Source organism: Colius striatus, chromosome 1, assembly GCF_028858725.1.
Source record: "Colius striatus isolate bColStr4 chromosome 1, bColStr4.1.hap1, whole genome shotgun sequence".
In the NCBI taxonomy this organism is placed as follows: Eukaryota; Metazoa; Chordata; class Aves; order Coliiformes; family Coliidae; genus Colius; species Colius striatus.
Genome location: NC_084759.1, coordinates 64693431 through 64804569, shown reverse-complemented (window position 1 = coordinate 64804569; position 111139 = coordinate 64693431). Strand labels below are relative to the sequence as shown.

Below are 111139 nucleotides of genomic sequence, written 5' to 3'. Positions count from 1 at the left end.
ACAGTTCTGCACCCAAAAATCAACAATTAAACCCTGCTTCGCCAAAAGAGAAAGTGCTCCATGTAGTTTTTAATCAAAAGCTTTGTGTCAGATCTCAATCTTATAGCAAGTTATATTGACATATCATTAATCTCAATGAAAACATTATCTTAAGAAAAAGAGCTCCCATACAAAAACAAGTCTTAAATTGCACTCAGAGCTACCAAGTGGCCACGTGAAATTTAACTGGGCGCAAAATCAACACCTGTGTGATGTGGTTCTTAAGGCTACAGAGCTGACATAGGTGCATGGAGTAGTGTGATGGAGGCTGTAAACTGCTGTTGCATCACAGAGTCAGAAGCGGGTAGGATCTCCAAAAATGGCTGGTTAGTGACATTAGCTGGAGACAATCCTTGGGGACAGTGACAAAGAGAATGTAGAAATCTGAGAGTGAGGGTGAAGAAAGGATAGTGTCTCATCTTCAAAGTGAGGCTCTGGAGAGAGATTAAACAGAGGAATTACTGAGAGCTGCAAATTCAGCATTTCCTCTTTAAGAAGATTGAATCAAGGGGTTGTGTGGGTGAACTGGACAGATATAAACTGGTGAGATGAGGAAAGTTAATGGGATGTCTGGAGTGACATGGAAAGGGTCTAGACATACATTATGAAAAAGAGGAGTGTGAAATTTGGTCAGGATATGTTTGGTAGGTATGCTTAAAACTGACTTGCAAATTCATTATTAAATATTGTAAACATCGTGGAGTATTTATATAACTACCCACTTTAAGTAGGGACCAAAACATTAAATTTGTAATGACTGTGTGCATTAGAACCAGAGAAAAAGAATAAAATAATTCTAAAATGCAAATAAAACTAGTGCATAGCTGGAGTAAAATCTCCCTCTTTTGCTTCATCTCTAATCTTTCCTCTGACAAATTCTGTGAGATGGGTCTTCAGATACTGTAAAGCTATAGAGCATCTAGAAGTTAGTGGAGCTCTCCCAGCTCTTGCAGTCTGGCCCCCAAAGTTGTAAAGTCTATTTTTAGTTTTCCTTCCTATCAATTAGAAAAAAAAAAAAAGACTGAAAGAATATTTCCTTCTGCACCACTAGTTGCTACTGTTAATGGTTTTGCTGGCCATCAGCCAAGAAGTAATGCTGCCGACACCTGTATAAAACATATTCTAATATATAAAGTTGCACTGTTTATTTGTTTTCATGGGTATCCCATACTTGTAGACAAATGAGCTCTTTAAAAGCATTGGTTATATCTTAAATAGTACTAACTGCAGTAATGTTTCACCACAAGTATCTTTGTGTCTATATGCTCTCAGGCCTCATCCATAAAGACAACCAAAGTGGTGTAGGGCATGAATTTAAATCTAATGCTGGCCAATTTAAGTCCTCATCTATGTGAAACTCCTTAACTTGACACATGAAGGAAATTTGTGCTGATATTTTGCAAAGGTCAGTTAATTCAAGATCCCCTTTTATAGATATATATATTTTTTAGACTGGTACAGTGCTATTTACTGGGGAATTTAAATTGTACTTTGATTTAAGGTGAACTAGAACAGGGTACTCATGCCCAGAAGGTGAAGAATTATTATTCAAAATATAGAGAGGAAATAGGAACTCAAGGAATTAAGACTATTTCCTTGGGGCAGGAGAATAGTGCAGGACAGATGAGTACTGGGAAGGAATAAAATGAATAGTCTGTAACTTTGACAGCAGAGAAAACAGCAGACACACTTCAACAGAACTTGCTAAGCAATTCAAAAAATAAGACAATAATAATAACAGTCATAAGGAGAAAATTAATAACAAAAGCAACAATGATCAAACAGAATACTGCACAGAAAGGTCAACATCAAGGTTAATAGTACATTGTGAGCAAGCAGCAATACTTTCATATTTATTGCATCGTGCAATTAGCTGTTAGATCGGATTCTCACTGCAGCTGTTACCTTTCAACTAATACCTCAGGAAAGTAGGAAACTACAGTAAAAGAAGAGTCTTTTCCTCAGAGAGCTTAGCAGCAAAGATGTGGCAGTGAGGGGTGCTCTGGCAATCAGGACACCATAGCAGCCAGCACAGGGAGTGCCCAAGCTGTGACCAGCAGCAATAATAGTCAATGCAATGCATTGAAAGAAGGCAGAGAGAATAAACTACAACAAATGGAGAAGAGCAAATGCCTTTTTGGGAGTTCCTAGATGGGCAGATTTACTGTTGTATGTGTGGGCTTAGAAAGTAGGCAAACTTAAAAGGCAAAAGTTAGGTACTTGGCACTGGTGACGCAGCACCTTGAATACTGCGTTCAGTTCTGGGCCTCTCAATACAGAAGGACATTGAGGTGCTGGAGCATGCCCAGAGATGGGGAATGAAGCTGGTGAAGGGTCTGGAGAACAGGTCTTACGAGAAGCAGCTGAGGGGAACTGGGGTTGTTTAGCCTGGAGAAAAGGAGGCTGGGAGGAGATGTGATCATTCTCTAAAACTGCCTGAAGGATTGACCTGTGGGGTCAATCTCTATTCTCTAGTAATGACTGATATGACACAAGGAAATGGGCTCAAGTTGTGCTGGGGAGGTTTAGATTAGACATTTGGAAGAACTTTTTCACCAAAAGGTTTATTAAGCGTTGGAATCGGCTGTCCAGGGAGGTGATGGAGTCACTGTCCCTAGAGATATTCAAAAGGCACATAGGCGAGGTACTGAGGGATGTGGTTTAGTTCAGTGATGGGCTTAACGGTGTGAGGTTAGTGGTTGGACTTGATGATCGTAAAGATTTTTTTCAACTGTAATGACTCTGTAATTCTGTGAGATTCAGAAAAGTAGGCAAGCGTTTAAGGCTGGAGAGACTGTTAGAGAAGTAACTGTGACCAGCTTCAGCCCAGGAAGGACAGCTTAATCCATTTTTTACAAGTGAGTTGGAGAAAGAGAGCCAGTGCAAGGGAAATCATCAAATTGCTATGGATGAAAAACTTGACTTTCATGTAACAAAAGATGAAAATAATTGTGAAATGATTAGTATTTTGTTTCTGGTATGTCAACTTTGGGAACTGCCCCTCTCAAGGTTTTTTTCTGCAGCCTTTAGACCCTGAAAACTCACTTTTTATTGTCTTGTATGAATGGAAACTACTATTTAAAAGTCTGTGGGAAACTCTGAAAAAAAAATAACAAACACTTCCTCTTTTCCTTTTTTTCATAGGTACTTTTTCTAATTTTTCATCTACATATATGGATAAACCACAAACATTAAAAGAGTAGAAAGGCAGATTACCTTATCTTTATATTTTGTTTGCTTTTTAGGTAGGACAATTACGTTTATTGTTTTGCCAAGCTCACTGTACTTAAGAACTTTAAAATTAGAGGTGTAAGGTAACATGAGTAATATTTGAAACAGTTAAGGGGACTGGAAATCTGTTGATCTAAGTTGCTTAATGTATTTCCTTTTGAGAATCTGTTTCAATGTTAATCATAAGTGAAACTTCTTTTTTCTTTCCTGCTTTGGCTTCACAGGTGAGAAATTTCAAAAGTCAATAATGTTTCTTTTTTAATTATTTCTAGTCCACACTTCTTGAAAAAAATCCAAGTTTATACTACTTTTCAATCATAAGAAATGAGACACAGACTGAAAAATATTATGTCAAGGTCTGATATTGAGTTCTCTTCCTTTGGTAAGGTATAGTGCAGCCACACCAATAGTGAACAACTGGGCAGGAGCAGACATCCAAGCTGAACATCATCCCTGACTTACTTTTTCCTGTTGTCCTTTTGGGAGCAAACTGGGAAAAAAATGAAGTCTGTCAAGAACAGTTAGAGTGAGATGGAGGTTGAGGTATTAGATTGCAACATCACTTTTACACATGAGAATGAAGGTTGGATCATTAAGGAAGCTGAATGCTTTCCCATCAGTAACTTATTCCACTAAATGCAAAATTATCATAAAAGAAGCTTGCAGTTAAATTGCTGTTTTCTTTTTTATTATTATTTCTGGTATGTAGGTCGTATATTAATTTAGACTCATTAGTTGGTACTGGACCTAATACCATTTGCTCCTTCCTCTGCTGTATTATCAGCAGAGATAAGGAGTGAAAATAGTGAGTTATGCACAAATAAAAAGGATCTTTTTTTTTTTTTTTTTAAAGGATATCTTGGAATAAAACCTATAGCCTACTAGCTAGCTTTGTTCATACTTTCATTTAAGGGTAAATTTCCTATCACAGAAGCTTGCACTGGGTGAGAAAACAATATGTAAATGAAAACCATCTGGCTAAATACATCCAGCTTCAGAATTACAGGACGATGAATACTGACAATACTTGCAGTACTGTAAATCTTTCAAGAGATACGTGAACACAAGACATACACAGTTCAGAGGAAGAGAATCCTGAGAATTATACCAGTGTTAAGATCCCAGTGAAAAGTGGAAAAACTTGCACAAAGCAAATGAGCTGTGTGTACACGTAACACAGGAACAGTGCCAGAAACCGAACATGAGATCCCAACCCCTTGACTCCAAGTCTACCTTTACTTCCCTTAGGCTTTCAGGTGACTGAAACCTACAGAAAGGAACAAAAGAACAGGCTGAAATGATTCATTCAAGTCTCAACACAAAAAGGAAAAATCCACACAGAAATTACATTGTTTGAGCACTGCTTCAAGCCAGGCATCAGGACCTGCTGTTTACAAACACTCGGTGTCTTAAAGGACAACATAAAAGATGCCATATTTAAAACAAATGTATAAAATACATGTAATGTAAGAAAGATGTAATTCTTCACTTTTTTTTCCCCCTAATACCTTCACCCCTGTTTCTTTAAAAAGACTACCTATGTTTCTCATGTTTTGCATAGTTACAAAAACTGGGTGAGACTGAAGGGGCTTGTAAGAAATGAACATACTATGGAAATTAATATTTTGGAGAGACTGAAGATGTTTAGCATAGATTTTACACCTAGGATAAATCTCTTAGAACTAAAGACACTCAGGGACGATTCATATGCAGGTACTTCAAGCTGTCTGAGTTGACAGATTTGACACAGGAGCTGCAGTAGCCACAAGAACGTTTTGCTGTCTGGATCATCAGCCAGAGGCCAGGGGGTCCCTTTGGGCCATCTTTACTGCAGCTCGACTGCAACCCTGGGACAAGAGTTGGTGTGGATTTGCAAAAAGCAGCCAATGGCACTTAAGACACAAATCAGCTGAACAAATGCAGAGATCTGGTGAACAGTTCAACCCATGCTGACTCCAGTGGTTGCTCAGACACCTACACCACAGGTAGACACCTTAATGGTGAACATCTGAATGCAGCTTAGTGAGTCTGAAGTGGAATTCCACTTGATTGTCTTGATCCTTCAAGTTCTTATGACACCTGTGAATGAAAAGCATCTCTCCAAAGCTAGGCATTGTCACTGCTTTAGTTTTGACATGAATCTTCCTTTCTTCTTCAATAAAATAAGCTATTTCTCCATGTATACATAAAGAGGTAATATATATATTTTAATAGTATCTCAACATGTACAACTCCTAAGTTCTGTTTATTTCTAAAGGACTCTGTCTGTAAGCATATTTGTCTCAATATGCTGTAATGAGTGTAGCAACCTAAAATTGCAAAAGTCATATTACTACTGTCTCAAATGGACCCTTATGGCTTGAATTCTATATCCCAAAGTATTTCCACATAATTTTCATAAATTTGCAAACATAGATTCAAATGAAAGTGACTACTGCTGACAAATTTGTTAATCAAGCCTTAGCAATTTGGAGCAGCTCTTTCAAGAGCATTTTTCCTTGCTGTTCCCTAATGTAAAAATGCCTAATATTGATTTACCAAGCTTTGCAGAGCAGATATAACAGCTGTGTCATGATCAGATTTACAGTCCTTGTTCCTAGGCAATGAAAAGAAAATTAGACATAGCAACAAAGCTCAAAATGTGGCTGTAAACAAGTTTGCATGAAATAGTTTAAATTACAAAGCTCCAAAAAGCTCTATTATTGTTGTTGCTGTTGTTGTGAGGGGTTGTGTGTGTGTGGGGGGGGTGTTTGTGTTTTTTTCTTTTTCCCAAACTCCCACTAGGAGTGGTATAACTTTTCCTGTACCAGTTTCTAATGGACAAACTAAAACTCTGCTAGATAAGAGCGTTAATTCTGCTTTATCTGTTGGAAAAGGCATACTTTTACCAAAGAGGAAAAGAGCTGCAGTGACCTCTGTTGATGGAATTAAGCAATGTATTTAAAGACGCAAAAAGGAAAGGTGATACATTCAAATTCTCTACTAGAATTAGATAGCACCAAAAGTAAGCTGTGCTAAGGCGTGGCTTTCAGGTTGCATATGAAAATGCACCATTTCCCAACATCTGCTAGAGTCAGAATCCTTATCAGGATAATTGCATTTTAAAAACTATTTTTAGACAAGTTGTTCCTTTTTTTAGTGTGGATTTAGTAACTATTGGCACGAAGACAGACAACATAACACACTGGGAGATATGTGGTTTTTTGAGGTGCTGTGCTACATTCCAGGAGTTTATATCATCAAAAGAAAACATTGTGCCTGTACGTATTTTGTGGTCTCTGAATTTAGTGACCGGTTCCCTGTACCAGCCTGACACACGGTATTCTTGAAGTTTTGAGGCAAAGAAGCTTTCCAGTTGGCAGGCTGCCTGTGGCAGAGAGAAGTATCTAGGAACTGTCATGCCTTTATGACCAAGAATTTGGAACATGTCTTTATGGTCTAGTTCTGATCCAGGAAAATAATTAAACATGTAAATACCCACAAGAATCTGGACCTTAATGCTTAACTTCAAGGTTGTGAGTAATTTCAGTATAGCTAAGCATTTAAGGATTGATCCTGTACAATTAAAGCTATTGAAATCAATAAGAAAACTTCTGTTAAGAGCTAAGTAACTTGTGGAAATGGAGGTATTGTGTCTTCATTTTTTTCATACTTATGCCTTTGCTAAATACTACTCACTGTTAAACAGAGGCATAAATGAGGGTCAGGGCTTCATGCTGTTATTTGATGTTTCTGAGCTGTTCAATAAACAACTGGTACACATAATGTTTGGCTTTTCCAGGAGCCACAGCAATACAGATTAGTATCTTTTTCCTTCCATGTTGGGTGTGAGTTTTCCCAGATAAGGTATTTTAATTTGCTGATGCATCCACCAGAGACAGAGAAGTTTCATTTTTAGTGTACCTTCCAGAGCCAATGCTGTCCTTCTAATCCTAAAATGTCTTTCTAAAAAGAAAAAAATAGATAATGGTGATGACATTTTGCCTGTATCAATTATGGTATCATTATTCAGGCTTTGTAGAGAACAATTTCTGCAAATGTAAGGAGGAAAAAAACCTCAGAAGTTAATTCTGTTTCTAATAGAAAGTATGAAAAGCTGTACAAAACCCGGTATCTTATTTTGATATATATAAAACCAGAAAATGAAACAACAGATCAGTGCACTGTGGCGTCACTCTATCATTAACTAGATATTAGCAGTATACTTGCTCTGCCAGTCTACGAACATTAAGATATACAAAATGTAAATTATTAAAATCAGTGCTAGTTTGTAGATATTCTAGATGCTGTAAATGTTACAGCATCTTATATAAACTTTACAATAAAGACAAATATTATAGCTACCTATTTGAGAACTTATGCTGTCAGTCATGAAAGAAGTATTGATATATCTTCCATATATAATTAATGATCCTGGCAAAGATCTTTGTGGCATTCTGGGAAATTGTCCATTTATTTTTTTACCATATGAGTCTGACAAAGTTTTGTGGGGAGTGGTCAGTATGAGAAGTATAGCTGGGTGGTAGGCTTAATCAAAGATTTCTTTGCCTGATGTCCAATGATTGGACAAGGGGCAACAGGTACAAGTTGGAACATAAGAGATTCAAAAGAAACACACAGAAGAATTTCTTCCCTTTGAGGGTGACAGAGCACTGGAACAGGCTGCACAGATGGGTTGTGGAGTCTCCTCCTCTGGGGATATTCAAAACCCACCTGAACGAGTTCCTCTGTGACTTACTCTAGATGGTCCTGCTCTGGTAATGGGGTTGGACTAGATGATCTTTCGAGGTCCTCCAACCCTTAAGATTCTGTGATTCTGTGATTCTAAAATGAACATTTGGAATACTGTATGTAGCTATCACTTTTGCACTGAAGACTGAAATCACCCATGCTCTGATATCTATGCCAAAACTGAACCCCAGTTCCTCATGCATTAACTTTGCAAACTCAGGTATGATGTAGGAAGCACATTGTTACTCAAAAGTTATGAAAATATCATATTGTCATTTTTCTACTGTGCGTTCTTATTACCCTGCATTCAGGCTTTATAATTCAGTTATTTTACAGTTTAATCTTAAAGACAATTTATGAACAAGCTCCTGAGTGGTTATTTATATACTAGCCTTCAGTGGTCAGTTTTTTTGGCTTATCTGGTAGAAGAGAAATTTTTACATCTGGGAAAGTATCTTTTTTCATGCAATTATAACTGCTTGTCAGGAATTTGCTCAAAGTTAAAGAATATATTTGGATGGAGATTAAAAATGGAAAATTACATCTTCAGAGATGTACTTTTCTTTAAATTACTAGTATGTGAAAACTGTTTTGGAACTTTAATTGCTGCTACAGACTTACTACAAAATAGACTTTCCAATAAACCCTGGCTGATCCTTATCTATAACCAAAAATCTCCACACTGGCAAGAGTATAATATAGGGTGAAATCATATTTGGATTTGGCTTCTTTTTTGCAGTTGAGTTCAACAAGGCAGGATTTTCTCTTTCAAACAGCCCCAAATTTCTCCTCCTCTGTGTATATGAAGATTATCTAGATCCTGCAGTAATTGCTGGTTGGGTCAATTGTTTGAGTTTTTACAGTGAGGAGGCTTACATACTTTCTGGTTTTGGCCTCACACAGAAGCATTCGGGCATGATTTCTCAGGGTAAACTGGACAGTCCAAACCTAGAGTTTGAGTGATCTCCTGAGACAGAAGCCAGCTTCTCTTCTTTGTGCCAGCTCTGAACCCTAACAATTATGCCTGTTTCCAAAAACTCCATCTGAACCTGCCATTCTTATAACCATTGTGATTTTGACAATTTGCATTGCTCCGCTTATCCTCTTTTAGTCTGCCATAGGTGGGACAAACCTAAAGCTCAATCCCAGGAGATAAGGCTTCATCAAAAGCTCCCAGAGAAGCAACAACTGCAAAGCTGGTAGGTGAAGTCCCTCCTCATCACATAACCACATAATGGTTGAGAAGGGACTTCTGGAGGTCATCTAGTCCAAGCCCTCATCCATGGCTCCTTTCCCTTCTTGTGAGTAGTCATTTGGAAAAGACCTGGACAATGCACACAGCTAGCAGTCTCTTAACAATAGCCAAAACTCACATTGCATCCAATGACTGTAAGAAAAATCAGAAAAAGAGGTACATGCAGTATACAATGAGGGAAGAGGCACATTGCTCAACTTGGCTCGTGACTTTAACAGAGCAGGAGGACAAATGAGGGGTTGGAATCCATCACCAATGGCTTCAGATGTGCGTGTCAGCCTAGGAACCCAAGACTCTTTTCATGCTCAGGTGTAAAATGCAGCATCTACAGACGGTGGTTGGTGGGCCTGTACTAGGGAATAACAATCAGGCCCTGTTGAAGTGTCTTCTGCTTTCTAGGAGCCCTAGATAGAGCCCAGAGTGAAAAGCTGGGGCATGGATGGCATTGTTAAAGGACAGAAGTGCCACTCTGAAGATAAAATTGTCACTATCTTTTACTGAGGAGTTTGAAGGGATTTTAATATGCTTTAGTCTTTCTATGACCAGCATCCATACACACTCTATATGATGCTAGGACTGTAATTGTGAGCAGTTGTTAGAAGTGTATTGATACTTTTTACTGTAGTTTTGTACCTGTATACTTACCTTTGCTATAAAAGAGCAATTTCCCAAACCAGAAAAGCTGTATCAACGTCTGTATCATGAGCCCTGTGCCCATGCTCATCTAAGAAGCTCAGCTATTTTGCCCTAAGAACGTATCTACCCATGTGTGCATTGTCCTAACCTAGTTTGAGAATCCTGCTGCCAGGGCTGAACTACATGTAGGATGAAAAAGTTGTTAGTCCTTCCCTGCTGGACTTCATGCAACTTCAAGTTTTAAGACATTTGATTTCTACAGCAGAAAACACAGGTCAGAGTTATTCCTCTTTCCTCTCTGAGGTTTCTTAGATAACTAGCTGCTCTAGTTTATTTCAAACACTGTGGGATGGTTTTTGCTGCCATTACAGGACTGGCACCAACATGCTGGTCTATCTGACAACCAAACTGCTTATGTGACAAACTTGCTTCACCACAAGACAAGCAGAGGTTGATTGCATAGGATGGATATGTAGCCTCTGATCCTCTCCTCAGAACTGACGTTATTATTTTCCTGGAATTTTCCCAAGTACCTGCAAATGGAAAATGGGGATTTATGTGCATCTGTGTATCAAGAGATGATAACACCTTTTCCCAACCTGTCAGAAATTTTGCTAATTCTTTGGGTTTTTGGCAGTGCATTCCTTCCTCGGGAGGTACAGATAGGGAGTCATGCAGGAGGAGTTAAAAAAAAATCCTATAGTTAATGACTATGAACATAATTAGTCCACCTTTTTTTTCCATGTTGTAATGTTCCAAGGAAGACTGTTGCAAAAGAAAGCAGAGAAAGGTTTAACTATAAGGGAACGATTATAACTTTCTCAATAAAGTAATGATATCCTGACATGGCTTCTATGAGATCTGTTTGTTGTAGGCACAGGGGAGCACTATATTGTTCCTCTGCACTTTTTCTGCTGTGTTTATTAAAATGATTTTCTTGAGGATTTTTTCTTTGTTTTTTTTTTTTTCCTCTGTGCAGCCTTTTTTGATTAAATTATATGCTCACATTTTGATCCTCATATGTAATTGCAGGATCAAATCCTATTGTTTTTGGGTTTTTTATTTGTTTGATTGGTTGTTTTTTTGATATAGCTTGGGATTAAGTTGTAAACTGTAACATTTAAGTATTGGTGCCTAACTGATGTGATTTAGAAATACCAGAGCAGATTTCAGTTGCAATACCTGCATTCATGAAGAAAGGGAGGAATAATTTAAAGTGTAGTATTGTTGATCACAGCTAATTACATGGAGGACATATAAAATATAAATAAAATTATACATACATATGTGTGTGTGTAAATGCCTATCTATAGATATTACTTATTTATAAAAGAAAAAAGTGGTTGGTCGTTACACCAGGCAGAAGCCATAAATTTCTTGTTCAGTGGGCTATCAATGTTCCAATAAAATCAAACCCAGCATATAGGTAGATACAGGGGGTATGGAAATCAAAGTGATATTGATGGTCACCAGAGGATTATGACCACTGAAAAGGTTCATCAGATCTTTTCAGTGGTTTAAGTTACATATGTCTTCAATTAAAAAGTTCATCAAATGTCATTAAAGATAACTGAAGTCATTTCACCTAGACAAAGAAATTTTGGAATCTTCCTCATCATGTCAATGTGTCCAGTTTGTTTCAACAGTAAACAACTGTTAGTTAGCAAAAGTTTCCACACATCTGGAAGGTTTCCAATGAAGTGTCCACATTTCCCATTCCTGAAAACTCCTATATCCATCTTCCCAACTTAAAATGTCATTAAAATTCTTTGAAAAGTTTGAAAATGTTAGTTATTTACCCCATTATTTTTAATTTTTAAAAAAGTTTGAAAATACTGTACATTTTTCTTTACACTCATTTGGAAGGTTAAATTACAGAATGGTAGGGGTTGGAAGGGACCTTTAGAGATCATCTAGTCCAATGAAGCATGGAACTGGACCATATTATCTCTGAGATCAAGAGAAAGGTCTTTCTATAAAACAAAGGCTTTTGATGCTTGGCTGCTGCTCCCTGTAACCACTGCATCATTGAATAATTTAGGTTAATGCTTTGTTAACCCCACCTACTGATGCTATTCCACTTAGGAAGTGCTAAAATCCAGTTTGCAGGTTAGGAAATGTTTTGTGTGCAGCTAAACCACACAGCCTTTATTTCTGGAGTGGAGAGATCCAAATCCTTTTGACTCTGTGCTTATGGTGCCTGCAAGGAATTTCAAACCAAAGGCTTTTTTTTGACTCCTACAACCTCACTAACTGTAGTCTCCCAAACACATTTTCTCTCTATGCAGCAATGGGGAGGATGGACTTTCCCATGATATTTCTTCTTGAATGAATGAATGATTTTCATTAATTTCTTACCTGATTGTTCTGAACTAATTTTCCAAGGACAGGATTATATGTAGAGGTGAGGAAGGTTTATTTTTACACATGACTTTGGAATAACAATGAATTGGACTATTGTTTTATTGAAAAAAAAAAGCCATATATAACAATATGTGTAAAATTTAAAACCAAACTTCCATCAAGTCAAGTGGAAAATCTGTGTTCACACCAGTTATCCACTGGTCACAAAGCCAAGCAGCTGAGAGCAACAGTTAAGGGTCTGCAAATGTTTATTAACCTTCTGCAGTAAAAATATGGTGACAGAAGAGATGCAAGATATGGCTAATTAATTTCAGTCAGTGGGCTGGATAAAGAGAAATGGGAAATAAGGAGAATTGTTGAGAGATAAGTAAAATATAAACTAAAGCCATTGAAAACAAGTGAGAGTTCTCCAACTCCTGAAAAGTACATCTCTGAACTCTAACAGGAAGTCATACATAGTGTACAGAAAATGTCACCTGCTCTAGGTTTCTTCTTTTTTTAGATAACATATGCTGAGTATTTCACCCCTGTGTACACAGTATTAGTATACAGCCAGTTAATTCTTTGGGTGACCACTGCAGCAATTCACAAACCAACTCTTAGTGCAACAAAAACTGCAAAATATCTTCTTTGTATTGGGGCTTCAGCTGTCAGGGAAACTTCCCTGACTGTGATGTATATAGCATCACCCAAGTCAGAGATTCAGCTCTGAGGATTGTGGAGGATCTAAGGTAGGATTTTTTATGGTAGTGCTAAAAGATGGTTTCTCTTGGCTCAACATTGGCCAGTGCTGGTTAGCTCTGATTGAGCAAGTACAGGATCTGTGTATTTGTATTTTGTAGGTGAGTTCTTGGTGTAAAGGAGACAAGAGGGAGTCAGAAACAAAGGGACTGACAGAGGGATCAGAAGTTGAACAGCTCCCTATACTGTCTGCATATGCATAGCAATTCCGACTTCTGGTCATTCGCTGACCCTCATCGCTGACTACAGGATGAGGATGGTCTGTATGACACCCCAACGGACATTTCTAGAGAACATTTGAGTCCTTTTAGAAAAGCTTTTATCGAGGGCCTAAATCTAGTCTGCTATGCCTGTACCAACCAGCCTGTGTGGGTGAAGGGCAAAGCAGACTTTAGGCTGTGCTTATGAGCTGAGAGCAAGCACAGAGAAGAAAGCTCCTGAGGAAATGGTCATGGTAGGAGGGTCTGAGAATAAGGTGCAGTTGATTTGATTCAAAACAGAGCACAGACTGGACATATTTTTTTTTTGTTTGCTTCAGAACTTCTTGAAAAACATTTTAACAGTTATTTTTAAACGCAAACAACCCTTCAGCATTTTTGAAAGCAACATTTGTTTAACATGCTTGGGCTATTAATCTGACAAAGAATGAGTAGGAAATATAGCTTAGCAGAAGCCCTCCCAGGGCTCTAGGACTCAGTCAGCCTTTACCTTGTCCTTTGCAAACAGAGGTTACTTGTCTATGCTTTAGAGGTCACCAAAATTGTAAATATAGGCCATGACACTAAAGGAATCACTTCAGTTACCAACTCCAACACTTGAACTGATGTCTAAGAATTAAAAAAGATGTTTATAAACCTACCCAATTCTGTTTCCAAAGGGAAATTCTCATTGTTGTTTATGATGACATGGTAAGGTTGAAACTGGAGGCATTCTTTTAGTCATTAACTTTTTTTTTTCCCCCAACAAAAAGTTAAACATTTAAATTAACATTTCTGTATTCATGGCAGACAGGTGCTAGGCTTGAGAACAGTGGCTACTTTTGACAGCCAATGTGAGGACAGGGCTTCAGAAATCATTCAACAGCTAGGTGTCCTGGTGCAGAATGAGCTAAAAAGGGAATTTACAGTTTAAACATTAAACATCTTGCTTAGCTATTAAACAATTAGATTGCTCTAATCCTTAAGAGATGGAAATCAGTCTGTCATCTTTGGTTCTGAGTTTACAGCAAATGTGCCCAATAATGTCATTTTCCAGTGATACCCAGACGACCTAGAGCATAAGTAAAGAAAGAAAAGAAATCGCTCTGGTTAGGTTTTCTTGATTTTGCCTGTCTTATTGAACAGAACAAGTGTACTTTATTTTCAAGTAATGCCAAAAATTAACTTCATGGGTTATTAGCCTTCCTGGGTTATAAGTGTCCTCCTGGGGCTAGAAACATCACTTAACCCTCCTGCAGTAGCTGATAGTGGGTATCTTTTGTTTTTGGGATGCTGCTTCTGCTGCCCTGCAGGACTGCAAAAGCCTCTCCATTATTTGGTAAGAGGTATAAAATGCTCTCTTAGAGCTTTCTGGCTGAACCTGCTACAGATGCTTACAGTGAGCAGAAGTGCCTATGTACACACCAGCCATGTGTGGGAAGGCCTTAGGTGAAGTCTTGGGGAAAGAGAGTGTTCACATGGGTGCAATTACTCTGATACTCAGAGCTCTGGCTCTGACTCTTGGGAGGTGGTTGCCCATAATCCACAAAAGCAGCAGCATGTTGCTCCCTCAGGGCTTCATGCTGGCATACCTGTGACAGCAGCTGCTGTGTGCAGCCTCAGCACACTGCAAAAAAACAGAGTTCATCACTCTGAATGTGGAGTTGGCCATCTCTGCTCTGTGTCACAAACTTTGCTGATGCTTTGTTCATGAGGCTGCATTTGAAGATTAAAAAAACAGCTATTCTCCTTCCTTCATGCTCCACATCTGTAGTCATGTAGCCTGCTGCTTCTGCCACTCCTCCAGTTATGGAAAATCAGGTGGCTGCTGGTACCCATGCCCTTTCTCAACCCTTTCCAGTTTGAAAACTTAGTTGTACAGACACAACAGGTAACACTGTAAGGGCCTTAAAGCTGTTTACCAAAGTTCAGAGCTGCACAACTAAATTGCTGCCATTAAAGTGCCCTCAGGAGGAAGGTATAATGCCTCTGGTGGACCTGGTTTATGGGGACGGTTGCTAAGCAGCCCTGGAAAAGGCTGTGGAAAAACACATCCTCAATGGACTATTGGTTTCATATAATAAATCATTTGATAGCCGAGATATTCTTTCACTAATTAATGGTTTTAGAGACAGAGTTACACAGTCAAGGCACTGATTATAGAACACTCATAAAAAGAGTCTAACCCCAAATGGAAGAGAGATTTTGAGAAATGGGGTTTTTTTTTAGGTAAGGTGAGTGACCAGCTCCCCTTCCAAAGAAAACAACTCTCAGACAAGGGTGTTTGTATTTTACAATCCTTAAATCTCCACTGAAGCTATTTCCAAATCAGTAAAAAAGATCTAGGTCACCTCTTTGATGTCTGTTCTCCCTTAACTCTTTGAATATCCTGGTTGTGTGTATCACAGGCACAGATTTTCCCTGCTTTACTATAATTCCCATGCAGTTGCAGATGTCGACAACTGCCTTTCTACCTGAGGTAACATGAAAACCTTCTTCTTTGATCTAATGGAAATACTAGAATTTTAAACAAATGAATTTTAGTAACACACTAGTGTATTTCAGCAAGATGTTCCAGATTTAAGTCTCCTGAACTATACTTTTGGGGAAAAATAGAGAAAATCTTTGCCAGTTTTAGAGGTGTCTAGGAAGAAGGCTGAAATTTATACTGTTCTTCCAAACCAGGAAAACAGATTTTGCAATATTGCTATTAGGACTGTGTCAGGGAAAATTTAAAAACTATGCAACCTAAAAGCTACTCTGAACAGAGTAAAATTCCATCAGAGTAAAATATCAACAGCAAAATATGCCATTATTAAAAATCTGCTGAACATGTCTGTCAAGCTAAAACAGTGATAAAAATTACAGACAAATATATATTAATATGATTTCCCCCCAATTATTTTGATTTTTTATCATATTTACTAGAGAACACCTGTAACGTTGCTCAGAGGTGATCCAGTTACTGAAACAGTTGCAGTAATATATTTCAAAGATGCTTCCTTGATGTTGAAGAGATCAGAAACTTAAGTATTAAGATCCAACCTCATAATTTAGGGAATCTCTAAAAATGGGGTACAATTTGTGATACAGTAAAAGTTCTCATTTGTTCAAATCAGCTTTTTTTTTTTCTTATTTCATTGTGAAAGCAGTTTTCATAATAGGAGTCAATCACAGAATTACAGGGTCTTAAGGGTTGGAAGGGATCTCGAAAGATCATCTAGTCCAACCTCCCTGCCAGAGCTCTTTTCCTACTATGCACATAAAGCTGTGTAACAGATGACGTACAACCTAGTAACTCAAAGCTATGCCTACAACAAAAAACTCCCAATGCCTACTATAGCAAAAGTAAAACTAAGCTGTCACAATATCCCTGTGAACCACCTGAACTACAAACCTGAGTGGTGTGTCTCTCACTGCCTCTTTCCCAAACAGCACACTGTGCATAGCCCAAGCAGTTCCTTGCTCTGGCAGCAATTTCCAGTAGTAATCTATAAATGGATTAAAAGGTAAACAAACTGAATTATGTGAGTTACCATCTTGATGTATAAAATAGCATGTACTTTGTCACGTGAAATGCTGTTAGCACTGTGTCTGGTAAACCAGACAATGCCTGTGAGTAGAATTACAGAGATGAAAGTGCACCCAGGTGCAGATGGCAGGGCAGAGCGCGGGCAGTGAGGCGGTGTTGGGGCCGCAGCGGGAAGGTCCTCTATGGATCAGTTGAAGTCAGACAAGTGCGGTGTACGTGCTTACTGTTTGTCCCATCATTGAAATGGTGCGGAGCGACCTGACAGAAAATTGTTCTGAAGTGGGAGCAGATGCATTGAGCTGTCAGGGGCAGAGCCATGACGAGACACCATGGCGCCGGGGACACACCTTCACCTCTCCTCTACTGCTCTCCCAAGCTGAAGGGACCACCTCCCCCACCCCCCCCTCCCCTTCCTGCACAGCTTTGAGACTAGGCAGTGCTTTTTCTTCATATGGTGATGTCCCTGGCCATGCCCTTCGGAGGAGCCACTTATTGTGCAGATACCAGCAGGGCTGGCACAATGTGAGGAGGTGGTAAAGGGTTCTGAAGCTGCTGTCTCATAATAGCTGGGATGAAGCAGAGATAATGGGAGTATCATACACTATGACACCCCATATAATACTCTGCTGTCTCGGGCAAATCTCTGCCTAGATTTAAAAACCTTCCACCAGTGGTGGAAACCTTCAGCATCTGAGGGATAAACTGCACAGGGCTGGTGACAATGAAAAGCAGCATGTACTGCAAATACTGAAAGATCCACAAGACCTTCAGCACCATATACTGTACTGAGCTTTACTGCATTTATTTCAACAAGCTCCAAAGTCAAATATGATCCACTTCTGTGTTACATCATCCCATCCTGTAAAGGCAATTTCTATCCAAATGTTGGATTTTCTCTTCTATACAATCCACCTACAAAATAGATTATTTTGCTGTAAGAATAGTATCAACTCTTAGTAATTAATCTCAACTCCAGTTTTCTTAACTCTACTACTTTTGGGCATTTGTGTCTATGTATTCATTCTCTTTCTATTACTGCCATTTAAGTCACCAGCCTCATATTAATGACATCTCTCCCTCATTTTTTTCCTTTCCTATTTACCAACTTCTAATTTTCATTTTGTTATTTAAAAAGAAGTTATTATGGTACGCAGACTCACAGCACTGTCAGAATCATAGAATCACAGAATGGTAGGGTTGGAAGGGACCTTTAGAGATCTAGCTCAATTCCCTTACAGAAGCAGGTTCACCTAGATCAGATTGCATAGGAACGTGTCCAGGTGGGTCTTGAAGACCTTGAAGGAGACTACACACCCTCCCTGGGCAGCCTGTGCCAGGGCTTCCTCACCCTCACAGTAAAATAGTTTTTTCTTATACTTAAATGAAACGTTTTGTGTTCCAGCTTCATTCCATTACCCCTTGTCCTACAATATAAAAAAGGGATGCCCCAACCTCCTGACACCCATCATTTAGGTATTTGTAAATATTAATAAGACTCCCCCCTCAGTCTCCTCTTTTCTAGACTAGTCAGAGCTAGAATTTCTGTTATATGTACCCTTTTACTTGTGGAGAGGAAGAAAGTAACAAGACAAATAATAGCAAATATGTGTTTGGTGCCCCGAGGAAGGGTCCATATTCTTCTCTCTGGGACAAACTTTGTGAGTGGGTGTCAAAGCATCGCCTTGTCTCTGCCAGTCTGAAGCAGTGGGGCTCCGTCATCCCTCACTGCTTGTAATGAAAAGGGCAACAGTTAAGAACATTTTCTATGAGAAGGAACCTTCCTCCACCTTCTCACGCCTCAGCACTTTCCCATCCAAAATCTCCCTTAGCCTCTTGTATCAAACTGAAAATCCTCTGTGAAGTTGTTCACAATCACAATTTCCTTATGCCTGCATGGCTACCATAGAGTGGTCTAGTTCCTTGCTCTACAGCCATTTCTGCTGTGATGACTGTATGGAGATATGAATCCCAGCACAGAAGGGGATTATGAGGTGATAACAGAGAAAAGGATCAATGAGACAGTGTATAAATAACCATATTTCCAATAGCCTTGACCAGCTTGTTCTCGTCAGTGCTTTGTCACTGACATTACTGAAGATAATTCTTAGTGCAGTGCAATATCCTGAAGTCACAGGTCAGATAAATAGAGAGAATCTTTAACACTGCTCTTAGGAGAGCAGGTATTGACACTTTCATAACCGTGTTTTTCAGAAAGGCTTTCTTTATCTGCAGGAAAGGATACAAAATGAGACATATCAGTACAAATACAGATATATGATTTTAGACTGAATGAAGTTTATGATTTACAGCCTGATTTGCATGTGAGAGATAATGTTATCTTCTTTGCTAGGCTTCTTTCTCTACTAATGGATAGTCTTTTGAAAGGGATCAGAACGTGCAGGAATGACAGTGCGTTTTCTTTTTGTAATATTTTTGTCCATATAAAGGAAATGTCCTCAGAATTGGCAATATTTATCTGTTTCTCTTATTTCAGAGAACCTAATATAACAAATAAAAGGACCTATGAAGATATCACATGCAATTAGAGGGTTAGATGATGTATATATTGGTTTGATACTCAAACGTGTTCTCCTGGCTGACTTGCAGAAAAAAATAAATATAACACATTTCTCTGTGTCATGTTTTGAAATTTGACATTAAAATCATAGGCTTAGTGCCCTGTTTCCAGGTTCTCGGGGTAAAAGGCAGCTATAGATATTCAGCTAAATGATTCCTAGTTTTAACTTTAACTCACTACAGAAAGAGAAGGCACTAGTTACCTTTTGTCATTTGGGAAAAAAGAAAAGAAAAAAGGAGAGCTTTTACTACCTGCTTTTGCTTGTATTTGAAGTCAAGAAAGAAATGCTTTGCTATAAAGGCATGCAGAAAGGTGTGCTATAAAGATTTTATGAGTTTGAGCTTTGGAATACTCCCTTACTCACAGTTGGTGAACTCATGAGCACATGGCAGCTGAGATTCCATTCTTTCAGAAATACAGAAAGCCAGTGCTCAGCAGTATCGGGTGGAACACCAACCCTGCTGAAATTCACAGCAACTTCCCAATGCCTTCAAGAGCAGGATTTTGCCATTCACATGTTCAGTATCATCAACACACACTCACACTGCAAAATATATTATTACTTGTATATTTGTATACACATATATGATATTCTATGTATGAAGGCTCATATACATTTATGTAGTGTGTTCTTTTAACTCTCTGAAGTAAATCTCGTAATGAAGAGGAAAAGGATTACGCCTTCTATCACATATTTGAGGGGAGCAACATATAATTTATTAATATACTAGATATTATTTTATAGATATAGAATATAGAATGTACTACATACTATATATCACATATCATGCAATAAATTTATAATAGCATGTATATACATATATAAAAGCTATATGCATACTTGTATACAGAGCATGTAACTCTAAAATAATTGAATTTAAATCTTAATTAGCAGGAAATGAGTGTTGTCTGTCATATAACTGTTAGTTATCTGGTAATGGCAACACATACATATATATGTCTACAGATAAATACACATATATATATACACATATGTCCATATATATACACAGATGTAAAAATTACTTTATTAGAAATATGTATATACACATCCATATATATACCATATACACACATTTGGACATATTTATGCACGTACATACCTACACAGCCTCTATATATGGAAGTATGTATACACATACATAATCTTTTTTAGATATATGTATATAGAGACTATACGTATTTATAGGTGTGTACCTATCCATACAGAATGTGTGAACTCTACATTATTTTGTGTAAGTGCATGTATGTGTACGTGTATTTACAAGGCTGTGTACAAATCTCTTTTAACTTGCAGCTGAAGGGATGCATTCGGCCATGCGACATCTCGGCAAACCCATTCCCCTCTGCCTGTATGGGGATGGGAGCTGGAGGTACTTGTTTGCCCAAACACCCTTTGACGTCGGAGAACGGCTGGCCGGTGGCCGGCTGGCCCGCACCCGTCCCGAGCACCTGCCGGCGGCTGCGTTCCGGCCCCCGCCCGGGCGCTCCGCGTGGCCGCCCAGGCGCGGGGGCGGCGGGGGGCGACGGGGCTGGCCCGTGGCTTTGCCCCGCGGGGGCGGCCCCGGGGGCGGCCCGGCAGGGAGCGGGACGCCGCGGCCGTCCGGTGGCGCCGGACGGGACTCGCCCAGTCACCGGGGAGGAGGCGGAGCCGGCGGGGCCGCGGCGGCGGCAGGTGCCCGCGGCGGCGGGATGGTGGCGGCGGGCGGCGCGGGGCCGTAGGGCAGCGGCACGCCGGGCCGGGAGCGGGGACGCCATGGGCAGCCGCGGCGGCCCCCCGCGCCCCGCCGCGCCTCTGCTGCCAGCGCTGGTGCCGATGCTGGCGTTGCTGGCGGCCGGGGCGGCGGAGGCGCGGGCCACCTCAGAGAGCCAGCTGCCCGGCGCCGCGGCCATGGGCACCGGCACCCCGCCGAGCCCCAGCGGCACCACTTTCGAGGAGACGCGGCTCCACGTCTTCACCCTGGACTACCCCCACGTGCAAATCCCCTTCGAGATCACCCTCTGGATCCTGCTGGCCTCCCTCGCCAAGATCGGTGAGCGGGGCTGCCGGGCGACTCTCCCTCCCTCCTTCAGCGCTCCGCGGCCGCCCGCCCCTGGTCCCGCCGCGAGCAGCCGGGCTGGGGCGGTCCGTGCCCGGCGGCCGGGGGCGCGGACGCGACCGGAGGCTGGTGCTGCTTCTCGGGTCGGGATGCCCGGGCGTGATTCAGCTGGTGGAAGTCGGGGGTTTCTCGGTTCGGAAAGGCGCAGAGGGGAAAAGAGATTGTTACGTCCAGCCCTCTGAAGCAGAGCGTAAACCCTGGGCTGTAAAACCTAGAGTTCACCCGGTGCGCCACTGACTTTTCCATGTCTCCCGACTGTCATTTGAGCGCTATCTTCTCCTTCTTAAAATAACGCGGCGTATTATGACAGTTTCAGAACAGAACAACAGATCGATGGAGAGGAAATATTTATGAGGGTTGAATAAGGCTCCTTGTTCTGCTTTCCCACCATTCACTTATGTCCCGAGAAAGACAAAAAAAGACAGCACCGAATGAGTAAGAAAGGCCACCTCTTCCCTCATGTGGAAAATATTTGTATTGCATAGTTTCACTATGTTTTGTGCAGCTTATATACAACGTCTTTTAGTTAGCTTTCTGTGTTCCAGACAGAAAAAATAGTACAGTATAAAAATCTAAAGAATGCCAGGTAATGATGTGGTAGAGAGCTATTTAAAAATCAGTGAATCTCTATAAATGATGAACTTTGTATCTTCTTACCTAGAAGATACTCTTACTGTTAGGAAAAAAAGTGGTGGGAACACCAACAATAAAAGGTTTACTGATACCCCAGCAGCTTGTTTCAGAGCTCTGATTTTGCAGCGAGATTCCCGTAAAAATTTATCATCATACTCATCCTGGTAAAGCATTTTCATAAAACTTTTACTTCTGCTTGGGATATTTAAATAGACTGTGTCATGTTCTGCTCGGTGATCAGGTAATCAGCATTTTGCAGAACCAAAAATCTGTACTCATCTCCTGCCACAGCAAGCATTGTAGTTAGGGGTCTGATCTTGGTGCAACTTACTGTGGCTTCATTACTTTCTGCAGAAATGTCGCATACATTTGGCATGTAGCTACACGTGGTGCATGTAGCTTGATGCATGTAACTTATTGCATTAAAGATGCATGCTTAGTTCTTGAGTATGTGTTCAGGTGTTTGCAGAATCAGGACAGAGTTCAAATATGATACACTCAACTATATAATGAATTATAATATCCAGAAAATAGGGCGTTTGGTAAAGAACTTAGCCAATTGTTGTAGAATTGCTCTGTCTTCTGAATTTAGATACAGAAAGAACTCTTGAGTAAGCTAAGACTAGTGAAAAAGTTTCTAGTTTATTAAAGGTTACACAGAAGCCATTTGAAACATGTAAGCACACATACACACACAACAGTATATAATTTCTGAAAGACTGTACATTCTGACTATCATGATATTTTGTTAGTGCACAGGCACCTAAAAAGTTTTAATTAAGAAAAAAGAAAGCTATTGACAAATTTTCCAATCTAACTGCAGTACAATAAACAAGCAAACAGCATAGGTGAGGAAAAAACACATACCATTTTTAAATCCCTTCAGTTACACCAAGCAAGTGCCTAATCTAGGGCATTGCCTTTGCTGTTAGAAGTGAGCATGCGCTAAGCACTGAGGGCTGGATCCAGGAGAGGCCCTAGGTGTGGCAGTGCTCAGCTTCACCACACCTATCTGCAGGCACCCTAACTCTGGGACTGGAATTAGGAACATCCAGTTCTCACTCCTGGAGCTCTGTGTGTGCTTCCTTATCCAGCATGCACATCAGGTAAACCTTCCCAGGACAGACTCCTATTGCTCCCAAGTCACATTCCAACAGTGTTGATTTTTCCCTTGCTTGTGCCTTCTTTTATATTGAAGGTAACCCACATGGACAGAGTTATATAATCTCTAAGACACGGGAACATCCTACTGTGTTAGTGTTCCATATATCTCAGTTCAAAGGGATGGACAGGGATTTTCTAGGCTATCTCACCACGGTTAGCCCTGAGAGTAGCCCTGCAAGAGACAAGTGGAACAAAGGTGTCTCACTCCTATCATGCCAAGCAGCCTGAGATCTGCCTTGAGACTCACGCTGCCCAGGAATCTTTGGTGCTTAATCTGGCATCACAAATTCCTTTCTGGGGCTAGGTGCTGAATGCTTATGCTTGGCACTACTGAGTAGCGAACCCTTATGAACTAAGCTCTAATAGGTCTTTCAGCTTCAAGGAGCTCAGGAGATAGGGTTGCATCTAGTAACAACTCTCACAGTGTGTGAAGAATCCCAAAGGAAACTCTATTGCAGCACTTGCTTATCACCTGCAGAGAAATGCAGTTTCACTGGAGCTGGAGTGTTTCAGCATTTGCTAGTTTTTATAGCAACCTTTTTGAACTTTACCTGAAAGATTTCTCAGATCCTGGCTTTGATTGTGTCATTGTAGGCTAGGTTTAGTGGGAGCAAGAGACAGTATGAAAAAGGAATACCTAAAGTTTTCGAGCAAAACTCAAACATTTGGATGAGGTGCATTTTCATAAAGCCGTTAGAAACATGGTGCTTTTTATTCCAGCATAGAACAACGGCACGTTTTGAAGCCTAAGAAATTGCCTTGAACAGAATTGTTATTTTCTGTCTACCTCTGCTTATTATCTTGTGTGATGATACCATACTGGAGATATGTTTACTCACAAGAGTATATTAGGTGGGACACAGTGCACTCAAAGTATGCTGCAAATGGGCAGTGAGACTAGCCCACTTACCTCCCAGTTTTGCTCAATTTTTGTGCTACTAAACCTACAAAATGTTGTCTAACTGATCCGAATTTGCATTATTTCTGCATTTAATCACAGTTGCATGATTAGAGGAGTTTATCTGGGGAACTGAGCTGATGTCTTTCCAATGCTTCTCTCCTGAAAAAAAAAGGTTTAAGCTGTTTGGAGGACCCTTAGAAAACTCATGGATAACTGTAATTATAAATCTCAGGGGCATTTTCAGCATCAGAGGGTACTGGATTTCACCCAAGAAGTAGGAAACTGGGACTCTAAGGACTTTCAGCTTGAAGAGTACTGAACTTGAACTTTAGGCAAGTGTCTTGCTACCCAAAGCCTGAGATTAAAAATCTTCCATACTGTTGAAGCTGGGTCACTGCATAGTCAGGAGCCCAGGAGCAGGGTGAGAGGAGGTGAAAGCAGCTTTGATCCTGGGTTCAGCATAAAAGTCTGAGTATTTATGTGTCTGCAGGGAATCTGCTCCCAAGGTGCTTCTGATTCTGTAGCAGTAGATCCATCCTTCATCCCGTGGGACACCTGTCCCTGATTTGATGTGCACTGCATCGTAAAGCCCATCTATCTGCCCTTAAATAGGGGACTGTAGCCTATCCCTGGCCACCTTTGAATGCCTTTCCTAGAGGCAGGCAGTCTTTTAGGAATTTTGATGCTTTTTTACATGGATAAATAGCACATTTAACTTTGTGGCAGGCTTTCCACTAGTTTTAAGGATGAGGTAGAGTCTCAAAAGCTCTGAGAGTGTATGAACTTTTCAAAGAGTGACTTGTAAAGAAGAAAACAGAAATATTTTAATTTTTATATTCACAATAAACATTTCATTGCCATTGCATTACAACCGATCAGGAAGTTTTACATTTTCATTAAAACCTGCATTTACAAAAATTTCCTCCTCTTCACTTTTTATTGAGAAAATGATTTCAGATACTTTTGAAGGTGCTTCTAGAAACTTTTCTTTTACCAAATCTACTTACTCAGGGGAAACTTCAGTCACTGTATTGGAAATCCTGGCATTCTGCCACTGCAGAAACTAAGACAAACCATAAAACGTTTATGATAAAGTGGCCGAAAGGTGACGAGTCATGTCTCCAACCACTAATTCCTGTGTTTCGAAGGTCAGTACCTGCTCTGCCAACATAGGATATTGATGATTACAGATATGAAGAATGAAAGTGAATTTGGCAGTCCCTCTAACAAGTCACATAGCCTGTGTGTCTAAATATTAAAAAGCAATCTGTGTTCATCCAGAAAGGAAAAAAGAAAAAAGAAAAAGCAGCTTGAGCTGCTTACTTTTTAAAATAGCTTTAATAGTTATAGAATATGCAAGTAAAAAAATCAGTGGATTGAAACAGTTTTCCCCATGGTCCTTCTTCACCATTTGTTTTTCCTAATTATAAGTTCAGGCAATCTTTTACCTGGGTAAAATCTGTGATGAAAGGAGAATCAACAAAATAGCTGTTACAAGATACAGAAGCCTGTAATTGGGAAACTGGATGTGAACTATACCAAACTGACACTAGTTTAACTGTTTCAACTACAGGTGTGATTTATACTGAAATAGTTTTACTGAAATAGACCCCCGTTATTACCACACCCAGTGTTTCCATGCAGCTCTAATTTAAAATAATTTAAATGCTTTTTAGTTAGGCAGGAATTGTGGGATATTGTGGGTGTGGATAGTTTTCTATATAATTATGTGGGCCAAATATAGATAAGGAGGAGCCTGGAAAAGATTGGCAACGTCAGGATGCGGAATGTGACCTTGGTGCATAAGGTTGATCATTCCATTAGCATAGCCAGAGTAAGTTCCTTCAAAACTTTTCCCATTCATTACCAAAATTATCGTTACAACAGCCAGCTTCTGCAAGTAATGAGAATCTTTAAATCAAAACTGCATGGCTTTGAGAGTTTTAGTAGGCCGAGGAACATTCAACCGTTAAGCCCTCATTCAGAACATTTTTTTATTCATTTTTGCAGTACCTGGCACAGATTTTTATGAGAAACTCCTGGCACTACTACAATTCATATGATAAAGAAGAACGAGCGTAATAATGCAGGCTACAACTTATTGTCACTTTATGGAAAACACGTTGCTTCTTGTGAAAGCTAAATGTAATTTTGCTCTGCTAAAATTAAAAGAATAATTGTGTCTGTAAATGCTTCTTTACAGTGGCTGGGGAAGTGACCAGAGGTGACTGGGTGCAGGTCACACGTGCTAGTTCCCCTCCCTAGCTTTGAGACTCTAAAAGACTTCTAAAAATGAAATGAATGTGCTCTTTAAACTCCTTAATGATGCTGTGAATGGAGGAAGGGGTGGTTTCTATGTTGTACATTTTTTTTTCTCTATCTAGATGTAATTTGCCCTTGAAAAGTATTTGGATTGTGCTTCTGGAGTATTCCACGTTACAAAACATCCCATACCATCATAGAGCCCTTGCACACAGTTGCTTCAGCCTTCCTATCTATTAAATGTAGTGTCCAGCTATTAAATTGTCCCTCCACCAAATTAACTGAATTAACCACCCTGGCCGACAGATTTGCCTTGACTTGTTGTGGTGGTCCAGTCTTTGCAATGAAAAAGGAAACTGCCTTGCAATTGCTGTTGGTTTACTGTGGAAACTAAGCTAGCAGAATACAGAATAATCTTTTGGATTCTCTACAAATAACTCTTTCACTTTCTTGTCTTTGAATTTCCTTTGAAGGCTTTCATCTCTATCACAAGTTGCCCTCAATAGTACCTGAAAGCTGTCTCCTCATTCTGGTTGGACTGCTTCTTGGTGGGATTATTTTTGGAGCAGAGGAGAAGTCTCCACCTGTAATGAGCAGTGATGTTTTTTTCTTGTATCTTCTACCACCCATTGTACTTGATGCTGGATATTTTATGCCAACTCGCCTTTTCTTTGAGAACTTTGGTACCATATTCTGGTATGCTGTGGTGGGCACCCTCTGGAATGCCATCGGCATTGGAATTTCACTTTATGGGATTTGCCAGATCAGTGCATTTGGTTTGACTGATATTACATTGCTGCAGAATTTGCTCTTTGGCAGCCTCATTTCAGCTGTGGATCCTGTGGCAGTGTTGGCCGTTTTTGAAAACATCCATGTAAATGAGCAGCTTTACATCCTGGTGTTTGGAGAGTCTTTGCTGAATGATGCTATAACTGTGGTAAGTTACTTGCTAAATGGTTAGTTGATAAAAAATGATAAATGATTGCATGCCACTGCATTGTATCTCTTTGTGTCTAGCTATTACAGTTTGCTAATAGATGGAAGTCGAGGAGTGCTAGTGTGTTTATGTAATTCTCTAAATTTTAGATTTAGAAACTACGCTACACTAATGTGTAATGGTAGAGTATTTGCCCTAGGGATTTTACTGTCACCTTAGTTTCCATGTCTTTGAATTCTGTTGCTTATGTAATCTCAAACTGGAGGTTTTTCCTCACCTGCAGAAATGTTGTTAGAAAGGAGTGGGAAAGGACCAATGTGAGATGTCTCAGCAGGTTCACAGGGAGAATGGGCAAATCATTCAAATAGCATAGGGCCCAGCTGATGCTGGCCCTTTTGCATGTGCCCATCTAGTTGGAACTGCCCTGAGACCACCCATGCATTTCTCCCAGGCTACAGATGAGATAGGACAGCCATCTGAAGGCAATAATTTCTAATCATTAACTAGGTGAACTGGATTTGTGGTGCTGACCTGAGGACAACAATCTACAACTTCCATTAACACCCCCAGTGCCCCTTGTTTGTACCTGATGACACCGAGTCTGAGACATTAATACCATTTATCGATGCCTTCCCTGAAATCCTGCCCATGCCAACTATGTCCTGGCATGCTTGCTATTATGTGAGACACGAAGGTCTAGTTTTTCATATGCCTGAAGGATCAGAAAGATTCTTGCATTGAGTCCACACTTTCCCTGTTTCTGTCACTGGCTTCTTATTCCTGTCCTATTCTAGATGCATAACTGTGCCATTTCTTGGTCTGCACCGTTTTAACACCTATGTATCTCATCATTTAATCTGAGCCATGATACTGATAATTTCTTTTCAGTTTGTGGGAATATTGTTACTTGGTTTATTTTTCACTTACACTTCATGCTTTACCTGATTCTGTTGCTATCCAGCCAGCTGATTCATGTTTACATCTTATATGTTTGCCTTAAAGCCTGGGTTTTCTCATTACTTTACAGCAGAATCTGCCTGCCATTTCTAAATTGTTACTTAAGCCAGCCCTGAAAGTAAGTGGGTGTAAGTACTGACTTTCAAAAGGCTTACCAGTTCAGTGGTGGTTGTGTCTGTCTCTCTTCACTCTTAATGGCCACACATGTGGTGGAATTCTTTTCACACAAGATTTTTTGGGGGATAAAAGGTCTGGTTTCATGTTAACATAAAACTTTTTTTTTTTTTGGTAGATTTTTCCAACCTAGGTCACTTTTTCTAACCACAAAATCTATCACTTTTCTACTGGAGCAGCAGTTAATCCAGCAAGATTTGCTAGGAAAACATTGTGTCCTGATGACAGAAGTGTTCATATGTGCCGTTGCCCAATGGCAAATTGCCTCAAAACACCATTTTTATGGGCGCTGGCATGGCAATTTAATAACTGTGATGCATGGCTTCCCTGTAGACGTCATTTATTGCCTTCTTTGGACATAGTCCTTTCTCAGGGCATGCCTACCTAGATGCCCTAGCACAGTGGAGATATTCTGAGGAGTCTGTCAGGCCAGCCCAGTAATGCACTGGCCATACATATATTCATGAAGGAGTGAAAGGAATTTAGAGTGCCTTTGGTCTTATTTCCCAACTATTGCTTAAAGGTAGCAGTTGGCAGGAGGTCAAGGGGTTTCCACATGCTAAGCATTGGTCTGCTAATGGTTCTTTTTTATGATTTTGCACACCTGAAATCATGTGTTTGTACTTCAAATGTGACTCAGGACAACACACAGATCTCTCCTGGGGTGCCCTTAGAGGACCTTGCCTACACTGCCTGTTGCACTGCTGCAGGACCAGTGTTTGCCGTAGTGCTGCTGGCTTTACACTGCTATCTGCTCAAAGGAGACAATGTTTTGTAAATATTATCTCTTCCTCTGCCCTTGTTTTGTTACCCGGAGAGCTGATGAAACCAGCTAGCAGGCAGAGCTCAGCACTTTACAGCTTTCATCTGCTCGAGGCCTTGAATCCCACCTGCCCCAGAAGATGCTGCCTGTGGGATGTGGGGATGAAGCAGGAGAGGAGTTAAAGACAGGCTGGCCATCCACAGAGGTTGCCTAATTCTTACAGCCACTGCAGTATCAAAAAACCCAGAGGTTACGCAGATGGGCAGAGCAGAACAGCATGGCTTTAGTAAACTTGCTTTCTAAATACTTAAAGCCCTTCTTCTTGCTATCCTGCTTGCAGTGCCTGGCTACTTCTAATAAAAGCTTTAATTCCTTAGGATAGCGGTGTCATCTATGCTTTCCCATTTCAGAAAATGTGCTACCACACTTTTGTTTTAGAAGCAAAGCGAGATATGCTTTCTCAGGAAGCTCAGTTCTGCTTTGTTTCTCAGATGATCTTTCATGCTTGATAGTTTTTGCGATAGGCTCATGCATTTGGATCATCTTTTTCCTCGACTGATGGAGTTTTGTGTCTTGAGTTTGGCTAAGGACAATATTTGCCATTTAGCTTCTTTTTTCAGGGTGCTTTATTGAAAAGACTGTGTCAGTGATAACTAGCACAGAGATTTTAAATGGCAAGATCACAGTTGAAGTTGAATGTTAGCAGTTAAAATTCCAATGCTGGGTTTCAAATCACAAAGAAGGAACCATTGTCATTACAATAATATTATTGCTGTGTTACCAAAAACAATACACCAGTGCTCTGTATTCCACCTTTGCTGAACACATTATTTAGGAGTAGTTTAAGGTAATTTCAGAAACTAAAATTAATAACTGAGAACTGATGAAAATAAGCAATTAGTGTCTAGGAAGAGCGGAGATATGCTGAGACAAGATTAAGGAGTAATTGGTGACTAACACTCCTTAGTGTAACCTTCAGTGAGTTCAGCTGGAGGATGTCAACTAAATGCAAATCTTGAACTTGAAAAAACCTCTGTTCTCATACCAAACACATTACAAAATGCGACCAGAGCTGGTGTTGTTTAACTCACCTGAAAGTCTACAGAGAGCTGTAAAACTGAACTGCTGTAGAGTAAAATGGGAGTGAACCTGATTTTGATCTCATTTACAGCAGTGTAAATAAAGAACAATAGGAATGAGATTAAGATCATGTTCATGACATTCCATAGTCCTAGCTGCTGCTTCTAGCACAGCGGTCTGGTTTTGATCTGAGGTACAAAGGAGAACATTACATTTCTTTTTCCAGATAACTTATGGCAATAGGTTTGAGATTTATGGGGTTGTCTGTATGTGGAAACAACAGGCTCCATTCTGTTTGCAGGGTGAATACTTTGCCATGCGAGTGAGATGATGTTATGGAAAGTCTTATTGCTTGCATAGGTCAAACTTATATGCTTCTTTACAAGCTGTGTAAAGTGGCTTTACTTTGGAGACTTGCCTTTCTTATATTTGTATAGTTACTTTTGAAAATATAAAAAAGGCTGTTTAAAACTCCAGTTAAAGACAATAATAATCTTCCCCAATACACAGCAAGGGGGTATTCTGACAGGTCAAATTCTGTAGATGTCTTGAAGAATAACACAAATCTGGGGTAGTCCAACATTTCAACAGGTGACTCGAGGAAACTCCTCTTCTTGCAAACACAAGTTAACAGTATATTTTCTTCAGTCTGTGATTCATGGAGTCCTGCCTTGGTGTCTGTGGACTGAGAGGTCCTTGTAAAATGACTAACAAAGGCACACCTTTTTCCAATAGGCTTAATTCTGGTATACTTCTTTTCATGCAAAACTATAAGGTACATGAATACAAACACATGGAAAAACAGTGAAGCCTATGACATTACTTTCCTGTTGTGCACAGGACACAGTAACAAGAATCAGGGCAAAAAGTCTGGGAGTTTTCCTCAGAGCAGTAGGATGTAGGATTTTTTCCAGGTGAAGAAAGACACCTCTCCCAGATGGGCTCATCCTGAGGATGTCTTTGTTATCAAATAAATAGCTCATGCTCCTTCTCTTGTCCTGTTTGTTGCTTTGTAATGACAGTTACTGATGACCATGCTAGGTTTGAATTAACTTTCTTTTTTTCATGCTTGCTCTGGATTTTTTTTCCCCTTCTCTTTTTCAGTTCTTTTCTTTTACTTAGCCCAAAGGACCCATAATAGGCCATATCTTTGCATTAGTCTATAGTGGGAGCTTTTACCTCTGTAAGACCTATCAAATTTTGTCTAAGAAGAGAGAATTTTGTCATGTGAGAGAGAACAAGACTGCAAACATGACAAATCCCTCTCAGTCACTGTTCAAACACCTACACTGTTGGCACAATGCAAGTACTGATAAAACATTGTTCTTTCAAATAGTATTTCTGATAGAGAAACCTGTTTGGTTTACTAAGTAGCTGGGGAAAGAAAGTGCAGATTTAACTCCCACAAAGTGTCCACCACCAGTCAGGTGTTTATTACAAGCACTGTGGCTTTGCTGATGAACCCAGCTGTGCCTAGGAGTAGGTGCCAATAGCCAAGCTTAGGTCTGTACAAGGGGACTGTGTAGCCATCATGATCTCGCATGGCTGGGAGCATTCATGCAGCATCAGGCAATGCTTAAATCTCCCAAGTAAGTCTGCAAATGGGGAAATCCTTTAAGATTTCTTTAAGAGTAACTGATTCCATTGTTATCTAGTTTATAGCAACTAAAATATAGGATACTGGAGAAGTGTGGGGTTTACAAATTTTTGTTTCCCATATAAAACAAGAAGGCTCTCAAACCAAGAAAATACAATAATCCCACTGAGTTTGTTTTGGAGGATGGTTATAAACACTTTTAAAATTACTAGGCGAGCACATGGTAGCGGGTCTTTTAACAAGAATTAAATACAAATCTCTAAAAATAAAGTTTGAAAGGTTTTTAAACCATTGGATCCCTAATGGTTAAGTCAGAAGAAGAGCATCCATGCCAAGTTTGCTATAGTTCTTGCAGTGACCACTGTCCATCTCCTCTCCCCCTCAACTGCATGCCAGGTGGATCTATCATCTAATTCAGTACTGCAGCTCTCTTGTTGTCTTATGTAAATCAAACACTTTTGAAAATAACCTAATTTCTCACTGATTATGATTCCTCGTCTTTTATTTACTTCTTGATTCTGGGAAAAATCTGAAATGACCACATGTGGGAAATTATAAATTCTGCAAATAAATGAATTTAAAGAAAGAATAGATAGATCTGTGCTCTTGATGTGCAGAATGTAATGGGTTAATAAACCTGTCCATTTGTAAAAGTGGTAATAATGATATTTACTCTTCTTCTATATCTCCCTGATATTTATGGGTGACAAGTAATATGCCAGAGGTAAACAAAAGCATATCTCAAAAACGAGTTCAAAGTAGATAGAGAAATTCAAAGTTCAACATTGAAGCAGAGGAACATCCTGATGTGAAAGGAGATTAAGAAGAGTTAATGTGCTTTCTTTTTCTCATAGGTCCTGTACAATTTGTTCAAGTCTTTCTGCCAGATGCGCACAATTAAGGTTATTGACATATTCGCTGGGATTGCTAACTTCTTTATAGTGGGGATCGGTGGAGTATTGATTGGAATCCTTTTGGGATTTGTAGCAGCCTTTACCACCCGTTTCACCCATAAAATCCGAGTGATTGAGCCACTCTTTGTCTTCCTGTACAGTTACTTGTCATACATAACAGCTGAAATGTTTCACCTCTCGGGCATCATGGCGTAAGTACCCCAAACTTCAGTAATAATAGCACCCAAGTTAAGAATGCCAAAGGAAATTGCAGAGAGGATGAGATTTTGCAGGCTTTGCCACATGGCATTGGTCCACCGTGCATGGCAGTGATGCTGGCTTGAGGATTTCCGGCCTCTCCCCTCCTGCTTTCATCCCATTCTCTCAGCTTGCCACCACACCAGCTGTGTCACTAAAACTGTTTGTGGCATCACACCATAAACCAGATCTTTGAAATGTTCCAAGTTAAAAATAATTCCTTGTGTTTTCAGTGGGGTTATTTTTACCCCAGATCAGTTTGGTGGCCTGTGTCCTCATGTGACCCCACGACTAGTCGTAATGAAAGCTGAGGGGTGGCCCACAGTGATGCAGGGGCAGCGGTGACTGGGAGGGAGTGGGAGTGGTAGTAGGGAACTTTGTAAACTGGCTTCACTTCTGATGCCAATACATTGTGAAACTACGTCTCACGCTTAGACATGTGAGCAGATAGTAAGTACTGTTTAGTGAAGACAATGTATATATTATTAAGGCAAACTTACAAGCACAGTAAGGGTTGAGCGAGCATAGAATTTGCAGAATCTAGTCCTGTGGTGGTACGACCCTTTAGATTAGTATCTTGATAATGTGTGCCTGTGTGTTACAATGCTCTCTGTATACATCATTATGTATAAAATAATATTGGTTTTCCCACTTCCAATGAATTTTCCCTCCTTGTTTTTCACTCCTGGGCTTCAGTAAAGAGCCTCTTGCTTCATGCTGTTTGTACTGTAGCAACCTCTACTTTAGAAGGAGCCTTTGTGACATTTGATATACTTAAACGGTTTGCTCTGGTTCCAAGTAATATTTTTAAAGGCCAACATTCTTTAATGACTTTGTATTGTTCGAGTGGCAAATATGAGTCATTTGGGCATCAGGAGCATAGCTTTTTACGAAAGCTCAGGTGTTACTTCTGAGCATCACTAACACTTGATAACACCTCATCTGAAGATTATTTTTTAGGAAAGTGAATATATTGTAGTCATGCCAATATAAAGTTTTCTGGGGCTAGGAAGCAATTTACATGGAAACTTACATGTGATGAGTTCAGTAGTATTAAAATAGAAATATGCCACAAAATGGGAGGAGTTAGTACTTTAATATAAAAGCTAAAGACTGCATGGGTTTCCTTCTCTGATATGAGCCTAAATAAAGTAACATATGCATCCACTTTGACCGAGTTCACAAATGTGCCATCTCTCTCCCTAGCTTCTATTCATAGCATTTATGTGGTTTCTAGTTTCCTCTACTTCCTAAGTCAAATGTCCTTGACATCCTATGATCAAATACTTAAAGGGCTTCTGAACCAAAAATGTTTGGCTAAACTGTACATGGAAAAAATTGTGGCAGTGTGCATGAAAATACTGATTTGGACATGCTGCATCCAGGATACAATGGAGAGGGCATGGTGGGTCTGTTGGTGGATCTGTGGATCCACCACATGCCGATACCTGCCACCAGCACATCAGTGCCTCCCATGTTGCTAACAACCTTTTCATATGTAAGTGGCCCCTGTGTGGGTACAAAACAGAAGAGGAAATGAGAAGTATTTTTTTCCCTCCAACAGCACAGTAGAACTTATCTTTAAAATGTCCTGTATGCATTTTGACTCTAAACATATTTTGTAATAGCTGGATACATGAGTAACACCCAGGGGGAGTAAGAAGGGCTATCAGCAGCCATGTAGTGTTTCAGCTGTCATGAGACATAAAGTGTGCCCCCTCCCAGCAGTGCTGCTGAAGCCTCCTGTAATCTCTGCATCCTGTTGGAGCAAATCTACCCTGTGTGTTTCACATTTTGTTGGGCTTTGAACTGCAGTGAGCATTTTGCTCTATGCATAACACACACAAATATTGAGTTCCCTGTCGTTCTCTGCAGTGAATGACTCATGGCAGTATTGCTTGGGTCTGACTTCAGTCAGCCCTCCTTTGAGCATGTAGCTGGACCAAATGACCTTGAAGTGTCCCTTACTTCCCACATTGTTTATTCATTATGTGCTTCTGTGGCCATTTATAGTTCAGCCTATAGAGAATAATTGCTTGATCCCTCCTTTTTCACCCATAACCATGTGAGTCTGTTAAACTACTGATTCCTACTTCCTTTGCAACCAGGTTTGTAAAGATACTCATTGAGACCTTGTGGTTACACGCTGTACCATACTTTAGGGGGAGGACATGAGCAGGAACACACCGTGTTATCAAATAAATAAGATACATACACAAAGTGCCTCATTTCTATGCAAGTAGGAATTCACTGGCTGAGGAATAAAAGGTGCTTGTCCCTCTTCTGATAGGTCCTTTTACTTGTTCTGAGGACAAACAATTCATGAAGCATCCGTATATAACCCCTGCAACAGGTTACCTGGCTGAAATAGCGAAGGGACTGAACCATGACTCTGTGAGCTGCAGTGAGAAAGTCCTCTTCAGAAGGAGGGGAAAGAGCTTCTACTGTAATTAGAGACTGGCTTGAAGCAGGATCATGAGTATAAAACATAAGAATGTGAATCTGAACTTATTTGCTTGGTTCCATTTGTAATTGTAATGCTGCATTTTCTGCTTACTAATTTCTCATAAAGGCTATGAAGCAGCAAAGTTATTAATATATGTTTCTTTTTTTTTTTTCAACAGTGCATTAGCAGACTGAAAGGAACAAACATTGAAAGTACTGTAAATTTAGTAGGTCAAGGAAACTTGAGGATTGAACCCAGTGGCCTAGTTTATTGCAGTCATGACAGAAACTGTACTGTTTGTACAGGAGGACTTTTATGCTTCAGAGGCCCAGAAGTTTAATTGCAGGTTAATTGCAATTAACTGTTTTTGCTCTCCCCTTCTTGACCAAGGCTACTACCTCAGGTCACAGAAGTGAAAGCCAGAATTAATGTATGTGGCTAAGAAATGTGAAATAATACACATCTAAGCTTTTGCTTTGATTGTGATGATAGTAAAGGAATTCGTTTGGGAAGAACATATTATAATGATGTACCTAAAATCATGCATATTTAAAGAAGTACATATTAAATTAAAAAACTACATTGCCGTATCATTTTCAAATTACAGAGACTTCAACGGGGTTTTTTTTCTAATGTAAATGAGTACTCTGAAGATACCAGATTTGTAAAGTGAGCAGTGATTAGCTGAATTACCTACCTGAACAATGTACAGCACTGTTTGTTATACTGGTGAACCAGCTTCTCAATTAGTTAACACTGATTGAATGAATGCAAACTGTGACTGTAAATAATGAATGTTGTCCCTTTAAATTCTAGTGATTAAATGTGGTAGATGTTTTAAGTTACAGCTTGCAAAGATCTTGATTAATCTGGTGACAGATTCTTATCAGACATCTATTTACAGTATCTCCATTACGTCAGGATCCAAAAACAAACTGTGTCCAGATTGTGCCTCCCCACTCAGCAACCTGCAAAGCTTTCCTAGCTTACTAGAATCCTGAAAACTATTTATTTCAGGAAGGTAATAAATAAGTACTGAGTGTTTTGTTGTGCCTTTGATGCACACCTGACAGCTGGAGATAGCCAGGATGCATCAGAATTGTTACACTTCTGCAGATAAGCAGTGCATGCACAAGAGAGCTGTCATGACCCATGACATAACTTAAGATATTTGTAGGCCTATCAATGCAGCATGTGGCTTGTGAAGAGCTGGTTTGCCACTGAATATAAGAGTTCTTGATGGTGAAAATGTTAAGTAGATTTGAGGCCTTTCTTCACATGCACTTTTGAGGTTGGTCACTAGAATTATGTGTAAACTGAAGAACCTGGGAATGTTTGACAGGTTCTGGGCTTGGGTGTATGTCCTGGACAAGTTAATCACTCCTTGTCGGGACAAAATCCATACATGGCCCAGGTCCTCTCCCACTTTCTTCCTGAAATAGACAGGCACACGTCTGTGGGATTTACGACAGTGCCCAGATCAGAACAAGAAGGAGAGCTGTGAAGAACACCAGTGGTATGTCAGTACTGGCAAAAAGGCATGACTTCTGTTGTCCTAACCACATGATCAGACTAGAAACATTACCGAAACCACTGAGTGTTGCAGGGAGGAAGTTTGCATGCTTATGAAATCTGCATCATTTCTTCCACAGTGGATCCCATGTAACCATGATAAGTTCAGATAGCATGCTACTGTCGGCACATAGAGAATCTTTCTGTTCAAGACTGTGATGAAATCAGCTGACAATGAGCTTACAACTATGTCAATACTAGATTTGGGGCAGTTTTAGACAAACTTTCTTTCATAGTCTTGGAGTTTGCTTAGTGTTGGAGCTAATTTTTGCACAGCAAATGACCATTTTGTTTTGAGCTGACTAGATCTTCCTCTTTATCACCAAGTATAGGTAGATGAAAATGCACGGTGAAGGCCAGGTTAGGTGCACTGTTCTGCTAGCAAACCCTCTCCACCTGTACTTTCAAGCTGCTACCTGCCCCATTGGACTGCATCAATCCCTACATCAGACCCTCTTCCCTGGGTTTTATTCACTCTATATGTGCTTGCAGGAATTGTGTTGCTTGACAGAGGTCAGCAAAGTAGATTGTGTCTTCTTACTGTGTCCATGTGTCCTCCCAGATTCATCCCTCAGAAGTAATGCTTCCCAGTCATGGATGTGTGGGTTCAGATCTTGGCCATTGTCCTCAAAACAGGCCATGTTGGCTCCATGTAAGAGAAGGAAACTTCTGAACAAAACTAACTGTAATTATTTAGGACTAACATGTCCAGAGTCTTCCAGTGCCAACTGCCTAAGCTACTTCTATGGACTCCCTCTTGCCAAATGATAAGAAAGTTTACTATGTGCAAGTCCTTTTGAAGTCACTGCTGCTTCTGGGATTCTTCTTTCCGCTTTGCACAGGGTTTTTTTAATCCTTTCTTTTAGAAGAAAGAATCTTAGACGTGTATTGACAATGTCAGTGAGCTTTTTCTGAGCTCTCAGCTGCCTTTTTATTTACATTCACATTCAGGGACTTTTGAGTTGTTCAGAGATGAGGCTCTTGGCTTAGTGGCAGGACATGCTCAGCACAAGACTTTCTACGGTGGGATGTCCTGAGATGTGGGAGAGTTTTCTGCGGCTTTTTCCAAAGGGATGCTTTGAAACCTACCATCCTCCTCCATGAGAGAGACATGTGGAGATTTCAGTTGAAAGAAATATCCCCTATGTTGGCAAATGATTATAAACTGAAAACCTGGTGGAACTGGGATAAATAACTATAGGACAAGTTCTCATGGGTTATATCCAGAAAGACAATGTAAATACACATCTCTGTCTCTTAGTGTACATGGTTTCACTGGAAACCCATACAGCTGCCATCCAGTCTGCTGTTCCTCAGCAGCAATAAAAGCAGCAATCCCTCTTTTGCAGTGCTGCCTCAGCTCTCCTCAGCTCTGCATCTTTCAAAACATAGTTTGAGTGACCCCTGCACAGATCGTGTGGACTTAGTATGTGACAAAACTCTCCATATACTGATGTCTTCTCAAAGAACTCCCCACTGTGAAAAAAATAAATATATCTTGTGCCAAAAACTGTAGGTTCAGCAAGTCTATAAATCTCAGATTGGTTATGGAATAAGTTATACTTTGTATTTTAAAGATGACTATGGAAAACTGAATAATATTCTACAGAAATGAGAGTGAATAAAACAAATAAACAAGCCAGTGAAATACAGGACAATGTTTGCCTTTCAGGATTACAGCTTGTGCCATGACCATGAATAAATATGTGGAGGAAAATGTTTCTCAAAAATCCTATACGACGATAAAGTATTTCATGAAGATGCTGAGCAGTGTCAGTGAGACCTTAATCTTCATCTTCATGGGAGTGTCTACAGTTGGGAAGAACCATGAGTGGAACTGGGCCTTTGTTAGCTTCACCCTCCTTTTCTGTTTAATCTGGAGGGCACTGGGTAAGCAAGTCTCAGACTATGCGTCAATATTCTTTGCAAGTGAAAAACTTGTTCCTTGTCTCAAGTAGAAAAATACAAAATTTAAACAGAGTTTCATCAGCTTGTAAAATGGTCTTCTCAATTGTAATGTGTCTCAGCTTTCAGGCTCAGTTACTACCTTCCTCCAAAACGAAATCCAAAAATCAGTTTGATCCTCATCCTACCCATCTAAAGTCAGAGGCATTGTGCTTGTTGTCATGTGTGGTTTTTTTAAAATTTATGTTTACTAGCTTTGGGATTTTCCCAATCATTGGCATAAATAGCATCAAAACAGACAATGCTGTAGCTGAAGTGTTGTTCAGATATATATTGTGAAGAAAAAAATGCTGTAAGAAACAGCTTGATCGCTCCTGAGTTGGCAGCACTAGCTTTTTTTGTTTTACCTCAAGACCTAAGTGCACGTCAGGCTCATAGGTCTTAAACCTACCCCTGACCCAAGTTTCGTGGTTAATGATTTGGTTTCTCTATGTGTAAAAGCAGATCATGCTCTTATGTATCTCTACACCCATGCTTCCAGCTTCCAAGTCTCACTTCAGTGCAGATATCTGCACTATCCTGTACCAGCAGCCCCACGATTAGTATCTGCCTCCCAGCTCCTGGCCTCTGTACTTGTACCTTTCACTTGCCTTCGTACTTTTACTCTAGTCTGCCACATTCATGGAGCTTATTCCTTTGGTACACCGGCATGCACTGGCATCTTCTCCCTTTATCCCCAATCCTGCATTCTTCCTGTCCATGCAAGTAAGATTGAGCAAAAGGAGTTTGCAGGACTCGAAGCACAGATTGATGTAGGTGACAAGCCAACGTGTTCAAAAGCACCTCAAATCCTGTTAAAAAATTAATGAGGAACCTTGTTCTCTAATGGCACACAGAATTATTGCTGTTCTAGAGGTGCAGAGTCTAGCAAATAGCTGTCTTGGGAAGATCCATTAGCTGCTTCAGGTCCTAAATCCAGCTGACCTGAGGTGGTTAGCTCACTAAATATGTTCAAGATAGTGCTCCTTAGGCATTTTAAGTTTTTCTTTCATGATGTTTTCAAGCTGATAATAATATATAGGTAATTTCTTCAATGATATATAGGTAAGAAGTAAAGTGTTTTAAAACAAATATTAGCATTACAGGGGATTTCTATGTAATTTAATTTCCTTTTTCTTCCTTCCTCCCTATATTTCTGTGTGTGTTTTTTTCCCTCAGGTGTTTTTGTTCTGACTCAGATCATTAATGTGTTCCGGACAATTCCACTGACTTTTAAGGACCAATTTATTATTGCCTATGGAGGCCTCCGAGGAGCTATTTGTTTTTCACTTGTGTTTCTGCTTCCTTCTGCTGTGTTTCCCAGGAAGAAATTATTCATTACTGCTGTTATTGTGGTGATATTTTTTACAGTTTTCATTCAGGTAATGCCTTTTCCATGCTGGACTACTTCTTTCTCCGACAGGTTATATATAAGCAGTGGTAGGAAAACAAATGTCCTAACTTACTGGAAGGAACACACTTGAAGGTACTCTCCATGGTCATAGTTTAAAAAAAATTGATATGCAGACTGCAGACAGGTAGCAAAAGTATGCCAGATATGAAGTACTTATGCCAACATATAAGTAGTGTTAAGCATTTAAGACCTAGTAAGGTTGGAGTGGAGATAGAAGATAATCTGGGTGGAGCCCCAGCACTAATTCCTTATTAAAATATTTTAATTTGTGCATTTACTCCAGAGTTCTGTGTTGGATATAGTGCACAGTGAGCAGGGATGGAAGACACTGAGGGCTGAACTGGAGTGTCTGAGTCTGGGTGTTAGGCAGTGATGCTGCAAACCAGCTGGACAACTATTTAAAAACATGAGGTATGCAGAGTAATCTGAAGGACTTGTCAGCTCTGGGGTCAACATAGACATGGGGGCCTGGTCAAGAGTGACCAAGAGAGAGGGGAGTGACTGAAACCAGCAAAATGTAGAGAAGGCTAAGCCCCTGAAATAAACATAGAATTGAATGGTTTAGGTTGGGACTTGAAAGATCATCTAGTTCCAATCCCTCTGCCATCGGCAGAGACAGCTTCCACTAGACTAAGTTGTGCAAAACCCCATCCAGCTTGGCCTTGAATGCTTCCAGGAATGGGGCATCCACGGCCTCTCTGGGCAACCTGTTCCAGTGCCTCACCATCCTCATAGTGAAGAATTTCTTCCTAATATCTAAAATCCACCCTCTTTCAGGCTAGTCGTTATCCAGAATGGTAAGAGAGATGTTAAAGGATAGCACATGGAATTTCATGTCTGTGGGAAAAGCCCTATTTTTTTAGCCTGTGTTTTACATGGATAAAGGTGCCATGGGAAGTAACAAGTATCTGTGCTAATGCTTGGGAAATGAAAAGAGGTGGCTGGAGAAGCTGGAGGTCAGTTAGTTGACCTTAGCGTGTAAACTGTGAAAACTGATTTTGAAGGACAGAGTAATTTAAAAGATAGAGATAAATGGCATTTGTTATTAAATGCAACATGGTTTACTAAAGGGAAACCTGATTTCATTCTTTGATAAGGCAATTTATTTCCTAGAGTGATTTCAACTAACTAGACTATTGTAAAATTTTGGGGGGAGTGGGATACATAGGAGGTTGTTAGCTTAACTACTTCTTAAACTGAAGCCTAACTTGACATTAGGACAACTGTAAAATGAATGAGGAAGGAGCTGACAGTTTCTCCTGTAAAGGAAAATAGAACAATATGGTCCTTTGGGTTAGAAAGAACCTCTGGGGGTCTCGAGTCCAACCCTGTACCCGGAGCAAGGCCACCTTCAAAGCTAGATCATGTTGCTCCGGGCCGTGTCAAGTTGAGTTCTGAATATCTCTATGGATGGATATTCCCCAGCCTCTCTGGGCACCGGCGTTTGACCACTCTGGTCAAATAATAGGCTAATGAGATGTTATTAATGTAATTCCTCAACCATGATTCCTGGAGATGGTTTCGTTTGATGATCTTCTTGACAGTGGTACATAATGTAGGAGTGTTTTGTTGCTGGTGTTCCTTGATAAGAGGCTTTGGGAGCTTTTCATTTGGAAAAAAATGGAAAAGACACAGGTGTGCTAACTGATAATGGGGTAGAGTTTAAGCTACAAAAACAGTGGGGACAGAAGAAAGGCAAATCTGATCTTAAGACACACTGAGATAGATATTTCCAGGTATTTCAGAAAATAGTGTCATGTAATGGAGTGATCATGGGACTGGTAAGCCAGTCGTGTGTAAGGAGACTAGGATGCCTTGGCCTTAGCAAAGTGAAGGAGTAGAGGGAATGTAATTACTGTTTATATGAGGGAGTGGACACCAGAGAAGGAGGAACATTAAACTAAAAAGACAAAAGTTGGCACAAGAACAAAGTGGTACAAAGTGACCATGATGCAATTAAGAAGCAGCTTTCTAATTATCAGAACAATGAGGTTCAGGATGAGTGTTCCATTATGAGCAACGGGGCAAAGAAACCTAACTTCGTTTGAGATAAAGCTCAATTCCTCTACAAAAAGAAATATGTGACCTGGTTGTCTCAAGTAGTAGGGACTGATCTTGACACCTTGAGAGATCCATTCCTCTCTCCTGTGCCAGTGAGCCTATACAAATAAGCAAATTATGTCAATTCATCTATAAATAATTGTTCAAAACTATTCTATCATTCTGAGATAGCAAAAACTTTTTGTTCTTTCTCTAAGAATAGTCAGGCAAGGACACATATTTACAAAAGGTCTTAGTGTCACGATCCTGAATGGCAATTTTAGTGCTACTGTTGACACATCTTTGAGTACCTTTTTGGAAGTAATCACTAAGAAAGGCTTTATAAGTTTGCTTTGGAGGGATGGGGGATCTTTTATTAAATCAGAAAGCAAGCAAAAGTTTTTCTAATATGTAATAGAATGGGGAAAAAAAAGTAAAGAAAAATATAGGGATGAGGTTTAGTGACATTTTCCTGGTGGGGTTTGTCATCTTGCCCCTCTCAGACCTCTTGGCTCTAGGGAGGCCCTTCCTTCCTTCTGTTGCATTAATGGAGTCTGTGTGCTGACAAAGACTTCATATCTAAGTGCAACACCTGCTAATCACAAGAGTGAATTCACTATTATTGTGTCACTCTGGATTTTGGGGCTAGGAAAGAGAAAGGGTATCCAGAGGTAAAAAGGTATACACACCCATTTTCAATGCTCAGTTGGAGATGGAAAAGACAGAATGGCTTTGTTTTTTTCTTTATGTTTATGGAAAAAAATCCAACCCAGAACTGTTTGCCTTTATTTTTTCTTCACAGGGAATAACAATTCGCCCACTGGTGGAGTTTCTTGATGTCAAAAGGTCAAATAAAAAGCAACCTGCTGTCAGTGAAGAAATTTATAATAGGGTATGTTACATCTTCAATGTCATAGATGAAGCCCTCATATAGATGAAATTTCTTCTAGCTTTCAGTTAGACAAGGATCCAGCATACAGTATTACAGTGAGGCACACACTCTTTTAGATTTCTTTTTGATAGCTGTTATAAGCATAATAACTGCAAAGCTTATATTTAACCTTTGGAAATTACTAACATTAGAATTATTGTGTATCATTATTTTGGAAATTTATCTTTCATAATTGTTCACCTCTTTAGGTAAATTAACATTCTGTAGTTTGTTTCACTTAGGAGAGCCATGCTATTTTAAAGCTTGGCTACATCAGGAAACCTTTGCCAGTTTAATTATATTATATTGCATTTGAGTTAATATAACTAAACAAATACCATCTCCTCCTAAACACACTCTTAAACTTACTGAACTCTCACATCATCAACCTCTTTATGTATTTTTATTCAGTATGTGTGTATTTCCAACTAGTGCAGTTTATTAGCCATGTATATTCTTGAATGTCTTTCTCCTTGCAGCATGAGCTGTGGCAGGTGGTTTGAAATACCAAAAATTATTAATCAAGGCCACATTCAGAAAAAAGTCAACCTAGGCATCTAAAAGTCTGTCCTTTTTGAGATTATCCTTTGGATATTTCTACCAGGATTTCGCTGCATCTGAGAGACCCTTACTGTGGTACATGAATTAGAAGCAAATGAGGTGTCTCTGGGAGTCAAGTGAGATCTTAGCTGAACTGATTCACTCTTTCATAATTCATAGTAGGCTGAGGAAGAGTATTTCTAATATTAGATGATCAGGATGCTTTGAGGTGAGGTTAGACCACAGTCCCATAGAACAGGAGCTCAGGACCTGATGCTGGATGTCTCTGCCCTATTCTGTGCATCATGAGGGGCTGGTGCTGCTGGGGAGCTGCTGACCAGTCAGGATCCCTCCACAAAGTTATACCTGGTTCACTGACAGGCCTGGGGAAGTCCCTGGAGAAATCCCAGGCATAGAACGGAACTTAATAGTTACGGAATTTAAAAGAAGTTAAAATATGGGAAAGACTTTCAGATTCAGGCAGGAGCTGAGCAAGACTGACATCCAGGCAATTAGCAACTACTGTTCCTTTTGGGGCTGTGAGGTAAAGAAACTCCAGGGGAGCAAAACAGAGTCTATCTCTTAGTTTGGTTAGATTGTATTTTGTTAAACTGAAGCATTGTCCTGAAATCCTACTAAATGTTTCTGGTTTGAAGTAAGTTAGAAACTAAGTGTAATAATGTCGAAGTAATGTCTAAGGGCAAACCAAATGATGTCTGTATGTTTATGTAATGAACCAACATTTCCCTCTTAGTTCTTTGACCATGTGAAGACTGGAATTGAAGATGTCTGTGGACACTGGGGTCACAACTTTTGGAGAGATAAGTAAGAATAGCATTTAAAAATCTTTGTTATTTGGTAGAGGCTGAACTGGCTGAGCAGCAACAAATGAAAGGTGCTGGGCATAATTTTTTATTTTCAGCATTTTATTAATGAAAGTGGATGGGGTTTTTTTTAGAACATGTGGGTTACAAAGGGAAAGCAGCAAAATAATGTCATTTTACTAAACCACAAGCAAGTAGAACAAAATCTCCAACTGGGAAGAAAGACAACCCTCTGATCCCAGGGTAAAGTATGGTACCTTCTGACAGTGCATGTCGTCTCCCAGTTTCTGACTGTTTCAGAGCATTTACTGTATGTCTGCTGAGCCTTTCATCCCATCTGTCTTTCCTCCTGCAAATTGAAAGACTCTGCACTGTTAAGTGAGGTATTAGTTCCCTATTTGATGAGAAACATACAAAAGTTCTGGGACTCTTTCTAGAAAGATCAAGGCAGTAGCCCGTGTGAGGTGCATGAGAGATCTTAATGGCAGGCAGTTCCACAGTTCTTGATGGTATTTAAGACTTAGTGTCAGTTAAGAAGATTACCACTGGCAACACCTGAGTAATTCATGTTTTCACTTAAGCTGCTGAATCATCATCATCATTGGTTTGAATCTAACTCCCTTCTTCCAGAAGGACATTCTTTTACACCCAAATCCTATATACTGCCAAAGGGTGGGCTATGCACACCCACTTTCTAGTTACTGCTTCAACAGGAATTTAAGTGTTTTATAACAGAGACGAATAGGACCAGCAGGAAGGAATGAGAAGAGCCCTGTCCAAATCACTCGAGGGCAACACAGTGAGGATATTCACCTGACAGATGCATGACATGGGTACAGCTTTCCTTTACTCAGGCTTGTTCTCCTCCAATCTGTGTGAGATCATTAATTAACAGATAAAAAGGCAAAGGAGGGTCTCATGTCTTTGTGACCTTCAGACCCAAATTATAGAATAATGTCAGAATAGCTGGAGGGCGAAATATTTTCTGACAAACAAAATCACCCCAGCTGTAATCAATATTTTTTCACTAAGCATCCAGGAACGTTGCTTTAGAGGAAAGAAGAACTTCCAAAGTTTTATAAGAGCAGGCTAAAATTTCAAAGAAAAAGCAGTCGGTGCAAATTTAGACCTTCATTTATTATTATAGTAAATATTTAATGTTCTCTTTGACTCAATGACAATTGAGAATTAAAAATAATATTGTCTAATAACAAAGAATACCTAACAGCTAAAAGTTCTTGTTAGGGAGACTGTCCATTAACATATTAACCAAAACATAGGTTAAGTTTGTCTATCTGAAGCAAAGATGAACTTGACCCTTTTTTGTGTTACTCAGCAGTAGTTTGTTAATATGAACAGACACTTTCCCAAGGAAAAAACTCCTTCACAGTTGCATTAGCTACAGTATATTGGTTTTCCTTAACTATATGCAGTAAAAATTAACTGGTTGGGTTGGTTTGCCTCATGTACAGGTTTAAAAAGTTTGACAATAAATACCTGCGAAGGCTTCTAATCCGGGAGAACCAGCCCAAATCCAGCATTGTTTCTTTATACAAGAAGCTGGAAATCAAACATGCCATTGAGATGGCCGAGAGCGGAATGATAAGCAAGGTGCCATCATCAGTGTCTCTCAGGTAAGCAAGTGATGCCAGCAAGTGATGCGTGGCTGGGCATTTTGGCTGGATCAAGTAGTTTCTTTCATAGCCCAGTCTGCAGGCAGGATAATCACTTTGACTTAGGACACTTTTTGTCCAAATGTCACCTGCACTGTAAGTGGATATGGAATGAGTGCCTCTTGCCTGGAGCTCACACACGAAGCACTCAGTGGGCTGCGCTTGTCCAGAGCGTGTAGTTTTACAAGGGCAGCTGCTTACAGGAACATGGATTTGCCATGTAGAGTTGAGCTGGATTTGAAAGAGTGCCTGCCCATCTGCTGCAAATAGCTACGGAGGAAAACTGAGAGGCATTTTGAAAAGTACTTGAATCAAATTTACAATTTAGTGTAATTTACATCAAATTTTGGAGACAGACTTTGAGCTTTACCACTGACTCAGATGAGATCAAGATTTCATTTCTATATGTTAATATTTTCACCCGTTCCTTGGTTGTTTTGAAATGCTCTTTCCAGCTCTAGCGTAGGAAATACTTCAAATGTAATTCCCAGTCATAAAAATAAAAACATTCTTCCCCTCTCTCTCTCTCTCTCTCTTTCCTCTGTTTTCCTTTTTTTATCCTGCTACAGTGAATATCATGAAGGAAAGATAAAGCCACTTTCTCCCACTGAAATGGAAAACATGCGGGAAATATTAACAAAGAATCTCTATCAAATACGACATCGGGTAAGGGTGATGATTTGCATGCCTAAATAACCCACTACTCAGAACATGCTGATTACTTTCCTGACATATCTTTGGGCTAGTATATCTGCTGTACCACAGCATAGTAATTAATGCTGTTACTTACTTCTCTTGCCTGTGAATCCATGTCCTGTCACATGAACAGCAACGTAATAATACTCCATTATGTAAGTAGCTTATCTTATAGTATTGATAAAGCTTCACATTTTTGTCACATTGTCTGCGATATACTTATGTTATTTAAAAAGCATCACAGGTGCAGATTCAACGTAACACTGTCCCCTTATATCAGTATTTTGGTCACTTCATGATATGGGATTATATTTCCCATTTGCCTCCAGCTGTGAAGTTGTTTGTTATAAGAGCAGAGGTGATGAGCTGGAAAAACAGTGAAATAAAAGCAAAAGGACATTTCACATTTACCCTCCTGTGGCTAAGTAGTTTGAATGCCTGAGCCCTTGGAAAACATTCAAAAATGGAGCAAGCTTCAGCTCACTGTGGTAAAAATGACTTCCCCTTAGGTGACTCATCCTCTCACTTTCAGATGTGCGTCTTCTATTGACATATTGACAGACCTAGTGCAATGTGGGAGTTTAGACCCTATTAAGCCAGCTTCTTACAATTTCTCTTTCATTATATATATCAGCAGCTTAAAAAAACCACCAAAGCGAAACCCTAACCAAAACAGGTGCTTCTGAAGCAGATGACTAAAAAATTGCTGGCATAATTACCATTCTTGTTCTTAATCATCTGCAATTTATTTTTGTTCACAAGGATTTATGGTGCTATTAAAACAATAAGGCAAAAAGCCTGTTTTGTGTTGTGCATACAGTTCAACGTGTTTAATATTAACGCTTTCCGGAATGTGACCACTGCTTTTCTCTTTCAGACAATGTCATACAACCGACATAGCCTGGCTGCAGATGCCAATGAGAAGCAGGCCAAAGAAATTCTGATCCGTCGCCGGCACAGCCTTAGGGAGAGCCTGAGGAAAACAAACAGCCTGTCAAGAGAAAGACCGGTACTTGCATTTCAGTTGTTTTATAGAAATCAGTTCTTTGTAGCTAAATGTCATGCAGAAAAAATCCTGAATTTAGAAGACAACTGCACTGACAAACCTTAAGCCTTGAGTTGTACATGTAGACCCCTTGTGTTGATCCCTCCAGCAAAGCTTCACTCTTGTAGAATGTGATATGGGAGTAGGATCTGCCACCATAATTTTATCTGAGGAGCTGAGCAGGCTCTGTACGCAGTGTATTTATAAGGGATGGTCTGTATGCTTTATCGTTATTTTGATGAAACATGAGTGATGAAACTCACATAATCCAGTTGAAAATGACTTTGAGATAGAAAAACTACTTAGAGTATCCTCCGAAATACGGGAAAAAGAACTTTTAATCAACTCAGACAGAAAGAGTTCTTAATTTGAAAAGTGTTGTGGGCTCCTTAGTATTCATAAAATATAGTTTGGACTTCAGGTTTTGACAGAGAATAAGAAAACCATGGGCACTTAAAAGCAATGCTGTGGCATGGTAATATTTGGCTCTCTGAGACAATCCTGCAATATCTTCACTGTAAACTTCAGGCTTTATTTGGGTGGAGCGCACGGATTCAGCAGTGAAGCTGATCACCCAAATCACCTTCCCTTTTTAGGTATTAGGGAAATGAACCATAAATACATGAACTATAAATACATGTTTTCATATTATGGGAATTCTTGGTGGCTGCTGTCTTCATTGATACAGTTGTCGTTCACCAGCTGAAGCTGGAACAATGTCTCCAATAAGTTCTGTATCTCATTTGCGATCATTACCAGGGCTACTGTGATGTTAACTGTGACAATAAGCTTGTTCTTGAATGATTTTTAATTCTCTCAGCTGGAGTTACATATATTGTCTTTGTCACACCAATAGATGATTTACTAGGTGGAATAATGACAAGACTCATCAGGATTAGGACATTTTGGGGCAGGAAGAGAAACAGAGTGTCTGACGGCTTTTTAAGATGTGCAGGCTATAATTTTAAAAGTAGTTGTTCTTGGATAAATCCACCACAGAGGGAAGCATAGTGGTCCTGAGCAGCACAGCAAGGAGGAAAAAAAATCTCTCATGGAAAATAAATTTCCTTTCAGATTCCCTTTGAGGGTGTGACAATGAATGGTACAAGCAGAGGAGAACTGTTAGGCTGTAAAGGCTTTAAAAAATCTTTGTAACAAATGTAAGAAAGGATGCCCTTGAGAAACTTTTGAATTTTAAAAAAACCTCACCAACCTGTCCTGGAAAGTACCTCTCATGTTCCAGGAAGTATGAGGTGTGCTCTGCTCCCAGGGCCTTTCAAACTTAGTCTTGGGAAAATAAGAATTTTATGAACTGGTAAATGATCACGCTGGTGCCTGACTTCCCCTTCAACTTCAGTGTGACTAGTCAACTGTATAAAGTCATTTATATGTAAAAAGCGCTTTCAGGATCAGAATAACAGATTAGTTCTTGTGCCTGAGCTTCAGTCTCAACATAATTTTTGAAGCTGACTCATTTGATTTGAAAGTGGAGCTGCATGAAGCAATGCCATGCTTGCAGTGTTTGCCCTCTTTAGGAAAATCTGCACAGGTAAGATTGAGTTTAGAAAGCATACATTTATTAACTTTGATCTCAGAGGGCATATTGCTAGACTTTCTTTTTATTAAGCTGCTTGAGAGTACACAGTCCTTGCCTTAGTTAACACAGACCTCAGCCAGCAATCAGCATTGAATGTGAGCTAAAAAATCACATATTAGCTAATCCCAAACTACTCTCCAGCCCTTTGGCTACCTAAACCCATTCAGTTGTGTGTCTTACCATACATTATGCAGTAACTTAACATTTGTTTTATTTCTTTGCATGCAGGCTGCTGCAAATACAAAAAGATTCCTTTCACTTCCTAAAAACACTAAACTCCCAGAGAAACTACGAGTGAGAAATAAAACATCTTCCAGAGGTAATGAAGAATTTTATGCTGTCTTTTACTGTTCTGGAGTCACTTTGCCTATATAAAAGGAAAGCTTTCCAGGAATGACACAGAGAAATCAACATCTTAAACTTTCAAATGAATATGAAATGTTTTATGTGCACGTGCCTTCATTCATAACATATTTCTAGGTGCAGGATATTTAGCAGAGATCTTAGAGCATTAAAGGTGATGGGTCCTAAAGCAGGTATTTGAATGTAGAGAAATGCCTCAGCAGAGTCTTGTATGGCTTCTTCAGTTCAAATGCTGCGGTGGTATAGTCCTCCCAGCGTATGTCCTCATGTGAACAAGCAGCAGTCTGAAACACTTCTGCACCAGAAACACTGTCATGGCTCATTCTCCAAGTCTACATTCCATGCTGTCCAGACCTCTCTCTTGGATTAGGAGTCTGTTTGTCTTCTTTTCTCACTATAGTCAGAGTAGAGGACATTGCTCTGAGAACCAAACCAGAGAGGAGAATGAGGACGTGAAGCCTATTTTATACCTGTCATGAAGAACTTGTCAAAGTGCTGTGGTTTATAACCCAAATGTCAGATTTATTTTCTGCCTAAATTCATAAATGTTTTTTATTGGAGTTCTTGAATTCTAATTAAAAACTATAAAAAGTCCGGAGGTAAACAAGAATTTGATGTGAAAACCTTGCCCAATTCTAAATATCCCTTTTGGTTACTATTGGTTGCATTACCGTGCTCAGGAGCATCTCCTTTGATGACAAGCAGCTATCAAGATCTCTTGCTGGGAAGATTAAATCTCTTCACAGTCACTAAAGTGCTCTGATCCCCACTCCAGTTAGTTTCCTACTCTTCCAAATTAATTTTAGCAATAGACCATATTTTTGTCTGTTAATAATTACATCTTTGCTCTCCTGAAAGTAGGATGCCTTTTATTATGTAGTTATGTCTGCAGAGGTCACCTACTGTCACCTAGAATTAAAGAGGAAATGTGCCTCGAGATTATTTGATTGTCAAAAAATATATTATTTGACATATTTATGAGGGGAAAAAGCCTGCAAACATAGTCTGATGAAGTCCTTCCTTGATATATCATTATCTGGGTGAATGGACAATTCTGTGGTGATATATTTTGTTGACCTTTTCTTCACCTTTTTAAAAGAAATAACATGTAGTTTACTAATGAAAATTGTTCCTATGATAGTTGCACAATACATGGTTCTTTGCTTTAATATATTTAAGGCATCATATCTGACTTAAGTCTAAGAACAAATCTTAAGCACTTGTGATTGTTAAGATGACTATCAAATGACTGAATTGTGCAAGTTTTGATGAAGATGTTCATCAATTTAAAAGAAGTCTGCTGGGGAAAATATATGCACACATACACACAGAGAAAGTTTCCAGCTCAGTTTACCTGATAGTTGTCATTTAAGAGCCTTCCCTGAAAGATTATGCCAGCTTTCCTTTTATTTTCTACCCTACTATGAGGGGTTGAAGGATTCTGCAGAACTTGCAACCCATGAGATTTGCTCTGTGGATTCTCTTTGATATCTTACATTCAGGCATATTAAGGAGGGGATGTTTCCTCTCATCTGTACATTGGTCTTGAGAGATCCTTTGCTTGGTGGAGTATTGTTGCTCCTTTTCCAAAGTCAAGTTTCTTTTCCCCTGTGCATGTGTTCTGGAAATGCTGCTCAGATGAAATTTCATAGTATATGAGGGTGAGAAATGTCATTTTTATATCCTGCTTGGGCATAAGGAGGGACTAGACCCCAAGTAGCTCAGAGAGAAACAGGTTTTTTCATGTCCAGAGCCAGAACTGGGGAAAATGCTAACTCAAACAGGAGGGCACTTGGTGATTAAGGAGCAGCTGAGTGAGGGCTTTCTAAAAATCCCAGTTTTGAGGGAAGGGATGTTTGTTAAGTCAAGTAGATTCTCTGTTCTGGCACAGTGAACTGTCTATTACTGAGTCTAACCAGGAAGCTTTGAATTTAAGAAACAGAGGAAAACTTTCTTCTATGGCTGCTAGTAATTGGTGTGATGTTATTTGAATATTCCTGAAACAGCAATATTCCTCACCTAAAATTTTGATTCTGTTTTCAACAAACAGTAGGTGACAGCAGCGACTCTGAAATGGATGCCGCTACCACGGTGCTCAATCTAAGACCCAGAGCAGGGAAAATCTTGAGAGACCAGAGACTGAGACAGCAGAGGCCACCACCTGAGTTTAGGGTGGAGTGGAAGAATGAAGTTGATGGGAACCCGGATGGACAAGGAGAGCAGCAGGAGCAAAGTGCCTTGCCTCAGCCATCCGTTGGGTTCAGGCAGCCACTGTTGACGAGACCAAGATTTGGCACTTTGAGCAGGGAAGATCTGACTGCAGACCACGGATCAGCAAGACCTGTGCCACCACCACGGTTAGTTAGGCAGCCGTCGCAAGGGGAAAGGCAGAGAAACAAGCCTGAGAACCAGCCGTACTGAACACTACAAAAAGAGAACTATTGGTGGTAAGCAATGGATATATCGAGTTAGGATTCTAAACTATCTGATCAGACTATGGGATCCATTAAAGAAAACACCAAGACTCACTGTGGATCTGACCACTAAGAGAAGTCAATGCCGTTAACTAAGTGAAGGAAATACTGGAGTTATTGCAAAGCTGATGATATGAAAAAAAACCAAAACCCAATCTCTTTTATAAATAACTTATGGCAATGCTTTAAGTACATTATTTCCACTCTTAAGATAGGATGAAATGTGCCTTATCACATCATCTCTTGTGGAAGCAAGTCGTGCACGTTCAATACCCAGTTATCATTGTTGAAAGTCTGGTGATGAATGGGTTCTCTAAAAAATTTTGTATCATTTCAGATTTTATTTATAATCAAATAATACTTGTTTTAACCAAAGCTTTAATATGAGTAACACTGAAAATTGCACAACGCACCTATCATATAGACTTTGTAAGAAGAATAAATATATTCCTGAAGTCCAGTTTGTTTGAAAAGCTGTGATGCAGAAACAAAGAGAAGGAAGACACTGTAGGAGCAGAATTGCAAATACAGTTTATAGAAAGGAATTGCCACTGAGACAAGACCTGAATAGCTTGAATTTTTACTTTCTGAACTTTTGGCAATAAGTTACCTTTGAAAGGTACTGAGGATCACCAAAGGAAATCTGAATTAGCTTGACTTTTGGAAATGTCAACAAGAGCTGAGAGCACCCAGCAGGACAGCAGAAGAGAAAACTTAAAGTGGATAAATAATTTTCTTATTCAAAATTGCTTTTTGCACCTTAGTTTCTTGGTTGCAGTGCAAACCCAGCAGTAGAATACTTGCAGAGCGCTGCACGTAGACAAAGCGAGCAGTCTCCTGTTTGAGTCAGGGACCACTGAGACTCACAGAAAGCTGATTCATGCATGCTTATGACCCTGGTTAACTTGATTTACTTTTTGTTTCTTTGTCTTTAAAAGAGGAAAGATAATCTTTTCTTTGTCTCAGCTATGCACTTCAAGGAACAAAAATGTTCCATCTAATTTCTTTGTACAGGAAAGTAGCACAGCGGTGCCCTGGAATCAGTGGAAGTCACTGTGCACCTTAACAACAGCCATAAAAACCACAGACGATTTCATACTTGTGTAAGTGGCTGCTGTTTGAGTGCATATGGGAAGGGAGGGTGCATTAAAATAAATGATACCCAACTGTAGCTCTCAGGAATTTGCACTTTCTGTTGCACTTAACTGGTCTTAAGTTTTGAGCTTGCTTTAGCACAGATACACATTTCAGCACGATGCAGAAATCATTTTTGTTCTTCTTGTTACAAGATCGATAACTTTAATTGAAGAATGTACACTGTGAAATCATGACTTTTCATTTTCATTAGCACATTTCTAAATCTGTGGGCAATAAGATGATTTTTTTTTTTTTAATTTAAGCTTGTTTTGAAAGAACCATTAAAAATAAGAATTTCCTTTTAAAATCACAGGGTAGACTTCTTTCAAGGGTTCATGGGTGGGATTGATAAATTAATTTTATAAATGGGGATTTAGGACTTTCCTTCTTCTAACAGCTTTTCCAAAATCTTTATTGCTTGTATGTATTTGAAATGCCAAACCTTCCTAAACTCTTTTATTGGCACATGTCTTAGGGTTTTTTTCCTCTATTCCAGCTATGGAAGTTTCTGTTGTGTGTCAAATACAAATTTTAAGCTGCAGGTTTAAGCTGCAGAGGGATTGACTATGTGAACCCTAGAAATCTCAGTCAAATGTTCATAGCTATTCTCAACAAATAATTTTGTGGAGGGCAAGATTTAGGTATTCTTTAATGATCATCTACTGTTTGGAAATAAAACTGGGCTCAAAGCAAGTCAGAAAGCTTTTAAAACAAGATTTAATTTGTCTTTCAACAGGAAAATATGTTTCATCAGTAAAATTTTCAGTCACTGTCACTGCATTATTGGCATTATGTTTGAATAAGAAAGAAGCTGCAAGCTTAGATTTCAGTTTTGAAACCACATCCTCTTTGCAGATCAGACTGTTTAGGTGTATTCTGTCAGGCCCTTCTGAAATCTGACCAAATAAATAAATAAACGTGAAATGTTGCACATTGACATTTAGTTTACTCCCTGCAGAGTCTTTTCATTCACCAGCTGGTAACGACCAGGCAATTGACTCGTGTCTGGGGAAAGCTGCCTTTATTTCAAATGTTTGTTATTTCTTTTGTGGCAGGATTTTAAATAATGAATGCAGGTTTCAGGAGCTGTACTACTGTGCTGGTTGCCCAATAGTACAGTGCATGTTCAGATCACTGGTACGTAAAGTGGGTGTTGTCATCAAATGGGAAATACTTTTTATGAAATACTGTCTTAAGTTCTTGGTGCTTCAAAGCGTGCTATAGCGTGTTGTTACCTTTCCAAAGCACGTAGAGATCCCCGAAATACAAGCATCAAGGCAGATCTCCAGCATGGTTACATTGTGAAGCAGAATCACAAATCTCCTGGGACTATCTCCTTGCAAGTGCTCTCTTCCTCACTTCTGCTCCTTTCACTCTTTCCTACTACTGCTAGGTCAGACCCTAGTTACCTCTGGGAACTGCTTTCCTTTCCTTTCCAGTAGCAATGACAGCGGCAGGTGACACAGGCTGTGTCGCAGATAGCCCTTCTCATTCAACTTTTGCTCTGGTCTGGGTCACAAGTTTACATTTTCCTATCCCTTTCTTTTTCCTAGAAGTAAAAAAAAAAACAAGTGCACATTTCGATCTTTCTAAAAGACCGACAAACTTTAGCTTGCAAAGGAGACTTTGCTTTTATTGTACTGAAGGGAATTATAGACTGAAGAATGAAAGGCCCAAGAAATCTGTGCTCGAGCACCATCTGATGGGCAAAGTCATGTATTGACTGGGGACATGTTTTTGTTTTTCTTCGGGAAACCAGATCACCAATGACTGGGAAACTTGCCAAATCCACATACAATTTTGTATTTTTTTTCTTCCAGATGGACCTCCCAGTACACTTCGTAGTACTGATATTTTACTGCCTTGGTCAGGAAGCACAATTCCCAGTTGTCCAGTCATAGGGACAGTAGGAAAATATATATGTTACATTGTGAATTAAGGTTTTCTGAGATTTTTTTCCTCCTTCAGTTGAAGAGATGACTACAAATTGAAAGTAAATAGGATAAGAAAGTAGGTATAGCTGCTTTAACAGGGGGGTTGGACTAGATGATCTTTAGAGGTCACTTCCAGTCCCTACCATTCTGTGATTCTGTGATAGCAAGGGCCAGAGGATAGATAGACACTCAGTTGTCTCTTTTAAGCAGGTATTTGAAAGAGTAAAAAAGAATAATTAGCCATGAGAGCAAAATTTTAAGGGCTATCCTACTTGGTACTAAAGTATAATGCAATCTCAACTGAAACCACAGGTGTTCAACAGAAGAAAACCATGCTGCATAACAATTTGAGGCTTGAGAATATCCCTCTCCCCCGAAGCTACATAGAGACACAAATTTGGCCCAAATAACATCCCCGCTGTTATGAAAAGTATCTTGGGGTATCTGGGAGCAAACACACTGCACCCTGTATCTTTTTCAAGAGATGCCAAGTCCACCCATTCCAGACACCAGCAACATTTTAAGGCTAACACTGCAAGAAATGCTTCAGCTGGTCATCTTTTCCAAAATTGGAGGAATGCTTCTTGTACTACAAAGGCTCTAATGCTATAAAAATATGCTTGTGAATATGCTTAAAACATGGCATCCACAATGCACAGCCCCAGCCAGGCCAACAGTAGATTGGAGGCTTAGGCCAGAAGACATGATGGAGGGGGTATCAAGTCCAAGCATGTGAAGGAGGAACTGCTTTAGGACACGATAGAGAGAGGATTCATGGACTACCTGATTCCGGTGCTATTTAAATCTGGGAGGCATAGGAGGACCAACTGTTCTCTATTTTTGTCCCTCATTTTCACAAATCATGAGAAAACTGACACTTTCTAGATAAACCTGCAACTGTGCTTGAGGACCATGAGGAAGCAGTCTTACAACTTTCAAGTCATTTTATCTCCCTCTTGGCCTATTTATTAGATGGACAGCTACATGGGGAGTTACTTAAAAATAATACAAGGCATGTCAGCCTAACTGTCCTCTTAACAGTTAAAAGGACCTTAGCATGTGGGAGTTAAAATTGAGGCTGAAAATTGTCCATCTTGGATACTGTGCTGACACTTGAGAATCACACCCATCAGAAGAATTCTTTTTGCATCTGGTAGGTGGACCTTCTAAAATGACAACACGATGGGAGACTGGGTTAGCATTGTTCCTCTCCCAAGTTGGCAAACCCTGATGTGGTTGCTGCACGGTGCTTTGGAAGCCTTTTTATCAGTGTAGCAGTAGCTACACTGGCTGCTGAGGTGACTCTTAGTGGTTCATGAGCTGAAATGTGCTCAGGTTGAAATTTATGATTTGAGAGTTACAAGAGCACCCTGGTTGCCTCAGGATTTGTTTCAAAAGCAATGTTTTGCTACAAAAAGGAAAAGGCATTTTAAATATCCCAGTATATTTCATTTATTTTTGATATCTAAGACCTCCTATTTATTACAAATCTAACAGAATGGAAAAACAGTCTCTATCACATAGCATACATCAAAAAGAATTATTTGATGCTAATTTAGGATTTAGAACAACTAGACTTGGCTTAATTTTTTCTTGTAAGCTAACACAGAAGTTGTTCAAGACTTCCCTTTAAAACAAGCTCTACCAACTCTTCCATTTTTATGAGAAGAAATCTGAGCTCCACTAAAAATCATTTGATTCTCAACGTTCAGTCTCCAGTATCCTCCCTTACAAAATTTACAATCAGCTCTTTGTGATTGAATCTTCCAAATTACAGAAATAACAGGACAGTTGAGTCTTGGGTTTTCAGATCCCAAAGTGGCAAGCTATAAAGCATCACTTATCGTGGGGTATTCCACAGCACCCAAAACCAAATGGTGGCTGGCAGCACCTGAACAGAGGTTCTTATCAGCTACAATGTGATGGTATTATGGAATCACAGAATCACAGAATCACAGAACAGTAGGGTTTGGAGGGGAGCTCTAGAGATCATCCAGTCCAACTCCCCTGCTAAAGCAGGTCCACCTATATCAGGTCACATGGGAATGCATCCAGGCGGGTTGGAAAACCTCCAGAGAAAGAGATCCCACACTTTCCCTGGTCAGTCTGTGCCAGGGCTCCCTCACCCTCTCAGGAAAGAAGTTTCTCCTCATGTTCAAGTGGAACATTCTGTGTTCCAGCTTGTGCCTGTTACTCCTTGTCCTCTCAAGAATGATGTTCCAGTCCCTTCATCATCTTGGTGGCCCTGTGCTGGACTCTGTCCAGAAATTCCCCAACGCTGTTGAGCTGGGAAGCCCAGAACTGAACACAGGACTCCAGATGAGGCCTCACCAGGGCAGAGTACAGGGGGAGGAGAATTCACTTCAGTCTTGTGGCCATACTCTTCTTGATGCACCCCAGGATGCTATTGGCCTTCTTGGCCACAAGGGCACACTGCTGACTCGTGTTTAGTTTGCTGTTGTCTCTCTCTGCAGAGCTGCTCTCCAGCAGGTCAACTCCTAGCCTAAACAGTGCTTAAAGTAATGAGTCAATCACTCAGCAAGCAACACTTGTCTTGCTTTGTTGCTGCATTATCTGCTCAATAATCAACCTCTTCTCAGAAAGTGAGAATGATACTGACCTCTATGATGGTTTCTGCAGTGAGTAAATTCAGAGAAAAGAAAATGGGACAAGAAACTGAAAATCTGCAGAACTGGTATGTTTATAAAGGATCTCTTCAAATGTATGCAGCATGCACCAACATGGACTAGATCTTACACGGGCTTCAGCAATTAGAAGCAAGAGAATCAGTACCTACCATATGCTAGCAGCCATTTTACAGAAAGAAATTGCTATATTATGTACACAGTCTCTTCAACGTTAGTGGATCATAAGTCAGAAAAGTAGTCACTGCCTACTTGAAAGTGAAAATTTCAAAAGGTAAAAAGCAAAAAAGACCCAAACCCTGCCTATAAGCCCAAGAAAACCAACTCAAAACTGAAGTAACAGCAAGCAAGAGGAAAATCTTAATTTGCAGTGGTTTGCAAGCAGAAACTTTTTTCTTTAGTCCATATTCAGCTCTCTGTTTTGTTACAGTCTTCAGATACTGCAATTGGATTCAAATACTGCTGAGGAATTCAGTAAAGCCCACTAGACTGAAGCCAGAAATAGCTGCAACTGCTCCTCTCAATTTAAAAGGGAGAATCACATCTCCTCACCTCCAGAAATGTCACTCTCATCACTCTCTGAACTTGCATGGGATTGGCAACTAAGAGACAACACAGAAGACCCAAGCATGGTCTCCAGGCACTACAGTAGCTTTAAGCACTCCACCTCGAAACTGCTATGTTCTCTATTTGCTTTTATTTCTTCTTTTCCATTCACTGTCAAGCCACCTCTTGGTTGAATCCTTGGCTCCTGTACCTTTTATGTGAAAAGGAGGCAGACTCAAAGGATCATTTTAAGGAATATCTTGAAGAAAAAAGCCCCACAAGCATCTGTACTTCACATTGACTTGAACACCTCTGTTTCATGCTATAATTTTATCAGAGGGGAAAAAAACACAGTGACAAAATGGTAAATGTGGAATGTCACTTCATTTTATTTCTATTCCTTAAAATATTAAAAAATGAGGGTGACTTTTCTGAAACTGAGGCTTTACTAAGAAATGTTTCTGCAGCACTTCAGAGATCATACAATTGTACAAGTGAAAAAGCTTTTCCTTCTGTAACATCAGTTGCAACATATTCCCTGGAAAGTTTAAACAAGAACAGTGAAGTTTTGAAGTTTTTATAAGCAGAAAAGCAATACTCAAGCAGCTGAGTATGTCAGTATAAGCTGAACTTTATGATGGTTACAGAGTTCAGCTTTAATCATTGCAACAACTTAGAAGAGTAAATGTCATCTGTTACCTCATATAACCAACGAGCACAGTAAAACCACCAAATCATTCTTATATAAAAATTTGTGAGGGTTTTTTTCCTAGCTTTTTCTTTCACCCCTTGCTGTAGGTGGCAAAACAGAAGTCCCTTAGTTACAGAAGGTGGTTTTAGCTAAAAAAAAAAAAAAAACAAGAAAATAGGCAATTTAGGGCAAGAATGTTTTGGGGCATCTACCATGCAAGACAAGAGGAGATAAGACACTTGAAAATGCCTCGAGTTCCTAAGGAGAAAGGAAACACAGATTATCACAATAAGGAAACTCTGAGGGTATGTACTGAAATCATAGCAGCAGAAGATACACATATGTTATTATCAATATATAAAATGAAAACAACTTAGAATTCTACATGTATTCCCACAGTGCTACTCCCACTGGAATCACTGAGGTTTCAACAAGGATTTCAATGATAGCAGGCACTGGAAAAGGTCAAAAAGGAAAAAAAAAAGCAGAAAAACACCATCTATGACCTCCTAAACCAGCAACACTATTTGCATGGATGTATTCAAGGAGATAATTAAATTGGTTTAATACAAAAAATACCCAAACCCAAAAGTCCAACAATTACACGTAGTTGACTGTGTACTTTCATCAAGTAATACTAGAAGAAGAACATGGAATGTTATCAGTGCAAAATACATATTTTTGTATGTTTCAAATGAAATGCAACCAGTGGTGACTGGCACGTAATATAAGCTTTAACAGTAAATAGCACAGGAGAGTGCTACAGCTCTCAGGATAGCTCTGAGAGTAACCTCTTGTTAGTTAAGCAGTGCAGAAAAATGAAGACTAAAATACCAACAAATAAACAGTTTTCTCTCTTGTCACTGAAGTGCCATTTATGCCTCCAGAGATGAGAGAGTATGCATTAATCCAGATCCATGGACTACTGTTAGTTGCTCCAACGCACCTTTAACAGCCATTTAAAAGAATTAAGAAGCAAATTTATTTTTCAAATGAAGGTAGAAAACCCGCACAAGAAGTATTAATAAATAATTTATTATAAAGATGCTCAGTAGAAGTTATTACTGAACAGAAACCACCAGCTCAAGTTGGAATGAAGCTTACATTGAATGACTCCCCCCTCATTATTCTAAAACTGTCCATTTTAGGCCTTCTAATACATGATGTTAGCACATGCTCAATTCTATTACCTGGGGAAAAACAGGAATCAGCAGGGGTCAGATGGCTGCCCCTAGGTGCTTCATCTCTGCACAGCAAGTTTTGCAGACAAAGTATGCTTAACAAAAATCACAGAAACTAATCCCCTGCTAATTAAGTTATTGTCACAGAACACAAATGGCAGCACACCACAGCATACAGAATTAAGACTAACGAGCTATATTGCAAAGTCTCCTTCTGATTAAGTAACAAAGATTCACTTCTGATCAAACAATAAGAATCAATTTTTGCCTTTTAACAATCCCTCAATCTAAATACTGTTTCAAATGTGAGCTACAAGCAGGGTTTGCATACTTCATGTCATTTATTTTTCCCCACCAAAAAAAGTTACAAATCCATAAAAAATCCCAGCCGGTACTATACAGCAACACCTGTCCTTCTCAGAAGAGTTCTAGTGGTACCACTTAGAATAACATTTCTCTAGAGTTAACATCCCTGCAGCAGAAATATTTGTATGTACTTGCCTCCATGTAAATGTGCTGTGTTCTCTGCAGACTCTGTTACTATTGTACATCAGGTGAAAGCAGCACCGGAGGTTGATTCATTTTGCCTCTCTTGTAAGATGCACCTACGCGATCCCAGTTGTCAGCTATTGATTTTTTAACTTAACATCTCCCTGGCTACAGTATTTCTGTTTGTTGGCATTCATGATCAGAATAGCTACTAAAGCTAGTGCAACCCCTAGGCTTGGAGGGCCACACGGACTGAACTCCTGAGCAATTCCAGAAAGAAGCGGAGCAACTATACGTCCCACTGATGTCACGGATTGTCCAACACCCAGGAGCGTACCGCTGGCCTCGTTCCCACCAATGGTCAACTCGAGGTCAATGATACAAGTACGACCTATGGTAGTTGAAAAGGCCAAGAACGTGGAAGACAAAATGACCATCCATATGCTCAGCGCTGATGCGTACAGGAGAATCAACGTGCAGGTGAAAGTGCTGGAGTGCAACAAAATTCTGTAAGTGTTGTGCTGATAGAGTCTCGTTATTGGTCCAAGCAGACAACCAGCCAGGACTCCGAGTGCACTGCTATAACTCAACAGGTAGCCAGTGAGCAAGGGTTTCACCCCAAATCTCTCCTCCAAGGCCAGACTAAAATTGCTGTAGTACAGCAGTATGGCAACAGACATCAGCAATCGCACTAAAAATATATCCCACAGGTCAGAGCAAGCAATTTCTTTAATCCTCTTCAGCACTGTTGCAGCTTGGATCCACGGAGACTGGAAAAGACTGTCGTTTGCCACAGCTCCATTAGCAGCTGATTTCAAGCACAGGTCACCATCTGCTTTTGCTGAGAAACTGCCTTTCTCTTTCTCGCCTTGTTGACGCTCCACATTGCCAGTGTTTTCTTCGCTCCAGGGTAACATCCAGACGAGACCTATATAGATCAAGAAATTAGTTGATTTCATTCCATTGCATTGACTTTACATGGAAGACATTGGTCTGACTGCAACAGTTTACTTAAAGATCAAAAAGGACTCTATCAACTCAGTGTAAAATATTACAAAGATTAAGTCTCGTGTTATTCACAGTATCAGTTTGATTTTAAATGTGGTGAAAGCAAAGAAGGGCAACGCTGAGGTGACACACTCACAACACATAAGCAAATCTAAAGGCTAAAGCCAAAATTCTGACTTCTAGTCTTTGTCTTTGGACACATGAAAAATTCCCATTTCCATGTCTGAACGTAAAGGTGAACCACACAATAAAAAGGAGAAGCATCTGGAGGTTGTTTCCAAATTCCTGCCCTTCCATACAGGTTAAAATTCAAAGGGTGTGCTGAATGGTATATAGCACATGTCACAGATGATAAACACACCATGAGTTCAAGGGATTACAAACGACAGAAAACCACAAAAGTGAGGAATGAAAGGATCCAAGATATGAAATACGACACACAACTCACCAGCGTTCAGAAGGAAGATGGAGGCACAGATGAAGGACGTTCGATAGAAGCCATCTTCCAGCTCTGTGAGGTAGCCTCCAACAACAGGTCCCAGAATGAAGCCCACACCAGAGGCTGCGTTGAAGCGTCCCATTACTAAAGGACGGTCTCTCTCAGAAACCAAGTCAGACAGCAGAGCCTTGGAGATGGAGAGAGTGTGTTTGAAAATACCTGCAACATAATATAAACAAAGTAATAAACATCTATTGCTCAGTCCAAAAGATTTAAAATGACAGAAGTTATGTGAAATATCAATGTTCAAAATCTATTTTTAAGATTCCATAAAACCACAAATTCTTTAATGTTAGAGTCATGCAGCACATTGGACAATGACTATCATCACAGCTGTTTAAGGATTTGGACCTAGGAATCAAAATTATTGTTGAAGGGATCCTCTTGCTGAAAAGGACAAGTAACCAAGTTGAGTGCTGAAGCACACTAGCAATAGAATAGTCACTAAAATAGGAAATTATCGGTGGGTGATGGTGGAGTAGGAATGACTTGTCTGTTTACGAACATAGCTCTGTACCAACTTTGCTGAGTATGAAGATTTCCAGGATTCTAACACACCAAAATAACACAGGAAACTGGAGAGTGACAAAAAAAGAACACAGAAAGGTAAGCATATTGTAGGTATACTAATAATGCAATCTTTTATTTTCCCTCTGGCCAGGCTGGCTCAATGAGCTGAGGCCAATTGTATGAGGTTCAACAAGGCCAGGCGTCGAGTCCTGCACTTGGGCCACAACAACCCACAGGTGGGGCATGTGTGGCTGGAAAGCTGCCCAGAGGAAAAGGACCTAGGAGTGTTGACTGACAGCTGGCTGAACATGAGCCAGCAGTGTGCCCAGGTGGCCAAGAAGGCCAATGGCATCCTGGACTGTATCAGAAACAGAGGGACCAGCAGGAGCAGGGAAGTGATTGTTTCCCTGTACTCAGCCCTGGTGAGGCCGCACCTTGAATATTGTGTCCAGTTCTGGGCCCCTCACGACAAGAAGGACATTGAGGTGCTGAAGCGTGTCCAGGAAACAGACAATGAAGCTGGTGAAGGGTCTGGAGAACAAGTATTATGAGGAGAGGCTGAGGGAGCTGGGGATGTTTAGTTTGGAGGAGGCTGAGGAGAGACAAGATTGCTCTGCACAACTACATAAAAAGAGGTTGTAATGAGGTGGAGGTCAATCTTTTGTCCCAAGTAACGAGCAATAGGACAAGAGGAAAACGCCTCAAGTTGCACCAGGGGAGGTTTAGATTGGAGATATTTAAAAGACATGAAGATGAGGTACTGAGGGACATAGTTTAGTGGTGGGCTTGGCAGTGTGAGGTTAATGGTTGGACTTGATCTTAATTTTTTTTCTAACCAAAACAACTCTATGCTTTGTTGAAATTTTTCCGTCACTAAGGTTCAGCTGGTGCTGCTGGGTGATAATGCCATGTAGTGTTCTGGTTTAGCAAGGAGCAGCTTTTGGCTTAGTAACAGGGGGAGCGGGTTGCAGTGAAGACCCGGTAAAGAGTTTGAGGACTCTCCCCCCGGCTCCTGGGTTCAGACCCACCTCCAGCCCGGCTGGGCCAATCTGGCGCCTCTGCGATCACTATTTAGGGATGGGAATTTGAAATGCGAGGCAGGAGGTGTAAGACTGATACAAGATGGAGGTGACCACGCGGACCCTTCAGCCAGAGAAGGAGGAAGGAAGGAGAAGCAATAGACCAGAGACTCGCTCTGCAAGCCGTGGCGAGAATGCAAGCTGTGCCCCTGCAACCTATGGAGATCCGTGGCAGGACCGAGAGTTACCAGCAGCTCCATGTGAGTGAGCCCGGACGGGCGAGGGACTGTGTGGGGAGACGGCCATGGCCCAGGCCGTGTTGGAGAGCCTGTGAGCTGCAGAGCAGCCCCACACGAGAGGCAGAGAGGAGCTGCAGCCTTTGGAATAAGTGCGCGTCGGAGCAGCCCGTGCAGGGCTGCCATGTGTGTGAGCTACCCCACGGACTTGCAGGGAGGACTGGTGTGGAGTTCACCTGTCCTGAGGAGGGACAAACGGCAGAAGCTATTGGGAACAGACTAACTGAAACCCCCACTGCCTGCCCCTCGGAACCGTTCAGGGGGAGACAGGGTAAAAACACTGGGATCAGGGCTCTGAGCCTGGGAAGAGGGGAGGCGTGGCAAGAAGGTGTTCTTAAAAAGGCTGGTTGGACTCTTCATTGATGTATTACTCTGTGTTGTTTCATTTTGGTTATGTTTTGGGTTTTTGGGGGTATGTTTTAGTTGATGTTGCATTAAATTATTTTTCTGTTTTCTTCCCCAGACTGAGTGGCCTGGTCTGTTTTGTCCTGAACCTTAAGTGGCAATTAAGCTCTGCCTGCCCTTGAGCAATTCTCAGCCTCTTCGGTACTCTAGGCTGGTCTTTGTTCCCTGATGGGCCTAAACCAGGACATGTAGCCATTCAGAGACCATGATCTCTCTAGTAGCAATTTCTCAAGATAAGACTACAGAGAATTTAAACCACAAAATCCCAACTTTTTACTCACCTACAGGGACTCTAGAAATGGCAAACAGGTACACAGTGGTGGATATTCCAAGAAGGAAGTAGCCCAGTGCACTGAGAAGAATACAAGCAAGCAAGGAATACCGTCTTCCTACTATATCACTCCAGCAGCCCTTGCACAAAGCAGGAAATTAAGATTAGCTTTTTATAACATTTAACTGTGTACAGAGAACAATCAGTACTTCTAAATTCAACTGAGGAAAGAGATCAAAGGACTATCAATGAAGGCTTAATAAGCTTATTACATAACATTCATAAGTGCTCAAAATGTGGAAGTCACGAGCAGAGTTCTGCCCTGCCAGCTGTACACCTGCTGAAACTATGATTCCATTTAATGTCATGCATACGGGTTTTTAAAAAATAAATCAGCCTCTTCAAAAAGAGATTCCTGCAACAAACTCCATGAAATTTTAGTAATATGAGCCCTCTGATAATGTTATCACAACCAATCACAAATATTTGTTTGCATCAATGGTTGCTATGTACCGGATACTTGTTAAGCATCCTAAAAGGAATGACCTCAGTTATGAGTTTGTCATCTGAGTGCAAACAAGTAGGAAATAGTTATGAGAAGGGCGAACAGTAAACTTCCATGTAGTGTGTTTATAAATCACCTTGATTCTGAAAAACAAGTAGGTTTTTAAGAAGGTAGGCAATGGTCTTGCAGTTCAAAGCAAATGCCACAAGACTGTAGAATCAAATTATCATGTGTGGCTTGCATAACAAACTCTCAAACAGGTTGTTCATGAGACACTCTTTTGAAAGCTAGGAAGTACAAGGGTAATATTAAAGGTGCTCCTGGCTAAATAATATGCATCTAAGGTATTGATAGGTAAAGCATGCATTCAAAAGGTTTAGTCTTTGCACTCCTGATTAGATTAGGATGTAAAAAAATCAAAAGTTAATAGAAAACAAACCAAAAAAACCTCAAAGATGTAATGCATGAATTTAGGTCATATGGCAAATCAGAAGGCACTGCTCATTAAGCAGAGAAAGCAAACTCTAGATAACAAGCTGACTTGTGAGTCTGCTTTTTAGACAGGCTGCTGCACTGAGGGAAACTGCTTTACTACTGTCAATACTGAAGAGAACCTTATGTGACCATGATGTGCTCAGTAATGTATTTGAGCCCAAATCTGCACTCTAGTTTTTGTCTAAAGACAGTATTCTGTTCAGTTCTGAAAAGTCTGGTGATTCCCTATAAATCAAACAAAACATTTTCCATGCAAACTAAAAACTGTATCCTCCAACGAGAAATGCTTATATGAACACTACAAACATTTTCAAAATGTCAAGAAACACTTATTATTAACCTTATCCTCTTTCCCCCTAAAATCCATAGAAATAACAACATACTCAGGAATGCAGTGCTAGAACTCACCACAAATGTGCTGGAAAATAGTTGCATTATACCATACAGAGATCCTAAAACAAAGAAGTAAAATATCAATGTTAAAAATTAAACTTAATTTAAAAAGAAAGGCTAAAGAAAACTTTAAATAAGGAAATATGAGAGAAATTCTGTGAAGAATTTACTAGAAGAAAGAAAGAGAGAGCAGGACAAAGGAAGGGTGGAGTTTAGCATAATCAAGGAAATCAAGGAAATCAGAATAATCAAGGAAAGAGTTTCAGGCATGACAAAAGCAAGTGCTGAAAACTATGTAATGTAGAAGGATGTTGCTTTGTATGGTCTATTAAACAAAACTGACCTTGGCATTTAGAATTGCTTTCTCAGAATCAGGAGAAGATTTTATTACTGGGAGGCACTAATTACTTACCACTTGCACTTCAACTTATTACAAGGCACAACAGAAGCCCTAAGGAAACCACAGACCCTTCTCTCTCAGTTTGGAGGCTAAGCAGCAGTTAGTAGTGACAGAAGAGAAGCAGCAAAGAGAAAGAGAGAAAAACATCTGCCAGTCTCTTTCGTTATAAGAACCACAGAATCTTAAGGGTTGGAAGGGACCTCGAAAGATCATCCAGTCCAACCTCCCTGCCAGAGCAGGACCACCTAGAGAATACCCCTCAAAACCTAGTTTCTTTTGAAGTTAAAAATAAAAGTAGACTTTTGAAAGGAAAACATTTTTTATGAATTGCTGCTTAAAATACTACTCTGCCAACTCAGCACAGAACCAGAAGTATTTCAAGAAAAGTACTAAATTTAATCCAAAATAAAAAAGCAAGGTAATAAACTGAATAACAGAGATCATGTCAACCACATGCAGCTATAAAGAATATCATACTTGTATCATTACAAACTATAAATGGTACCATAAAATATAAATAAGAATTTCAGAACCACAGAACATACTTGTTTTTTTAAGATAAAATTCCAAATCTTCAGAATGTACTTGTAAACATCCCTTAAAGATGCTGAATATTTTGCCAAAAGATACCTTCAAGCTATTTAATCAAACTGGGAGCAATCATAGACACTGGAAGACTTGGTAGAACCAGATGCAGAATTACTCTTTGCAAAGTCTGTAAAGAACACTAAAACTAAAAGCAACTCCTCTGGCTCCCAAAGTTGCCAAGCTGTGAATTCTTGGAGGCTGGCAAAGCATCTGTACAAGCATTACTGCAAGATTTCCTTGTTCTTTCCAATAATGTTCTTTCCCAAACACCTGCTTTTGGCTACTGTCAGTATGCAAGGTTGGACACTGGATACATCTTTGGGTCTTACACAGGATGGCTTCCCTTAAAGTTTTTCTTGGATTTTGGCATTACTTTTTATTATGCTACTAGCAAGGAAGAATTATGTTACCTGCCTAACTTGTAGTAACGCACATTCCAGTTCACATTATCTTATTCTGCTACATTAGTTATGTACTGCAACTCACCTATTATTCCAGCAACTGTATGACTTGCTCCTAGAGATTTGATATGATGGTTCATTAAAGGAACAACCATGCTCACACCAAATAAATCCTAAAAAGAAGGCAGGAAAAGTTTTAATAGCAGGTCAGTTCCACAAAGATGGTAATGGCCTGGCTTAATAACAGCCAATATTTTTTACAAATGTTAAATTATTTGTCATAGCAATACAAGATTAAAAAAATAAATTTCATGGCCAATGTGGTATGTTGTAACCTCTACAATGTATGCTGTATGTATAAAATTACAAAAACACATACACTGAAAGTTAAAACTATGACAACAGCAATTCTCTTTCCCCATTCAGATACAATAATTCTGATGATACATATGTAAACATTTTCTTCTAATATATATTAAACTTTATCTGTTTAACAAGGAGGACACTTGGTACTAGTATTCCGAATTAAAAGTGCTCTGTAATTTCAGTCACCAAGTACTTTTTACTTGTCCAAAGAGAGCTTATTTTTGTAATACCTAGAGAACTTTAACTCTCAAACATAATGTGGAAGAAGCCATGGCAGATCTAAATCTACCTACAGACTGCCTTTCTCTAAAACTTAAGAAACATAGTAAAAAGACAAAAACATGGAAAAAAAAGAAAGAAAAAAACAAATCATATGTGTAACACTTTTTTTTAAGAGGAGGGCAAAGGACACTGCTCATCATGAACAGTAGAAGGGGCTCCTACTCATTCTTTTTAGTGTTTTATCTTTTGTTAAGCTAACTACAGTGACCAAGTAGTTCTTTTGCTGTGTGCTCCTGGCACAGCATACACTGTCCTACATCAGAGCAGAACCTTACAGCAGAGATCAGTTGGAGTAAGATCACCTTTGATCTGTGACTGCATGAGCTGAACTAGACACGACACTCAGTGTATGCCCAAAGGCAGAATAACTGTAGCAATGTGTACCACTAAGTAAATTCTCAGAGTCTGTCATTAAGTATCTTTTGATGACTAAAATTGAGACTTAGACTAGAAACATTATTAAATACCTTAGGATGAGCAAACAGCCCATGTGATTTACAAACATCTTCAATAACATAATCTTAGAGCTCAATAAGCTATTCCAAGCACTCGTATGCACAACCATGGGTAATAATTCACTTGGAAGGGACTTCAGAAGGTCTCTAGTCCAGTTTTCTGCTCACAGTAAGGGCCAGCTCTAAGCTTAACTCCAAGGATGGAGACTGCACAATCTGTCTGGCAACCTATCCTCTGCTTGACTGTCCTCACAGCGAAAAACACTTTCCTTAAATTGAAACCAGAAGTTCTGACTGGAAATAAGACCTTCTTTCTCCCATCACGCATGATTGTAGCACCACAGCTTCCTATTAAGCTCCTTGCAGGCAACAGAATAGCAGCTGCTAGACTCCTCTCAGCCTCCTCAAGGGGTTGTTCCACCCTGACAACTATCCTAGTGGCCTTCCAGGGCACTCATTCCAACCCAGGCATGCTATTTTAGATGCAGCCTCATGAGCGCCGAGTGAGGGAGGATTGCTTGCTTCCCCATTCATATAGCCCAGGATGCTGCTAGTCACCTCTTCCCCAGGACACACTGGTGAGCAATGTTCAGCTCACTTCCCATCAGGGCCTTACCAGCAAAGCTGTTCCCCAGCTTTATCTATGGAAGGGATTCTTCCTTCCCCTGTGCAGTACTTGGCAGTAGTCCTTGATGAGTTTCATGGGGCTCCTGTCAGCTCATTCATTCAGCCTGTCTAGGTCCTCCTAAACTGCAGTCTCTACTTAGCAGTCATCTGCAAATCTGAAGAGAGGTTCAATGATCTTGACCTGGCCATTGATAGAACCATTAAAAATCACCTCAGATTATACTGTCAGCACTGGACTTGTCACAGGCATCTAGGTAGAGCAAGACCCATTACCCTCTGCCCTCTGACAGGCAATTGTTTCTCACTTCACCTACAATTTCTTATGTCAAGTGATAACTACACTGTATTTGCTTGGTTACAGGAAGCTTGCATCACCAACAGGAGCTCTTTATTATGATATTTCACCATACTCTACACTTTCTAAAAGGATACTCACTTCTTTGATGATTTCAGTGTGTACCCCATGCTCCAGGTCAGCAAGGTATTATAGAGGTGCAGACACGTGATGAATTAAGAAGCAAAGCTTGTTCTAACACACCTTTTCCTAGACTATTTGCTCCTGGATCCATCAGACTGTTTCTACTGTTCAACCTAAAGGTATGAAAGTGAATATATCTACAATTCACAGTGCAAATTTCTACTCATTTTGTATTAATTTTCCAAGTTACCCCTTTTAAGTTCATGTTAATTAAATGGCATTTTCCCGAGGCTCATGAATCACTACAAAATACAAACTTTCTTTAAAGTCTATACACTATGTTTTTCAGTAAGGGGCTTATTTTCTAGAAGAAAAATGTATAGATCCTAATTTTTTTTCTACTTTACACCAACCACTGGTATTTCAAAGAAATGAGGAAAAGCACAAGGCAAGACTTAGCTTTAAGGGTGCTGTGCTATTCCATTGCATTTAGAAGATAAACGTAATACCCTTGTATCCTGACTGTTCGCATGGATAAAACAATACGGCTGCTACAAACCACTATTGCTACAAACTCTAAAAAAAGGAAAGCAATTGAAGTGATGTACCCCTAAGCCCAGTGTTGTACAAAATGTGGATTTGTGCCTGGTGTGCAATAAGCCGATCTTCACAGTGTTGAGACACCACTTTATTTCGTGTCTGCACAGCAGAGATGGGTGCTTGGGGGTAGCTCCACAAAGCCAGCACCCTCAGCAGTATATCCTGCACTGTACTTACACAAAATCTTATACAACACATATTGTTATTCTATTTAGTGAGTTCTCAGCTTGGAATGTATACTGAGTACACTATCGGCCATCCTTTAGCACCTGACAGGGCTCAGTCCTTGTCAGTCTCTGATCCTTCTTCAAGAACACAGCTGTTAACAGGCCATACACATAAAAGTAACTAGGTTCACCTCATCAAGCTGTTCACGATAGTCAGAGTACGGCTGTACCAAGCCATGCATATAAAGTGACAGGGCCCACCTCATCCACATGTTGATAATGGTCTTTCCCCCTCAAGCTGAGCAACGTTATTATTCCAGGACATCCTTTATGAGGTCAGGGTGTCAGTCCAGAGTCCCTGCATGTTTATTTTTATCAGTACCATCTTAGTTCTTACTACAAAGCACCTGCACATCTGCACCTAGTACGCACTATTTTAGTCTATCTCCTATGATCTGGTTACATCAGCAACAACTTCTAGTGTGCAAAGGCGAAGGGCTGCTACGAGCCGGGACCGGTGCCCCGTGGCTCACCCAGGCAGCAGTAAAAGATAGCGGTCTGAAAGTGGGGGGTTGTGTGTGGTGGGGGGTGCCTGCTTGAGCTCGGGCTTTGCAGCATCTCCTGACAATCCCGATGGGCTCCGGAGGCGGCGGTGGGTGCCGTCCCGCCTGGAGCACGGCTCCTCCGGCAGCTGCTGAGGCCGCAGAGGTGATCGGAAGACTTCCCTCCTCAAGCCCAGGCCGCGCCGGGAGCGCCCCGCCGCTGCCGCACCCCGCCTCCCCGCTTACCAGGAAGCCCACCGCGTAAAGGCACCGCACGAAGCGGCCGGACGCCGCTGATTTCGCATCGGCTCTTCGGCCTCCATCCTCCTCCTCTTCTTCCTCCATCCGGCCAACAGCAGTCCCGCGCCACGGGGCAGCCGGTGGCGCGGCGGCTCTGGGCATGCGCAGTGCCGGCGGCGCGGCGGCAGCGTGAAGGCGGCGGGGGAAGCGAGCAGGGCCTAGCTATGGAGTTCTGTTTCCGTTAGCCAGCGCCGTCTTTCTGCCGCTGCTTTTGTTTTTCTTGCAGGCGAGGAGACGGAGCAATAAGGATCCCTGCAGGCTTCGGAGTCAGGCGGGATCTCTGCCAACCTCCTCTGCCCCGTACTGTGGGACTTTGCCCTGCCCTTCCCACCTCTTGCGTGTTAGCATGTGGGGAGTTTTGCAACCTGTCGGCTCAGGCCCAGGGGCTCAAAGGAAAGCAGGAAGAGGGTTTTTTGGAGGCAGAAATATTCTATAGGAGCGTGGTAACAGAGTGTGCCCTGCACTTTTCTCTTGGCTACTGTAGGAAGATGACTTCTGAACCTGTACACCTCCGAGCCTGCCTTCTTCATGGTGAAAAGTGACAGTGTCCCACCAATACTGCTCTTATTTGGCCCTCTCACTTGCTTCCGTCAAGTTTCTGTGATGGCAGTGTTCTCCTGCTTTGTTAATGTGGCTTGTGATTGTGGTGCTGAGCCAGGGAAGAAGAGCATCTTTGCTTCTGACTAGCACATATGGGGATAGCTGAAATTCTGGATGGATGTTAATGCTATAACATATTTACATCCAAAGAAGTAAAATGGCATTTTTAAATCTGAAATGCACAGGTGGAAGCAAGTGTTACATGCAAAATACCTTTATGTTTGAAGCAGAGGGAATTTATTTGACTGCCAGACTAGAAATCAATGAAAAGATTGCTGTTTTAAATACTTACAAACTCCCTCAAATTCACAAGGGAAGAGGATATGCTTTAACTTGTTTCTATCAGAAGCAGCTTGATGACTTCTAAATTTTAAAAATGAACACTAGCTGATAAAGTTTGAGAATTGTCAGTCCAATAGCTGACAACAGTTCTATCTTCATGTTTTCAGAAGAAATAAATACCACAGGATCAAGGATCTTCAACAGGCTTAGGTCACATAAGTGGAGAGAGAATGTGGTTGTCCTTAAGGTTATGAGGAATTAATGCCAGCTTCCCCCAAAAACAACCCAAAGCCAAAGCCAGATATATTCTTAGATACATAGCTTGTTTGTAAGATACCAAGGCAAAGCTTAGCCTAACTAAGCTCCAAAAAAAGCCTGAAGAATTATCAGAAGAAACTATTAAAGAGATAGATGATTAAAAAATGTTACAAGGGATTAGGTATTGTTCCTGGGGTATAAAATAAGTTGACTTTTTTGCAGACATAGAGCCCAAGTGAAATTTTTGAGAGTCTATGTAAATGTCAATCTCTGCTATAAGTCTCAGAAGCAGAGTTAGCAATTCTGCATTTTTCAAATGATCTAATATAATGGGGACAAAATAACATAGGCAGAGACATAGAAGTCCCTGATTGAAAACTCCTTAATTTTGTCTGTTATTTCAAGCTATCTCTATGTGGAATGACTTGTAAAGCAGAGAGTAACCAATCCTTTTGATGTTTCAATAACATTGTCAGTGCAAACTGTTCATAGAGAAAAAAAATAGTATTTATAAAAGATACAATTGTCTCTTCCTTTAACAGATCTCTTACTGCTTTTATACAGGCAAACTCGATTAGGTTATTAAAGACATGTATGTATTGCGTGTTTACTATTGTATAATATGTAAGAAAAAGGCATCAATAAATAGTAACAGCAAATATCTCTTTTGCCTTTGAACTGAAAGCATATGATTCCTGCTGTCTCAGAGGTTCCCACTCTTATTCTATCTTTTCAATCACAAAATTTAAGATAAAGGCTCTCAAATAAAGAAATTTTAAGGTAAAGACTCACAAATAAATTGATATGACTGATAAAGAAATTGACTAACAAAGAAATGGTACTCAATGAAGACCATTTCTCACAGTCTAAAGGAAAACAGAACCAGTCTAATATCTTTGATTGCAGAATTATATAGTTGGTTTATTAAAATTACACTATGAATATATTATACTCACATTAATTTAAGGTGTTTGACTTGTTGGTCCTCCAAGGTGTTTGACTTCTTACTTCATGATTCTCAAAGACAGCAGAGCAATACATACTCAGAAATGGCAAACAGCATGTGGATTCAGAATTGTTTGTGAGTTCTCCAGACTATGTTTGTGAATTTATAGTGTTCCCTAAATCACAGAATCACAGAATCTGAGGGTTGGAAGGGATCTTGAAAGGTCACCTAGTCCAACCCACCTGCCAGAGCAGGACCACCTAGAGTAGGTCACACAGGAACTCATCCAGGTGGGTTTGGAATGTCTCCAGAGAAGGAGACTCAACAACCAATCTAGGCAGCCTGTTTCAGTGTTCTGTCACCCTCACAGGGAAGAAATTCTTCCTTGTACCAATTGCCCCTTGTCATATCACTGGACATCACCAAGAACAGCCTGGCTCCATACTCCTGACACCCTCCCTTTACATATTTGTAAACATTAATAAGATCACCCCTCAGTCTCCTCCAAGCTAGACAGCCCCAGAATTTCTGAGGTTCAGTTTGCTAATGGGGAACAGAGATAAAGGTTCTGCAGCCCTTTACTGGAAACATCAACTGTGGTAAATGCTTGGTATCACCTGCCAAGGAAGACACTGAGGCAATCTGCAACTGGCCTTCCTCAGCCAGTACTGTGGCTGTGTGTGTACCAAGCCATGCCAAAGGGAAGGCACTGATAGAAGTCATCTGGAATCTAACAAAGATTTCCAAAGAGAGGAGAAAAAATTTAAACCTTATAAATTCTTATATAAAATTTTTAAAATACTTTTGTAAGACAGATCTAGGACAACTACAACAATTTGTTGCAATGAATGGAACATATTATTTGGAATACAAATAGATAAGGTCAAGACCACCAAACATACAATTTGTCATCAAATTTGGTAAATAATGACTTATTACATTCTGGTTTATCACTTTAGATCGTTAGGGTAACATTCTGCAGTCATTTCAACTTTTTGCATACGAATTGAGCCCAGTAGAAAAAATTACCATCCAGTGATCTAGAACATTTTAATATGTACTGTAAAGGAACTTGAGTTTGGAAACTGCTGTTAAAGACAGTAGTAATGTGATCTCTCTGAAAAGATCTGAAGGTTTAAGGAATGTAGAAAGAAACCTTTTAATTAAATCTACCCTCAAAGCTGTAAGTGCTGGTAGGCATGACAGAGTGACTTAGCATTTCTAAAAATCTTGTTAAAAGAAGGAATTCTTTCAGATTGGGTCTAGTTCTCCTCTTCTGAAACTTTCTATGGCAGCATAACAGCATAACTCACTTTCAACATTTCCTTCAATTAATGTTTAACAGATAAAATAAATACAGCAGGAATGGTTTAGATGCTATTGATCCTGCTCTGGAGGCCTGGATGACTCTCTTGACTCCAGTCCGTTTCCTGTTGTGCTACAACACCCATCTATTATTTCACATACACCCATACCCCCAGCCTATGATTTTTATCTTTTTTTCTTAACCTCAGGAGCTCTGTAGAAGCTGGAAGTGTACAGAAAGGACTAAAGGATAGTTCATCAGCCCTCCTGAATAAAATCTGAAGATATATACCAAAAACTGTCTGTGGAGCAGAAAGAAGGAGTTACTGCCTCAAAGATTCATAATAGCTTCCTACTGTGGAAGGACCTGTGTAAGACAGCAATAAAAATGATGAAAAGGGGCGTAACTGTTAATTTTACTGTTTCTCGGGTGCAGGAACATACCTATTTCCACAAGAAACTGCCTGAAACACCTCCTAAAATTAGACAACTCATTAGTTTCTGTGAACATTGCATATTAGTCATTCTTTTAAAGCACTGCAGGAAACACTAACGGTATTGGTGTGGCTTTCCTAAAATTGCAAAACAAGTTTGTAGCACTGAGGATGTGGGGAAGTCAGATGCACCTTCATGTACCTCTGATGGTTCTAGTTATCTTGCACGGTTTGCAGGGACATGGATTCTTCACACCTGAATCAGTGTCATCACTCAAAAAATATCATGCCTTCCATATTTTAAACTATTTTATACAATGTAGATTTAATCTAAGGTATAATGCAGAATGGGATCTGTGAAACAGACTGGCTTACTCATGGTCATACTAAAGTTTCTCTTAATTTCTGTGACTGAATAGATCTGTGATGCTTTGTAGAATGTCAAAGTCCTGAGCCCAGAAGGGCTATGAGGCAGGGTCCAAATGGAGTATACACCCAGCAGCTTTGTTCATCTGTGTGGCTGCAAGTCTATCAGGTGTTCCTACAGACATGTAATGATGGATCCTGGATTCGGAAAAATGTGTAGATATAATACCTCATAAAGATTGTTCTTCGTTTATTATGGTTCCTGATGGAACTGTTAACTGGGATATGGGCTGCTTCTATCCTTAGGTCAGAGGAAGGCTATTTTTCATCAGCTCTCTCTTCATGAGCTTAGTGTAGCTCATGTAGAATGAATAATTCAGTGATACCTGTGTTCCTAATGGCTTGATTTCATCCATGTGTAGAAAACTTGTAGACTGTACAAATCCTACTCAGGTTTTAAATGAACCAACAATGCGCCCTTGATGCAAAGAAGGCAAATGATATCCTGCTCTGCTTTAGGCAAAACGTTTACAGCAAGTTGAGGGAGATAACCCTTCTCTACTCAATAGTGGTGAGGCCACTCTAAGTCTGCTTCTGGGCTCCCCAGTAGAAGAGACATGAACAAACTGAAGAGAGTCCAATGAGTTCACTAAGATGATGAAAGGACTGGAACATCTGTCCTGTGAGGGAAACCTGAGAGAGCTGGGATTTTTTGTCCAGAAGGAGTGAAGGCTCAGGAGGATCTTTTCAGTGTATATAAATACCTGAAGGGACAGTATAAAAAGGACAGAGCCAGACTCTTTCCAGTGGTGTTCAGTAACAGGACCAGTGGCAACGAGCACAACCTAAAACACAGGAGATTCCCTCTGAACATCAGGAAACACTTTTATACTGTGAGGATGGAGAAAACAAAAGAAAAAAAAAAAGGAAAAGTAACTATGCTTTTCAGGCATGATTCATTGCACAATGAGGTAGTCATTCAAAAATAGGTCAGATGGACTGTGCTGTAAAAGTGCGGATATGACTGTAAAGGAAACCTGAGGTGACCAGCTTAATTGGAGACAGCTACCCTGCAGCTGTCTAGTGTTAGGTAAGATGAATCCCAGCCAAAGATTTAATGGACAAGGTGTACTATATTCTGTATGTCTACCCAGCACGCTGCTGACAATTGATCATGGAGGTGCAATGGATAATACACTGCTCAACTGGGGAAGATGGACAGGATGAGGAAGTGAATCAGCAGGTGAGATACTTCGTTGCTCTTCAGAGTGCTTGTCTCCAACAGTAAATGGGCATTGAGGTCTCAGAAGGACTCAGCTCTGAGGCAGCTGCTGAAATTGTTTCTTGGTGTATAGTGAGACATGCAGCCAGTTTTAAAAGGCTGTTTTTAGATCATGGACATATCTGCCAGCGCAGATAAGGAACTGCCTGCCAATTCCAAACATACACGCACAACATTTACTCAATCACACTCAAATGTGAACAAGCAAATAAGCAACCTCCCCGTCCCAAAAACTAATTAAGCTTCTTTTTCCTTCAGGTGGAAAAGGAAGAAAGAAGCAGCCTGCTATTGTTTTGGTTTGTTTTTTCCTTCTTTTCTATTTCTAAATCTGAGGAGAGGCTCAGATACTTTATAGAAGCTGGAACTATTTAGATACATAAATAAAATATGTAGATTTAGGAGTCAGTTTAGCCACATCTATTTGGAAAATAAGCAAATAAAATCATAAAACTTCTCCCAGCTTGGTTAAATGAGATTGGAATCCATCCATTATGTGGAGGTCTCCAATCTTTACACTATGAATCAACAAAGTCAATGAACCTTGGGCTCAATTGGCCAAACTGATTGTATATTAAAAAATGATTTAATTACTTTATTGTCATTATAGTAGGGATAAATTTGACTAAATCACTGTGGTTTAAAATGCCAATCTATCTGCAGAAATTTAGGAATTTTGGAAGGAGTTGTGGAGTGACCTGGTTTAAGCTTCAGAATAATGATTGTTTTTGTTTGATTAGCCTTGCCCTGTTTCCCCTGCCTTGAAACTTTCTCTCTTCTATTGAGGAACCTTCAGAATTTAATTTGATTGAAGAAAAAGTGCCCTGAGACTTTTCATGAGTATTCAAGTAGTGGATAACATGAATTTTTAAGCTGACATAACAAGTTTTAACATGGCTTCTGATTCATTCCTGACATAGCTGGGCATAATACTGGAGATGTTAGAGTATTTGGAAGATAGCACTGCCAGAGAATGTGCCATAAATATAAAAGAGAATAATTAAATTAGATCCTCTCAGGATGAACATGCTGATCTGAGACCAGAGTGCATGTATAGTAATATTAAAAATAAATACTGGTACTGCACAGGCAATAATTCATCTTTCATTAGAATTCAGTAGAATTTTACATGCAAACTGAGTTCAGTGAAGCTACATATACGAGTATGTTACTCTCATGCAGAAATGTGTTCATGGAGTCAGTGATGTATTTCTGACCTGAAGCCAGGTACATACAATAAGACTGAAACCAACCATTTTTTTTTATTTTGTTATTTGTGGCTCAGTGACTGAGTCAGGTGGCTGCAGTTCTCTTTTTACTTCTGATGTAATATTGAAAAATAATTTCACTATTGTGTACTACAGTTTCCTTAGTTACAGGTATGAATAGCAATGCATAACCCTCTTTGAAAAGAACTTTGGGAATTATAAAGCATGAGGGTGAAAAGTGTTTGTCTTATTTTCACTGTAAGAATTCACCAACTTCAAGTTTGTCTCCTTTTGCAGTACTCATACATAGCTCTAGCCAACTGGTGTTTTGGAGGTTATGAACACATATTCTGTAACATAGAAAAATAAAATTATTAACGATAGGCCAAAGTATATTATGCTAAATACTCAATAAGAATTCATTACATTTTATCTGTATTTTAAAATAAAAATCATAAAGAACTTTATATCATTGATTTTTTTATGCCATGACTACCTACATTTCTGGATTTCACTGAATACAATTTATTGAGCTTTAGGCCATACTTTGTAAGGCTACCCGTATTTCAGCAAAATGGATGGAAACTCCAACCCACTGAGTTGGATTCACTTCAAGATTAAGACCTTTGCATTCAGATATATATGTAAAATAAGGATCTGTACTGCCATTAATTGCTGATGGAGGTCTGATTAAAAGACTCAGTAATGCCTCCAGAATGACATGACTAGCAGGTCAATACAGAGGTATTTAGCACCAGTTTTAGGTGGTATGATGAGTGTGGCCAACAGGTCAAGGAAGGTTCTCCTCCTCCTCCACTCTGCTCTGGTGAGGCCTCATCTGGAATACTGTGTCCAGTTCTGGGCTCCCCAGCTCAAGAGGAACAGGGAACTTCCAGAGAGAGTTCAGCACAGGGCCATCAACATAATAAAGGGACTGGAGCATCTTTCTTAAGAGGAAAGGCTGTGGGTTCTGAACCTGTTTCCTGGAAGACTGAGGGGAGACTACATTAATTCTTACAAGCATTTGAAAGGTATATGTCAAGAGAATAGGGTGGCACTTTTTTTCCATGGCCTCAAGTGACAGGACAAGGGGTAATGGACAAAAGTTGGAACACAAAAAGTTGCACTTAAATGTAAAGAAAAACTGTCTTACTGTAAGAATGACAGAACTCTGACACAGGCTGTCAAGGGAAGCTGGGGAATCTTAGAAGGTTTTCAAAACTCACCTGGACATGTTCCTGTGTGATCTGATTGAGGTGAACCTGAGAGTTATCTCTGGAGATCCCTTCTGACCCCTGCCATATTGTGATTATGATTCTGTGTGAACCTGCCCTGTAGTTGTCATTCAGGAAAGGTATGGATCTCAGGCTGTCAAGGGAAGCTGTGGAATCTTAGGTGGTTTTCAAAAGTCACCTGGACATGTTCCTATGTGACATGATTGAGGTGAACCTGAGGGTTGATCTCTAGAGATTCCTTCTGACCCCTGCCATACTGTGATTAGGATTCTGTGTGAACCTGCCCTGTAGTTATCATTCAGGAAAGGTATGGGTCTCCTCTAAGCCCTTTATCATACCTGTCTGACAAATATTGATGCCTTAGACATCCTGGAGTATCTAATGGCGGGACATGACAGGAAGGGAACTATGTCCCCCTGTCCAGGCTTGATTCTATCACCATCATGTAGGCCCCTAGTGCCATTTGAGGTGAAAGATGGTACCCAAGACCACTGCGTGGGAGTGGCAGATATGGTTAAAACTATGAGAGGAATAGTTGTGGAGTGGCAGCTGAGATCTAGCAGAATACCTGAGAATGAGCTACAGCTAGGTGTCTGTCTGACTGATTAAACTGAGCTCTCTGAGTCTAATCTAGGTTGTGCTGAACTGCTCTCCAGGCTCCACTCACTCTATTGACTAGATCACTGTTGATAGTGATAAAGGAAGGACTTTTAGGTCATGTGAAATTGTTTAAATTTGAACATGTTCATCCTGAACTGATCCTTTTTTTTTTTCCCCCCACACCTCCCCCCCAGCTTTTTTTTTTTTTCTTATTTTGGAAAAATTATAGTAGAATAGCGTAAAATCAAGTATTTCTGTTGGTAGGGACCTACAAATACCATGTAATCCACCTATCTGACCATTTCAGAACTGGAGAAAACTTAAAGCGTTGTTCTAATCTGCCAATAATCTTTCTGTAATGTATGCCTTATTTTCTTTTATAGCACATTCTATGTGTTCTTTTTCCTAATGATCTTTTCCTTATTGAAGAACCATCAAACATCACTTTCCAGTGATGTTTCCAAGCATTACTTTCTCCCATAACAAAGTGAACTGCAATGGTGGCTGTTAGGAAGAGCCAATATAACAAAAAAGAGTCTGTTTGACTCAAAATTCATATAATGTTCTGCATACTTTGAAACTGTGCAGTCCAAAAAGGCCAGAAAATATCAGATGCACTTGTGTATGAAGTTAGTATAGTATCAATTTGAATAAAATATAACTTGTAATAAATGCAAATATGGTGTTAAACAGATAATGTAGTGTTATAAAAACACTGAGGTCACACCTCTGGTTTATCTGTCTGGAAATGAGAAGTGGTAGAAACAGTCTTTTCCATCCTCTCCTTGAGCACACTGCTTCACTGTCTAAAGAGATACTGGAATATTGGAAGTAGGAGTTCTTCTGGAGACCTAAGCTTCTTGCAAAAAAAAAAATTGTGACAAATGATTTCTGGAGTAAGCTGATTTCAGCCTTCTGTTGATCCCAGAACGTCCCAGCATGGTATGTCAGTGGAATATGTTCTACTCTAGTGATAGATAACATTGATGAGACTGTATTGGGAAAGCACTGCAGGATATGGCATGTAGTATAAACTCAGAAAAATCTCTACAGGACTATGCCCTGTAATCCACTAGAGATGTTTGGGAAGACCAGCTTGGCATAAAAATAAGTTATTGAAAAAGTCATTTTTCTTGTGCAATGAGCCCTTTGAATTTAAATGTGTTACCTCACCACCTTCCAAAAAGACCAAAGCACACAAATGGTCAAGTGTCTTTTTTGTTTAAAAAAAAAAAGGTTGAGGTTTCTTCATGAGTTGCTAGAAGGAAATTTTAATTGCATGCATTTCTGATTTATGCAAATAACTCTGAATAAATAAAACTGTTAAATGCTTAGTGTTGTTAGAGTTGTTACTTTAAGGGTAAGATGTAAAATTTTAAACCTAACTGTATATGTAACAAAGATCAGGATTTTTCAAAGGCATCTCTGCAATTTGGCTACCAGGTTTTAAAGTTCTATTAAAAAAAAATCTCATTCTTCATTTAGTAATGGGACTTAGAGTAACTTCCTAAGTGTTGTGTGTGTTTCCTTCCCTGCTAGCAGCCAAGGAAACCATCACCACTGAGCCTGTACTTTGGAAGTCCTTGCTGCCACTATGTACTTTGTAATTCAGTTTTTGTGGACAGACAGAGCCATTGAAGCTCCATCTCCATCTCCACTGATGTTGATGCACCAGCTGCAATATTATTTCAAGTCAATCCTTGATTAGTTAGGGGAAGGTCAGCTATTTCTGACTAGCCCTGCCCAGACAGAGAAACAGAATGAAGCTGTGCCATCAGTGTCCTAAAATAGAAGACCCTTTTCATCTGTCAGACTTGAGTCAGCCACATGGAACACAAATTAGGAGACAGAAATCAACTCACAAGGCATTGGGAGGAAGAGCATGAGCAGAAAGCCGAGTGAAGAGAAACCTCTTCAGATATGAGCTGTATTCTCCAAACAGCTTTTTAGTCACTTTCCCAATAATTTTATTTATTTATTATTTCTCCTGAAGTGTTTAAGGTTTTTTGTTTTTCAGATAACTTCAATAATGAAACTGAGTGTGGGGATATTTTTTGGAGGTTTCTTTGCAGCTCTGGGGGTTTTACTCTTTCTGGTGGCATTTGGAACTGATTATTGGCTTCTTGCTACAGAAACAGGAAACTGTTTGAAAGCACCTGAAGACACTGGGGTTAGTATGGACATTTTTATTTATAATGAAAATGATATATGTATGTTTCTTTAGTATGTTTATTTTGTAAGAATTTACTTCTGTATGAATTTTTCAATATACTTATTTTGACCTTCTTGCAGCCTGCTTCAAAACCTCTTGTAACCAGCTGTAGTCAACTCTAAAATGAATGTTTTGCAGTGTTACGTTCTTTCAAAGAAAACAGAACTGTTTAGATACGCTATAGCTAACCTATATTCACACAGGCTGTGTTCCATTATGGCAGTGGTGCTTTTTACCTCAACCTAATTTCAGTTGAACTTGATTACTCGATTCTCTCAGACATTTAAAAAATGTACGTTAATGGTTTCTTCCCCCCTCCCTCCCCCGCATAGGGAGAGAAGGCCACTTTCCATCATGAAGGTTTCTTCTGGAGATGCTGGTTTAGTGGAAATGTAGGAGAAAATAATGCCAGCATGTGGAATTTCTGGTATAGTAAGTAACTTTTTCCTTTTACATTATTATATAGTAGTTCTCAAAAATGTTGTTGGTTTTTTTTTTCCGTTCTTATGAATAATTGGATTTCATATGGCTTCTCTGGTGATCAGGTTCTTCAGCTACCCTAAGATAAATTCCTGACAAATGTTTTCATAAATGGGGGACAAAATGATACATGTTTAACTATGAACTTATGTTATGAGTATTATTTCTGCCTTGTTAACCTGAGTTCGTTCTTATCAGCACAGTCTCTTGCCACTTATTGTTAAACAGGCTGTTAATTCCTGTAATGTAGAGAAAAAGAGCTTAGTGGTTGGAGTCATCCATGAATTTTTTACTTGGTGAGTTTCTCCAGCTAGTTCTACAAGTGAGAGGACATGGACAAATTCACTGTGAAAAGGGTTAAGGACATGTAATCTCCAGAAGAATTCCTCCACTAAATTCACAGATGATCCTTTGCTTTACATGCCAAGATTCTGGAAGATCAGATAGTATTTTACAGCCAAAATGTCCCATTTTTTTGTGGAGTGTCCAGTGACAGGACAAGGGGTAATAGACAAAATCTGGAAAACAAAAAGTTCCATTTAAATACAAGGAAAAACTATTTTACTGTTCAGGTGAGGGACCCCTTGCACAAGCTGCCCAGGGAAAGTGTGGGATCTCTTTCTCTGGAGGTTTTCCAACCCGCCTGGATGCATTCCCATGTGACCTGATCTAGGTGGACCTGCTTTAGCAGGGGAGTTGGACTGGATGATCTCTAGAGCTCCTCTCCAAACCCTACTGTTCTGTGATTCTGTGAAGAAGAGGTCAAATAAAACTACTTTTCCTGTCTTTGACCTTACTTGTGAAGTACAGAGCTTCCTCTCTGTAATTACTTCCATAATCCATATTTTGCTAAATATATTGTTTGGTCTTAGGTGGTAAATATAATATGCACTGTAGCTGATTTCCTCTTGTTATTTATCTGGAGAATTCTTTGGTCAGGAATCTGAAATTTCAGTGTGGTTTAAGATATAGTCAGTCCTTATCTTTCACAAGGAAGAAGATGATGTTTTTGTAAGCATTTAATATAAAGGGTGAAGTTATCCCTCTCTAAGGATATTGATTCCATAGAGTAAATTGATGTTTGCTGAGACTGTAAGCTTTCTGAAGATGCTTTGTAGTTTTCATTGTTCTTTCATGAGAGAAAAAATAATTTCCTGTTTTATTTTTTTTTTTACTTTTTTTGGTGTGTGTGTGTGGGACATGCAATAATGAGACAGAAATAATTAACCTGCACAAAGGAAGGTATATATGCATATAAAAGCATACATATGCATTGCATATAAATTGCAATGTGCCTTCAGCAAGGCTGCCTTACTGTTCCCATAGTACGAATCTGTGCCCTTTAAGGAATATCCTTGGCTGGATAACAAGGCTGATATCTCTTTACCAAAGCAAATCTGCTGTAAGCTATTGGCTGGGAATAAAATTGAAATCTTGATCTACTAAACTCAGTTTTCCCAGCTGAAGAACAGGACTAAAATATTTTATTGTTAAAACAGTAAGATATTAATCTTTGTCTTTCTTTCACTTTTAGCTAACCAGTCACCTTCTAAGAACTGTACACATGCCTACCTGTCACCATTTCCTCTTATCCGAGATGAGCACAACTCAACCTCCTATGACTCTGCAATCAGTAAGTATTTTTTTGGCTACAAATGAATACAATGCCTATCGTTTTGAGAGAACAATTTGGATGCTTCAGTATAAAACAGCCTTATCACTCCACACAGTTTAATTAATAGAGTTTTGGTGTTTCATACTTCTTGTAGTTTTACAGCATGCATATTCAAGCCACTATTTAGCAAAGCACTTGAATGCTTAGCTTTAAGCATGGTGACAGAATGGAAGACATTTCAAAAAAAAAAAAGAGACATTTTCTTTTTTACTTTTTTTTAATCTGACATAAAAGTATCTCCGTTGGGCTGAATGCATTAAAAGTCTACATCTCCTATATCCCAATAAAACTGTTTTTTGTAAAATAAATAACCACAGGTGGAAATACATTGCATTTTTACTTTGTGAGGAAGGAGGAGAGGGACCTTGATACTTTCTAAGTTTATTCAGCTGACTCAAATATACTGCACCAACTGCTGGATGTGACAGCTTCTTTTCATTGACACTACAGGGAGCTCAGGCATTGAAATTATTCTGAACAGTGTGTGCCATACATGAATAATGTAGTCTAAGACTTTAGCAATGAGCAGTTTTGTTTTGTGAACTAAGCTCTTTTTAAATTATATATGTGTATTCTCTATAGTAGTTAAAAATATTTACTATATTAAATGGAGATATTAACACCAAGAAACACTAGTACTAGAACAAAGATACATATCACTGAATGGTGGGAGTTGTAAAGGACCTCTAGAGATTATCTAATCCAACCCCTCTGCTAAAGCAGGTTCACCTCAATCAGGTCACACAGGAACGCGCCCAGGCAGATTTGGGAATCTCCAGAGATGGAGAGTCCACATGCTCCCTGGGCAGCCTGTGCCAGGGCTTCCTCACCCTCACAGGAAAGAAGTTTCTCCTCATGTTCAAGTGAAACTTCGATATGTGCGTGTATATATATATATGTATGTATATACATATGGAAGATATAATAATTGAAAAACTTATGTTTGAATATTGACCAGAAAGTTCAGTTTTTACAACTCTCAAAAACTACTTGCAAACTACTTACTCATGATGTGTGGTTACTGCGTGTCTCCGAGCTTGCTGACTCAGTGACTTAAGTGGTCTCCTCCTGTCTGAAGCTTTAGTCATGCCTTTGCTAAATGTACAGTGTGTTCAGAATCCAATGTTTATGCTGCAGACTTGATTAAAAAAATAAGATGGACTGATAACAGTTCTGTTAATCTTTAGAAATTATGAACTCTTTGTCCAGGAAGAATTCAGACCTCACCATTCAGAGACGTAATCTGTAACTTCATACCACTTCTATAACAGTTTATCTTTCCATTTCAAAGTGACAGAACCATCAGCTCTCAGTAATATATCAGAGTTTGTATTCCACCATTTGCTCATACATTCACAAAGGATCCTCAAATTATATTGCATGATTACACAGAAGTGGACAAACAAAGAATAAGAAAAGGAGAAGGAATATCGTCAAAAGTTTAATCAATTTTAGTTAATGTTTGCCAAAAGAACCACTGCTCAAATATAATTTTCCTATCTATATTTCATATTAGGAGATTAAAAATAGACAGAACAGTACGATAGATGCTGGCCCAGGTAGAGTATATTCAGAACCATTCCTGCTGTTTAAATAGATACAGTTGGATTGCTTTTGAGCTCATTAAAACCAAAGAGGGTTTTTCTAATGTCTCCAGTTCATTTTCAGCATCCAAGCTGAAGTAATTTACCAGAGCCAGCATGCTTGTTCAAGAGTCTTTCACAACTTTTTATGAAAAGGTTATGTCATCATCTCACCTTTTAGTTAAAAACTGTAGTCTAGTTTGACAGACTTGCCCATGGTATTTGGCAAACACGTTTTTAAAACCTTGCTGCAACTACAGTTGCTAAATTAAGAAGTGCTACAAGGTGACCGTCTTCTTGATTCACAGTGGAGGAAACGCTTCTCTGAAAAAGCCAGTGGCAAAAGCCTTCAGTTTGATTTCACAAAGAAAAAGATTTCATCAATTTCATCAAAGACTGAGTTTATTGTACTTTTTTTTAAAAAAAAACTATTTTATTTTTATTCTGCTACTGTTTCTTGATACAATATTACCATTTTCATGGCTTGTAGCTTTCTCAACATATTCACTTCTGAGGATAAAAAAAGAGATCTCCCACACAGCTTTATCACTGTCTTTTTAGTGAGTCTCTCAAGTCCTATTTTAATTAGGTGTGGATAAGAAGAAACATTCTACCATCTGAGAAAACTTAGTTTGTTCTTTTGTAGAAAAGCATACAAATGAATAATAAGTTTTAAACTTCATCTGAAAAATCAGACATGCGTACAACACAGTTTTCTAAGAATCTCTAACTTTCTATTAACAGAACTGTTAGTTTCTGTGTAAGCAAAGGCACATCAAATTTTTAGAGTGTTTGGCTTAAGGGACTTTGGGATCTTATCAGAGGAGTTTGGTTTTCATTGCAGCTCCTGGAGGAAGCATGAGTGTGGTTTGTTGGTAGAGTGCCCTGTTATTATTCAGTTAGATGGGCTTAGGCAAAGACAAGTTTAGTGAGGAACATAAAATCTCTGATGATTTTTGAGTGCAGTGTCTGGACTAAATTCTCTGTTGACATAGTGCCTTTGGCTTTAGTATCAGCAGAAATTTAGCTCAGAGCTTTTCTGGGCCAGAATTCAAAAGAGGCTCAATCTAGGGACATGGTTTAGTGGTGGTCTTGGCAGTATTAGGTTACTGATTGGGCTTGATGATCTTAAAGGCCTTTTCCAACCAAAATTATTCTATGATTCTGTCCCTTCCTAGCTTATTTCCATAATTTTGTATGTTGGTTTTACAATGTTTGTGTATGAGTTCCCAAAAGACCCAAAACACTGAGGACTTTGAACTTTAATGTTAAAGTACGTATTATGAAGCAGACTTAGATAACACCTCATTGTGTGGCCAACAGATTAGACGAGATTCACAAACATTTGTGCAACAAACTACAACCTAGCAATAAAAAAATTATATTAAGCCCATACAATAAAAGTACCAGAGTACTGACCTCTACAGTCTAAAATAAACATACAATTGTATCATCATAATCAGATTGGTTATCCTGTCAGACTATTTTGAAAGCATAATAATATAGTACTTAAGTAATTAGTTACTGGCTATTAATCTATAGCTTTAATGTCATTAGATTACTTAACGCTGACATTCGAGGACTACATTACATTTTTATAGAAGTCTTACACTATAGGACCATAATAGACATGTTTTTGAAAAATGTTCAAAGTCCTTACAATTTGGCTCGAGTGAGACTATTCCTAAGAAAAAGAAGTGTGAAATCTAGCACTTAGTCAAGTCATTTCTTTCCCCCCCTTTTTTTTTTTTCCTGAAAGTAAACACTACTGTAAATTGCCCCAGCACCTTCTGAAGCTAAATTGGAAGCCATTTAATGGGGCAGCACTAACATGGTAGTTTAATACACTGATTTGTAGCTACTAGTAGTTTTTTCCTGACTATTAGTATCTTATTTTGTCTAGTGCTGGGTACATTGCCAGCATTTGAAATAGTGCTTTATGTAATGTAGAGTACACACTGTTTGTAGGACTGAAGGGAAATTCTAGTTCAACAACTGTTAAATCTAAAATGGTGTGATCAAATTTATTGGCAGTTCATTACTGGACTGAAATTAACCTAAAGTAATCTAGAAAATATCAGCAATGAATTCTGAAAATTAAACATTATCAATAGCCTATTTCTAAGGGGAAAAAATACTTCTATGTAATACAGTCACATAATTGCCCATGAGAGATTGTAATACAGTACATTTGCTAAAGGCAAAGTCCCCAGCCACCAAGCAGTGATAAAGCAAGAAGCATTTTTAAAAGTAATGTATTAATACTTTGTATTACAATGTATTAATGTATTAGTGAGTATTGTATTTGTTTTACCATTAAGGTTTTTTAAAAAAAGAGAAAATATGATTACTGTGAAGGAATAGCAAAGGGTACTGAGTGAAACTGAGAAAAGTCTTGAAAGGTTTACTGTGCTGCCAGGTGTATTTTTCTTATGCTGATGCTGAGGTCTATGATCACATTTACAGTCATTTATCTGCAGAGAAATGCTTGGTTTAGAGCAATTTAGACACTTCACCTTTCACTGTATTTTATATTGTGAGTGGCATTACCCTTGACAAAAGAATTTTGATATTTCTTACTTTAAATAGAGAGATGAAAAGACATATTCTAAAATACAGTCCAGTCAAATCACAAGCAAGGTTAACTTTAGGAGCGAGCTTGTGGGTGAAAATTCAAGGCAACTTTTCCAAGTTCTTTTTCCTATTCTTAGAAATGTTTATGCAGCAGTGTACTCACACATGCTTCAAAATTTTTTCAGCTTTGTAGTGTTTAATATTTTGTATTGATACTAAATTCAATATTAAGTGACTGTTTTGTTAACTTTTTTTTTGATTGGCCATAGAAAAGGTGTTAGTCAATGGCTGAGATTTCAAATCACCTGAAGTGAGTAAGGGCAGTAAAATACATGGTATGGTTTCATGAGGTTGATGTTAACATCTCCAAGTGCAGATAGATGTCACATTATGTCATTAGCTAACCTGTCCCTGAATAACCTGTTATGGAGCTTTGGAGGTGTACACAGCTACTACACAAGCGTGTGTTGAGGTGACTCAGCTGTGTAGCTTTGTCAAATAAACTATTGCTTCTCTTCCATATCATCCACTAGTAACATCTTAAAATACAAGTCTGTGATTTCAGTTTATGATCAGTACTGGGACCTACTACACTAGAAATGGGGGCTTCTGATAATTTTCAGACATTTCTCCAAAATTTGGTCCCTTACTCAAAATCAGAATCTTCTTCCACACCTCAGATGATGCAGAACTTTCTGGAGGGACCTAAGTTGTCATCTTTAGGGAGGAAAGCAAGTAGCAAGGAAATCCATCCAAAATTTGTATCCAATTCCTTTAAAAATTACTTAAAATCTCTTCACTCTCTTCAGTAATTTTCAATTCTGGCCTCTAAGTATTTAGAATGTTATTTATTGTAGTAGTTGTTCACTGATTACTGAATACACCGTTGCACGTGCATATAATGTGCACAGAGTTCTTGTGCGTTACCTAAAATCTAACACAATTTCAGCAGTTAGGCTGATTCATGTAATTGAAATTGAGAAACATTGTTTTTAATGGGATGCTTGCCATTTTTCTTAATAGCTATTGTGGATGAGACATAAATAAATGTCACAAACTACTGAAAAAGTTATTGTCAACATTGCTATATAAAGGGGAAAAGTGATGTATTCACTGTTTCTGTGGTGAGTGACTGAAGATACAGTAAAAGCAGTGTTATCAACAACAAAGACAGCAACAAGTGAAGTATGTTTTTCTTAGAAAGCTGAATTAAAACTGATGGAAACATAAAATACAGTTTATGCAGTTTTGGAGGAATATACTGCAGCTATAATATTCCCATAGTATACAGGCTGAACAGTTCAGAGCTCAATGACAAGCATACCGCATGTACTCCTGTTTTCCTCTAAGTACTATTTTATTTTTAGAGCTGCCTGTCACTGTTCAGGCAAATGTTGTACCCGGCAAAGGGGCAGCTTACCAAGACAAGTTACAGAACCTTCTGTTTAGCACTCTTGCAACACAGAGCAATGATATCTAAGATTAGCCCTGCAGATAGGTTTACCTTGGACTCCATGGTAGTGCTTGTACTGTATTTCTTTTATTGCGTGAAACACTTGGAATAATGAATGTATTTGAGATAGCTAGATCTGCTACAAACCTTGCAGAGGCAAGGGTACTCCTTTTCATCTGGAGAAGAACAGCCTCAGTGAGACTTGAAATGGTGCAGACACCATTTGTATAGGTACAGTGAACCATTATTTCTTGAAACAGGCCTGCTTGAATTACAGCTTCAGCCCTTTTCATGGCATATAAAGAAATTTGATTCAAAGTAGCAACTTCTGTTACATTTATCTGTCTTGGTCCACCTCAGTCTCAGAGCAGCAAAGTCTTTGACTTGAAAAGTTCATAGGAAAGTTCAATTTGAACCAGCTCTTTTGTGCTCATCTATAGATGCCAGCTAAGCTAAATGACAGTGGTAGGTCTGCGTTGTAATTTTGAATGATTAGCCCTGTAGGAGCTGACATTGCTCATCTAGGCAGAGAAGATGGGAAGTGGAGTTTGAGCAAAACCAATCTGAGTATGAAATAAGTGAAGCCTTCTTTGCAGAAAAATGGTTACTTTTAAACTCTCTTACTAAAGGAAAACTTTAAATGCTCTTAGGATGTTTTCTTAGATCTGTGCCACAAATGGTCCAAATAACTTACTGTCTTGCAAATTAGAGGAGCTAGTCCTTTGCTTGAAAAATTATGTATTGGGGAGCATTGCAGGCCTTTTACCTGTTTAGTATTTTCTAATTGATGTTTAATGACAGAGCTAGCTGGATAAGCAAGTACTAGGATTATCAGAATTTACCTGTGGTAAATAATTACCTCTAGAGAAACACAATGGAAGCTCATTTCTGATGATAGCTAGGTCAAATCAGTATTTCACACATAATGCACACATAATGCTGTTGGAGCGGAGAAACTGCTTTTCTCTTGTATAGTTACAGATAGCTTTAAACAAATTTTCATCAGTTACATTTGTACTCCTATTGTGTTCCATTTCCAGGAATATTTGAATAAATCAAGATTTTCCAGTAAAATTTTGCTAAAAGCAGACTTCAAAGCTTCCTGTGTAAGAGCAGATAATGAAATTAGATACTGTTTCAGTAATGCTTCAGAATCTTGTGTCCTAATCCGTTCAGAAAACAGAAACATTGCTGTATGACTTAGGTGACTGACCATAATGATATCAAAGAAAGCTTTTACAAGACCCATTTTGACCAGTGTGTCCTATTATGTAGCATGACTTTGAAGTACCTTGGGCCATCCATGTAAAAGAGTTGGGTGGTTATAGACTGATTTAGCGGTATTAGGTTTTAAATGAGGAAGTAATGTCCCGTGGACTTGGGGACTGTGATGAAGCTTAGCAAAGTAGCCCCATGAGTAAAATAACATGAAATTGCTTCAGAGACCCAAGACTGAAAGACTTGAGAGATTTACCTTTCTATGTCTCCATTCACTGTCCATTTGCATTAAGTGAATCATTTATGTGTTTAACTTTAAACAGGTGCCTAAGAGGTAGAGTACTTAAAGCAGAACACATAGTTAACTGTTTTGCTGAGCCACAACCTTATTTCTTACCTATTACCATATAATTCTGTTTAAGTGGAAAGAAGACTTGAATTGGATATGAACCAAAACACAATTTTAACCCTTCTGTCAGCTGCTATCCTATGGCTAAATCTGCTGATCAGTGTGGCAGAAAATTATGTCTCTGAATGTTTGCCAGCATTAAGAAAGATATTACTTAAAAAGTGTGACTAATGTGATATGGTGAACGTGATCTAGTTAATATATTTACAAGCCTGATAGAAGCAAGATAGTGTATACTTTTAACATGAGTTAAGATGGTCAAGTTAAAAACTATAGATTTTTTGAAAACATTAATGAGAAACACAAGCTGATAACATCTAGTGTACCTTCAGATGAGAGCAAAACCTGTATTATTCCAGAATAGCTGGCTCTAACAGGCTGTACGAATTTAAAACTTTCTGTATGTGAACCAGGATAATAGTTGCTTGGTTGTGTTTTGCCATAACAGTAAGTAGGTGCTGTCAAATGATAAGTGGCAGTTTCTTTTGTGACTCACTTTTCCTGACTTGCCAGCTGGCTTATATGCTTTCCCTCAGTTGGGTGGAAATGTTTTTCACTGACTGAATTGTCAGTGCTTCAAGATTTTCAGATCTGACGATGGAGATCTTTGCAACTCATAATTTTACTAATGGGTTGTGATAATGTACCAATTTTTAAATTCATGGGAGAAATTTATGTCACTCTTGTAGCATTTACAAAATGATGACTTTGTTAAATGGATGTGCAATTAACCAGCTAAAAAATAATTGTTAGAAAGGCTCTTTTGGCCAGAGTATGTCACAAAACTCTCGGCTCATTTATCACCAGCTGCATCCATTAATTCAGCACTGCTTGGCACTGTCTAATAGGGGCTTCTGAAACATCACATTTTAAATTTAATAAAATACAAAGAACTTCAGAGCAGGAATAGGCTGGTTTAAAATACTTTACTGTTTTTCAGAAACACAGTTTACATTTTTCTAGTTTCTCCCTGCTCCTGCTTTAGATTTCTGTCTATTGAATATGACTATATGTAAGGAAAATTACTAAACTGTAGAGAATTTACAGATTGCTCTTGATTTTATGATCTGAGCACTAAGAATGTCAAGATATTGCAGCTTTCTGTTTCTCCCAGAAAAACAATTGTATTCTGTCAATCCATCATTTATCCCAGAGAGTCATTACTACAACTTTGGTGTACCATTTTCAAAGAACATAAATTTGGTCAAGTTGCTATCTTACCAGTCAGTGTTAAATGTTAAGCCAGCAAAAGTAATGTGTGGTAACTTACAACCTATTTTCCATGACCATCTGATAAGGACTGGTGTTCAAACCTAATTTCGTTCACATGATAAACAACGTGTATGCACAATAGAATGAAATTTGCATTTGTTAGTAGTGCAAGTTAGAAGTGAAAAAGAAAAATCTTTTTTAGCCAAATATGTCAAATTTTCAAGCTATGGAAAGTATTTTATTCTCTTTCTTCTTTTCTACCTTTCTCCAGTTTATCGTGGTTTCTGGACAGTTCTTATGCTCCTGGGAGTGCTCACTATTGTGATGGCTAGTTTCTTCATCATCTGTGCCGCTCCTTTTGCCAGCCACGTTCTGTACAAAGCAGGAGGAGGCTTTTTTATCATTGCTGGTGGGTATACTGTTTGCTCAGTCAATTAAAGAACAGAAAGGATGAGGTATTTCTTCCATTTTCCTTGACCAAAAAACTATATTAATTGAAATAAGGAAAAGGCATATGTTTCTATGCTTTGGCTTCTGGAGTGCCTGCTTTGGAGACAATTATTTCCAGAGTTATTTAGTCACAAGCTTATACTGAAAGCTACTTTTGGATTAAGATAAAAAAAAAATCTGGGCCAAATAATGAAATTACATTGCAATTTCAATCTACTCTTTTTTTAACAGGAAAAGAATGCATATTTAGAGATGCTGCCTTTTAGGATTTTCAAGGGCTTTAGCTAAGAAGAGGGTTTTTATCACTGACACAAAAGATGATTGTGGTGGACTCTAAAGAAGTTGGAAGACAGATCACATTCACATGCCTAATATAGGAAAAGTGTTTTGGATGTGATTGGAGTATACAAAATGGTTGTCACATATGAGTAAGTGGGAGCTCTAAACCTCTGTGAATGAAAGATAACAAATAGCTGAATTCCCTCCTTCCTCATAACCCATAGATACTGTAGAGTATTCACCCTCCCAATATTCAGCTGGTATGGCAGCTCTCTGGGATGTTGTTTGCTTAACCTTGAAAATTCTGGGAAGATGTCACACTGGTTTGTAAGATACAGTTGTGTAGGATGTGAACGATAGTATGTGTTCAGTCACTGTTTTCCTTTGTATAAAGCCTGATGAGAGGCAGCCCTGTGAGAGCAGTATTATGTTGCTGGGCAGAGCCACTCATGTCAGGACCAAAAGGCCTGGATTCTCTTTCTGCTTCCGTTACTGAACTGCTGACCTTGCTTACCCACTTCACCTCTCAGCTCTTGATATATAACTTATGATTGTTAATGCCTTTTAATGGACCCCCAGCGAAGTGTGGGAATTGTTTGATAACATTTTTTATTTAAAACCCTATATACTAGCATTTGATCCCTTGAGAATTACTCTTCCACTCCTTTACAAGACATACAAAAATATTCCTAGTTGGATGGAAATCTGAAGATATTCCAATGCTTTTGTCACTAATTTGCAGTGTAAGAGCCCACTTGAATCACACTCCTTTTCTGTGTTTGTAATCTGTAAAAAAACCTCAGCTGTCACTAGAAAGTAGCAGAGGCTGTTAGAGAGGAAAGAGAGACTTGAAAGACAGCAGGAACCAATGAGCAGAGGTATGAAATGATGTGTGTGTTCTCCACTCTGGGTCAGTTCCTCTGTCCTCATTTAGTCAGGGGAAAGTTAGACCCCGAAGTCTGCAATGGTCTCCCTTGGCTTCCCTAGGAAGCCTGCAAGCGGCACTAACAGTCATTGTCAGTAAAAACAGGAGGTTTGTAAGAAGTTTCCCCATCTGGGGATTCATTTCATCCTCAAAGAGGGGTCTGATTGGATCAGATGAATGCACTGCATCTCTCTTTACGGAGAGAATCTAGAGAGACTATTTTTTTTAGGTGTGTGAAGTTAAGTCATGGTGTCACAGAATAGCAGGGGTTGGAAGGGACCTCTGGAAATCATCCAGTACAATCCCCAGCTAAAGCAGGTTCACCTCAATCTGGTCACACAGGAACATGTCCAGATGGGTTTGGAAACCTCCAGAGAAAAAGACTCCACACTCTCCCTGGGCAGCCTGTGCCAGGGCTCCCTCACCCTCACAGGAAAGAAATTTAAGTGAGCTTTATTATGCCTGTATGTGACCTTGGTCCTGTCTGTTTGCCCCTTTCACACTTTGTCTGTATAGATGCTCTTCAGGGGAAATCCCAACTTTTTACTCTCTCTATGTAGTATCTTTCAACTTCAGGACTGTTTTCAATCAGGGCTTCAGAGAAGAGCTGTGTTATTTTTACTAATACCATTGTTACTGTTGAAAACAAAAGATATTTAGCAAAATCCTGCTATGATTTGCCAAAAGGTGATGGTGGCAGCAGAATATAAGACCTTGGAACCATTCAGGTTGAGCAAGACATTTTGGCTTGGGTAGGGGGACACAGTTCTGCATCTTTCTTCTACATCTACTCTCAGTCTCACCCATAGAGCAGGGCTGCTTGGGGAAGATACTTACCATAAATATCATTATCCTATCCAACACTTCGGATTACTCACAAAAACATTTAAAAGAATTAAATTGTTGGTCTCGGCTACTCTTACAAGTACTCCTGTAGCCTAATGGAGGGTTTAATTATATCATGAATTAATGTCATGATGATGGGAGTGACCATATTGATATAAGAAGATTTTATATATATATAGATATATTACACACACACACACATATATATATATCTTACACTACCAGTAGTTAAAGCTGTGTCCTGTGAGATGTCTTGGGTAACAACTTAGTTTCCTGTGGTGTTGCTGAGCAATGGTCCATCGTGTTAAATGGACAGTAAGAGGGATTCTCAGACCCGCAGCTATGACAGCATGAAATTGCTGTCTCTCTCCCTCAGTAGGACTTCCTCGCAGTAGTCAATATCTTAAATCTGGGATAACTTGGGAACAGAACAAGATAAAATAGAACCTGATGCAGGAGTGTTCCAGCCTGCCTCTAGAAGGCAGGGTGGTGCTCTCTACTGTGTTCCTATTCTGCTCTGGCCCCAGCCTCTATCCATCTCCTTCAGGACTAGAGAGCTTGTTTGTTTATTGCTTCTCAAAGAAAAGCAGAGTGTGGAAGGGGAGAATGATGAGAAGATGAAGCATATTTATCACTCATACCAACATGTGATGAGGATGCAGCCAGGGTATCCATCTATTTATACACTAATGAGAAAATGAAAAGATATAATGTGACTTAGATTATGTGAAGTTAGAGTTCTTGTAAGACAGATACCATCGTATTGATTTGAAGAAAAAAAGGAATTACATACATTGTTTTGAAAGGACTCGAATGCTATCTTACCACAAGGTTCAAGTAGCTGTTATACTGAAGAGAATAGCAGGGTTCTCAGAAAGAAGTTAAACAAGGTGATTGTTCCATGAAAGTCTGGAAGAAGATAGAAAAATTAGTCATTTTCATGCTTACATATCTATAAAGAAAAATATTAGATGAAGCATTTCAATATCTGTTATTGGACTGAAGTATCTGTATCCTTTTGCAACCTTTACTGACAAATTCGTTAGCAGATAAAAGCTCTGTCTCAACTGAAAAGAACAGCTTGTATCATGGTCTGCTGTGCCATCTTAGGGTTCAGAAAGCAGCTGAAGATATTGTTGGGTATAGGATTCATGCCAACTGTTCAGCCATCTGAAAGCAAAGTGTTTCATATGAACCAACTGCTTCAACTTCTACTGTCAGTAGTAAGAAACACAATCTCAGAGGGATAGTTCACCTTATCTGTACTAAAGCAGAGAGACTTGCCTTTTGGAGGCAACTATGGAAGGAGCCTAAACAGAAATCCTGAGTGATGCAGAATAAATTTAGGTTAGAAAAGACAAGATGCTTGTGGCAAGTCTGACCTCCAATTCAAATCAGTCCTTGTTTCAAAGTTAGATCAGGCACCTCAGAGCCTTACCCAGTTAGGTTTTAAAAATCCCCAATAATTGATGTTCCACAGCACTTTTGTGCACTTGTCCCAGTTTGACTGTGATTTTTTTTTCCCCCTTATATCCACCTTAATGCATCTCATCTGAAGAGTCTATCCTCATCTTCTCCTTAACCTCATTTAGAAAGATGAAGACTATTTTATTCTCTAGGCTAAAATTACCTGTCTTACTCAGTCTCTCCTTGTCCTCCATCCCTCTAACCATGTTGGTGGCCATCACCTCAGTTTACCTGTATCTCTCTTTCACCAGTGGGCCTCAAATTGGACAGTTTTTTAGGTATAATGTTAAAAGTACTAGGAAAAGGGAGATAGTATTTTCAAACCTGATGACTATGTTCTTGTTAATGAAACTCTCTATGATGTTAACTTTCTTTTCTGCCAGACATGCTTGAATTCTTGTAAACTGAGAGGAATCATTCTTGTGCTTTAAGGAAGTTGTCTGTGAAGAACCATCAGTTCTTCTGGTGCTCTTTGCCCTTCAAGGTAGCCTTCTTCCTTCATGACAGCCTCTGTCAGAATCCTGTCTACCATTTCCCTGAACAGGCTGAAATCTCTTCTCCTAAAGTTCTAGGTCTTTAATCTCCTACTCACTTTCCATATTCCTCCTAGGATGCTAAACTTTGCCATTTCGTGGCCATTATAACCACAGCTAATAGCATCTATCATATTCCTGACCAGTTTTTCCTGATTTTCCTTATGTTGCTCTGCTTGTGAAACTAGCTACAAAACTAGGAGCTGATGCATAGTGCATACCAACTTTTCTGCAATTTTTATCCTCTGGGCAACAGGTTTGAGACCATCATCACCTTGGCCCCTTGGCCTTACATCTCACCCTCAGAGCCCTGTACTTACACACTCAAGGTCTCTCTGTCAGCATCTGTGATGCCCATGTAGATGAACTGTAAAGGGTCTCCAAGGGCCAAAAGAACTTTCAAGGCCTCCTCATGGTGTGGCATATCTGGGGCTCAAAATAGCAACAAAGCTACCCACAGAGCATTTGGGGTATCTAGTCTGTGTCAAAGTCTCACACCTGCCTTTTCTTCATCCTGATCTTTAAGAAAGTTTCCCCACTTTTCTTATCGAGTGGCATAGATGAACTATCACAAATGCAGAGGCACACACTATTCTTACTATTACTGACAGCTTATTGACTAGCAGCTTTTCCTAATAAAATTTGTGGTTGTGTTAACTACCTGAGGCTACAAGTGGAACTACACATGGTACACCTGTGGGGAAAAAGTGTGTATCAGTTCAATGATACCACAGTCAGTGACTTGAGCATTGTCTTTGCAGCCTCACCTCCATCTGTACAGATGATCCAAGAGCAGCTACAGTAGAGCAAAATGTAAGAAGCTTTATGGTTGCTTCAAAGGTCATAAGAAAAGAAAGGAAAGATGCCATAAAATAATCACTTAGAGCAGCCATCAATTAAGTCCATAATTACCTTGGGCCTATTCCTGCCCAGGTGGTGATGAAAACTGTCCTCTTGTTCTGATGTCAAACAAGCAAGCCATCAAGATGCCCACAGAGCATTACAGAAACATAGTCTTGTGAAGAAGAAAGATTAGAAGTATGACTTCTGCTTTCTGATAAAAGAGTGAAAAAGGCTGATTTTTTTTATTCTATCTCCTAGATGAGGACAAAAATCTGTCTTTAGAGATATATGCCAACTCCCATAACTCTTAAGTGGGATCCTCTGCATGTACTGCAGAGTGGAATGTCATCCATAGTTTTTAAATAAAGGTTACAAGAGGCTGAGGTAGGAGGTAGAATTTGTAATAAGGACAAGGACAGAAGAAATGAAACTGAAAAGAAAAAATACACACACACACACGCAAGTTTTCCTCAACTGAGATAAGGAGTTCTAAATTTCTAGGCACAAGTAAAAAGCTCACATCATTCTTTCCAGCACCTGTTGTCTTCATGTCTGCATAGTAAAAGATTCATGCCATAAACAGCCATTCACCATTGACAAGTGAAAGACATTTCTATGTGGGAAGAATAAGTACTAAAGGCCAGCAAACTGCTTCTTGAATTCATAGACATTTCTAAAGGTTCTGTATTCTTTCTCTTCTGCAATATGCACAAGTATTTGTTTGAAAGAAATTCAAAAGAATAAATGCAAAAGACAGAAAAGAGTGACCTCAGAAAAGTCCACGTCTTATCACACTGCACAGAGCTGTGTATCAAACATGTGTGTTCTTAAAAAAAATGCAAAGTGGAAAAAAAGAAATAAAAATGAGGAAGAGGGAAGTATTTATTTGTCTTAATCTCTCTCAGACATATTTCATGTGCTAGGAATAATTTCCCTCATCATTCCTGATTCCCGTAACTGCTGTTTTATTTTACACTCACTAAAAGGCACAGGGCAAATGGACACCCACGCACTATGCAAGAGGTCTAAAAGCTGAAAACATAGAAATACATCATAGCATACATTGCTAAAAAATATTTCTTCATGAAATTGTGTAGGTCTTTTTCAATCTCTGTAATTTTGCCTTGGAGGTTAGCTGTGGGAGCTCATGACACAACAGATAGTCAGTGTAAGACAGCAGAAACAGAATAAATAATATATAAACTCCTGTCTATGTGCTTAACTCCTGTGAAATCATAAGTCTGTGAAAATTAGATGAAAGTAGCACTAATAAATAAAATGCTGTTGGGGGCAGCAGGACATGGATGGCTTTTACTTAGCATGATTCTACTGTTCAAGACATTTCTTGAACACACTAAGCAATATACCTACTAATTAGCCTCCATTAGCAGATAGTGAGAACCCTTAAATACTCTTTTCGTGCTTTAATTAACTAAGAGACTTTATACATTCTGCCTTTCTTTTTCTTCTCTTTTAAAGAAGGACATTTATCTCTGCTTGACATACACATTTTTTCATCAAATTTCCATTCCAAACAATTTGCCACACACAGGTATTAACAGCTTGGTGCAAAATCACCAGATGGATTTTAGCTTTCCTGGAGTTGTTTTACCACTGGCAGCACTGGCTTGCTATTTTCTACTTACATGGCGTTGGCTCTAGTTTAACCACCTAGAAGGTGTTGGTTCTGACTGCTAGAAGAGCAAAGTGTGCCCATTTTGAGGATAAAGAACCTCTGACAATGTCTTGTTTAAATGGCAGATGCTTCTGACTAACTCAGCTACTTAGCTTTGTATCTGCCTAGGTGCTAGAGATCATTCCAGATGTATAAGGCTTGGTTATACTTACCTGGTGCTACGGTAAGGGTATATGCATCAAAACTTTTCATATTTATTGTTGTTTTGGACTAAGCTTGCCCCAATGTAGAGAATAAATAGAAGACTACCAACATTTGAAAGTGCACAGACATCTGAAGAGGTAAATTCCAATGTTTATCTGGTTTTTGCCATATTATAAATGTAGCTTTCCAAATCTTTGGGCTATAATTAATTTTTTTGTTTAAGTTTCGAAACCTTTAATAAACTCCATGTCCCTACTAAGTCCATTTATTAATTTGGTCCTGAATATTTTTGCTTTTTAACAAAAGTTACTAGCTCCATTTGATTCTAGTTTTCCTGTGTTGCCTAAATTATCTGTTATCATTAGATCATAGAATCACAGAATGGTAGGGTTGGAAGGGACCTTTAGAGATCATCTAGTCCAACCCCTCTGCAGAAGCAAAATCTCTGCTTAGTTTGACTTATATTTGAAGAGTCTTCAGTTTAGTTTCTCCTTCTTTATATCTGGCCCTAAGGTGATCTTTCTTGTCCTTTATGTTTAATACAAGTGCAGGACTAAATTCTATCAAAATTGAGTTTTACTTATGTAAAATACTTTCAAAATTGAATTTATGCCCTTTAGAGTGAGTGTTGGTTTGTTTTTTTTTTCTTCAAACTTTATTAGGAATTTAAGCTCTAGCAAAAAAATAATTTAAAAATAAAAATCATGGAAACATATCTCATGGACAGGACATATGTCTGCCTCCTTTATTTAGATTTCCAACTTGCTTTCAGTCTCATAAAAATTGTAGATAGTTTGGTGATTTTGACTCTGTTTTGATTATGTCTTGGGTTAACTACTTCAGCTCATTTTTTGGTGGACTTGGAAAGAGAGTGTTCACAAGCATTGAATTGTGAGCTCTCACCTGTCACATATTCAAACTGTCTAGAGTGTAAAGCTATTACATTTTTACCATAAAGCACCAACAAGAATGCTACCAGATCACCAATTTAAACTGCTGCAGCTAACCTGTCTGATTTTGCCTGAAGAAAATGAGGGAGTGATGACAAGGGGTTTTTGCTGGTAAGTGGGTAGGAAGGACAGGGAACAGAGGTATTGAGGCAGCATCTCAGGGTGGGGATGGGTAAAGGTAACCATGAAAGGTTACCAGGACAGGTGGTTCTGGAAACAAGTGCCTGTCCGTGGATGCTTGCTTACAAAGCACATTTGTGGGCTTTGTCACATTTGTTGCAAGATTGCATTGCAAGTATTTAGGAGGATGGAGAGGAGACCACAAATACCTTTGATTTACGTTCTGGGGCTCTACAGCTTGTAGGTTCAAGACTAGCAATAAATGTTCCCAGTAGTATACACTGGCTTGTGGTTTTAATGAGGCACCTAAACACTCTGGAATAAAAATGTGATGGAGTGATGTCTCCTGAAGTGCTTTAATGACAGAATAGATAGTCCTGCTGCTGTAACTGTGTGGTGACAGCTGGAGTTCAGGGAGCAACTGGGTACAGGCTGGAGCATGCAAAAAATTCAGACTTGTGCCCTTAATTTTCCAGCAAATCTTCTGCTGGAACATCTGTGCTGCAGGCTTGCATTTCTGAAGTGTCCACACCCCTCTAAAGCGAAATGAAATATTAGGAATGCAACTGGTACTTTGGAAAGCGCTTTCTTCTTATATTTCCTTCTGGCATATAGTAACAAAGAGATTAACAAGGTTTGTAAGAACATGTGCTCCTATTACTATCATGTGTAAACAATCCAAAGGCCTTTTAGAGTGGTTGGGAAAAGGCTGTGAATTATGTGGTAGATTAATTCCAGGAAACTGTTGTATCCAGTCTGAAGTTAATACTAATAGCTTACTTTATAGCTATTATTTCATTAGTATTGGATTTTGGTCCTGCACCAGGAACTTCTTTTCTAAGGTAGAGGATTTTGAATGAAATACTTATGAATCTGCGTGAAAAATATTTCAGTAGAATCCTCTGAAGGTAGTATGTTCCAAAAAAGTCCATCTCATAAGAAAAAAGAAGCAATTGTATAGAGGTAAAGAGGACAGAAAGATTTCACACCCCTTTCCCCTTTTCATATCTTATCCAAAAGACTGTGACAGAAACAATGAGAGAGTTTGGGAAGCAAAATTAGGTATTATTTTCTAGGTCATCCTGTTCCATCTCCCCTCCTTTCCTTTCCCTTGGCTCTTGAATTCAAAATGGTAAATACCTGCCTGAATTTTGTTCCCAAACAGACCTGTGTTTCAGTTTGCTTACCAAAACCAGATATATCCTTTGTTGTGAGGTTATGCCTTACAGTGCAAATCAGAAACAAGATAGTGTTGGTGCTTGTTAGAGGAAGCCAAAGGCAAAAAATACTCAGTGGTGGCTAACTTTGCCTTGCAGACAGGATCTGAAGCATTGATGAGTTTCTAGGTATTACATAAATGCATCCAGCATGTGTCTTGCACTCTGTTGTTAAAAACCTGGTGTTTCTTTTCCAGGTGTCTTGTTTTCTCTGGTAGTCGTGATGTATGTCATCTGGGTCCAGGCGATGGCTGATCTGGAAAACTACACAAACATGAAACAAATGGATTGCCCAGACTTTGCAGTTTACGTACATTACGGCTGGTCTTTTATGCTGGCTCCTATAGGAGCGTTTTTTGCTTTGTTAGCAGGAATGCTGTTCTTGTTGGTAGGACGTGCCATTTATTTACACTCAGACTAGTCATATATTGCTGAGGGGAATACAGGAATCCTAGTGGAACTTCATGACAATTGTAAGCTGGAATACAATTTTATACATTATTACCATTATGGCAATCCTAAGTGTGCAGGCAGACCTCTGAAATTCTTCTGTTACTTGTTTAAGGACACAAAACTAAAAATAGGAAGAAATGAGATTTATTCCCAACTAGTTGTTTTTAATTCTTTAGAAAATATACACGTGGTTCTCTGTATTGTACTATTAGCAGCATTTTTGAAGGTTTGCAAACAAGAAAAGGCCGTGATTTTCTGCAATCAAAAGCCCAATAAGAGGTGGGCCAAGTCAACATTTTATACATTTGTCTTTTCACATTTTCTTTGTACTTCTGCTTATGGAGAAGGTTACAAGCCAGAGGAAAAAACAAACGTTCAAACAGTAATTCAATCTACCTCCTCTCTTGTTTTCCACTGCTTGCCTTAGCTTTAATACAAGCAAACATGTCTGCACTATATAAAAATAGAGTGCAGTTGTTCATGCAGTATCCATGAGAAGCGGACAAGAGAGAAGACAATTGCCACAAGCAACGACCTGATGTCCATACATGTAAAAGCTTAACTGCTTCTGTTACATGTTCTCTTTTCTGTATGCATTTTAAAGCTGTATACTTCTGTATCCTGTATACTATCCTGAAATCCATGTTTGTTGCATGATTCTGTAAGCCAAAACGATGTAGTTAAATCACTAGCTGAAGTTATGCCAAAATTGTACTTTGAATTATAGCATTAATATTTTAATCAAGTTTTAAACCTTTTATTTTTGAATGGAATAATTGGCCTCTCCAACAAACATTTTCCTGGTTGTGTAAAATTACTTTTTTATTAAAAAAAGTTTATTAAGAAGACAATATCTAGGATGTGAAAATGTATGTTTTATATAGCCTTAATTTTACCGAGTATTAAAAATCTGCATTACAGAACAAATCCAACTTGCTTATTAGTCATCTCAGGGCAAGCACTAAGCCTAGTTAAGACAGCAGGGGAGATGGATTTGGTTCTGTATTGTAGGAGTGGCCAGTTCTCTGTGTATGTATGTGTGTGCGCATATGTTTGGAAGATGGGGTGAGGATGGGACTGTATGCATGGTACGGAAAAGATGAGGTGGAGTTTTAACAATGGGGAAAATTTATCTGGCATGGGCCCAAGTTGAAACTAAATCCATCTCAGAGCATGTTGGTGTTCACTTTGTAACTCAACGCAGAATCATTTGTGACTGATGGGGAAAAGTAAAGACTGCATGTTGGTTTCTTTTTGTTCTTAGTGCTTAATTCCACAGCTGTTATGAATATTGAAACTTCACTAAAAGGAAGGGAAGGAGTGCCCACCTAGAAGATGTGGTAGGCTAGATTGGATGTTGCTTCAATTTTGGGAGCTTTTGTGATTGGAAGCTTGCCAGCCTTCCCTGCTACTTATTTTTCCATCATTGGGATTAGTTTTATACATTATAGAACAGGAAGACAACGAGGGTAGGGGGTAGGAGAGCTGGGACTATGAGGTTTCAAATAATTACCCAATCACAAAAATATTTTTATTGGCATCTAACAAGGTGTTTTTAATTATTGTGTCAGAGAGTATGATGGGTGAATTTTAACCAAATATTTATAAGCATATATATACGTGTGTACTCCATATAAATGATGGCCACCCGGAGAACATTAGGATTACACTGTAATGTCCTTGGTTATTCAGGAGAAGCTGAAATTAACCCTGCCCTTTGTTCATACGGTATTATATTCCTACCCTTAATTACACAATCACATGTTATTTCTTGAATAATCCAATCTATTGGTATTTATCCCTCTTTACAGTCTGGGATACTCACTGGTAATTGTGAAGGTAAATTTAATAATCAAGAGCTATTTGACTAGGTATCCCTCAAACCTTGCCTGCTTCTCTGCAGGGGAGAGTTCTTCTCCACAAGAGCTTAGAGGGGGTAATACACTTGAGACATTTCTTGCTACTTTTTAGAAGCTGGAGGAATTGAGAGGTGCCTCAAGAGCTGGACTTCTTCCAGCAAAGCTAACCGTGTGTGCAGCAGCAACTAATAAACTCTGCAAGGAAAGAGCCGAAGGCTCCTATGGAGCCCTTAATTCAGCCCATGTGCATCTTCAGAACTCTCTGCATTATGCAACTAAATTAGTTACACTCCTGTGTGAGAGGCGGCCTCTCTTGCAGGCAGCCCTTTGGGTCTGACTGCAGATGTGATGACAGTTGAAGATCCAAGGTGTTTCTGAGGGTTTCGTTAGAAATTTCAGGAAGCCTTTCTGACATCAGCAGAAAATGCTGGAGTACTCAGAAATTCTTCATGTAAAACTCCTATGTTTGTCAATATTCTGTAGCACTATTAATTTGCTTTAAGTGCATACCACCATCTTTTCCTAATAGCAGAACTATGTCTGTTCTTCTGAAAGAGAAGGGACAGGTTGCTTGCTCCCTCCCTCCATATATATGTAGGTAAGCACATGATGTGTAATAAGTAGTTAGCAGCTGCAAACCAGGGAAAAGGTGTGGAGTGTGGCAGGGAGGCATTTCTGTACAGATTGTACCTAAAAGCACATTCTAACACTTGTTCTTCTGGTTTAATTAAAGAACTATGTGCAGGGGGGTGGTAAGAACTTGGGAAGACAGGCCAGCTAAGGAGGCTCCCTTCATGGCACTCTTCCAGATACGCTTTTGTCTCAAAAATCCTTGGCAGCGATGCAGGGATTTTCATGATTAGAGCCGAGTAAAAGATTGTAAAGGGGCTTAAATACTGTAATCAAAATATTCTGTGAAATTGGTCAAAGAACTCTACTCCTCACAAATCTACAGAGGTTTGGTTTTTGTGGGTTTTGTTTTTAATTGCCTGGCTGACTTAATAGCCTGTGATTGTATTGGAGGAGAAGAGATTTTAAATTGGTTTTTTTTCAGCAGCATGTTTGGAAAAGGTGATAGCAAAAAGGAGCAGGTATGTAAGAAGCATTTGTTGATTATTTTCAATCTGACAATCATTTGTTTGTCCAATGCAAACACAGTGAAGACCATGACGGACCACAAAAGAAGCAGTTACAAAACAAGGAGCCAGAGGTGAGAAAGGAGGGAGAGGAAGGAGAGTAAGCATCTGTCTGTGATGGTCTCTGCCAGCTCGCTGTGCAGCTGTTGTGGATTCCCGGAAGACACACTGACACAACATGGCAAAGGCAGCTGCAGACAAAAACAGTCAGAAAAGGATTTGTCCCTGGCTTATCCTTGTTACTCATTGGGGTGGCTGCTGTAGATTTCACTGGAGCTGACCTTCATGATGTATGTGGCTGTTTATTGGCATTTTCATGAGTGATGTAAAGCAATGTTCTCATTCAAGGAAATGCAAAATAAAGCCTGCTTTATTTCTTTGCAGGGTGCCTAGCTGCTGCAACTGAGGCTGTGTGTGAGACTATAGTGTGCTAGTAAACTGCTAGTAGGGCAATCGTTAAGTAGCGTCTGTATTGCTATCTCCATTCTTGCAAAATCCTGACTGGCTGCAAAGCATGTTGTGAGTATGTTGTGCTTATTATCTTTTAGGAAGTCATAGTGAATCTCTGAAATGAGCTATTTACCTTCTGATTCAGCAACTGGGTTTTCCCCTGGCTATCTTGCTCCTATCTGTCCTTTTGGCAGTGTGATTTCTAGGCAATGAAAACTAGATAAAGTATGTCCACATGAAATTCTGCTCCGTTAATTTAAAGCCTGAAATGATGCTGCTGAAGTTGATGAGTACACTGAAATTGAAAACAGAAGTTGGTCATCTATAATCAAAAGAGGCAGAAGGCAATGAAGAATCACAAGTATTTACAGTACCACTTTTGCCTTCATGTCTCTTACTCAAGTTACCAGTTTATACTGCTCCATCTTTCCAGTCCACAGTGTGACTCATCTGCCTGGGAGACACAATGGCAATAGGAATCAGGAGAGCCTTTTGACGTGAAGGTAAGAAGGAATGGAGGACTGGCAGCATGTCCTATATTAGAGACCTTCAAACTCTGCACCTGATTTTGCACTACATCCCAAAGAGCCCAGAGCAGCATCAGGTAGTGCTGCAAGGCTCCACAGTTTTTTTCTGTGAGGATAAGGGCCGGGGGCAGAAGTCATCCTGTGGTTTTTTTGCCATAGATCTGTACCTTACCTGCTCCTAAAAACTGCCAAGGATGGATTTGGTACAAACAAGGGGGAAGCTATGCCCAGGGAAGGTACCTTTCACACCGGGAAGCAGCTGCTCTGAACTGGATGACAGCAAGGGGATGGTCTCACATTTGGCCCACTGCTCCCCCTTAACACCTTGAGCCAAGGTGCCCAAGGAGATGCTCCCTGAAATGACCTGCATAGAATTTAGGTTTTAAACTAGTTAAGAAAAAGCCCTTAAATTAATGTATCTTGAAGATGGAAACATATTTAAACCAGAAAGAAACCCAGAAAGATAGTGAAAAGCATTTACCCCTCCTTTTCTATACCACATCAGATTGACTTATCCTCTGCTATGTGGCTTTACTTTGAAACAGATCACTCTCGTTGCAACACGTTTAATGCTGCCAGCCACCACATGGTTATTTGGCAGCTATTTAAAGCTCAGATCATATTACTCTGTCGCACTGCTAGGCACCCATGTTCCAACTGGTATACAACTGATCTAAAGAGAAATCAGCTTCAGGTTTTGTTCTCTGAAATTAAATGTGACGGCATGATCTCTATGATCCTTTTCTCCCCCTTTTCTCTCTCTCTTTTTTTTTTAATATACGTTATTATTTTTTGGAACAGTGTTTTGCCTAGCACCACAGGGGAAATTCAGTTAGGTTGTCAGCCTGATATAGTGTATTATCAGACACATTAGCTTTTCTTCTCTCTTACATTTGCTTAAGAGCTTATAAACCACAGAGAATAAAAAGTGCTAAATAGAATGAAATGACCTGTCAAGGGTAGATACAGTATTTGTGAATGACTTAAAAAAAATCCACCAGCTTCAAGCACTCCAGTCTCACTAACTATCTGCACTATCGTGAAATTTGGCCCCTTTCTTATTGCTCCCCAAGTAAAGTGCTTTGATGGTCATTGATCTTTGATGATTGCTTCATGAAAAGGAATAATTTTGTCTTTCTGTATTCAGTCCAGGACAAGATTTTGTAGCAGGAGAAGATGTCATTATGAGATTCAAAATAGATTAAAATCCTATTCCTAATATAATGAGCCTAATCTTGAATTTTACAAAACGTTGAACAAAGTCAAGACAAGTGACTCCCAAGCAGAAGTAACTAATATATACTTTAGACTATGGAGAATTTAATTTTATTAATGGAGAACAGGAGAATTTTCCATAGGAAATATAGCGACTGGTCTCATTTTTAACCTCAATAGATGCATTAAACTGAGGAGCTGAGGTGATCAAGCTTGCATTTAACCTCTCTTGGGAAATATGGGCTAGTGCTCACCCAGAAGCTCCAGTGGGTATTTATCAGGAAACTGAAGTTTTGTGTGTAATCCTTCTTTCACTCTTTTTTTCTACAGATCTGTCCCTGTCATTTGTCATCTTGTCCCCCTCCTTCCCTCCCTCCCTGCCTCCAGCAATTACGTCAAAACCTTTCCAGGGTTTAAAACTTTGTCCTGAACTTTAAATAGCAACTTGCTAGTCAAAGCACTATGTACAGCATATTCCTATACATTCCAGAACTAGTGCTAAGCTTGTAATGTCACTTGTTTCTTTGACATGTACATCACCTAATCCAGTACAAGAGCACCTCTTTCAGCCTTCGTGGAGGAAGCTTTAGCAGAGGGAATGTTAAGATTGCCTTGGGACACCTCATGCTTTGAGGCACTGGTGTACTGCTGCCATATACGCAATAATCCTAGATGTTCCTGGTGCTGAGACAAGCCCAGATATATGCAAGTTACTTTAGGACTCACACTGGGGTCCAGATGTAAAAGGGTACAGCTTAAAATCCAATCTCAGAGATGTATTATAATCATTGAATCATTTTGGTTGGAAAATACCTTTAAGATTATCAAATCCAACCACTAACCTAACACTACCAAACCCACCACTAAACTATGTCCCTCAATACCTCATCTATGCGTCTTTTAAATATTTCCAGGGATAGTGACTTCACCTCCTCCCTGGGCAGCCTGTACCAGTGTCTAACAACTCTCTCAAGTGATACAGTTATTCCTAATATCCAACCTAAACCTCCTCTGGTACAACTCAAGGCCGTTTGCTCATTCATTACTTGAGAGGAATGACTGACACCCACCTCACTAAAACCTCCTTTCAGTTGTAGAGAGTGATCATGTCTCCTCTCAGCCTCCTCTTCTCCAGACTAAACACCCTCGGCTCCCTCAGCTGCTCCTCATCAGACTTGTTCTCCAGATCCTTCACCAACTTCGTTGCCCATCTCTGTGACATGCTCCAGCATGTAATGAGGGACCCAAAAGTCCATGTAGCAATGCAGTGTGAATATTTCAACTAGCAACAAAAACATTAGCTCGAGTATTAGACTCTGCCAGCTGATGGTAATTATGCTGAGATGTGCAAGATGGAGTTGTTTAAAGAGAGAGGATCTGTAACCTGGACCGTACTCTCTGCTTACTAACAGAAACAAGTCCGTGTACCAGTACTGTGGTTTCATCACTATAGCTCCAAGTGCTTTTTTAATTCTTAAAGTTGCACAATGCATCATTAATTTCTGTATTTATCAAACATTAGCTGTGCCTGAAGAATGAGCCTGGTGGGATTCAGTGGTATGTAGGTTGTGGCTCTTCAGCTGGATCAATACATTACTGTATAGGTGCTGTGCAGAACGTCGTATTTCCTTGAAAGACATTTCTGAGGGGCTTCTAACTCTCTGTATCTACAGGGAATGCAGTCCACAGGAGATACTTGCTTCTAGTTGCTATCAGATAAAAAAAAAGCTCTAGCTCTACCCAAAACAATTCCTATCAGCTTAGTTTTTTTAGCCCTATTGAAAACCTAGCAGCACCTTATTGTATGAACAGTCCCATAGAAGTCTATCACAAGGCAGTGATGTACACGCTCGAAGACAGGATGACAACAGCTGTTTCCTCTACATGAAACCCTCTTATAACTCTAACTTGTGATTCACCCAGTAGGAAAATATTTGGATAACCTTTCTGCAGTAAGAAGTGTTACTTTGTAATTCAGATGTATGGGAATAGTAAGTAATTATATTCCAATTATTAATTGCTATAAAAAAGGCATGTCTGACATTTTTTTCTCTGCAGAAAAGAACTCCACCAAATTCTACACATATTTCAATGATAGTGAAATAACCTTCAGGTTGACCTTGGTAATCTATGCCCATATTTCTGCTGCTCCAGTGAAATGAGCACCTCCCTTGAAGACTCTGCATGAATCAGCTATGGACTCTTTAATTTAATAAGGAGCTTTTGCACTCAGAAAGAGAGGAAATTCATGAACTAGAGAGACCAAAGTAGAAGCCCCAGTTGGAAGCTAATGCCCTACATCTTGGTATCTGAAACTCTTTGATCAGTCGTATACCTGGGTTATTTGGTCAGATCCTTATTCCAGCACAAACACACTACCTGTTATCGCCCCTGGGATACTTTTAGATGCAAGAGTGTCTAAAAACTGCTCAATAATAGGAAAAGACAGGGCCTTGAGAGAGTGATTTAAGAAAATGCATTTGACCCATGGCAGCTTTTCAGTGCACCTGGAATTGGCCGATGAAGGAAGCCAAAGGTGTGCTTTTCAGTTTGGAAGGGACACTTGCAGCACACAAACTTCTGAACTACCCGTTCTGCTGGCATAAGACAAATGGTTGGCAAAAGAAAAAAAAACCTCCCACGTCACAAGACAAAGATGCCTACCAACTGCCTTTCTCTGCAGGAGAAAAACTGCAGCTTGCACCTTGTTTATAGAGATGTGTATTTTGCTGTTCAGCTTAAGAAGGAGCACAGGTAACAGCCACATTAGCCCAGTGCAAGCCATAACACAGGTGTTGCATGAGCGATGGAAATCCTGACAGCAGATGGATGCTTACATCTATGTTCCCGCCGCTGTTTACTCCTAAAAGTGTTCTGGGGGATGACAACAACGACATTTTTGGAGAGGATCGGGGGGTTCGTTGCCGTTGCCATCTCTGCTCCGTGCCG

The 111139-nt window shown here is 39.5% G+C and overlaps 3 protein-coding genes across 3 annotated transcripts; 2 read left to right on the top strand and 1 right to left on the bottom strand.

The window, feature by feature from the left end:
- Positions 1-21003: 21003 nt before the first annotated feature.
- SLC9A2 (solute carrier family 9 member A2) lies at positions 21004-64963 on the top strand. Its single transcript, XM_061997449.1, has 12 exons — positions 21004-21337; positions 26837-27300; positions 32726-32976; positions 38713-38930; positions 40164-40366; positions 43241-43330; positions 44664-44734; positions 46206-46367; positions 46976-47072; positions 47980-48111; positions 49973-50063; positions 52158-64963. Exons 1-12 carry the CDS (start codon positions 21061-21063, stop codon positions 52526-52528), a joined length of 2427 nt encoding a protein of 808 aa, XP_061853433.1. The 5' UTR covers positions 21004-21060; the 3' UTR covers positions 52529-64963.
- MFSD9 (major facilitator superfamily domain containing 9) lies at positions 60554-71872 on the bottom strand. Its single transcript, XM_061997463.1, has 6 exons — positions 71698-71872; positions 68080-68167; positions 66621-66664; positions 65223-65352; positions 62661-62870; positions 60554-62132 (listed from the first exon to the last, which is right to left on the bottom strand). Exons 1-6 carry the CDS (start codon positions 71851-71853, stop codon positions 61342-61344), a joined length of 1419 nt encoding a protein of 472 aa, XP_061853447.1. The 5' UTR covers positions 71854-71872; the 3' UTR covers positions 60554-61341.
- A 10421-nt stretch (positions 71873-82293) lies between these two features.
- On the top strand, positions 82294-102971 carry TMEM182 (transmembrane protein 182). The gene is made up of 5 exons (XM_010197644.2): positions 82294-82434; positions 82809-82908; positions 84491-84589; positions 93352-93489; positions 102748-102971. The coding sequence occupies exons 1-5, from the start codon at positions 82294-82296 to the stop codon at positions 102969-102971; spliced, it is 702 nt and encodes a 233-aa protein (XP_010195946.2).
- Positions 102972-111139: the final 8168 nt, after the last annotated feature.

Excerpts from the sequence above, each read along its gene's own strand:
- SLC9A2 (XM_061997449.1), top strand. The coding sequence starts at position 21,061 with ATGGGCAGCCGCGGCGGCCCCCCGCGCCCCGCCGCGCCTCTGCTGCCA. Across the intron at positions 40,367-43,240 it reads TTTTTACAGTTTTCATTCAG|GGAATAACAATTCGCCCACT; the intron begins GTAATGCCTTTT and ends TTTTCTTCACAG. Across the intron at positions 50,064-52,157 it reads AAATAAAACATCTTCCAGAG|TAGGTGACAGCAGCGACTCT; the intron begins GTAATGAAGAAT and ends TTCAACAAACAG.
- MFSD9 (XM_061997463.1), bottom strand. The coding sequence starts at position 71,853 with ATGCCCAGAGCCGCCGCGCCACCGGCTGCCCCGTGGCGCGGGACTGCT. Across the intron at positions 66,665-68,079 it reads TACAGTTGCTGGAATAATAG|GATCTCTGTATGGTATAATG; the intron begins GTGAGTTGCAGT and ends TCTTTGTTTTAG. Across the intron at positions 65,353-66,620 it reads TATTTTCCAGCACATTTGTG|GGCTGCTGGAGTGATATAGT; the intron begins GTGAGTTCTAGC and ends GCTTTGTGCAAG.
- TMEM182 (XM_010197644.2), top strand. The coding sequence starts at position 82,294 with ATGAAACTGAGTGTGGGGATATTTTTTGGAGGTTTCTTTGCAGCTCTG. Across the intron at positions 82,909-84,490 it reads CATGTGGAATTTCTGGTATA|CTAACCAGTCACCTTCTAAG; the intron begins GTAAGTAACTTT and ends TTTCACTTTTAG. Across the intron at positions 93,490-102,747 it reads AGGCTTTTTTATCATTGCTG|GTGTCTTGTTTTCTCTGGTA; the intron begins GTGGGTATACTG and ends TTTCTTTTCCAG.